This window comes from Scyliorhinus torazame, chromosome 14 (genome assembly GCF_047496885.1).
Source record: "Scyliorhinus torazame isolate Kashiwa2021f chromosome 14, sScyTor2.1, whole genome shotgun sequence".
Lineage (NCBI taxonomy): Eukaryota > Metazoa > Chordata > Chondrichthyes > Carcharhiniformes > Scyliorhinidae > Scyliorhinus > Scyliorhinus torazame.
In genome coordinates this window covers 65430098-65574276 of record NC_092720.1, presented here as the reverse complement: position 1 = coordinate 65574276, position 144179 = coordinate 65430098, and positions in this window count along the sequence as shown.

Here is a 144179-nt window from a genome sequence, read left to right as displayed (position 1 = left end):
ATAAGTTAACAACTTACTGTATTCTGTTGACCAATAATCTATGCAATACAAAGCCCTGCATCTGAGTCAACCAGGAGATTTATGGAAGGCTGATGTTGCCTGAATCAGCCATCTCTTCCCATATTTGGTCCACCAAGGACTTCTAGAAAGAGGCAGGTCAATTGGTTGTATAAATTCCACATTGTATAATTGTGAATCTCCCCTAATTCCCTGCAGTCTGCCTTGTAACTCACTTTCCTGACTCTTATGCCCAATTCTATAGCAATGTTGTCAAGTAAACAGCTGGATGCATCTTTCTAAAGCTCTTTTCAACTGCTTAATTGCCATTTCTAACAGGTTGCAAGTATTATTGTTTTTGTTGGCTGCCCGCGCAATGGAAGGTGTGATGCATAGTTTATTCCAGTAACAGAACAAAACAAAATTTGGGGGCAAACCAACAGCCTCTGTTACTCCCCAAAACATCTCGGGGCCACTGCAGGAATCGTCACGGGCGGGATGGAAGATTTGATGGACCATTGAAAAGCCCTTGACCTTGAATGAGAATTTCCAGTCTCAGGGTGGAATTGCATCCCTAGTAAACAACAATTCATCAGCAAGCTCTAGGCTTCACTCCTCCACGAGAGCAGTATCCCTCTCCATAAAGAAATGGGAAAGAGTATAAATTGTATCAGAAAACCAATTGCGCCTCTTTTAGTGTTTACATAAAAATAACCCAAATCAATTCCCAGTTTGTTGAATGGACTGTGGGGAAGAAAGAATCCTTTATATATTTTTTCTAGTTATGTGGCGAGTTATTGGAATATGGAGCACATGACCTCCTTAAACGTAACCTTATTACTGTTCCCCTTTCTATCCATCTTTGGAGGCTTGGCCTTAAATTATCTAAGCCCATAATGTGGGGTTCTACTCCTGGACTTCTTTGCCTTGCCGCCTCTCTTTCTCCCTCTTTGTCCAAACTTTTACACCCCTCCCAATACGGCTTCTCCAGGTCATGTCGACTTTTGTTAGATTTATGTCACATGAAGTGCCTTACGATGCTTCTTCTCTATTTTAAAGGTGCAAGTTCTGTCACTGTAGATATAATTTGCTTTGGTTTAAATTGGTCACATGAAAATGTGCCAAGAGGATTGAAGAAAGGGTTAAACAACATTGTATTAATTCTTAACTGGAAGCATAGCCTTTAACTGCATGGAGAAAGAGCAGCATCAATTTCTTTACAGTTGAAGCCCCTGTGGGAGATTCCAGCCATGGCATGCATAACACATATAGGCAGACTACCCTTGATTTATAAGACAGAAAACGAGACCCTCTGGTGTCATTTTTCAATAGCTTGGCTCTGGTGCCGTCCATCTAGAATATCAAACCCATCCCTGAAGGGTAATACTGACAGCCCTGAAAATTGACAGTAATCCAGCTGGTAACCTCATTTGCCCTCAGAACAGCTACTTGCCAGGGAACCAGAAGTGACCATTTGATTCTTCCGAGTAATGGCATCATTTCCAAGTAGGGAATAAAAAACTGAAAGAAACATCAAATATGTGAACCTCATATAATCTCAAAATAGCTGAATAAATCTAATGTTGGAAAATACTAATTAATATGCTAAGAACCAAATCTTCCCATGGGCAGTGCATAGTTAAAGCCAATGATATAGCAAATGATGGCATGGTGCCATCAACAGTTATATATGTATTCAATTATTTTTATTGTTGATTATTATATCATTAAATATTCACCATTTACTAGAAGGATCCATCTGTAGGTTTAGGTAAAGATATATAGGATATAATTTGTCTGACTGTTTTTTATCAGGTGTTTATAGAGATATTTTAAATGAGAAGACAAAATAATCTTTCAGGACTCAATTGCCATTGTCATAAATCACATATATTGGAGCAGGTATAGTACCTTACAAACAAATGAAAGCCAGCATTCATCGCTAGAATGGAAGCACTATCGTACCTGTGACCTCCTATTTAATTTTTCATAAACTCATAGCAATCAGTTAGAGACACTGGGTTAAGGGTCGTGATGACCTCACTAACCTTTACTTAACTAAATGGAATGTAAATAATGTTCTGTCTAATACAGCACATGACTTGCATACTTCCTAGAAATTTCCGCTCATTGCTGAGAAATGGATGGCACGGAAACTGCAATCTCGTCTCTTACTTTTCAATGCACCCTGTTCAAAGTAAAACGGCAATTGGATTAAAACGGCACTTTAGAAAATTGAATGCACCTGCTAACTTCTGTGAAAATATGAAGTGGCACTGATTTAAATTTCAGTTTATAAAACCAAGTAAGTTACTGTTGCTTATGTTTACTTTAACAACCCACAGATTAAAATATGAACTCTACACCAGAGTCAACTTTCAGAATTTGAAAGCCACTGACATTGGTTTATTTAAGAAAATGGCACATTGTTAATGGTGTACTTTTACACCTCATTAGCTACAAATAATATTCCAATTCTATTTTAAAACATTTTTAAATGTCGCCTTGGATGTCAGTGCTCTGTGATTTGAAACATTATTTTAGTTATTGTATTCAACATTACCGAGCAGCAGTTGGTGTTGTTAAATAGATATTGCACACATAACTTAAACAGATAACCATTTTATTCCTTCCCTTGATGGGTCTGGGAAAAACACACTTTCAGTAGATTTGATGCCACTTGATTCTTAAGGGCATGAATAAAAGTGAGTGATGTAATTTTTAAATGCTCTATTTGAAAAGAAAATGGGATTGGCATGTAATGGATAATTAAATAAGAAATTGTTCTCTTTCAATACAAGAGCAGAAGAGATACAATACAGTAAAAGAAGGGTGGAACTAAAATAAATTACATTCTGGCAAAATACAATTTTCTTCCAGTTCAAATGTAATAAAATTGACTTCATTAATTTTTGTTGAAAGATGTTCAATACTCCTTAATCCCCAAATCTAGTGTAGAATGTGGTTTGCTATGATGTACATCTCTCAGGAATTCCACCCCTCACAGTACAGCCTCATTTCCCCAAACAATGGAAGATTTACTATGACAGGCTGGCTACCAAAAAAGACACCAAAACTGGTCCTGTGTGACCTTCCATCATGGCCGACAGGCTGATTTTCACAAAGCAGGAGAGCAAATATATTTTCAAACATAAACAATTTAAAAATATAACGAGGACCAAATTGACTGGAACAAATTGACAGTAGATCAACTTTGCCCTCAATTATTATCTATGAAGTGGCTAACAAATGTGAATGCCTATAAACTGGGCTGAGACAAGTCCAAACCCATTACGCAGAAACCTAAAGCTCAATGCAGTGGAGGCAAGTATGTTTCTTTAGCCTGATTTTTCGAGCAAAATCTTCAACTCTCTACCTGCTGATAGAGGAATGAATGGAAGTGGGAAATACGATCGGGGTTTGCTTTGTGTGGTGAACCACTGTAATAGGAGATGTAAGGTAGGACCTGCACTATAGGTTCGCCGGTAGCTCCTGCCGGCTGGCTCCGCCCACGGAGAACTGTATAAATATGCATGACCTCCAGTGCCCTGCCATTTCGCCAGCTGCTGCAGGAGGCCACGCATCTGACTGTAATAAAGCCACAGTTGTACCCAACTTTAGTCTTTGTGCAATTGATCGTGCATCAATTTATTACGGTCAGATTTTCCACAGAATGATATCAGAATTAAGCGCGATCGCCTACAGCTGGATCCGCACTCGCCCGATGATAGAAAAGACTTTACTCACTGGCTTACATGTTTTGAGGCTGCGGATCCCAAGCCAACGGAGGCTCAGAAGATAAACGTCCTGTACTCCAGACTGAGCTCCAGCGTGTTCCCGTTGATCCAAGACGCCACAAATTACACAAAATCAATGGAACTCCTTAAGGAACACTACGCGCAGGAGGCGAACACGCTCTTCGCCAGGCATGTACTCGCCACCCGCTCGCAACTACCTGGTAAGTCCATCGAAGACTTCTGACGGGCCCAAATTCCACTCGTCCGGGACTGTGACTGTCACGCCGTTACGGCCGCCGAACACGCGAATCTCCTCATGCGCGATGCCTTCGTGACGGGATTGCGTCGGACCGCATCCGAGAACGATTACTGGAAGGGGCCACGCTCAAACTGGCGGAGACGAAAACCTTGGCGCTCTCCATGACGGTTGCATCCGTAACGTACAATTGTACCCCTCCCGCCACGCTGCCCACCCGTCTACTCCTTCCTACTCCCCCCGGACCCCGCCGACAACCTCCTCAGCTGGGGCCCTGCCTTCCCAATACGCCTGCTCCGCACGCCGATCTGCGCACCCCAGGGGTCCCCGCTGCTACTTCTGTGGTCAGCAGAAGCCTCCCCGCCAACACTGCCCGGCCCGCACTGCTGTTTGTAAAGCCTGCAGTAAAAAGAGCCACTTTGCTGCGGTGTGCCAGGCCCGCGCAGTCGCTGCGATCGCGCCCGCTATCACCCCCTCCCCCACGCCAGACGCACAATGGGAGCTGCTATCTTCTCCTCCCGGGTCCATGTGCGACCAATGGGCGCCGCCATCTTGTCCCCCTACGGCTACGTGCACCCTATGGGCGCCGCCATCTTGTCCCGACTCTGCAATGTGCGCACCATGGGTGCCGCCATCTTGTCCCCCACAGGGTCTCCGGACATCCCGACATCGGAACCGCACACACTAGCCACCCGAAGCATCCGATGGCTACCCGCAGCTCGCTTCGATGATGCTGGACCAATCTCGCCCGCACAACCTGGTCACCGTGTCGACGACGGTTAAAGTCAACGGCCACGCGGCCTCGTGCCAGCTGGACTCCGGGAGCACCGAAAGCTTCGTTCACCCAGATAAGGTAAGGCGCTGCTCCCTCACGGTCCACCCTGCCAATCAAAGGATCTCCCTAGCCTCCGGATCCCACTCCGTCCCGATCCGAGGCTTTTGTTCAGTCACCCTCACGGTCCAGGGCGTGGAATTTAGTAACTTCCGCCTCTATGTCCTTCCTAATCTCTGCGCTGCACTCCTGTTGGGCCTGGACTTCCAGTGCAACCTCCAGAGCCTCAGCCTCAAATTCGGCGGGCCCTTACCCCCCTTTACCGTTTGCGGCCTCGCGACCCTCAAGGTCGATCCCCCCTCCCTTTTTGCCAACCTAACTGCGGATTGCAAGCCCATTGCCACTAGGAGCAGACGGTACAGCACCCAGGACAAGACCTTCATCAGGTCCAAAGTCCAGCGGCTGCTTAAGGAGGGTATTATCGAGGCCAGCAACAGCCCCTGGAGAGCCCAAGTGGTAGTAGTTAAAACTGGGGAAAAACACAGGATGGTTGTGGACTACAACCAGACCATCAATCGGTACACGCAGCTCGACGCGTACCCCCTCCCACGCATATCTGATATGGTCAATCAGATTGCACAGTACCGGGTCTTCTCAACAATTGACCTGAAATCCGCCTACCACCAGCTCCCCATCCGGAGGTCAGACCAGCCATACACTGCCTTCGACGTGGACGGTCGCCTCTACCACTTCCTTAGGGTCCCTTTCAGTGTCACAAATGGGGTCTCGGTCTTCCAAAGAGAGATGGACCGAATGGTCGACCAGTACGGTTTGCGGGCCACCTTTCCGTACTTAGATAATGTCACCATCTGCGGCCATGACCAGCAGGACCACGATGCCAACCTCGATAAATTCCTCCGCACTGCCACTCTTCTCAACCTGACCTACAACAAAGAGAAGTGTGTGTTCAGCACGACCCGGTTAGCCATTCTCGGCTATATCGTCCAAAACGGACTTCTCGGGCCCGACCCTGACCGCATGCGCCCCCTCATGGAACTTCCCCTCCCCCACTGCCCCAAGGCCCTCAAACGCTGCCAAGGGTTCTTTTCCTACTACGCTCAGTGGGTCCCAAACTATGTGGACAAGGCCTGCCCACTCATTCAGTCCACTCAATTCCCCCTTGTGGCCGAGGCACAACATGCTTTCGTCCGCATCAGAGGAGACATCGCCAAGGCCGGGATGCGCGCAGTCGACGAGTCACTGCCTTTCCAAGTAGAAAGCGACGCTTCAGACGTCGCCCTTGCCGCCACTCTAAACCAGGCAGGCAGACCCGTTGCATTCTTTTCCCACACCCTTCATGCCTCGGAAATTCGACACTCATCCGTCGAAAAGGAGGCCAAAGCTATCGTTGAAGCTGTGCGGCATTTGAGGCATTACCTGGCCGGTAAGAGATTCACTCTCCTTACGGACCAACGGTCGGTAGCCTTCATGTTCGATAACACACAGCGGGGCAAGATCAAAAATGATAAAATCTTGCAGTGGAGAATCAAGCTCTCCACCTATAATTATGAGACCTTGTATCGCCCCGGTAAACTCAACGAGCCCCCAGACGCCCTCTCCCGAGGTACATGTGCCAGCGCACAAGTGGACCTACTCCGGGCCCTACTCGACAGCAATGTCACCCTGGGGTCACTCGATTGTACCATCTGGTCAAAGCTCGCAATCTGCCCTACTCCGTCGAGGAAGTAAGGACAGTCACCAGGGACTGCCAGGTCTGTGCGGAGTGCAAGCCGCACTTCTACCGGCCAGACTGTGCGTGCCTGGTGAAGGCTTCCCACCCCTTTGAACACCTCAACGTGGATTTCAAAGGGACCCTCCCCTCCACCGACCATAACACGTACATTCTCAGTGTGGTCGATGAGTACTCCAGATTCCTCTTCGCCATTCCATGCCCCGATATGACGTCTGCCACCGTCATCAAGGCCCTCAGCACCATCTTCGCTCTGTTCAGTTTCCCCGCCTACATCCACAGTGACAGGGGATCCTCATTCATGAGCGATGAGCTGCGTCTGTTCCTGCTCAGCAGGGGTATAGCCTCCAACAGGGCGACCAGCTACAACCCCCAGGGAAACGGGCAAGTAGAACGGCAGAATGGGATGGTTTGGAGGGCCGTCCAGCTGGCCCTATGGTCCAGGAACCACCCAGCCTCTCGCTAGCAGGAGTTCCTCCCTGACGCTCTGCACTCCATCCGGTCACTATTGTGCACCGCCATTAATAACACACCCCATGAACGTGTTTATACCTTCCCCAGGAAGTCCATATCCGGGGTGTCGCTCCCAACTTGGCTCGCTGCTCCAAGACCGGTCCTTCTCTGTAGGCACATCCGACTCCACAAGACAGACCCCTTGGTGGACAGGGTTCACCTGCTCCACGCCAACCCTCGCATCTGACTGTAATAAAGCCACAGTTGTACCAACTTTCGTCTTTGTGCAATTGATCGTGCATCACTGTGTTACATCAATGCCTATTTCGGCATTCTGCTAACATGCCGTTGAAAGCAATGTGTGATGTATAATGCATCTGTCTGCATTGGAATCGTATGCAAATGTTGGAAATACAGCATCCTTTGCATGTGATACCAAAGAAATATAGGCCAGAATTCTCCGGTCATTGCGATTCAATTTTCCTGTCAGCAGTACACCCCCACCAGTGAGTTTCCTGATGGCATGGGGTAGTTACAATGGGAAATCCATTGACAATCAGCTGGAAGTTAAAATCCCACCACCAGCGAATGCATGCGGCTGAGAAAAACGCAGCTGGTGGACAAGAGAGTCCCGCCCATAGAATCTTATACCACAGAAAGGGGGTTTCTTCACGGTTTGCACAGACCAATATTTTGAAAGAGCTGTCCAATTTAGCCCCACACCCCAACATTTTCCTTGTAACTCTGGGAAATAAACCTCTTCTGAGGTGTTGGGTGCTCTGAGGTACAGACGAACCAACACGGTTGCGATTGGTACAACGCAGTTTTATTCCATCTAACTATTTATACATCAGACTTGGTACTCAGCACGTTGTGACTGTGTGAGTGTCTTGCTATGAGGTCCTGGCCCTGTGTTGTCTCCAGATGGACTGCCCAGGAAGTGTCGTGTTTCTTGTCTTATACTGTGTCTGCTCTTGTCTGTGATTGGCTGTCGTGTTATGTGTGCTAATTGGTCCGTTGGTCTGTCAATCATTATGTATGTGTTATGATGTATGTTTGAATATCATGACATCTTCAAGTGCATGTCCTTTTGAAAGTTACAATGGAATCTGATTCCACAATATTTTTAGGCAGTGTATTCCAGATCTTAGCAACCTTCTGTGCAAAAACATTTCTCAATATTACCCTACTAGTGCTTTTGGCAATGTTTTTACATTTATCAGCATTGGTTGCCAATCAACTTCCAGGTGAAATCATTTCTCAAAATTCCGTACAATATTACATGAGTCTCCCCTTAATCTTCTGCTCGATCAAGATTAATCAAAGCCTTTCCGACTTTATCCCCATACAACCTAACTCCCTTAACTCTGGTGTCATCCCATTAAGTGTCCTCTATACTCCCTCCAGGACCTTAACATCCTTCCTAAAGTGGTATTGGTCAGAATTGTGCACGATATTCCAGCTGAGACATAATCAATGATTTGCAATGCATGCCTTCCCAGCTTTTGTATTCAGTGCATAAAGGCACATATCCCTTAGGTTTTCTTAACTGCCTTATCAACTCTTCCTGCCACAGAGATTTGTGAAGGTGCATCCCATGCCTCTCTGCACACCCCTCCAAATATCACCATTGAGATTATACTGCCCAAAGGAATACGGAATGCCAGAGATATCCATTTGCCCTGGGTATCCAGCATTGCTATGATGGTAGTGGTGAGATTGGGGCAGCGTTGGGGGGGAATTTCATTATTAACATCCCAGAAGCCTGTACAGACCATGTCAGCAAATTCAAAAATACAAAAGTAAGATAATCTTTTGAAATATGCCTGCAAGGCCTGGGACAGCAACCAACTATGCCTAATCCTGGCAATCTCCCTGACACTGACTGGGCTATCGACCAAAACATTTAATTGGCAATGAGACCAGTTTGGCCAGGATCAGAAGTTTCTTTATGACAGTTGGAATTCTCAAAAAATTTGAGATGCTGTAAATATTGAATATTTAGGTCATGATGTTTTCTTTGCTGCCGATAAAAGTTCATTGAAAATCTTAATAACCTGGTGTTTGGCTCACTTTGAAGACTGAGCAGCTTTCTGCAGGGCAGTTCAAACTGTGCTGTTGAATGGTGGTCTGCTGGTACCATGCCAAGTACCAGCATTATTTATTTGTGTTATTGGCAAAGTAAGTGGAACAACAATGGTACAACTAACTGTATAATCTTTAAAGGGGTATTGTTGAATTTCTAAGTATTATACCAGCCTTTATACTGGGTATACCTGATTTCGTTGGCATTTTATGATTTTCAGGGTGAGACTTGTAAATTGACATTTGAATAGGATTATTTCATTGAATAATGCATATTGTAATTTATATTGTTTGAACAAAATATTTGTCAGTTTTGGGAGTTTAAAGGAAGAAGTAACCCCCAACATTTTATCATGTCAGGAACAAATACGGCAATATGAATGAAATTGTCATGGTTGATAAGGCAAAACACACAGGAGCAATTCAACAACTTGATTTACACCCGACTGAATTTTCATTGCTATTTTCTTTTTGATTGAGGAATTGTTGATTCACTATCACCTGATTCATCTTGCATCTTGCTGCCACTGACCAATTTCAGTCCCAATTTGTTTCAGTGTCATTCTTTATTGTTTACCTGTATAAAACTTAATATTCATTCTTGACAATAATTTCAGTGGTGAGCTACCTCCTTAAACCGTGGACGTCCATATGATGTAGGTAGACCCACAGCGCTGTAAAGAAGGGGAAAATTTAGAAAGTAAATCTAGTCATCTGATTTTTAACTGGATCCATGCCGGTTGATGAAGTTAAAACAAAGACACAGCAACTTCATTGATGGAGAGAGTTTATTTACTCAGTTCACAGTCAACACCACTTCACCCCACCAGTGTCCCAGCTATCCCTATTTATATACAAATACCCATCACCTGTTTAACAATGTAATTGCCATTAAACGTTAACAATCTAATTCATAAGACTACCATCATACCGCAAAGAAGAACCAGGCAACATGTCTCAATGACTATCGTCCGGTGGCCCAGACATCAATCATAATGAAGTGCTTCGAAAGGTTGGTCATGAAGCTCATCAACTCCGTACTCCCAGAATGCCTAGATCCACTGCAATTTGCATACCGCCGCAACTGGTCCACAGCAGACGCCATTCCCTGGCCCCACACTCATCCCTCGAGCATCTCGACAACAACGACTCCTGTATGAGACTCCTATTTATTGACTACAACTCCACCTTCAACACCATAATCCCAGCCAAGCTCATATCAAAGCTCAAAAACCTAGGACTTGGCTCCTCATTCTGCAACTGGATCCTAGACTTTCTGACCCGCAGACCACAATTGGTAAGAATAAACAAAGCATCTCCACAATAGTCCTCAATACCAGTGCCCTGCAAGGCTGCGTACTTAGCCCCCTACTATACTCCCTACACACACGACTGCGTGGCAAAATTTGGTCCCAACTCCATCTACAAGTTTGCTGACGACACGACCATAGTGGGTCGGATCTCGAACAATGACGAGTCAGAATACAGGAGGGTGATAGAGAACCTAGTGGAGTGGCGCAACAACAACAATCGCTCCCTCAATGCCAGCAAAACTAAAGAGCTGGCCATTGACTTCAGGAAGCAAAGTACTATACACACCCTGGTCTGCATCAACGGTGCCGAGGTGGAGATGGTTAGCAGCTTCAAATTCCTGGGGGTTCACATCATCAAAAATCTGTCCAGGTTCACCCACGTCGACCCTACCACCAAGAAAGCACATTAGCGCCTATACTTCCTCAGGAAACTTAGGAAATTCGGCATATCTACACTGACTCTTACCAACTTTTACAGATGCACCATAGAAAGCATCCTATCTGGCTGCAAGACATCCTGGTATGGCAACTGCTCGACCCAAGACCGCAAGAAACTTCAGAGAGTCGTGAACACAGCCCAGTCCATCACACGAACCTACCTCCCATCCATTGACTCTATCCATACCTCCAGCTGCCTGAGGAAATGAAATGAAAATGAAATGTCACAAGTGGGCTTCAAATGAAGTTACTGTGAAAAGCTCCTAGTCGCCACATTCCGGCGCTTGTTCGGGGAGGCTCGTAAGGGAATTGAACCGTGCTGCTGGCCTGCTTTGGTCTGCTTTCAAAGCCAGCGATTTAGCCCTGTGCTAAACAGCCCCTGTTGAAAGCGGGCAGCATAATCAAAGACCCCTCCCACCCGGGTAATTCATTCTTCCAACTTCTTCCATCAGGCAGGAGATACACGCACGAACAGATTCAAAAACAGCTTCTTCCCCTCTGTTATCAGACTCCTAAACGACCCTCTTATGGACTGACCTGATTAATACAACACTCCTGTATGCTTCACCTGATGTCAGTGTCTATGTATTTACATTGTGTACCTTGTGTTGCCCTATTATGCATTTTTCAATCTATTTATTTTCTTATCATGGACTAAATGATCTGTTTGAGTTGCCCGCAGAACAATACTTTTCACTGTACCTCGGTACACGTGACAGTAAACAAATCCAATATTGTCATTGGTTACATTGGCGTACATAATCAAGGTAAAGTGTGTTAGTACTAGGGAATGCAATATTTTGACTTTTGGCACCCATTGTCAACTTTAAGCCGCCAAGATGACTCTGTCCCACCTGAACTCCAATATCACAGGAGTTTTTGTATTATGCCCTCCTGTCCACTTTGAATGAGATAGGGGTTATATAAGTTCATTTCATTTTGGACCCAGAGATTAAAAGGAGACTTCCATTTCATCAATCTGAACAAGATTCAATTCCAGGCTGACAGGAGTGAAAAAACCATGTTCTAATCCATCCATGCTTCTCGTCTTTTCCATCTGATTGGATTTTCAAAATCCAAACAATGCAATCAAATCACCAGAACCAAAAATTCAGCTCTCAGATTCAATATTTCAAATACAAGTTGTACAATATCCACTCCCATGTTACCGGGTATAGAGCTGTGCTCTATCCCTTGTACAAAGTGTAATTCCTTATATCAAATGAAGACATCCACTTGATTTGATTTTCTTCTTCATATATATTAGTAAACAAAAATGTAAATCCTTAGCAAAACAAAAGACATATACTACAGAAGAAAGTATGATTATTGTCTAATTGAAACTAACATAATCCTTGTTGCAGGCCACAGAACAAAGAAATATAGAAAATTATTGAAATAGGCTTCACATAATCATAAGGTTGAAAACAAGGTAAGTTAACATTTAGCCTTTAATGAATGTCGTTTAAGCAAGGCTTTTGAGCAAAAAGAATTGAGGGGCAGATTCACACACATTCAACAAGCAGAACTATTTAAAGGGATCACTTCCTCCATTCATGTAAACCTCTGAATAGGCATTTTTGGCTACTGCTGAGATTTGGCAATTTTCGAAACAATTGAGCCCTTAGGGTAGCTTTGACGGCTGTATTCCCTTCCTGACCGCACTGTGGATGCACCAATGTTATCACTGCTTACAGGGGTATTGGAAAAGATGTCAATATTGCCATCACAACAGTAACCTGTGAGGGCTTAAAGGAAGCATGGGCACTGTGAACAGGGTGTATATCAGGAATATTCCTTCTTGGCAGACTGGAACCCTACACTAAAGGGGGTGATGTTTTCAATAAGTTCAGCAAGGGCCTATAGCAGCTATGAAAAACAGCATTCCCACCTTGTCATTCAGGGCATCGAGAAAAACAGCAAAGGATGGATCCCATGATGTTACGCCGGTGGCTGCCCCGGCAAGGAGTTCTGCTCCTGTTACCGAACCCACCCAAAGAGAATGGGAGCGGAAAATCCCGGCCACAGACGATTCCTGGCAAAATGTTTTCCTTGCCATTAACTGTGATCCTTTTCTTCCTTTTCATATCCTGAAACTCTACAGCTCAAAACTGTACCAGAACAAGAGCAGGTATACTTCCAGAAGATCAGGCAACCTGGCCTAAGCAACCATGAGCTCAGGGACTGCTACCCCATTTAATACAGAGATTAATGTAGAGAAGTCTGCAAGAGTACAGGATAAGTGGACAGGGTGACCTATGAAACTTGTAGCTTGTCTCAATAAGACAGAATGGCATTACAGTCTTGCTGCAGAATGTAGAGATGTAGATCTTGAGGATCCAGCTTATAAAAAGAAATTGTTAGTTACACAGCAGAAATTTCGAAGCATACGGGATGCCTACCAGTGAGCTTCTGGATAATCATGATGTGGAGATGCTGGTGTTGGACTGGGGTGAGCACAGTAAGAAGTCTTCCAACACCAGATTAAAGTCCAACAGGTTTGTTTGGATTCACCAGCTTTCGGAGCGTAGCTCCTTCATCAGGTGAGTCACTCGATTCTAAACAAACCTGTTGGACTTTAACCTGGTTTTGTAAGACTTCTAACTGCTGGATAATGGCAGAAGACATAAAGAAGTCCAACTTCAACCTCTATAGGGTCTTTGAACATGACATCCACACAATTCAGTCAACATAGCCCAAATGGTCAATGCTATGAACATTTAATTGGGACCCACGATGTTAGAGACTTGGGCAGCAGGTCTGACAGATTTGATGGAAGCTCAGATTGCTGCGGTCATGTTTCTGGGTTTCAGTAGGGCTTGCAACTCATGAATAGCATAGGAGTGTGGATAAGACTTGTTGAAGGAACCTCACCACTCCTACACTCTGTTTTCATGCAAACCAATGGGAATGTTCAGGTGCAACCCCAGAGAGATGGTGTTGACCCCATGGAAGAGGGATCCTGTCTTCAGGATGACAGTATGCCTGGGCCCCCATTACACTCCGAGCCAGTTCTCTTCTTGTTATCAGGCAGCCAGGTGGGCCTGACTGAAGCTGCTGACATATTTTGTACTTTAAATGCTGAATTCCCTTCCTGACCGCACTGTGGATGCACCAACACCACATGGACTGCAGCAAATCAGGAAGGCAGCTCACCGCCATGCTATCAAGGCCAATTAGGATGAGCAGTAAATGCTAGTTAAGCCAGCGATGCCCATGTCACATGAATGATTTTTTTTTAAAGTGAGTCTTCTACTTACAGGTACTTAAGGTCAGCCATCAGAACAATCTCAGTAGGCTTCAGTGGAAGCTTAGCAAACTTGCAATTCCCTTCCTATCAGTACTATGGATATACCTCATAACAGGAATGAAACAGGAGAGCATGCACACAAGGCAGACACTGTCGTGTTAATCACCCTGGAGTAACAACTGGATGCAGTTGTACTTGAAAGTAGACTCCAAACTTTGGTGTTGGTTCAATACGCTTTATTGAACTTGTTAAGCAGTGCACACAGTTCGCTGTGGGTTTGACACTCTACTAATCTAAGCGTGCTTACTATAACTAACTAGACCAGACTAGTTCTGAGCCACGTGTAGAAGGTGCTAACTGATATACACACCCTGACTGTCACTTCAGTTGTCACCAGTGGAAAGAGGCAGAGTGTTGATGCCTCGTGTGTTTTATAGTGGGAAACACCCCTCTAGTGTTCTGTCTGGTGATTGGTTGTGTTCTGTCCTGTGTGTTGATTGGCTGTACTGGGTGTCTGTCACTGCCTGTCTGTATCTCATTATGTGCATGAGTGCATATCATGACAGACACAAGGGCCGGGATTCTCCCCTACCCGGCGGGGCGGGTGTTCCCGGCAGGATGGAGTGGCGGGAACCACTCCAGCGTCGGGCCGCACCAACGGTGCAGATTTCTCTGCACCGTTAGGGGCCAATCCCTCACCCTCACCTTGAGGGGCTGGGCCCATGAGGAGTGGTTGGCTCACCGCCGGCCAGCAGGAAAGGCCTTTGGCGCCATGCCAGCCGGGGCCAAAAGGACTTCGCCGGCCGGCGGATGTCCGCGCATGCGCAGGAGCATCAGCGGCTGCTGACGTCATCCCCGCACATGCGCAGGCCGAGGGGGGGGGGATTTTACGCGTCGGCCATGGTGAAGGCTGTGGCCGAGGCGGAGGGAAAAGAGTGCCCACATGGCACAGGCCCACCTGCGGATCGGGTGGGCCCCGATCGCGGGCCAGGCCACTGTGGGGGCACCCCCAGGGCCAGATCGCCCCGTGCCTCCCCCCAGGACTCCAGAGCCCGCCTGCGCCACCTAGTCCACCCGGTAAGAGAGGTGGTTTGATTCTCGCCGGTGGGACAGGCATTCCAGCAGCGGGACTTCGGCCCATCGCGGGCCGGAGAATTGCCGGGGGGACCCGCCAACCGTCGCGGCGCAATTCCCGCCCCCGCTGAATATCCGGTGCCGGAAAATTCGGCAACCGGCAGGGGCGGGATTCACGCCAACCCCCGGCGATTCTCCGACCCGGCGGGGAGTCGGAGAATCCCGCCCAAGGGGCAGAATCTTCTGGATTTTCTCCTCTGCAGGATCAACAGGGCCATCTTTGGGGTGCGTCCATTCTGTTAAAGAAATGATCCTTAATTATAGGGACCTTGACACGGTTGGAGGCTGAGAGCACCTGATGTTTCAGACTGCAGCAACCCCAGAAATGGAGAATATACCTGGCATTGCAAGTCCCACGCCCCACTCACAGATACATAGATATATGGAAGATAGGAGCAGGAGGAGGCCTTTTGGCCCTTTGAGCCTTCTCTGCAATTCATCACGATCATGGCTGATCATCCAACTCAATGGCCTAATCCTGCTTTCTCCCCATAACCTTTGATCCCATTCGCCCCAAGTGCCATATCTAGCCACCTCTTGAATATATTCAATGTTTTAACATCAACTACTTCCTGTGGTAATGAATTCCATAGGCTCACGACTCTTTGGGTAAAGAAATGTCTCCTCATTTCTGTCCGAATCCTCAGACTGTGACCCCTGGTTCTGGACACACCCAACATCGGGAACATCTTCCCTGCACCTACCCTTTTTAGTCCTGTTATAAGTCTCTATGAGGTCCCCCCTCCCCCCCCCCCCCCTCTTTCCTTTAGCTCAGCAAAATGTTTTATCCAGTTTCCTTTGGAAAGCCACAAGTGGACTTCACCTTCACCGTGCTCTTAGGTGGCCCATTCCAGATCCAACCACTCACAGGGTGGAAAGGAGTTTTCTCATCTTTGGTTATTTTGCCATTCACCTTAAATTGGTGACCTCTGTCTGTCGACCTATCTATCTAATCTGTCCAGACTGCTCATGATATTGGATTGGATTTGTTTATTGTCACGTGTACCGAGGTACAGTGAAAAGTATTTTTCTGCGAGCAGCTCAACAGATCATTACGTACATGGGAAGAAAAGGGAATAAAAGAAAATACATAATAGGGCAACACAAGGTATACAATGTAACTACATAAGCACAGGCATTGGATGAAGCATACAGGGTGTAGTGTTAATGAAATCAGTCCATAAGAGGGTCATTTAGGAGTCTGGTGGCAGTGGGGAAGAAACTGTTTTTGAGTCTGTTCGTGCGTGTTCTCAGACTTCTGTATCTGATATTGAACAGCTGATATTGAACAGCTTTATCAAATGTCATCTCAACCTTCTCTAGGGAGAACAGCCCCAGCTTTTCCTATCTATCTACATAACTGAAGTCCCTCACCTCTGGAACCATTTTCATCATTTTCTCTCAGCCCTATCTAATGCCTTCACACCTTTCACAAGGTGCTCAGAGGTCGAGAGAGCTGAATTTCTGCCTGTGGGCCCTGTGTTGGGGGTCTCACCTCCTTCCAGCTGGATCTCAGTACCCTGTGGAGGGGCATGTGGCTGAGGAGAAGGCAGCTGGTGCTGCAGCTGCTGCTTGTCGGTGGTGGTGTTGCTTCTGCTCTTGTTTCTCATCAGAGGTGAAAGGTGGAGCTGCACAAGCTGCTCCCATACCGTGCTGAAGAATGGCAGCAGGGAAGTGCATTTGAAAGGGAGTGAAATGCTAGACAGGTGAAGTGCCTTCCAAGAAGTCGCCAATTACCTCTTAAGCAGTGATAGAAATCTGAGGGAAGAACTGTTTTCAACGGCAGTGTCTCACCTGGCAATGGCTGGAGCACTTTAGTTTCACTGATCAAAGTCAGCACAGCTTGTCAGTTTCACTGAAGGACCTTATCTGCCTGCACTTTCTGTCTCCAATCTGGCAGGATGCGCACACAGTGGAAACCATGAGCTGGGTGGGAAATAATTAATACAGGACTCTGAATTGCCTTTTTAATTGGCTCAATTGGTTTTCCGTTAGATTCATGGAGGGGTCCTTTCTGGCCTCAGGGCTCACTCAGGGGCTAGTTGGAAAAGATCAAGATGACATTCGGATCCTGATCCAACATCAATTTCAGAAGATTTAACTTCCACATGCATCAACCTCGCCTCCATTTTGCTGGGGAATCCCCCTCTAGATCTTTCCACACGGTTAATTTTTAGTTCTCTACGCTCAGTTCAAGCAATGGTCAAACAAGGAGCATTGTAAAGTAAACATTTTTGGCTGAGATTGCTTCGATCTTCATATTACAGCCATGTAAGGGTAAGACAAATTTGGAATGTCAGATGGTTATTATGAGGACATTTAAAGGATGGTGGGGGCGTGTGGGAATATTCATGGGAACCTCTGATCAGTGAATTGTTGCCTTTGAGCTGACAGTTGGGATCACTTCTTGGCCTTTCTCTTCCTTCGCAGTCTCACTTACCTGGTTCTCTTCTTCCCATTTCTCCTCACCCTCTTTCTTCAGTTGCAGATCTTTGCCCTGTTTTGAAGGCAGTATTGTGTTTTGTTACCTGTAAGGCAGGTAATCTGTGCTACTCAACTCAGTTACAGTAGAGGCTTTGGAAGAAGGCTCAAAGTCGTCCAGAAGTTTTACAGACGGTTCATTGAGCAACACAGTTTAAATAACTGCGTGAGTTCTTACTGATGTGTCATCTGAGTTGGTTTAACATTGACTGCAACTGGATGCAGTGAGACTAGAAACAGGCTTCCGACACAGGAGATGGTCTAACACTGTTTTATTGAACCTGCTGGTTGCTGTACATAATCTGCTGTGGGTTGACAGTCTATTAATCTAAACTGATAATCTCTGACTGGCTTGACCAGACTAGCTCTCTGTCACATGGAGACGGTGCTCACGGCCTTGTGCACTCTAACTATCTCTGTAGCTGTATCCTGTGAGAAGAGGGAGAGTCTTAATGCCTTGTGTGTTTTATAGTGGTAGTGTCCTGTCTGGTGATTGGTTGTTCTGTGCCGTGTGTGTTCATTGGTTATCCTGTGTGTCAATCACTGCCTGTCTGCATCTCATTATATACATGAGTGGATATTATGACATCTCTCCTTTTTGAAATAAATTTTGGAACATATGTACATATGATAGAAGGTGTCTATCGTGCAGATACAGGTCAAACTGAACAAAATTTACAGGATTCAAGTCTATAGATTCAGTCTTTGTGGTGGGCGACAAATTCTTGTTGATCGCCTCAGAGGTGGAGGGGGCGACGCTGGCACCTGGACAGACGGGATTGCTGCCAGATCGGTGGCCTCGTGGACAGGCGGGATTGCTGCCAGATCGGTGGCCACGTGGTGCGAGATGGCTTGAGGTGGCATGATGACATGCGGAGAGGCGCGGTCAGGTGGTGGGCAGGCAACTTTGCGCAGCGCCCTCCTGTTGCGCCGTGGAATGGAGCCATCATAGAACATAGAACATTACAGCGCAGTACAGGCCCTTCGGCCCTCGATGTTGCGCCGACCTGTGAAACCACTCTAAAGCCCATTTACACTATTCCCTTATCGTCCATATGTCTATATGAACAGCCATTTGAACAACGAAAGACCTGGGGGCAGCCTGTCTGACGACGGCAGCTGGGGTGGACCAGCCTCCCTCAGGCAACTGGACGCGAACAACATTTTCTGGAGTCAGCGCAGGCAGATCAGTTGCATGAGCATCATACGTGATCTTCTGCTGGTCCCTGGATCGCTGCACTTTCTGCAGCACCGTGAGGTGGTCAAGGTCTGTGATGCACGATCAATGACCACTAATGCGAGGTTGTAGTCCAACTGAAGGCTTTAATAAGCTAGATGTTTCCCCCAGCAGCTCAGGTACAGAATGAAGGCTGCTGGGGCGGCACAGGTTCTTATACCCCGCCTAACAGGGCGGAGCTATCATACATTCTAACCAATAGAAAGCATACAGTTTCCACCAATGGTGCTTTAGCCTATCAGGTACCTTAATACCTATAATACCACATTCACCCCCTGTTAAAAAAGAGTCCGGCAGAGGTGGTGGCCTGAAACTACAAAACATGGCAATGTGGTATAATTAATTATGGAGGTACCGTAATACCTCCGTACAGTGTTTAGTAACTATTTACAATTCTGATAGCTATGTACATTTGATGGTTTATATTTACAGTTTACAATTAAAATGGAGCAATTAGATTACAGTTTACAGTCTACCATTTAAAATGAAGCAATCAGTCGATCGGGGGCCCTGGTCATCCTCTGTGATCGTCGGAGCTTCGGTGGTGACTCCGGTGGAGGCTCGGGCATCTGTGACTCCGGGAGAGTGGCTTCGATCACCATGCAGCTTCGGCACCCCTAGACGGTGCTGGTGGGGAAAGCGGTTGACCTGGGAAGGGAGCGCCTGCGGGGCGCGTCGGTGGGTGGGGGGGCCTAGACGGGGCCGGCGGAAGGACCGATCCTCCTGTAGAGTGCTGCGGTGGAGGGGAGGGTGGGACGGGTGGCTGGGATGTGCGTGGGGTTCCGGTGGGTGCCAGGTCCCGTAGGAAGACCGTATCTTGTCGGCCGTCGGGGTGCGCCACATAGGCGTACTGGGAGTTAGCATGGAGCAGATGGACCCTCTCGACCAACGGGTCCGACTTGTGCGCCCGCACGTGTTTTCGCAGCAGGATGGGTCCGGGAGCTGCCAGCCAGGTCGGGAGCGAGGTCCCAGAGGAGGACTTCCTAGGGAAGACAAGGAGACGTTCATAAGGTGTCTAATTGATGGTCGTAAAAGCAGTGACCGGATGGAGTGGAGGGCATACGGGAGGACATCTTGCCAGCGGGAGACTGGGAGGTTCCTGGACCGTAGGGCCAGTAGGACGGTCTTCCAGACCGTTCCGTTCTCCCTCTCTACCTGTCCGTTACCCCGGGGGTTGTAACTGGTCGTCCTGCTCGAGGCGATGCCCTTGCTGAGCAGGAATTGACACAGTTCATCGCTCATAAAGGTGGTCCCCCTATCACTGTGTATGTAAGCGGGGAATCCGAACAGTGCAAAGATGCTATGGAGGGCCTTGATGACGGTGGTTGTGGTCATGTTGGGGCAGGGGATGGCGAATGGGAACCGGAGTACTCGTCAATCACATTCAGGAAGTACGTATTGAGGTCGGTGGAGGGGAGGGGGCCTTTGAAGTCCATGCTGAGGCGTTCAAATGACAGGAAGCCTTTATCAGGTGCGCTTTCTCTTGCCGGTTTGCACTCCACGCAGATTTGGCAGTCCCTGGTGGCTGTCCTGAACTCCTCGATGGAGTAGGGCAGGTTGCTGGTCTTGATAAAGTGGAAAAGCGAGTGACCCCCGGGTGGCAGATGTCCTCATGGAGGGCTCGGAGGCGGTCCACTTGTGCGGTGGCACATGTGCCATGGGACAGGGCGTCAGGAGGCTTGTTTAGCTTCCCGGGACGAGACAAGATCTCGTAGTTGTAGGTGGAGAGTTCGATCCTCCACCGCAAGATCTTATCGTTTATTATCTTGCCTAGCTGTGCATTATCAAACATGAAAGCAACCGACTGTTGGTCCGTGAGAAGAGTGAATCTCCTGCGGGCCAGGTAATGCCTCCAATGTCGCACAGCTTCTACTATGGCTTGGGCCTCCTTTTCGACTGAGGAGTGGCGGATTTCGGAAGCATGAAGGGTACAAGAGAAGAAGGCCACGGGTCTGCCCGCTCGGTTGAGGGTGGCCGCCAGAGCTACGTCGGACGCATCGCTCTCGACCTGGAAGGGGAGGGACTCGTCGATGGCGTGCATCGTGGCCTTTGCAATGTCTGCTTTGATGCGGCTGAAGGCCTGGCGGGCCTCTATCGACAGGGGAAAAACTGTGGATTGGATCAGGGGATGGGCCTTGTCCGCGTAGTTGGGGACCCACTGGGCATAGTAGCTAAAAAACCTTAGGCAACGTTCCAGGGCCTTGGAGCAGTGGGGGAGGGGGAACTCCATAAGGGGGGCGCATGTGTTCAGGGTCGGGGCCTATAACTCCATTTCGCACTACGTAGCCGAGGATGGCTCGGCGGTCGGTGCTAAACACGCATTTATCCTTGTTGTATGTAAGGTTAAGGATTTTAGCGGTCTGGAGAAATTTTCGGAGGTTGGTGTCGTGGTCCTGCTGGTCATGGCCGCAGATGGTGACATTATCGCGATACGGGAATGTTGCCCGTAATCCATACCGGTCAACTATTCGGTCCATCTCGCGCTGGAAGACCGAGACCCTGTTGGTGACACCAAAGGGAACCCTTAAGAAGTGATAGAGCCGCCCATCTGCCTCGAACGCAGTGTACTTGCGGTCACTAGTACGGATGGGGAGCTGGTGGGAGGCGGACTTGAGATCCACCGTGGAGAAGACCTTATAATGCGCAATCCTGTTTACCACGTCGGATATGCGGGGGAGAGGGTACGTGTCCAGCTGCGTAAACCTGTTGTGGGTCTGACTCTAGTCGATTGCCATCCTATGCTTCTTGCCGGTTTTTACCACCACTACTTGAGCTCTCCAGGGGCTGTTACTGGCTTCAATGACCCCTTCCCTCAGTGCCACCTGGGATGGAGTTCTGGGGGAGTTCCAGGGTACCACCCTGCCCTGTCCCCGACCACCCGGAGGTCTCTAATGGCCTGTGGGACCCCCGAGGTGCCATTACGAATGGCCCACGCTTGTGGAAACAAGGACTAAAAGACACCTTGGTGCGGTCTCCCAGGTGCGACCGGGCGCCGGGAGCATCCTGCAAACACATATTTAAATGAGCCTAATGGATCCAGATCACGCCCAGTGAGGGCGAGATCTAGATCGGGAGATCTTGACACATTTAATGAAATCTTGCGAGGTGTATCAAACATCGCAAACCTATCGAGAGGACTCTCACGGGATTCAATGGCGTCGCCAGCAAGTTGGGTGTGACGAGGCCGTAAAATCACACTCCATTTTTAGAAGAAATTTACAAACTCCTACCAGACTTGGCTCACAGAATTGTTCCCCAACTTCACTCCTGAAGACCTGACTCTAAATTTAGGTTATGTCCTCTAATCCTAGATCCCTCAACCAGCAGGAATAGTTTCTCTCTAACTACACTGTTGGTTTCCCCTTAATATCCTAAAACCTTTCATCCAATCACGCCTTAAATTCTTTTAAGTTCTAGAGAATACAACCCTAAGTATTGGCAAGTCAGATTAATTGATGAACGTGCAAGATATCTATTTCAGCAGTCATGTCATGGCACAGCATCAACAATGCTTCATTTTCCTGCCAGTCTAATGGCTAAATATATATGGCACCTTATTCCTCGAACTCTAAGCGGCAATCAGCCTGTGACATCTGATTTCTGTGCCTTCTTGCTCGTCCATTCATGTAATTTCCTGGCAGTCGAATGGGATTTTGAAACAAATTCCTCAGAGACTCTCCTTGCTTATGGACCAACATTTTAAAGTTGGACTTTGGAATGATAGAATCTGAATTTCATGTGAGCCTAATTAATCTGAATACTTATTCCTGGTGGGCAGCGAATACTCTTCAGAGTAAAGAATTATGATATACGGTGAAATATTTTAAATATCTGAATTAACTTTTAAAGCAGAATTTATCCAGAAACCAGTAGAGAGCAAAATCTTCGCCCAGGAAAATACTTAACACATATCTTAACAAAATAGGTTTCTCCAAAATATATTTCAGATTGGAAAGTAGATTTTCCTGAGTTAAATGAGGTTAGGTGGTTGCAGGGATAGGGTGGGGGAGTGGGCCTAGGTAGGGTGCTCTTCGGAGGATCGGCACAGACTCGATGGGCCGAATGGCTTCCTTCTGCGCTGTAGGGATTCTATGATTCTGTGGTAGGTGATGATCAGCAGGAGATTTCCTTGCCCATGTTTGACCTGACACCATGAGACTTCATAGGCTCCAAAGTTGATGTTGAGGTCTCCAAAGGCATCTCCCTGCCGTATACCATTGTGCCCCCACCTCTGCCGGGTCTGTCCTGCTGGTGAGACAAGACATACCCAGGGGGTGGTGATGCTGGTGTCTGGGACATTATCTGTAAGATATGATACATTGAGTATGATTATGTCAGGCTTGTCGTGTTGGGTGTTCTGATGCACAAATGATCCAACACGGCTGTAGATGGTACAACTCTGTTTTATTGTCTAATCAACGGTAACAACTAACTACTGACATGGGTGCGTGCTACACCAGCTCACCTGTGGACCCAGCCCTATCACTATCTTAGTGAGGCACTCAGCACATGGTCTATGTCTGAGTGGCGCGCTGTGAGCTCTGTGCTCTGAGCTATCTCCTGGTAGAATGAGCGGGAACTGTGGTGTTCCCTGTTTTACAGTGCGTGTGCTCTCACTGGTGATTGGCTGCGATGTTATGTGTGTGCTGGTTGGTCCAACTGCCTGTCCATCAGTGTGTGTGTGATTGCACCATGATATGCTAATCTGGATAGCATGACATCCCCCCTTTCACAAAGGATATGTGCCTACATGATAATAAATAGAAATGTTTACTGAGTGAATCTGAGTATGTGTGTGCAATATTTACAACATGTACATGAGGTTAAACTATATACAGAGGAAGGTGTCAGGTGCAACAGAACAACGGCGTTGTACCAATAACAGAACAAATACAATCAACAAACGACGAGAGAAAACTCTGGAACAATGAACGACAAGAAAAAAAACTTGTTAACAGTACTGTAAAACAATTCAGTGAGTCCAATGTGCTGACAGGCTCATAAGTCAAGTCTCTCAGGTGAGCGACGAATTTGGGTTGACTGCCTCAAGGGTGGGTCAAGATCCATCGGCTGAGGAATGGGCCTGGCCACGGGCAAGAGAGGAAGAGGCAGAGTGGCAGGAAGCTCAACAAAGTCGACATCAGGGACAACAGGAGGGCATGGCACCGGTGCATGATCTCGTAGCGAGCACGGAACCAAACGAAGGGCCTGCCGACTACGGCGGCAAATAGAGCCATCAGGCATACGAACCAGGAATGAGCGGGGAGCCACGTGGCGGAGAACCTCAGCGGTTGCTGACCAGCCACCCTCCGGTAGGTGTATGCGGACGTTGTCTCCAGGAACCAGGGCAGGAAGATCAGTCACCCGAGCGTCATGTGCCATCTTCTGCTAAGCACGCTGTTGTTGCATCCTTCGCAATACTGGAGCATGGTTGAGGTCAGGAACATGAATGGACGGCACAGTGGTCCTGAGGGTGCGACCCATCAACAGCTGGGCTGGCGAGAGGCCCGTGGACAGTGGGGCCGAGCGATAGGCCAGCAGGGCAAAACAGAAGTCAGATGTGGTATCAGCAGCCTTGCAGAGGAGCCGCTTCACAATGTGGACGCCCTTTTCCGCCTTGCAATTCGACTGAGGATGCAAGGGACTGGACGTCACGTGTGTGAAGTTGTATGAGGTGGCAAAGGAAGACTATTCTTGACTCGCAAAGCAAGGCCCGTTGTCAGACATGACGGTGAGCGGAATTCCATGGCGAGCAAAGGTTTCTTTGCATGCCCGGATGACAGCTGATGACGTCGTGTCGTGCAGGCGTATGACCCCCGGAGAGCTTGAGAAGTAGTCAATAAGAATAATGTAGTCCCTGCCGAGCGCATGAAAGAGGTCCACGCCCACCTTCGCCCAGGGGGACGTGACCAACTCATGGGGCTGAAGGTTCTCAGGGGGTTGCGCCGGCTGAAACCTCTGGCAGCTGGGGCAATTGAGCACCATGTTGGTGAGGTCCTCGCTGATGCCCGGCCAGTACACAGCCTCTCGGGCCCTCCACCTGCACTTTTCAACTCCGAGATGACCTTTGTGCAGTTGTATGAGGACAAGCTGGTGCATGCTGTGTGGGATCACGATCCGGTCCAACTTCAAGAGGACACCATCAATGACGGCCAAGTCGTCCCGGAAGTTGTAAAATTGTGGGCACTGCCCCTTGAGCCACCCTTCCGTCATGTGGTGCATCACACGTTGTAGAAGGGGGTCAGCCGCAGTCTCATGGCGAATGTGGGCCAGACGTGCATCAGTGGCCGGCAGATTGGCCGATGTGCGTCGACCTGGCAAACGAACCCCTCCGAGTCAGGCGGTGTGTTGACCGCCCTGGACAGAGCATCCGTGATGATGAGATCCTTCCCCGGGGTGTAGACAAGTTGGAAGTAGTACCTCCGGAGCTTGAGCAGAATGCGCTGGAGGCGAGGGGTCATGTCGTTGAGGTCCTTGTAAATGATGCCGACCAGGGGGTGATGATCGGTCTCCACAGTGAACTGCGGAAGACCATATACATAGTCGTGGAACTTGTTGATGCCAGTCAACAGGCCGAGGCACTCCTTCTCAATCTACGCTGTTCTGTGGGGGTCATGGCCCGCGACGCATAGGCGGCCGGAGCCGATGATGAGGTGTCATCCCGTTGCAGGAGTACCGCCCCAATGCCGGACTGGCTGGTGTCAGTTGAGATCTTTGTTTCCCGTGTGGTATCGAAAAACGCCAGTACCGGGGCGGTGGTGAGCTTGACCTTGAGCTCCTCCCATTCACTCTGGTGTGCGGGCAGCCACTGGAATTCGGTTGTCTTTTTGACCAGGTGGCGAAGAGCAGTCGTGTGCGAAGCAAGGTTAGGAATGAACTTCCCCAGGAAGTTGACCATCCCGAGAAAGCGCAGCAATGCCTTCTTGTCTGACGACTGCTGCATGGCTGGGATGGCTGATACTTTGTCGGTATCCGGCCGCACACCCGACCGGGAGATGTGGTCCCCCAAAAACTTTAGCTCAGTCTGGCCAAAAGAGCATTTGGCTCGGTTAAGGCGCAGGCCCTGATCCCGTATCCGTGCAAAGACACGCTTGAGATGACTGATGTGCTCCTGCGATGTGGTGGACCAGATGATAATGTCGTCTACGTAGATGCGTACCCCTTCGATGCCCTCCATCATCTGTTCCATGATGCGATGGAACACTTCGGAGGCCGAAATGATGCCGAAATGCATCCTATTGTAGCAGTATCTGCCAAATGGAGTGTTGAAAGTGCACAGCTTCCGATGGACTGATCCAATTGAATCTGCCAAAAGCCCTTTGAGGCATCAAGCTTGGTGAATATTTTTGCCCGAGCCATCTCGCTCGTGATTTCTTCTCGTTTGGGTATGGGGTAGTGTTCCCTCATAATGTTGTGATTTAAATCTTTTGGGTCGATACAGATCCGGAGCTCGCCAGAGGGCTTCTTGACGCACACCATGGAGCTGACCCATGGCGTTGGCTCCGTGATCCGGGAAAGCACTCCTTGGTCCTGCAGGTCCTGCAGTTACTGCTTGAGGCGGTCCTTGAGTGGTGCTGGGACCCTACGAGGTACATGAATGACCAGGGTGGCGTCCGGTTTGAGCCGTATTTTGTACGTGCAGGGCAGTGTGCCCATGCCCTCGAAGACCTCCTGGTTGTGCGCGAGGAGTGAGTGGAGCTGCGCCCTAAAGTCTGCATCTGGGAAATCGGTCGTGCCTTCTGGAGACAGAGTGTGTACCCGCCGAACGAGGTGGAGGATCTTGCACGCCTGTGCGCCTAACAGAGAGTCCTTCAAGGATCCTACGATTTCAAATGATAATGTGGCGTTGTGTGAGTTGTTTGTAACTTCGAGCTGGCAGGACCCCGTGGCCGGGATGACATTTCCATTGAAGTCAACCAGCTGACAGTGGGATGGCAGAATCGGTGGTTTAACCTTCAAGTTCTGGAAGGCTGACCATGCGAGGAGATTGGCGGAGGCACCAGTGTCCAGGCGAAATGTGATCTGGGATCGGTTAACCGTTAGGGTGGCACACCACTCGTCGCCCGGATCAATGCTGTGCACTGGCAGTGGCTGATGGTTCCGACTTGGGGACATCCGGTTCTTGTGGATTACTGCAACGCGGAAGGGCTCCCTGTCTTCGGTATCGCTGGTCTGCATACTATCTGGATATGACTCAGCGAAGGTGGGCTGAATCGCCCGCACGTCCCTGCGAGGCTGGCAGAATAGTCGGGAGTTGGCAGGTTGAGCTGCTCGAGAGCAGGCAGCATAGTGGCCCACCCTGCCACATCGTAGGCATTGTCGCGCTTTGGTCGGACATTACCGCTTTAAGTGAGCGGAGCCACAGTTGCCGCCCGTCGTGACATCATGGCGTTCGTTGCGCCACCGCGCATGCGCGGTCCGGTCCTGCGCAGAGCGCGCCTGCGCATCACGTTCCTCTGCGTCAACGTCCCCTCTTTTAGCGCGTAGAAGCGGGGTAGGCCTCGGAAAGCGCGTGAAATGGCCGCCCTCGGGCCGGGAGGTACCCGCTCAACTGGACCCACTCTGCCTCGTGGAGCCCGTGCCATGCTGTTTCGGCCACCTGGATTTGGGAGTACCGGCTGGTCGCGTTCTCATGGAGGACGCAGGTCTCGATGGCAGTCGCTAGGGTGAGTCACTTTATTTTAAGGAGCTGCTGGCGTAGGGTGTCCGAGATGACCCCAAAAACTATCTGATCCCGTATCATGGAGTCGGAGGTGGCCCCATAGCCGCAGGACTGCGCGAGGATTCGGAGGTGTGTTAAGTGAGATTGGGAAGGCTCATCTTACCCTGCAGGCACTGCTGGAATAGGAACCTCTCAAAGCTCTCAGTGACTTCCACGCTGAAGTGTTCATCAACCTTCAGAAGCACCGTCTTATATTTTGTTTTGTCCTCGCCTTCCGCGAATGCCAGGGAGTTATAGATGTGGATGGCCTGTTGCCCCGCCGTGCAGAGGAGGAGGGCAATCTTCCTGGTGTCCGATGCATGCTCCCTGTCTGTGGCTTCGAGGAAGAGCTGGAATCGCTGTTTAAACAGCTTCCAGTTTACGCCGAGATTGCCAGCGATTCGGAGCGGCTGTGGCGGGCTAATGTTTTCCGTGGAGCAGGATGGCGGATTTCTGAAAGTGTACAGGTAGGTCTCACAGTCGCTGGTTTGCGTCCACTACTGGTATCATGTCGTGTTGGGTGTTCTGATGCACAAATGATACAACACGGCTGTAGATGGTACAACTCAGTTTTATTGTCTAATCAACGGTTACAACTAACTGCTGGCTTGGGTACATGCTTCACTAGCTAACCTGTGGACCCAGCCCTATCACTATCTTAGTGAGGCACTCAGCACATGGTCTATGTCTGAGTGGCACGCTGTGAGCTCTGTGCTCTGAGCTATCTCCTGGTAGAATGAGTGGGAACTGTGGTGTTCCCTGTTTTATAGTGCATGTGCCCTCACTGGTGATTGGCTGCGATGTTATGTGTGTGCTGGTTGGTCCAACTGCCTGTCCATCAGTGTGTGTGTGATTGCACCATGATATGCTGATCTGGATATCATGACAAGACTCTTGCCTGACTAGTCTGTGAGATAGCTCTATGTCTCACTACAAGAATATATAGATCATACTTTCCTAGAAATTGCCAGCATAACAATGACATAAGAGCAGTTTTTTACTGTATCTTTGCAAGAAAATAGCTGCTTCATGCTGGGTTTATGCTGATACATCATTACATGCAAATTTCATCAATTGTTTATGCCTCTTCTAAAATATGTCTGCTGAAACCATGCTAATCATTCACATAATCCCCCTCTGTGCAAAAGACCACCTCATTTGAGGTTCCTGATACTACATGAGTAATGTGCTGGTATTTCATGTCAAGAAGTTTCTTTGCATTTCTATTTAAAATCTAGAATCTGTTTTCTCCTCCATTTCTCATCATTAAAAACTTAAAGGTCTAAAATTGCACTCCTGGCACAAAGAAAGTTTCTGTGCCACATTATTGGTCGAAACTTGCCTGGTGTAGATGTTCACTGACGACCCTGAAACTTGCTCTCCTGCTTACTACAATAGCTGCCTGTGTAGCTTTGTGTAAGAAGCTAGCCCAATGAAGCAAATGGAATTTCTGGCCTGATCAAGTTTAAATTAAAGATTACTTAAAGATATGTTCCTGTAAATGGGAGGAAATATTTATTTCAGCTTTATCAATCTTCAAAATCAATTTCACATATTCGTGGGTCTTTGCCCAGAAAAAGGAGGAGACATTCAGATATAAATAAACTGAAAGGAAACTCATGTGTCTGAACAAAACTAATCCTTTGACAAGCGATTGAGAAGAACAACAGCTGTTCCTATGTTTCAGAGATGGCTCAGGGCACATGCAGCTGGGTGCAAGGAGTGTTGTCTGATATTGGCATTTCAGAACTCTGCCCCACAGTGCATTAGAGTACCATTAATGGCAGCTGGTAGACTTAATGTTGCACACACCACCTGCATGACCTAAAAACAGAAGGAAAGAAGATAGCACAAAGGAATCTAACAATGAAGCTGTACTAACCAGACCATGTATTGCATGGTTGGTCCCAAGGATTATTTCTGCCAAGTGTAGCCTGTTCCATATGTTCTCCTCAGCTTACTTACATCTCGTTCTTTGTTTGTCTTGCATGCCAATGGCCCAGGATTTCCTATTCGATCTCTCCAATGAGGGTTTTCACCTCTTCCTCAGCACTGAAGCAATCACATCTTCTGTAACTGTGGCGCATCATCCCTCTACATTCTCTTCAACCTCTCTGGAGCCATTGACATGCTTACACACACCACCCTGCTCTCACTCCTCTCTTTAATTTTCCAGTTAAATTGCCTTCCCTCTACTAGTTCTACTCACACCTGCATAATTAGGGGGGCATGGTTGCACAGTTGTTTGCACTGCTGCCTCACGCCGCCGGGTTCTATTCTGACCTGGGGTGACTGTATGTTCTCTCTGTGCCTGCATGGGTTTCCTCCCGGTGCTCTCGTTTCCTCCCACAGTCCAAAACTGAACAGTTTAGGTGGATTTGCCATGCTAAATTGCTCCTTAATGTCCAAAGATGCACAGGTTAGGCTAGGTGGAGTTACAGGGACAGGGCGGTGGAGTGAGCTGAGGAAGCATGCTCTTTCGGAGGGTCGGAGAAGACTCGATGGGCCAAATGGCCTCTTTCTGCACTATAGAGATTCTATGGATTCTGTGGATAATCATAGTCACATCATCTGTACCAATGGCTTCTCTTTCCACAAGGATATCAATCTCAAATTTCTATTTCCTCCACACTAGGCTTTTATGTTATTGGGTGTCTCAACAAAAGTATTTCTGAAATATTATTAGGCATGCATTGGATGAAAACTTTAATTTATCAATTCCCAAGATCAGTGTACTGTATTTGAATACAAGTCAAAAAATGTTGATTCACACATGCAACATGTATCTTTGAGGGGAATTGTAACTTTTAGTAATAACATAAAATTGGCAATATTGGACTGGCAGCCCCTTAAGACAATGCTCCTGCTATTCGTTTCCATTGACTTCTTTGGAAATGAATCTCAGGAGAGAAGAATAACAAGTGGCCGATCAGACACCAAACATTTTACACTAATGTCAAAAGTTAAAACTCTCCCCATTGATTCTACAAGTGTACCTACTGATTGGCAATTTCTGAAGCTTTGAATGTATTTGGTTCCATGCCAAGTTCTGTTGCAGAAGAGAAAACTGTTCATAAGGTGCTCTCCAGCATTGTCAGGCGAGAAGAAAGTTCAAAAATAAAGCAGCTGCGACTCTATTAAAGTGCAATTCCATGTAAGACTAGGGGCACAGTAACACGTTATTATAGTTTTATTCACAACTCCATTACCACAGGTCAAGCTTCTGTACTCATGGGGCTTTTTCTCGGAACACAATCATTTGTCTTGTTCTGCTTATTTCTTGTTTAACCTCCACGCGCAGCCGACAGCACATTATGTGAAATAATGCCACTGATTTGTGAATTTGAAAAACATGTGAATAGTCAGATTTCGCTACTAGAGTAAAACCAGAAACAAATGAGTGAATTCTGGGGAAATTGCATCCTCATTTATTTTGGCAAGAAACAGGTACAGAGGAAGCTAAATCTAAACTACTCAAGAGAACTTCACAAACTTATTAGGGTGCTCACCTGACCAAGAGTAAATCTGGAGGCTTACCTCATCGAGTGTCAACGTGATCCATCACCTTGAAGTAGCAAGGGTCATGCATTCAAACTATTAGCAGACAGAAGTTATTCGGGTATGAAACGTGCATTGATTTTCATACACATAAATGGAGATGCTATGCATCGTAATTAAAAATAATACAGCAAACACAGCAGCCCGGTAGCACAGTAGTTAGCAGAGTTGCTTCACAGCTCCAGGGTCCCAGGTTTGATTCCCGGCATGAGTCACTGTCTGTGCGGAGTCTGCACGTTCTCCCCATGTCTGCGTGGGTTTCCTCCGGGTGCTCCGGTTTCCGCCCACAGTCCAAAGATGTGCAGGTTGGGTGGATTGGCCAAGATAAATTGCCCTTAGACTCCAAAAAGGTGGGGCGGGATTCTCCGACCCCGCGCTGGGTCGGAGAATCGCCAGGGGGCCGGTGTGAATCCTGCCCCCGCCGGCTGCCGAATTCTCCGGTGCCAGAGATTTGACGGGGGCAGGAATCGCGCCGCGCCGGTCGAGGACCATTGGCAGCGGCATCCCCGGTGATTCTCCGGCCCGCAATGGGCCGAGTGGCCGCCCATTTTCAGCCAGTCCCGCCGGCGTAAATTACCACAGGCACTTACCGGCGGGACCTGGCTCCACGGGCGGCCTCCGGGGTCCTCGGTGGGGCGCGGGGGGGATCTGGCCCCGGGAGGTGCCCTCATGGTGGCCTGGCTTGCGATCGGGGCCCACCGATCCGCGGGTGGGCCTGTCCCGTGAGGGCACTCTATTCCTCCGCGCCCGCCGCTGTAACAGTCCACGATGGCTAGCGCAGAGATGAACCCCTCCTGCACATGCGCTGGGATGACGCCAGCACATTCTGGCGCTCCCGCGCATGCGCCAATTCACGCTGGCCGGCGGAGGCCCTTCGGCGCCGGTTGGAGTGGCACCAAGGACCTTCCACTTCGGCTGGCACAGTGCAAACCACTCCAGCGCCGGCTTAGCCCCTGGTGGTGCGGAGGAGGTGCGGAGGATTCCGCAACTTCGGGGCAGCCCGACGCCGGAGTGGTTCACGCCACTCCTTCGCGCCGGAGTTGCCCGCCCGCTGGTTCGCGGAGAATCCCGCCCGTTAGGTGGGATTACTAGGTTACGGGGATAGAGTGGAGGCATGGGCTTAAGTGGGGTGCACTTTCCAACGGCAGGTGCAGACTCGATGGGCCAAATGGCCTCCTTCTGCACTGTAAATTCTATGAATACGAACGGGGCTAAATTCAACACTGTTATTCACATTTTTCAAGTCGTCTCTTGGTGCAATTATGATGAATTTAGCAATGTGATAACCCATGCTCAATTTCAAATGCTCCTGCAGCTCTGCAACCTTTTAACAATTTTAGTATTACCATAAAGGCCCTGCACCTGAATAAGTATCTTTTCCTAAATTTTTGTATAGGGGAGGCAAACTCATGGGAACACTACAATCTGCATGTTTCCCTCCAAGCCACACAGCATCCTGACTTGGAACGATATTACTGTTGCTGAGTCAAACACCTGAAATTCCCATCCTAAAGACATTGTGGGTGCACCTACACCATATAGGCTATAGCATTTCAAGAAGATGGCTCACAACACACTTCTGAAGGGCAATTAGGAATTGGCGACTAATGCTGGCCTTGCCAGGATGCATACATCCCATGTGTGAAAAAAATCGCTGACGCCACATGGAAGGGAAAATGTTGAGGATCAAGAAGACGATCCAGGAGCTGGGACTGCAAGGGGAGAGCATAGACCAGCAGTGATGCGAACTGTCTGAGCACAAAAGCAGAAACTCTTTCGTGATAGCGGTTGGCTGCACCCCAGGAAACAAAATTGGTGTAGAGCCGACATGCACCATGCCAACCCACTCCATGGCGGTAAAGCTCTGTGGGGCACACTACTGAGGGCCAAGTAGGACTTCCGGGCCTCATTGGCATTGATTTCCTTCCCTCTGAAGCTGCCAGCCAATCTGATTGGCCAGCAGATCCATCAGTCCAAGCAGCATCAGGAAGGCAACAGTGGCAGCTGCCAGGATACAAAGGGAGAAAAGGTCAAGGGTCATAGAACCTTGGAGCAGGTCATTCTGGGATGTTGGAGGAGGGGGTTTGGGTAGGTTGGGGAGAAAGGCAGGGAGGGGATGCGATGAGTTTAAAGGAGAGAGTTGGTAGGATTGAAATGGGTGTTCCACCTAAGAGTGGAGTGGGGGTGGGACACCCTGAGATCGGCAAAGGGCAGCCTCCGAAGAGCCGCCACCCCTCCCTTCTCACTCTTTAAGCATCTGGGTTTTTTAAAAATCAGGTTCCCTGCTCCCACCTGGTTGCCCACAGCAAGCGTTTAATGGTCTGGGTTGTGTATTAGCCGGGTCAATTGGTTTGATAACAAGCCATTTAAATATGGTGGCTGCCCACCCACATATTATGGGGCAGAGATTTGGGATGGGCTGGAAAGTAGTGAGATAGGTGCCGGCCCTATTTTACATGCCTCCGCCCCCTTGGGACACACAGCCCTCCCAGGGACACATGAAATTGAGCCCAGTGTACCAGGTGGCTCCGGGTTTCCGGGAAAGCAATGACTGAACTCTGTCACCTGCTTAACCAAGTATTGCGACCCAGCTCAAGGGATCAATAGCACTGTCCATGCCTGCTGAGGTCACTGTGGCCCTGAATGTCTCTAAATCTCTAAATTGCACTCCTTCAAACATCCAGCAAGTGCCGCCGGTAATGCCTTGCAGATTCCAATGAATGAGATCAAAGCTGTGCTGTGGCCAGGGGGAGAGGGGGTGGGGGGGGGGGGGGGCACCACAGCAGCTGATGACATTTGAATTCAATAAAAAATGTGGAATTAAAAATCTATTGATGACCAAGAAACCATTGTTATAAAAACCCATCTGGTTCACTTAATTCTTACCTGATCTGCCCTGCATGTGATTCCAGATTCACAGCAATGTAGCTCCACTCTTAATTGCTCTCTTAAACGGTCTGTTCAAGGGTAATTAGGGATGGACCATAAATACTGTCCCGGCCAGCGACACCTACATCCCATGAATGAGCAAAAAAATAAATTCAATAAGTCCAACACCTTCCAGGACAAAGCAGCCTGCTTGTTTGGGACCCATCCATCACCTTAACCATACAGGCCCTTCATCTGGCAGTAGTTTGCATTTACAAGACACTGCAGCAACTCACCAAGGTTCCATCAAAAGCATCTGCCACATCCATGACCTCCACCATCTAATAGGACAAGTTCAGCACATGTATGAGAACATCACCACCTGGAAGACCCCCTCCAAGCTATCCACATCCAGACTTGGAATTATGCTGATGTTCCTGAGCTGTCGCTGGGTCAAAAACCTGGATCTCCGTTCCTAACAATTCCGTGTGTGTACTTATACCCCATGGTCTGCAGCAGTTCAAAAAGACGGTTCACCTTCTCAAGAGCAACTAGGGATGGGCAATAAATGCTGGCCTAACCAAAAATGCCCACATGCTGTGAACTTATAAAGAATGATAAGAATAAAGAAATAAAGAGTTGAAGCCACAGTAACAGGAAACTATTGAGGATCAGGAAGCTAAGCCAAGAGCTAAGACTGTGGAGGAAGAGCAAAGACCAGTAATCTTGGTCAGCAACTGTCAGAGCTCACAGGCGGCAACTCTTTAATGAGAGATTCTCATGAATGTTCATGAATTTCATGGCACCAAGGACCCGGCTTCGATCCTGGCCCCGGGTCACTGTCTGTGTGGAGTTGTCACATTCTGCCCATGTCTGCGTGGGTCTCACCCTCACAACCCAAAAAGATGTGCTGGCAGATGGATTGACCACGCTAATTTGCCCCTTAATTGGCAAAAATTTATTATTGGGTACTCTACATTTATTTAAAAAATTATGCTCATGAATTTTTGATCTGAAAAATATCTTTAAGTGCCATTAGTTAAGCTGAACATAAAACTTAGCTGTAGTCAGAGTAGCACCATTTCGAGAAGGGGCCCTGAAACAGGAGTTAGGCCCTCTTTTTGCATTCGCAAATTATTTACCAATACCTCTGGGATCGGGTGTGTGAGCAAGTGTCACCCATCATATTCAACAGTATATTCAAGTCAGAGATCAACACATTGTTGGATAATAAGGGAATCAAAGAATTTGGGAATACTGCAGGAAGGTGTAGCTGATATGAGGTCAGTCATTATCTTATGTAATAGTGGAACAGGCTACCCCTTTTCCTATATTTTATGTTCTCAATGCAAAGGCTTCAGCTTTACACTTATAAAATGGGCCTAAAGCAACAAAATTCTGGGCAAACACTCCATTAAGCAAGTTTTCTAACAGTATCAAGCTTACTTTTGTTCAATAGATTGAACTTATTGACATCTTAATCACATCTAAATTGCAGTGCGAGAAACATTTGACATCTGAGTTGGGATCCTCAGGAAATTCCAGCAGCCTTAATATTCTGCAATGCCATGTGGCCAATAACATATTGTTGTGGTCCTTTGTATCGTATTCCTCCAGGCCGAGATAATCTTCTCAGGATTGTGTTCTGAGAATTGTATTCTCCGAACACAATTAATCATCAGCTGCTGCACCAAAGCTGATAAAACAAGCAAGCTATGAGAATGCTCTGGATTGTTTTTTCGTGCTCCGATACAGATTTTTTACACGTATTGCTGTAGCAATTAAGACAAAGTTTGTGAAATACCAGTCCTTGCTATAGTGATTTGAAGCATCTTGTAGTCACACTTCAGTTAAAATGGTGACACTGGTGAATATACGTGTCAAATTATGTCTACAGCAAATAGTTTAACCCACCTGCTCTGTATTAGTGTTTATAACCTCCATGAGCTTTTCCCATCCTAATTATGTCTTCCCACTCTGTATGTATAAACCTTCCTGTAAATGCATCAATGACTCCTACTTAAACTACACCATGTGGCTGGGAGTTCCAAATACTGACCACACTCTTGTGTAAAGAAATTCATCCTAAATTCTTTATTTGATATTTTTGTAGTTACCAGTATATTTATGACTCCTTAGTCTTGGCTCACCCACAGTAACTTCTATGAAATAAGGTAAAGGTAAAGTCGCCATAGTCCCAGATGACCAGACGCTGCTTTCCCCTTTGAGGGGGAGAGCTGCCTGGTGTGATTTAACCTGAGGATCACCACATCTCAAGCGAGGGGCAAGGTTGAATAACCTCGATAAAATATATATTTTACCAATATGCATATGCTCAAATTTTTGAGTTGTGCAATCCATGATTGTTTAATGTTTGATGTGTCACTTGGCAGTCAGTCTTCAAAGTTGACCTTGCTTCATTCACATCAGTTTAAAAGGAGTGTAATTTTAGACCTACCGTTTATTAGTGTTATGTTACAGGAAGAGATTACTTACTGAAAAGTCATACTCAGTTTTTGTGCTTATTACATGATGTTTAATTATTGATGTATTATGTTGGACATGTTGTATTGTTGCAATAGTATAGTGGTTGGTCACTGGGTCATCTGTAATTATTGTAGATGTTTATGTTCTCCAAGATTTAAAAAATGCAAATCTTGTACAAAGAATGTCAATGTATAAAAGAGGATTATATGACTGTTTGTGTGAATACTTGCTTTACACTCTGCAATGATTAACACAAAAGCCAGAATATATTTTAAAAATCTTGCAGGAATCCAAATTCGTTGCAACCTTTTGATAAGAATCCAAGAGGAAAGCTAACATGTTTAAAATTGTCTCATACTGTTCCATTAATCATCCTATCAAAATCTCACAGGATCTCTTACCACAATCAGCACATCAGACGCTTTATGCAACTACAAATGGTAGTATGAGGTGTACATTGCAATTCAGAGATTACATCAACGACTTAAATCATACTTCCAAATAGCCTTCCAACAATATTTATTAACTGAAAGAGAGTGTCAAAAGTTGTTAGAAATAATGCACATTTAAATAAAGCAATTTTAACAGCTGAAGCTAAAATTGATGAAATGGTCAATCAATATTATGAACAATTGTGTGTTTTAGCACATATTTGCTACATGACAAATCACATGCTAATTTAGCTGTAATACCTTCTCGTTGGTTTATTTAATTTCCTCAGCTTATTGTTCAATGTCTCAGTCTGACCTTCATGGTGTGCACAGCACAATGAAAGGATTGTGCGCTATGTCAGAGACATGTGTTACCTTATTATTGTCTCGCAAGATGTAGACTTCAATGCCAGACACTAAGCAAATCTATTTCTAAATTTGTACATCACTATTTCCTTTCAACTGAACAGAAAAGCTGATGAGACTAATTTTACAAGAAACAGAAATTTATTTAAATACGAATTGCTTTGCAAACAATGGTGAGGCAGGTTACATTACTGCAATGTTCCAGCATTCATCTTTCCTCCACATTCTGTGAATTGAGTTGAAAATAATATTGCAGGGTAAATAATCCTGCTGCCTTCAAGGTATTGGTGGCCATGCTGAGGGCAGCAGGGGCTGGGGACAATCTAAGACCATGACATTAGGCTCCATAGGACCACAGGACAGCATTGTGGAAGTCTTGAAGACCTAAAAAGATGTCAGTCGCAGTGCCCGTGCATCGTCCCATGCTGTGCTGGTGAATGGGCGGGGTACACCGTCGGCCGATGCCAAAATCAGGAAACTCAATTGAATGCAGAATCGGCTCCGAAGCCGAAATCGCGGCGGGAGATCATTTGACATCAAATCACAATTCTCCGTTGCCTCGACAGTGCAGCCAATGCATTCCGGAACACACATACAGGAAACACTGTTTGCATATCATTAGCGGGGCTGACCACCGGCATTCTCCGGGTCACCCGCGATTCTCCGCCTCCAATGGTCCGAATTCCCATTGGCGCGGTTCACTTGTGCTTTTAAAAAATGTGAAACCGGCATTGTGGCTGATGAGGATGAAAGGGGTATGGAAAGTGTCCAACATCGGCACAGTTTGTTAACAGCTATGCTGTTGGCAGGGGCGCTTCTGTCAGGTCTAGGGGGAATAGCAGTGGGGGGGGAGGGGTTGGCCATGAGGTGGCCTCTGGGGTCGGGGTGGACGGGCATGGAACACCTTTGCCGCAGCCTGCAAGGCAGCCATGCATCTGTGCACACCGCTGACTGCCCACTGTGAACTTAGGGCCACAGGCTGCATGGGTGTACCACTAGGGGAACCCTCTAGGTGCCCTCTGGCCGCAGCTGTCCCATCAGCAGGATGGGTGCGCTCAGCACAACCAGTGCCATCTTTGTTGGCTGGGATGAGTGTGTGCGCGGAATTAATTTATAGATGTGGCTGCAGCTTTTCAGTTGCCTGAGTGTCAATCGTGAATCTGGCGTATCTGGCACCATTTCTCATTGGAATCGATTATGTTCCACGTGGCATCGGTGCTAGCCCCTTAACAGTTGCTGAATTGGACCAGGTGGGGTGCCAGTTTTGCTGTCATGGAACTTCATAAATCATGAGCTGGCATCAACAATTAGTCGCAGGACCAGAGTATCTCATTGCATGTGTGTAGATGCAGCAGAGAAGCTCCCATCAAACAGCCTTTCTCATTGATTTGACACTCAATTCACTGCCTCTGTAATCCCAACCAAATCATGCCCCTTTACATCTATCTGTGCAACTAATTCATCCATTTTGTTTAAGGCTAGTCCTTTTAATGTTCCTTGACCTGTCCCTACTATTATTTACAGTGTTGTTATCTGATACAGGCCCTTGGTTTCTCTTTTCTTATTCTCCTTGCTGTGTATTTCTCTTTTTCCTGATTCCCCCTGTTCTGAATCCTTGCATAGGTTCCCACTCCCCTGCCATATTAGCTCAAACCCTCCCCAACTGCTCTAGCAAGTACCCCCCAATGACATCAGCCCCTGTCCTGCCCAAGTGTAACCCACCTAGTTTGTACAGGTCCCACCTCCCAATGTCCTAAAGTCTAAAACCGTCCCCCTTGCACCATCTCCCCCGCTGGCCGATGAGTGATGAGATTACTGCCATTGAGGTTGGACTTCTCAACTTTCTTCTAACTCCCTATATTGTGCTTTTAGGACCTCATCCTTTGTTTTTAGCTATGCCATTTGTTTTTTTTGTTTTTTAAAAAATAAATTTAGAGTACCCAATTATTTTTTTTTCCCAATTAAGGGGCAATTTAGCGAGGCCAATCCACCTAACCTGCACATCTTTGGGTTGTGGGGGTGAAACCCATGCCGACACGGGGGAGAATGTGCAAACTCCACACGGACAGCGACCCAGGGCCAGGATACGAACCTGGGTCCTCAGTGCCATAGCCCCAGTGCTAACTACTGTGCCATGTGCCACCCTCACCTATGTCATTTATAGCACGTGACTCGGTTCTTATTGTAGCTGCACACAGCTACAATAAACCACTTATCTAACATTCCTCCCCATTTACTTCTGAGGTCCAACGAAAGTAATAACTAAGCTATTGACATTTTCATCCATAAACAAGTGCAGGCATCATATTATTGTCATAATACAGTCAATAAAATAGACCATCAGGTGGGTGTCTATTTCTTGCTGGTTGCCTGTACATTTCCTGGATTTTGTCATTCTCAACGTTAAATATATTTTCATGTTCTCTAGTGTCATGGGAATGTCACTTTAAGAAAGGGTTGTCTTCTCAAGTGGCTGCAGTGATGTCAGTGTGTGGGTGGAGCTGAGCTGTGTTGACAATAATTGACCTGCATGGCATCTCCACTCGGGTTTGTCTGTCATTTGGACCATGTAGGATCTTGGACCAGTCTGAGCCAATACCATCGGAGAGACACACTTCGCACTGCTCCCTAACACTGGTTCACCTTGTTGAAACAAGCGCTTCCTTGAGTTACATCCTCTTCTCATGATCTGTGACTGTTGGTTTCACTCTACTATGTCAGATGTCTCCTCTGGAAAGAGTCCTACCTCTCCCATCAGGCAGAAGGTACAGAAATATAAGAATACGTATCAGCAGATTGAAAACCAGCTTATTCCCCGCTGTTACCAGACTCCTGAATGGCTCTCTTATAGACTTAACTGATCTCTCTGTACATCTTCTCTACAGTTGCAGCTCTACACTCCGTATGCTCCACCCCATATCTATGTCTATGTATTTATATTGTGTATTTATCGTATGTCCCCTGTTTTTCATGTATGGAACGATCTGCCTGGACTGCATGCAGAACCATACTTTTCATTGTCCCTTGGTACACATGACAGTAAATCTAAATCTATATCTAAATCAAAGGTTTCTTCAACTTTCTTTTCATCAATAGCAAAGCTGGTGATCTTTGTGCCATTGTATGTGTTGTTTTTTGGTATGTTGCTCAAAACGTGTTCACTTGGCACTGATGTGAACCTTGGTACTTTGAGACCTTCAGTGCGTGTTTCAAGGACTGAACAAACCTTTCGGCTAAACTATTTGTGGATGGGTGGTAAGGTGCTGAAATAATGGGCGGGGTTCTCCCCTACCCGGCGGGGCGGGGGATCCCGGCGTGATGGAGTGGCGGGAACCACGCCGGCGTCGGGCCGTCCCAAAGGTGCGGAAGTCTCCACACCTTTAGGGGCCAAGCCCTCACTTTGAGGGGCTAGGCCCACGCCGGAGCAGTTTCCGCTGCACCGGCTGGCGGGAAAGGACAGTGGCGCCACACCAGCCGGGGCCGAAAGGACTTCGCCGGGCGACGCCGGGCGACGTCATCCCCGCGCATGCGCAGGGGAGGGGTCTCTTCCGCCTCCGCCATAGTGAAGACCACGGTGAAGGCGGAAGAAAAAGAGTGCCCCCACGGCACAGGCCCACCCGCGGATCGGTGGGACCCGGGAGCCCCGCGTCCCCCCCCCCAGGACCCCGGAGCCCGCCTGCGCCGCCTTGTCCTGCCGTTCAAAAGGTGGTTTAATCCATGCTGGCGGGACAGGCATTCCAGCAGTGGGACTTCAGCCCATCGCGGGCAAGAGAATCGGTGGGGGTGGGCCCGCCGAACGGCGCGGTGCGATTCCCGCCCCCGCCGAATCTCTGGTGGCGGAGATTTCGGGACACAGCGGAGGCGGGATTCACTCCAGCCCCTGGCGATTTTCCGACTCGGCGGAGGGTTGGAGAATCCCGCCCAATATCTTGAACTCCACACATCTTCAAGTAGTCTGTGAACTCTTGGGCTGCAAACTGCCCCATTGTCAGTCACAATTTATTCAGGTTTTCCGAATTTTGCAAAGATCTCATCGAGTTTCTCAGTGCTTTGTTCTGCAGTGGTCGACTTCAATACGACCACCTCAGGCCACTTTGAATGTGCATCTACAATGACCATGAACATGTGCCCTTCAACTGGACCAGCAAAGTCAACATGCAGATGTTGCCACAGAAATGGATGCGTTGGAACAACAGTGGTGTGTTCCTTACCCAAGCACATGACTGACACAGTCCTGCTTTTTCCTCGATTTGGGCATCAATTCCTGGCCAGCAAAAGTATCTTTGTGCTTGTTCCTCCATTCGCACTGTGTCTGCTTCGTTTAACAGCTCTAAAACTTTTTGTCATAAATTCAATGGAATAATTACACTCAATCCCCACAACAGACATCCGCCCTGTGCTATTAATTTGAGTCTCCTGGAAATGTAGTTTCAATTCAGGATGTTTTCCTGCTAACCTCCCCTTTTATACCATTTCCAGTACCTTCCTCATCACAGATCATTTCTGGTATGTCTTTGGAGTTACTAGAATATTCTCAATCTGGGAACAGTGAAAAGTATTCTCCTGACTAGGTGGGAAAGGTACGCGTGATAACACATCCATCCGCATTAGCATGATTTTCCGATTGACAGTATTTGATTTTGTACGAATGTGCCGATCGGATTAATAACCATTGTCGGAGCTTTCTTACAGTCAATGAAGGGATACCGTTGTATGGCCCAAAAATAGCTGTTAAGGGCCTGTGGTCCATCAGCAATATGAAGTGATGACGATACAGGTATTGATGAAATGTCCGTACACCGAATATGATACACAGTGCCTCCTTCTCCAATGGTGTGTAGTTAGATTCTGCACTTGTTAACATATGAGATGCAAAAACTGTTGGGGTGGGATTCCCCAGTGACCGGTGGGCAGGCCGTACCGGCGCCAAAGAGTGGCATGAACCACTCCGGCGCGGGCCACTCAGAAGGTGCGGAATCCTCCACACCTTTCGGGGCAAGGCCGGCGCTGGAGTGATTGGCACCAACCGGCGGCGAAGGGCCTCCGCCGGCCAGCGCGAGTTGGCGCATGCGCAGGAGCGCCAGCATGTTCCCAGAACAGGGGGTTTCTTCTCCGCCCTGGCCATGGCGGAGCTTTACACAGGCCGACTCGGAGGGAAAGAGTGCCCCCACGGCACAGGCCCGGCCGCAGATCGGTGGGCCTCAATCGCAGGCCAGGCCACCTTGGGGGCCACCCCCCAGGGCCGGATCCCTTCGCGTCACCCCCTGCTGACTCCACAGGCCGCCCGCAGAGCCAGGTCCCGCCGGTACAGACCTTGTGTAATTCACGCCGGCGGGACTGGCCCAAAAAAGGGTGGCCACTCGGCCCATCGGGGACCAGAGAATCGCCGGGGAGGACACTGCCAATGCCCCCCAACCGGCGCGGCGCTATCCCCGCCCCCACCAAAAAACCAGCGCCGGAGAATTCGTCAGCCGGCGCCGGAGCAGTGGGAGGGATTCACACGGCCCCACGGTGATTCTCCGACCCGGCGGGATGTCGGAGAATTCCACCCTTGGTCTTTCTTCCGCTGAAGGTAGTATGTGTGACACCACTGCTCCAACATCATATGGTGAAGCATTACAGGCACGTTGTAATGGTAACTTCAGGGTGAAATGTAGCAACACTTCCGACTTTTCCAGTGCTTTTTAAAAAATAAATTTTGAGTACCCAATTATTTTTATTCCAATTAAGGGGCAATTTAGTGTGGCGAATCCACTTAACCTGCACATCTTTGAGTTGTGGGGGTGAAACCCATGCAGACAATGGGAGAATGTGCAAACTCCACACAGACAGTGACTCAGGGCCAGGATTCAAACCTGGGCCCTCAGCGCTGTAGGCAGCAGTGCTGACCATTGTTCCAGTTCCGCCATTGACTTTTTCATTGCTCCTTTTGTGCATTAATATGCGTTATTCCATTCTGGGTGTCCATTGTCCTGCCTGTTTTGCGCACAACAACGTTTGTAAGGGTTTCAATTGGGGTGCCAGATTCTGGATGAATCTTCCATAGTAGCTGGTTAACCCTAGGAATGACCTAAGTTGAGTGACGTTCGTTGGTCTTGGTGGCTCCATAATGGCTTCCACTTTTTTTGGTACTTTATGCTGACCCTTACTGTCAATTATATGTCTGAGAATATTTTATAGATGTCTGGAAGAAATTGCATTTATCTTTCCTGACACGAAGCCATGCATTTGAAGTTATTTTAATGTAGCTTCTAAGTGTTACAAATGTTGTTGCTCATTGTGTTGGTGATCAAAAGGTCATCGAGGTAACACCGTACCCCTATAAGCCACTAAGAATCTTGACCATTGATTGTTGAAATAAAGCTGGTGCTGACGTTAATCCAAAAGGTAATTCTTTGTAGCAGAATAGGACTTTGTGAGTGATGATGGTGAGCAAATGTAGAGATTCAGCTGTGATATTCATTTACAGGTAGGTCTGCGATCGGTCAATTGTGCGGAACGTTTGTCCTTCTGTTAGGTCTATGAACAAACCTTCAATCAATGGTAAAGGGTATTGATCTGTCTGTAGTACCAAATTGATTGTTGTCTTAAAATCTCTGCAAAAAAAGTTGTACCATCCTGTTTTAGAACAGGTACAATAGGGGTTGCCTAGTAACTCAGCAGTGACGGGTTCTATGACTCCTGTTTCCACAAGTCTCAATAGTTCCGTTTCAACCCTCAAACATATTGCATAGGATTTAGTTTGAGCCGTCAAACAACTCGGCTGGCTATTTTCCTTATTCTTCTAAGACACTTTTACACCTTCATTGTCCCCAATGTGTCTTCAAAAACACTGCTGTGTTTTTCCATTATGGTCAGTAAGTCTGACTTTGAATTCACTGAACTGTTGACAGCACTCCAATTCAGCGGCCAAAAAGAGCTGCAAAAATTCCTCGCACTACTTGAAGTGGTAGCTCTGCGGTTTGTCCGCGTTGCTCAACCTTGACTGTGATGTAACCTCTCAGTGGTACTATATCTTCAGTATCGGTCCTCAAGATCACATCTGCTGGCTTTAAGGGCAGGTGGTTAGGTTTCCATTCATAGATCGTCTCAGGAATTAGGGAGTCGCCAGCCCCCACATTGACCTCCATTTTAATAGGTCGCCTATTCAACTTTGGCAGTACTCAAAAATGGTGTGACTCACCCTGGATGATGGCACGTTCAACTTCAATTCTTCACCTGAATAAATTGTTTTCATTTCATTGAGGTTGTTATTCTTTTCTTCCATAAAATGACTTTCCTTAGTTGAATTCAGTTTGTTTCTTCCTTTTGTTATGGGCGAGGCTTTTTCAGAACCCCAAAATGTATCATGGAGTTCAACCAACCTCTCCCTTTAATGTATTTGTTGCTTTTCCTAGCACATGGCCTGCTCCCGAGGTGTGGGATTACAATTATGGATACATGGGTTTTTAAACACAAAACACTGTTTATTCCATGAACTCAACTTAACATCTTAAATAAACATTGGATCCCTTACTTCAAAGATAACTCAGAAAATATTGCAACAGTAAATAATTCCTCAAAATGTTCCTTCAAACTTCCAAGAGACTTAACACCTTTAAACAGAATCACATCAGGTTATAGGCTTTACTATTATGAGTTTAAATCACCCAAATAATCCAGAGATAGTCTTTCATGGCAGATATCCAGCTCACTGCAAAACACAGACACTCCCCAAGCTCTTTTTCTTCAAACTGCAGCTCTCTGGAAACTCACAAACACACACAAGCTGCTTTTTAACACTGCAGCTCTCTGGAAACACACAGACACACACAAGCTAGCTGCTTTTTCAAACTGCAGTTCTCTGGAAACACCCAGACACACACAAGCTCTTTTTCAAACTGCAAAACTAAACTGCAAAATGGCTGACCTGACCTCAGCTCCACCCACTCTCTGACATCACTGTTTTCTTAAGGTACATTGCTTAAACAACCATGTCTTAAAGGTACTCTCACATGACATTTTGAAAGAATTATGTGTCTTCCTTTGAGTGTTCTTCGCTGGAGAAGATATTTTACTCCAGCAAGCTCTTGATATGTGGCCAGTTCTGCCACAATTTTTATATTGGCTGTCCTTGCTCCAGTGATCAGCCTGTGAATGGCCTGTTTTTGCACAGCAATGACATGCCTATTGCTGGGTATACGTCTTCTGACCAGCAGCCAGTTTATGGATCTTCGTGCTCACTCTGAGCAGAGACGCCCCCATTGAAACAGCAATATCAAATGCAGTCTTCACACTTAGATTATGTTCCTTTAATAACCTTCTTTAAATGGTCTAATTTTTCAAACCACACACTAAACGATCAGTAATTGTGTCATCTAACGAATTTCCAAATTCACAAAGTTCTGCAAGTCACTTGAGGATTCCAACGGACTGCACAATATTTTTGCCTTCTAACTGATTCCTTTGATGAAAACGAAACCTCGCCAAAATAATCTAAGACTTTGGTGGATAATGATGTTCTAGTATTTTCACCAGTTCTTGATATGTCTTATCTTAGGGGATCTCTGCCTGAACTAAGTTTCTTAGCAAATTTAAAATTTTGCTTCCAATTTTACATAAGAGTACAGGAACATCAATCTCTTCTGAAATTTTATTGGCTTGAATATAATAGTGTAATCTCTCTGAAAATTACTTCCAGTTCTCTGAGTCCTCATTATCGTGCCAAAATTTCCCACCATTTTACATCGGAATATCGGAATGCTCTGCCCCTTCACTTAATTTAGTAGTCAAGATGTGTTACTAATTTTTGCACCTTTAACTTTCAACAGCTTTTACTTCCAACAGTTTAAACTTGTATAAAACTTATGATAATCTTTTGTTCTCTGCTCAGCTCTACCTCGGTGTCTTATTAAAGTGCACGTGGCGAGCCCCCCAACCTGACTCCTCGGATTTCCAGTTTTAAATTGGTATGGGCCATTCCTTTGAATCTTTGCCCCAAATCCTTACCATTTCCGATACCAGCAATTTCTGACATTCTGTTGATCAGTTGAAGCTGCTCTACTCCAACGATTTTTTTTTTAAATAACATTTTTTCTCCTGTTCTTCTGCTCCAGTCCTCGTCGGCACTTTAATTTTGTAAACTGTTGTATCTTTGGACAAGCAGTAAAAAATGAATAGGATTTGCAGAAGCACTTGTGTTTGATGCAAGATTACCAGACGTTTATTGAATAGGTGTTATAACCCCCCGCGAGACCCATGGAGATGACCCAATCATTCTCCCCGTGGGGATCATGGAATACGAGTGTCCCCGCTGAGGGATGGAAGCCCAAAACGGTGCTTGTTAATTCCCCAAGATAAAAGCCAACCCAAGAGGGAGCCAGTATCTCAGGATGGTCCCAACTGGGACTTGGAGCTTTGCTTAGTTGCTGTATTTCCTAACTGTAAGTAGGAAATAAACTACTTGTGAATTATCTTTTCAGGGTTCCTCATTGAATACAATAATAAGTCTTCCCAGTACAAGGTTCGGCACTAGACCCTCCTGAAAGCCTGTCAAGTAGCCAAATGATGTCACATATGCCAAATTACTCGTTTCTTAAAGAAACGTTGCACACAGCAACAATAGCCCACATATATAAAAGGTCCCAGAGGGCTTTCTGATTGTGACTGGAAACAAGATGTCTCTCCTACCCCGCTCCATGACCTTGGCCTCCAGCACAGCATCTATGAACCGTGGACCTTCTCCCCCCCTTGTTGCTCCATTTTCATTCTCTAGATTTGCCGCAGTGAGAATCTCTAGATTTACCGCAGTGAGAATCAGCAAACATCAACATTTCATTCAGTGCATTTTCCTTTAAGGGGGTGAGACTGCCTTTAAGGGTTGGAGATGAGGTGACATAGTCTCACAAACTATTATGCATGCAAACAGCCAGCAGCACATGGCATGCTGTGCTGCATATAGAAATGAGGAGACAGCATGGAGTTTGTGTGCTGCCTGCTTCAATGACAACAGGCGGACAAAGATCATGGCTGCATTCTTCACTGGCGGGATTCTCTGCCTGGGGATTTCCTGACGCCGTGGGGCTGCCACAATGGGAAACCCCATTGGCAGGCTGGCGGGCCGGAGAATCCCGCTGCCTGCGGGGGTTCGCAGCACCATAAAAGTAGTGCCGCGGGACAGAGAATCCCAGTCCATGTATCTCGACTCTGTTCCAGATATAGGCCTTAGTAAATTTTGAGTATTGTGTATTTGTATAAAATCCGCACAAATCCAACACCAATAGGTTAATTTAAATTTAAATTTTCAAGTCATAAGGGCAGCACGGTAGTATTGTGGATAGCACAATTGCTTCACAGCTCCAGGGTCCCAGATTTGATTCTGGCTTGGGTCACTGTCTGTGCTGAGTCTGCACATCCTCCCCGTGTGTGTGTGGGTTTCCTCCGGGTGCTCCGGTTTCCTCCCACCATCCAAAAGATGTGCAGGTTAGGTGGATTGGCGATGATAAATTGCCCTTCGTGTCCAAAAATTGCCCTTAGTGTTGGGAGGGGTTACTGGGTTATGGGGTTGGTTATGGGGTTATGGGGATAGGGTGGATGTGTTGACCTTGGGTAGGGTGCTCTTTCCAAGAGCCGGTGCAGACTCGATGGGCCGAATGGCCTCCTTCTGCACTGTAAATTCTATGATAATCTATGATATATATCTGATGGATACAGCTCAGTCTGTCAAGAAACAATTGCAACACACCAACAATTAAGATGGTTCAAAAATGTATTTCTTTTTAAGGCAATATGTATGGTTAAATGTCTCAAACTCCTATGTTCTTAGGTATTGCAATAAACGTATTTCTGTGAGAAAGTTTCACATTACAAATTTGTCATTCCATTCACATGAATGTCAGTAACATTATCACGGCTTATTCAGTCGTGCTCGCTTTCAGAAGATAGACAAAACAAAAGCAACATAAATTACCATGTTCCAAAGGGAAACACAAATCTTTATTGGAAAGTATGTAAGGTGCACACTCTGCGGTATATTAAAAGATTGGATTGTCACTGAGTGGTACTAGTGATTCATAAACGGGGCTAACCAGCACATTCAGAAGGTCAATTAGGGAAGGACAATGCATTGCTGGCCTTGGCTGTGACACTCGCACCACAGGAACAAAACAAAATCAGGGTAGCTATCTGATTTAGGGAAGCAATCCATCATAATGACCTAATAGGGAGACAGCGAGGTATTTACATAATCAGCTGGATTCTCTGTTCCTGAGACTAAGTGTTGGCGCCAGAGCAGGATTTGTGGACTTCTATCACGGCAAAACTGGTGCCGCAACTGGACCAATTCAACGACTGTTAAAGGGCTAGCTCGTGGAACACGGTCGATTCCAATGAGAAACGGTCCCAGATTTCCGGGTTCAGGATTGACACTCAGGAGGCTGAAAAGCTGAAACCACATATACACTCTTCACTCCCCACACACACTCATCCTAGCCAACAAGATGGCAGCAAGACAAGTTACACCAAGATTTACTAAGGAGGAACTGGAGATGTCGCTTGACGCCGTGCCGGAGAGACAGGCGATCCTGTACCTCGGCCCGGGAAGGAGGCTGCCAGCCACCGCTATTTGCTGGGCCTGGGTGAAGGTGGCAGAGATCATCAGTGCTGTGGGCAACACCGGCTGGACCAGCCAGCAGTGCAGGAAAAAACTGCACAACCTCTGCGGCGGACCTTGTGGGTGGGATTGGCCAGGGCATCTCGGAGATGGCGGCGTACCTCGCACCCTGGTGGGCTCGGTACACATTGAAACGGAAGCATTGTGCGGACCGGGCCTATCGCGCCTCCGTGACAATGTGGATGCACCTGTGCACCGAGCTCTGTGAGATCCTGGACAGGTTCCCACTTGTGCCTGGAAGGACCCATTGGCATAGAGGTTCAGGGCGACCATCACCTTAATGGCCACCGGGAGCGGGTGTCCTCCCCCATTCACCTGCGGTGTCATGCTCTGGCAGATATGTCACACTGTCCTCCTGCTCAGCCAGAGCCTTCGACAGCATGCCCGGTCCGGCATGTCCTCGAATAACAGGCGCTGCCGGTACACACAAGGCCTCATGCAGCACCTCCTTTGCACCACCTCCTCCTCCTCGGCCGATTGGGCGGCTGGCTCTCCATCCTCAGTGGCTGCCTCCTGTTTCTCTGCTACTGCAGCTTCCTCCTGCTCAAGCAGTGCCAGCTCGTACTGCCGCAGTGCATCCCCCAGGGCTGCGGCAACTAGGAGGAAGGCCACCATTGCTGATTAATATCCAATGTCCATTGTATGCAGGGGGTGAAAGGCTTACATGTTAGCATGGTGTGTACCCCCGTGCCCAACAAGGTCCAACGGGCTACATGGTGGCCCCGGTTGGCACTGCGGACTCTGTCCCCGCATTTCACTGCTGCCCCCCCCATCTCCGCACCCGGGCCCCGTCGGTGCCTGGCACAGTGGGGGCCTCTGGTCCTGGTTCCAGTCTCTGCCACCAGGGCTACCGTCGGCTGTCGCTGCCCTTGCGAGTGGTACACTTCACGGCCCCCATCCGGTGCCACCCTTTAGAGGCTACTGTGGCCGTTGACCTTGCTTGGGCCGCGTGATGCCCCGCTGGCGGGTGGAGGCCAGTTGGGGCAGGGTGATATAGCGGATGGGGCGGTGCAATGGTGGTGGGGTGGAGGGTGGATGCAATAGCGGTCCGTACCTGGACACCACCCCAGTCCTGTGGGGTGTCACCTTGGCCCCACGGCCCGTCCCCTGCCCCTTCCCCGCACCCCCCCCCCCCCTCCCCCACACCCCATGCACACTTGTCCTGGCAGGGCTCACCCTCCCAGCCCAGCCAGTGTCAGGACCGGAAGCCTACAATCGCGCCTCTGCATGACCTACTTCCTCCCTCTCTCATCAACCACAGCACCTGTTCCCAATTTTTAAAGGTACAAGCGAACTTCGCCGGTGGGAATTCTCCCCAGTAGAGCCGGATGATCGCGGAGGCCCTGGAGAATACTGGGTCTGGCCTGCTAATGATATACAAATGGCATTTACTGTATGTGCGGAGTGGAACTCATTGATGACGCTATCGAGACACCAGAGAATTGCATTGGATGAAACCGCCACCCACTACGATTTTGGCTACAAGACCGATTCTCTGCGGCGGCCGATGGAGAATCCCGCCCAATATGTTTATTGCCTAAGGGCGGCACGGTGGCTCAGTGGCTAGCACTGCTGCCTCACAGTGCCAGGGACACGGGTTCAATTCCAGCCTCTGTCTGTGTAGAGTTTGCACTTTCTCCCCGTGTGTGCATGGGTTTCCTCCGGGTGCTCCGGTTTCCTCCCACAGTCCAAAGATGTGCAGGTTAGGTGGATCGGACAGGCTGAATTGTCCCATCATGTCCAGGGATGTGCGGGTTAGGTTCTGGGTTATGGGAATAGTGTAGGGTGGGTGGGGGTGCGTAAATGGGTAGAGTGCTCATTCGAAGGGTCAGTGCAGACTCGATGGGCCAAATGGCCTCCTTCTGCACTGTAGGGATGCTATGATAAGTCCATCTCAAGAATTAACATAGACCTAACAAGAATTATTTTCCTTACATGGATTTTATTTTCTCAACTTTTATTTATTACATGTATATCTTCAGGTGTTGCATCATTCCCCTGACAATAAACATCCCACCAAATATCCCAAGGAGAGAAGTTGTTTATATCTTTATGAGATGTCAACACAACACTGAGACTGCAATGCATGTTCAAACCTGGGCGCCTGAGGCTGGTCTGAAACAGGGGCTCATCTAAATAATCTGAGAGCTGACCTCGGTCTCCTGCACAAACAAATTTCAGGCTAGCTGCCTCACCAGCAGCAGAGCGCCAGGGAGGCTGGCACAACACAGGTGGCAGCAATGGCGCTGCAGAACTGGGATAAGCACTGCTGCCCCTCTGGAACCATGTATATCGTTTTAAAAACAAGTGCCTGATTGTATCATTCAGCCAAGTACGACCTGGGCTGCTAGCTGGCTGGGAGTTAAACTGCTTCTGTGGGTAGCACATGTTCCAGCTAGCCTCTGCTTCTTAAAGGGGGAACTGGAGGCAGTAGAAGAAAGATCCTGAAATGTGTCAATACTGCAATTAACGTCAAGGAAAAGCTAAATAAATGGAAAACCAGGGAAGAAAGAGAGGGAGGGTTCCCATGTTCAAGGATGAAAAAGGCCCAAGTAATCAAGGCATACAGGAGGAAAGACCACCTTTCCTGAGGGTAGGGGAGAAGGATTTCAAAGCACATCCTAAGAAGAATGGGAGCAATGAGATCAACTCCCAGAGCCTTGCCCAGAGGACATAAGGGGCTAGATTCTCCGCAGCCCTGCGCCAAAATCGCATTTGGCGCGGGGGCGGAGAATCGAAGTTCACGACGGAATCGGGGCCGCGCCGCTCCAGCGATTTTCCGGGCCCCAAATATCCACGCATCCGCGCATTATGGCGCGCGGCTGGGCCAACGATACTCCGCTCCCGACCGGCCGAGTTCCCGACGGCGTGGAACTAATATGGTATGGCCGGTCGTGATGCTCGCGTGATGGCCGTGGCTGCCCTGGTGGGGGCGGGGGGATCGAGCACCGGGGGGAGCCTTATGGCCGGCCAGGGCAGCGATCGGGCTGGTCCGATGCAGGAGCGCGCAGCCGATCGGGGGCTCTAGTTTGTTTGTGTTGGTCCGCGATCCGAGTCCTCCATGGCGCCCGGCGCAGCCGCTGGAGGGCACCGCCGTGTGCTTGCGCGGGCTCGGAACCGGAAATGCAAGGGCCGTATCCGCAGCCAGAGCTGCGTGAAGCTCCCCGGGTCCCTGTTCGCCCCCTGAAGGTAAGTGAATTGGGTTGGTTTTTTTCCAGGAAACCCGGGAGTGCAACGCCAGCGTTTTTACGCCAGCGTGGGGACATAGCCCCGTTTTTGGAGAATGCAGCCCAAGAGCTGTGTTACAAAATGTTCAATGGCTTCACATGTGTGGTCAAGTAAATTCACGCCACACAAGTGTCAGGCAATTGCCACCACTAACAAGAAAGAATCTAACCATCGCCCCTTGATGTTCAATGGTATCGCCATCACTGAATCCCCAACTATCAACACCCTGGAGGTTACCATTGACCAGAAACTGAACTGGACCAGCCATACTAATGCTGCAGTAACAAAAGCTAGGAATGCTGCGGCAAGTAACTCACCTCCTGACTCCACTGAAGCCCCCTCCCCCACCCTCCACCCCCATCCACCATCTGCAGGACACAAGTCAGGAGTGTGATAGAATACTCTCCACTTGCTTGGATAAGTGCATCTCCAACAACACTCAATAAATTCGACATCATCCAGTGCAAAGCCGCCTGCTCGATTGGCACTCCATCCAGAACCATCCACTCTCTCCACAACTGATGTACAATGGCAACAGTGTGTACCATCTACAAAATGAACAGCAGGAAATCACCAAGTCTCCTTAGACAACAGGCTAGATTCTCCATCGGCGTGATCCTCCACTTCACCGGCAACGCACTCATGCCCGCGGATTTCCTGATGTTGTGGGGGTGCCCACAATGGAAAACCCCATTGGCCGGCTGGTGGTACAGTGAATCCTGCTGTTGATGGGGGCGCGTCGCACCAGAAAACGGATGCAGCGGGATGGAGAATCCCGCCCACCATCTTTCAGACCTGCAACTACAAGAACAAGACACATACGGGCACCACCACCTGGAAGTTGCCCTTTCCCCTGGAGGGCTTTTCCCTTTCTCTCTCTCCATTTCTGTATGCTAGTGTGAGCTTCCTGATCACCTCAGTCTCTCTAAGATTAGGGTCTTGGGATTCAAACCAATTTTCAGCCTTTGTTCTAATCCTGGGGAAACAGTTAGCCACTAGTGTTTTCAGTCAATGGGCTGTTCTCCCATCGTCTAAATTGTTCCTGTCAAGGGCAATACCACAGGCTCCCTCATACACAGTCAGTCTGCAAACAATCTGGGGACTCTCCTACCTGCTGCTTTGTTTCCCCTACTCTCAGGAATGGACTACCTTGGTTGAGCCCCATGGCTTCTAAAACAGTAACCTGTGCTGCAGCCACTGTCGTAGGTCTTCCCCTTCCCGTGAGATCACTGTTTTACGGAGATGGGGATCTGAGCTAATTAGAAGCAGTTTTACCCTTTCTATTTCATCACAGTCATTTATGTTGGCTGCCTGTTGAACCTCCATAAAATGCAAGGATGGGTCCCCTGCTCTGGTTAATTTTGGTATGTGGGCCACCATTCCCCGTAGGGTATGTGTCCCATGGGGAATTATAATGTCATTCTCCAGTGGTCCCCTTTCTGTCTGTCCCACGGGGGCACAAAACTTGTGCTGCCTTACCAGGCACATACGTCCCACTTGAGGCTGCTGCCCCTCTAACTCTTCTGGCTCCGGATCCCTTACCATGATCGGCAACTCCATCTCCAGTTGTGCTACACATGGCGGAGACGTCAACAACTGAGGGTGCCCTCCTAACCCTCCCTGAACTTGTCCTTCACTGGACTCTCCGTACCCCAGCTGCTGACACGGACACATTAACGGCGTCTCAGGTGGTGGTCGGACCCCCCTTGCCCCCGGATCATCATCTGCACTCTGAAGCCCATTCTATCCTGCAGACGCTCCCGGCCTGACCAGGCAAATCCGTCCCTTCGCCTGGGACACAGCTTCCTCTAGTGCCTTGATTTTCAGCTGGCAAGTTCCATGGTTACTACCACCCTGCTCACTACAGGCCACCCTGTATGCTGCTTGTATATCTTTGAACTATCCTTCCAGTTCCCTATACATCTGTGTACCTCGGGAGTGAAGTTCCCGAAAGTTCCTCTCCCTCCCCTTTGCCTCTGTTACCTGGCATTGGAGGTATTCTTGTGTATTCCTGTTGGATTCATTCACCTGCTGTATAAACCTCCTGGCTTCAGATAACTCTTCATACAGTCTCTCCCCATTCCTCGCCCTAGCTTCAGAATCATCCTCTTTCCCTGAGCTTGCTCTCTAGATTATTAATATTCTTTTCCATTTTTGCCACCTGCTGGGATAGGCACACTAACCAGACTGCCTTCTCTTGTTATTTATGCTTTCTGTCCACTCAGCTGCTCGGCTCCCATAAGCGCGAGTACCCATGGTCTGCTGGGATAGGCAGACTAACCAGACTGCCTTCTCTTGTTATTTATGCTTTCTGTCCACTCAGCTGCTCGGCTCCCATAAGCGCGAGTACCCATGGTCTGGTTAGATTGATTTCCTTGAATAAGTAAGAGGAAATCCTCTCTTCCATTTTGGATCTTTCTCTCACTCCCTCTGGTAAGTCGCAGATGCCAGCCCACTGGGGTCCTGCCGCGGTCACCATTTTGTCCAAGGTTTCCTTTATTCCACAACAGACTGGTGTTGGGTGTTACTGATAACCGTGGGTGTCTCTCTCCTGCTGGCGTTGAAAACCACAACCCGGAAGTGTCGAACTGGGACAGCTTTGCAAGAGAGAGAGAACAAGGCTCCCTGTTTATACCTGACCAGTGAACTTGTCCTTATGCCACACCAGTTATCCTGACTGCCCTGGACGACTGTGCGAGTCTCTCTCTTGTAGATGGTGAAATGTCACCCGGAAATGCCTCACCAGGGCAGCTTCACAAGAGAGTAAAAGAGAGACCACTGTTTATTCCTAACCAGTAGACTCACTTGAGTGAGCGTTTTCAAGGCACCCAGATTCCTTGTTGGTCCTGTACCCCGGAGTTATGTTCTGGCAATGATTGTGACTCACCAGAGCGGACAATGAGAGAAAGAAAGACAAAACAAGGGTAATCTTAAAAGTAAATAGTTTATTCAAGAAAATCCAGATCGCAAAGGAAAACCAAACTCAGATCACCGCACTCAATACCCCACTACTATGGGAAACTAAAGACGGCACAATGTAAATCCTTATTTTGACACAATTTTACACCCACCCCATCCCACCTCAACAACCTGGCCTAATTGGGGGTTTCAAAAGACTGAGAGAGTGTAAGCACTGCTCCTGGATGATGCACCATCAATTACACAAAGAGGAGAGTAGGATGTAATCGAGGCTTTATTACACTGAGATGTGTGGCCTCCTACAGCAGCTGACGAAATGGCTGCTGTACTGGGAGCACAGATATTTATACCCCACCTACTGGGCGGAACCAACAGGCAGGGATCTACCCCCGTACCTGTAGTACAGGGGCCTTACCGTAAAGCACCTATATCAACATCCTATATATACAATATATACATCAGTGGCGACTACCACACTGGAGTTGAATTAAAAGGCACAAAACGTTTTCTCTGCTCCTCCTTTAACATGGCTAGACTTTAATAACAGTATCTTCCTGTAGTTTTCTGCTTGTCTCAATTCTTCTTCGAGTTTATTACAGTCTTTCCTCCCTTGAAGTCTGTTCTGGTAGTCTCGGAATCTCTCTCAATGAAATCTCTGTGAATGAATCTCCTGAACGAATCTCTCCTCAATCTCCTGAGTTCAATATTTTAAAAGTAAAAACCTGAATCAAGTTGGCTGGCCCCTCCCACTGGTAAGTTTCAGGACAAAGGCGTGCTAATTGTATATAGGATGAAACTAATATGATCAGTTCCATCACAAAGGTCCCAAAACGTTTTCGGAGACATCTGTGATTGTTTAAAGGCAGTTGCTGGAAACTGTTCAGCGTTTTCCCATTAGTGGGGACAACAGTTGATCAGGGCTATCGATACCCTTCTGCATATTTTCAGCTGAGGGAGGAGTATATTCTGATGTCTGCCCTCTGGCAGCCATCTTGCTGGATTGTCTTAAGAAAGTTTCTGCCCCTTTTTCTTTCCTTTAAAAAAAAGTCAGTGTGCCTTGTACAATTTTGTCAAGATGATGGGTTGCTGTAACTTACAATTCTCAAGGGCAAATAGGGATGCACAATAAATGCTGGCCTAGCCGGCGATGCCTACGACCCATGAATGAATACAAAAAAAACATTGAATTCACCTTCAAATGGTATCTCAAGCAAACTAGGCCGCTAATCTCTCAACACTGCTCAATTTACCAAATTATATTGATATTGATATTTATTTATTGTCACATGTACCGAAGTACAGTAAAAAGTATTTTTCTGCGGCCAAGGGAACGTACACAGTCCTTACATAGTAGACAAAAGAATAATCGACAGAGTACATTGACAGTGGTGCATCAACAAATAGTGATTGGTTACAGTGAGGAACAAGGCCAAACAAGAGCAGCATAGGGTGTTGTGAATAGTGTTCTTACAGGGAACAGATCAGTCCAAGGGAGAGTCGTTGAGGCGTCTGGTAGCTGTGGGGAAGAAGCTGTTCCTATGTCTGGATGTACGGGTCTTCAGACTTCTGTATCTTCTGTCTGATGGAAAGATCTGGAAGAGGGCAAAGCCTGGATGTGAGGGGCCTCTGCCAATGCTGTCTGCCTCCCTGAGGCGGCGGGAGGTGTATACAGAATCAATGGGAGGATGGCAAGCTTGTGTGATGCATTGGGCTGAGTTCACCACACTCTGCAGTTTCTTGTGACCTTGGGCCGAGCTGTTGCCATACAAAGCTGGAATGCAGCCGGATAGGATGCTCTCTATGGCACATCTGTAGAGGTTTGTGAGAGTCAATGCAGACATGCTGAATTTCTTTAGCTTCCATAGGAAGTAGAGACGTTGTTGGGCTTTCTTGACTGTTGCATCAACATGAGTGGACCAGAACAGACTGTTGGTGATGGTGACCCCCAGGAACTTAAAGCTATCAATCATCCCTACATCGGAGCCATTGATGTAGACGGGGGTGGGGGGCTCGTTCTGAAGTCGATGATCAGTTCCTTGGTCTTTCCAGCATTTAGAGAGAGGTTGTTTTCGGTACACCATGCAACCAAATGGTCTATCTCCCTTCTGTAGTCTGATTCGTCGTTGTTTGAGATATGACCCACCACATTCGTATCATCTGCAAATTTATAGATTGAATTGGAGTTGAATCTCACCACACAGTCGTGTGTGTACAGGGAGTACAGTAGAGGACTGAGCACACATCCTTGCAGGGCCCCAGTGGTGTGGACTATTGTGGAGGAGGTGTTGTTGCCGATCCTGACAGATTGCGGTCTGTTGGTGAGGAAGTCAAGGATCCAGCTGCACAGGGAAGGGTCATGTTCAAGGTTGCAGAGTTTGGTTATTAGTCTTGTTGGGATAATGGTGTTGAAGGCAGAGCTGCAGTCTATGAACTTAGGTGTCTTTGTTGTCGAGATGTTCAAGAGTTGATTGTACGACCAGAGAGATAGCATTTGCTGTAGAGCGGTTGCCGCAGTCGGCGAACTGCAATGGATCAAGGCCGTCTGAGAGGCTGGCATTGATCAGCCTCATGACTAGCCACTTGGAGCATTTTATGGTAACAGATGTCAGAGCCACCGGTCAGTAGTCGTTGAGGCACGTTACCTTGTCTTCTTTGGTATTGGTATTATGGTGGTCTTCTTGAAGCAGGTAGGGACCTCTGTAGCCACCTGAGTTGGCCACTTCCCGACTTAAAATGGAGAACCGCAAAGGCTGAAGGGAAATTCAGCCAACACAGGCAAAGACTAGCAAATATAGAAATCATGTATATTGGAACCTGCAAAACAACCAGACAGCACTGAAACCAGCAGCCATCTGCATAGTAATGTAGCAGCCATCCACATAGTAATGTGCAATTCCCAGGCACAATGGCAACAGTTAAGGTAAACAAAGCCAAGCCAGAGTCCTCAGCGCCAGCAGGAGCCAAGACAAAGGAAGGCTAACAGACACTTAGGACCGCCTAGCGATCAGGGAAACGCTCCAGCATTGGAGAAATCGATCCAAGTGATTAGAAAGTAGTCCAATCACTTGGAACCAGGTACAGGGTCCGCCCCAAGGGCGGGAAGCCCCTGGGGACTATAAAGTAAAGCCCCCAAGTTCAAATCGTCCTTCTTTGGCAGGGTCACTCAGCAACTTGAACCAGCCTGTCTTGTTGCCGCCAAGCAAGTAAGTCTCAAGTCAACACTCGCTATGAGATAGGTGCTCCTAGCTACCAGTCCATACCAGCTTTTGAATCCTGCAGACTCAGGACCTGAACAAAAGGCCATTTGTTCCCCTGACCTGGTGGGCCAGTCCGAAGCTAAGTATAGGACTTTTAGTGATAGGAATAGCCTAGAATGTAGAGCTTATGCATGAGTAGTGATTTACTGTGTATAATAAATGTGCTTTGATTTGAATCTTATTAATTGGTGTGTTGAGTTATTGATTATTACCTGAACTTGAACCTCATGGCGGTATCATAAAGATACCTGGCTACTCTAGAGCAAAGGTTAAACAAACAGAGCAAATTACGATTTAAGAGCCAATCAAAAGTTCGCAACATATTACTGGCAACATCCTGACGGGACCCGATCTGGAAGTGGCTTAACCACTCCGGGAGAACCCAAAATTTGAATTAGATATCCAATTGGGAACAGGAAAAACCACAAGTGTTCAAGCAGTTCTGATCAATCCTCATAATTCGGAAGTGTGTTAATGCATGCGTAACTAACAGGGCGATAAGGTAATACTGATAGATTTTGTTGCGAAAAACTGTCGGGAGTTTGTATTCCGGAAAATAGCGAAAGCCGTACCCATAATTACAGCACCGCCTTAATACCCCTCGTTCCAAATTTCAAGAGAAGTATTCAGAGAGAAAAGATGGCAATGCAGGCAATGCAACACCTCATGAACCCCGAAGAATTCGTGGTCGCAGCGACCAGCAGTAGAGTAGGACAGTGTCCCGTTTGGGAAGAGGAAATCAGAAAGTACCTCAAAGGGAAAGGATAGCCCCTTTGGAGCGAATTCTGTGAAAATGAGGAATCAGGTCCCGGGAGTATAGGACATACTTGGTGGGAGAACCAGAGCGAAATCCATAAGAAAAGCTTGGGAAAAGCTCGCAAGCCGATGGCAATCGTGTCCCGTTTGGCACAATTGCGAGGCACAGCGGAGGTCGTTCGGACGCTCCGCAGAGAGATAGAGGAGGCACATCGAATGAGTAAGGTCGATGTGGGTGAGATAGAGAAAGAGAACCTAGAATTAAGAAGGAAGTTAGCAGCAAAGGTCGGAGAGGTGGATGATGTCAAGAGGGCACACCAGTCTCGTCTGGCGCACCTAAGCAGCTTCCAGACACAGTACGAAAAGGCCTATCAGGACACGCAACGTGCAGTCCTGGTAAGAGAGGAAGCAGAGAAACAGGTAGAGGCATTGCAAAGGCAGTGTAGCGACCTGAAAGCATCATTACGAGCACTCCATACTACCACCACGGAGCACAGACAAAGCTCACTAGATCACGCAAAGTGCCGGAAGCAGATTGCAGAACTGCAGTCTTTGCTTTCCGTTCAGAAAGGATTCCAGAGCACCTTTGGATCCCAGTTAGATGAGGAAGATGGCCCGGATTGGGAAGAATGAAATGAGACCGCGCTTAGGTATGTTCAGGGAACATGTGCGCAAGGAAAGCCCCAAAAGAGAAAAGCGCCCCAACCCCCCACAGAGCAGATAGTTCAGGCACCAATGAGCCCAGTCACCACCCACCGCACAGCCACATCGGACGACACGGAATTTCTGTACACCACCCCCTTAACAGTGACCCAATTACGGGACGCGTGCGAGAAAATCACACCGTTCCTCCCCATCTCAGACCCCCACCACTTCTTTGTCAGAGTAAAACAGCAGGCGACCATGTACGGCCTGGATGAGCGAGAGCAAGTAAAGCTCACAGTTTTGAGTTTAGACCCTTCGGTCGTAGCAGCCCTTCCCGACCCACAGAATGTAGGAGGAGGCACCCTTGAGGAAACGCATGCAACGATCCGAGATGCGATCGGCTACAACAGAGGTGACCCCGTAGAAGGCCTGAATAAGTGCAGGCAGAAAAAGGCAGAACACCCCATAGCGTTTGCTGGACGCCTGTGGATCCATTTCATAGCAGTTTTCGGCAATTTAGAAACCGTCCATTTGTCCCAAGACGGTATGGCCAAATGGACCCGCACCCTTATCTCCCATGCCACAGAGGCAGAACAAAAAGCCTGTCCGACTTGTGACCCCTCAGAGAAAGCCCACAATGAGAAATGGGTTTTAAAAAGATTGTCCCGCGCCTGGGAGCAGTCTGTACAAAACAAACCCGCAGTTAGGAAACCCGGGGAACAGCAGGAAGAGCAGGCAGACATGCATCCAGTTAGGACGCACCAGAACCCCGCATGGGTAAATGAGGGAAATAGCCCACAGCAGCCTAAATCCCAGGAATGCTACAATTGTGGACAGTTAGGACATCACGCACGTGAATGTCAAGCCCCCCTGAAACAGCCACGGAGTCAGCCCACCAATGCCCCCCGAACCAGCAAAGACACCAACAGCCCCGACCCCCCACTCAGGGAACCATACCCAAGGGAACAATGCACCAGAGAGCCTGCTCCACCTCATGTGCCCCAGGGGTCATGTTACAACTGTGGGCAGTCAGGACACTTCGCCCGAGATTGCAGGAGACCCCCACCAGCTAGACTAGCCCCCAGATATGAAAGAGAACACCACCCACAGCAGCTACAAGGTCCCAGCTGCCCCATGCAAACTGTGAGCGCTTACACACCACTTCTCATGGCAGCGTTTCCTCAGCAAGGCCACTTCATTTTTGTTTCACTCCTCCTTCCTCTCTTCTTCGGTCACGCTGCACTCCCTCCATATGCTAGTTACACCCCAGTCCAAATGTGATTTACGATGTCCTGTATTCTGATGGAACCTGCAGCATGTTGTTTAATGTTGCTTGTTACTGTTAATGTTAAATGTTGTTCGTAAGATCGGAATGTTTTTTCTTCCACGGCCCCACGCCGTATTTTTCAGCCGAAACCTCTGAAAACTTGCCCGCACACTCATCGGCAGAAACCGCTGAAAGCTTGCCAAACCCCCTGTTCATAACTGCCCTTCTGGTTCAAAGGTAGAACCTTTACGGCAACCCCCCACGATGACTACATTTTTTGCCCGTTCTTGTCGGTGGCTCAGGCAGTGGAGAAACAGCATTGGTCTCTGCCCTGCCTGAGGACACCCCCTCTGGTCAGCTACACTCGGGTAGAGCACACACGGCATTGGTCGCCGTCCTACCCGGGGAGTCCATCCAAATTTTACCCGTTGCGGCCCATACACACCTCATTTCGGCACTTTGGTTCAAAAAGTTTTGTTTTGTTTTCAGGCGACCCTTAGGTTGCCAACCCTGTGCTATTTACACCCTCAAACATTTGGATGGTAAATCACACAGCCTGCAAGATGGCTCGCACTGTTTCAGTATTTTTAAGTGTGTCTTGTCCTGAATATTCGGGGTTTTTTTTTAAATGAGGGAGTCACCCATGGTGACAAATTGTAAAGGGAGAATTGGCACTGAAGGACAGACATACTAACAGACGAGATATTAAACCAAGATAATAACAGACACTATGCTTGATCCCACAGAACTCCAGAAGCTCCAGCGAAGAGAAGACAAGAGAAAGAAAAAGAACCATGAGGACATCCTCCGTGTTGCTCATCACCCTACTGAACATTTGGTTGCGCGCAAACGCAAACCCCCTGACCCCAACCCCCCCAGCCGTTAATGATTCACTTCCCCATAGCACCCAGAGCCCAGTCACAAGCGACACCACACCATCTTTGTGTGACAGGTTTATAACCTGGTACTCCCTGTCCTACTTAATAGAATCCTTATTAGTGTTGGCGATACTCTGCAGCATCGTGCAGACTATCCGCATGAGGAAATGGCGAAGGAGAGCCTACCGCGCTCGCACCCCGGTATGTAGGATAAGATCCCCTATTTTCGGTTATGACCAGACCCCCGACCCCCGCGATCTATAATAAAGGACATTCGTTTGCGTTCCTTTTGTGAATAAAGAAATGTGTTTCATGAGCGATTGTCCAATCCTGAGCTTGACTGCCAAGCCAGGAAAAATGTGAATAATGCTGCCATGATTTTGTGTGTATTGTTTAAGAAGTTAATATGATTGAATGTTTAGTGAGTGTAGTTTATTGAGGACAGTTAGCAGTACCGTTTTTTAAATTTTGTAATGTTTTAGAACCTTAGTTAGGCCACACTTGGAGTATAGTGTTCAATTCTGGTCGCCACACTATCAGAAGGATGTGGAGGCTTTAGAGAGGGTGCAGAAGAGATTTACCAGAATGTTGCCTGGTATGGAGGGCATAAGCTATGAGGAGCGATTGAATAAACTCGGTTTGTTCTCACTGGAACGAAGGAGGTTGAGGGGCGACCTGATAGAGGTATACAAAATTATGAGGGGCATAGACAGAGTGGATAGTCAGAGGCTTTTCCCCAGGGTAGAGGGGTCAATTACTAGGGGGCATAGGTTTAAGGTGAGAGGGGCAAAGTTTAGAGTAGATGTACGAGGCAAGTTTTTTACGCAGAGGGTCGTGGGTGCCTGGAACTCACTACCGGAGGAGGTAGTGGAGGCAGGGACGATAGGGACATTTAAGGGGCATCTTGACAAATATATGAATAGGATGGGAATAGAAGGATACGGACCCAGGAAGTGTAGAAGATTGTAGTTTAGTCGGGCAGTATGGTCGGCACGGGCTTGGAGGGCCGAAGGGCCTGTTCCTGTGCTGTACATTTCTTTGTTCTTTGTTCTTTGTTTTGCATGTCCCTGTTTTGACATAGCGCCACTTAGAATGTTAGTTCAAATTTTTCTTGCATAGTTATGGTCAGTGTAGAGGCCATAGAAGAGTGCTCGCCGGATCAGGGAATGAAGACAACGCAGTTATGTGATCCTTCACGCTTCGCTTTAGGATCACAAGGAGGGAGTGTAGCCACCTGAGTTGGCCACTTCCCGACTTAAAATGGAGAACCGCAAAGGCTGAAGGGAAATTCAGCCAACACAAGCAAAGACTAGCAAATACAGAAATCATGTATATTGGAACCTGCAAAACAACCAGACAGCACTGAAACCAGCAGCCATCTGCATAGTAATGTAGCAGCCATCTACATAATAATGTGCGATTCCCAGGCACAATGGCAACAGTTAAGGTAAACAAAGCCAAGCCAGACTCCTCGGCGCCAGCAGGAGCCAAGACAAAGGAAGGCCAACGGACACTTAGGACCGCCTAGCGATCAGGGAACCGCTCCAGCATTGGAGAAATCGATCCAAGTGATCAGAAAGTAGACCAATCACTTGGAACCAGGTACAGGGTATGCCCCGAAGGGCGGGAAGCCCCTGGGGACTATAAAGTAAAGCCCCCAAGTTCAAATCGTCCTTCTTTGGCAGGGTCAACTTGAACCAACCCTTGACAATGACCTGTCTTGTTGCCGCCAAGCAAGTAAGTCTCAAGTCAACACTCGCTACGAGATAGGCGCTCCTAGCTACCAGTCCATACCAGCTTTTGAATCCTGCAGAATCAGGACCTGAACAAAAGGCCATTTGTTCCCCTGACCTGGTGGGCCAGTCCGAAGCTAAGTATAGGCCCGTTAGTGATAGAAATAGCCTAGAAAGTAGAGTTTATGCATGAGTAGTGATTTACTGTCTATAATAAATGTGCTTTGATTTGAATCTTACTAATTGGTGTGTTGAGTTATTGATCATTACTTGAACTTGATCCTCGTGGCGGTATCATAAAGATACCTGGCGACTCTAGAGCAAAGGTTAAACAAGCAGAGCAAATTACGATTTAAGAGCCAACCAAAAGTTAGCAACAACTCGGAGTGGAGAAGTGAGGTGTTGAAGATATCTGCGAATACACTCGTCAGCTGGTCAGCGCAGGCTCTGAGTGCTCGCCCAGGGACTCCATTAGGGCCCGTCACTTTCCGTGGGTTTACTTTCAAGAAGGTAGCTCTTACCTCTGAGGCTGTAATAGTGGTTATGGCCACTGCTGTTGTGGCGGGTAGCACTGATGTATTGGCTGACTGTTCAAAGTGGGCATAGAATTATTCAGTTCATCGGGGAGGGATGCTCCAGCCCCAGAGATTCCGCCTGGCCTTGCTTTGTAGCCTGTGATTTCATGTAAGTCCTGCCACAGACGTCTTGGGTTTGTGACGTTGGCCTGGGACTCTAGTTTGACCCGGTATTGTCTTTTGCCATCCCTGGTGGCTTTCCGTATGTCGTACCTGGATTTCTTATGTAGGTCAGGGTCGTCAGACTTGATCACTTTCCCATCAACGGGCTCTAGAAAGATTCAAGACTAAATTGCAGATTTTCTGCCTAACTTTCATGCACCCATCAATGCTGCCATCCACAGATCATCATTCACAGCCTTCACATTCCTCCAGCTATTCAGTTATGGCAGACACATAACCCAAGCACGGCACAAACAACCAGTGACATTCTTCCCTCTCTCAGAGGACAAGACTAAACCCAATTGCAGGTAGCATGAGCTGAGCTGTCCAGGGACAGGCATGTCTGCACCTCCCACAGAGCAGATACTGATCCACATCATGGAGCTTGCTGTGATAGAACCCATTGCATCTGGCTGGCTTTGCCGAGAATATTGAGGATGACATTATGCCCCTGCCTTATGCCCCGTTTCAACTCCCACCTCAGCCCTCCAACATGTTTGAAGATGAGTAACAAAATGTTCATAAAGAGAATGCATTGTACAGTTTGAACAGTTAAATTAGTTATTTTGACAGCAGGCATCCTTTAAGTACACTTTCAAGTGATTATGGAATTATGAATATAATTTCATGGTGTTCTATAGCAACAAGAGTCTCACTCAAAATGCTTTGAGACTGCACCATGCTAACTTTCTTAGTGATCTTTCAGACATTACACAGACAATGAACTCAATGACCATATGCAATGTTAAAGCTAATATTCCCTACTGACATTTCTGTAGTTCACAGGAAAGAATTGTATCCAATTTCAATTGACGTCTTGCTTATGCTTTAATTTTAGTTCCAACATTAGAAAATATGTTTTTACTGAAGCTGGTGCCTGGCATTAAATAAATACACTAAATCCAAACATATGATGCCTGTTTGCCAGATTCCACCTGTGTAAGCTATCTGGAGGATATCTTAACTTCATGGCCTTCAGGGGAATATTTTTGTATCTTGGACAACAGCTTTGAAGCCAAATCGCCATGAAAGTGCTCTATTGTCAGAGTAAAATGTGGCTACGAAACAGTTTCTAACATTTGATTTGATGTGGTGTCCCTCCTGTGATTCCAAAGATGTTGCTTATGTTTTCTCGTGCATCACAAATGGATCAAACTAAATAAGCAGTCATCCACACTTCTGGATATGTCTAACCCTGTCGATGATCGAAACTCTGGCGTTTTCTGAATAATATTATTCCTGGCAACAATGATGTTGGAGGACTACAATGGTTACCAAGTATGCATGAGGGAATTATAAAGATATTTTTCTGCCTGTGTCTGACAGCTATGTACAAAGTGACTGAGTGAACTATTGTAATCCTACCAGTTATTAATCCATTTAGTGAACTCACAGGCAACAGATACACCTGTTACTTTGCTGTAATTGATACAACTGCATTCTAATGTGCCAATTTTCTAACTGAAATTGTGACCAGAGGGTTTAAAACTTGTGGAACGGGTAATGATTTCCATTTTGCTTTACAATGAATTTAGTTACAGAAATGGTAAGTGAGCAATTACAAAATCATTGTGGATGAAGAAAGCCAATCAGATATGAGATATGGGTCATTCAGTAATGCTTTAATCAGCATTGGTGCCAAAGCTTGCAGCAATGATGATAATAAATTCCACGATGTTGTATATCTGCAAAGTTAATGTTAAAAGGCCATGAGATGCAGATAACATTTAGACTAATATCTCTGATAACCAACTGGGTGGATTTCTGCTTGAGGGGAGGGATTTTCCACGCCTCCTGTTGCATGTTTCATGGCAGCAGAGGTGGCCTGTCCGAGGCCAGCAGTAGGATCTTCTTGTCCCGCTGCTCTCTACGGAGTTCCCTGTGCTCTGCACGCCACTTCCCGCCACCAGGAAACACTCAGTGGGTGTTCGCCGTCAGCAGCACTGGAAGATTCCAGAAGCAGGAACGGCCGGAAAATTCCGGCCACGATTTTGGTTCCCTGTGACAGAACTGTACTTTCATGTTCAGCAATTTGTTGCTATTAAGCAGATAAACCAATAGGAGTCGGAAGAAAACATGGGCGGGATTCTCTTAGTCCAGAGAGAATCCCTGGGACCGGCGCGGATCGCGCCACACTGCCCTGATGTCGGGACGCAATTCTCCGCAGAGCAGAAAATTGGCGCCATTGGCGCCGGCATGGTCGGCGCGGCCCGGTTGGGAGCTGTTCTACACGCCCCCCGCCCCCCCCCCCCCCCCCCGATTCTCAACCCAGGATGGGCCGAGCGGCCGTAGCAAAAAACCTGAGTTCCACCGGCGCCGTTCTAATCTGCTCTCAGCTGGCGGGACCTCGGCGTGGAAGGGTGCGGGGGATGCTTGTGTGGGGGGGGGGGGAGAGGGGGATCAACCCCGGGGGGGGGGGGTGGAGTCTCTGTTGTGGCCTGGCCCGCGATCATGGCCCACCGATCGGCAGGCCGGCCTTTCAGGCTGGTGGCCTCTTTTCTTCCACGCCGGCCCCTTTAGCCCTACACCATGTTGCGTCGGGGCCGGCATGGAGAAGGAAGCCACTGCGCATGCACGCGTTAGCGCCGGTGCCACTGCACATGTGCAGACCCCACGGCGCCCAGTTGACGCTGGGATCAGCAGCTGGAGCGGCGTGAATTGCTAATTCTGCGGCCATGTTGACGCTGTCAAGAAACACTTAGCCACAGGCTCAGAGAATCCAGCCCCATAGTTAGGTTAAAGTGAACCACACATTATTTGAAAGACTGTGCAGCAGTCCCTCAGTACTGCAACGGAGAGTCAGCCTCGTTTTTTGTGCTCAAACCTAAAAGTGGGACAAGAACTAAACTTCTGACGCAGAGGCGAAATGGAGAAGATCAGCAACATTGTTTGAAGCATGTTTTGAAGTCCGTTTAGGAGAGATCCAATAAAGGAAGTGTTGTGGTCAAAGATTGAAACACCTCGGTCGGGATTCTCCCCTACCCGGCGGGGCGGGGGGTCCCAGCGGGATGGAGTGGCGGGAACCACTCTGGCGTCGGGCCACCCCAAAGGTGCGGAATCCGCACCTTTAGGGGCCAAGCCCTCACCGTGAGGGGCTAGACCCGCGCTGGAGTGGTTTGCGCTCCACCAGCTGGCGTGGAAGGCCTTTGGCGCCATGCCAGCCGGGGCCGAAAGGGCTTTCCGCGCATGCGCGGGAGCGTCAGCGGCTGCTGACATCATCCCCGCACATACGCGGGGTGGGAGTCTCTTCCGCGTCCGCCATGGTGAAGGCTATGGCCGAGGCGGAGGGATAAGAATGCCCCCACGGCACAGGCCCGCCCGCGGATCAGTGGGCCCCGATCGCAGGCCAGGCCACCGTGGGGGCATCCCCCGGGGCCAGATTGCCCCGCGATCATAACCCTTAGGACCCCAGAGCCCCGCCTGCGCCACCAGTCCCGCCGGTAAAGTAGGTGGTTTGATTCATGCCAGCGGGATTGGAATGGCAGCAGCAGAACTTTGGCCCATTGCGGGCCGGAGAATCACTGGGGGGGGGGGGGGGGCCCGCCGACCGGTGGGGGTGGGATTCACACCAGCCCCCGGCGATTCTCCGACCCTGCGGGGGTTCGGAGAATCTCTGTAAGTGGCAGTAACCAAGGCTTTATTCAGGACATTTTTGAAAGCCTTGGCCCTGCACTTTCCAAAGTGTCTGAGTGGTACCAAGGCTGTGCAGCACATTTATATCTTTTGGTTATCACCCTTCCACCATAAATCTCGTAGGCAGCGTTATCCTGGCCGCAGCTGTAATTTAACTAACTGAAGGCTGTGTTTCTTATCACACTTTTGCTTACCCAAACTGTGAACGTCATTAAGTTTGAGATTGTTATTTCCCACAACAGCATGCTGGGAAAGGGCTATAATAATTTATTTTACAGCTGTTAATGCTCATAACTATATGTGCCTACTTTAAAGCTATCAACGGTGCATTATTTCAATTATCCCACTTCAGGAAGGTTGTCCTCTTCATCATGACATGGTACCTACCCCTCACCAGAAGTATACATGCTGCCAGGTGGACTGCTCAGATAAAGCAGTCTGCAACTCCAAGGCAAGATGGAATCTGAAGAGGAAACAAATTAAAATCTCCAAGAAGTCTGACAAGATTTTGAATAGCCAGTTATCTAATATGCCAAATGGGTGCACAAGGTGTACATGCGTCCAATAGTTTCCCCTTCACTGTTTCACACTAGATACATGATGAACCTTTATAACCACTTTTCTCAAACTCTGCAAGCATGCCTATGCAGCAACACAGCATCATTTATCACTGTTGCAAAACGTTACAGCAGTTAAATGCCATTTGGAACAAAATACTACTTCAAAGTCAAGTTACCATATAGCTAACCTGCATATTGATTTGCTCACGTTCAAATTGTGTGACATAGTGGATAAAAACATATTAATTATTTTTTGTATTTATACAGAGCCCTTAAACATAGTGAAAACATAGAGGTCCTTCACAAAGAGTTTATCAGAAGGGAAAAATATGGAAGCTGAGCCACGGCAGGATATATTGAGAGGAAAGACAGAAAACCTGCCCAAAGGACATGAGTTGAGGAGAGAGAGGTATTGGAGGTTAGAAAGGTAATTACAGAAGGTGAGAGCTGCAGCTTAAAGCATGATGGTAAATATTAGGCAAAGCGAGAGGGGGTACACAAAGTACCAGAGCTTGAGAGGACTGGTGGGGTAGGTGGATTGTAGAGTTGGAAGTGGTTACAGAGATGTAGAAGAGCAAGTAAAAGGAGTTAAGTACAAGAAAGAAAAAGTTAAATTTGGAGGAATGCATGTGGGCCAAAGAGGGCAACATGGACGGGTCAGTGAGCATTCGTAAGGGCTAGCCATGTTTTACACAGTTGGAGATAAAAGTTTAACCACTGAGAGAATTGGAATAATTGGACTGGATGAAACGCTGGGGCAGGTCCCTGCACTCCAGCATAAAAATCATTGGCAGCCCTGATTTGTTATGTTTTAGGTGTAACATAAGCGGCTTCCTTGTGGTGCACTTGACAAAGGAAGGTTCAGACGTAGAGATAACGTCAACACATTTATTAAACTATTTACACTTCTATTACTTGGCTTCGACACTACTGCTAATCCTACTATAGCTACCCAGATTGACTAACCAGTTGCTGCAATCAACGTGGTGGATGTAATATTGAATCAGGGACTGTGGACTGTCTCCACTGATTGTCTCCACTGGAAAGAGGCAGATCATGTGTGTGGTGTCCTTTATATATGTGTTGGTGTAATGCCCCCCTATGGTCGTGTCACCTCTGTGTGTATCGTGAATGTCTATTGGTCGTGTCCTATCTACTTGATCTATTGGTTGAGTGTGTGTGTGTGATGTTTCTGGTGCTCCACCTAGTGTCTAGCTAGCCTACATGCATTTACATTGATGCACATCACCACATCCCCTTTTTTTATATGTTACATATTTTCTGCACACTTTGAGAAAATTGAACAAAGACCAGGTAGATAAGGTAAGGTATATACAAGTCATGGGAACAGTGATTAAACAATAAGTCCAAATCATTCGTGTGAGTCCAAAAACCATCAATCATCATGGTCAAATGTCTCTCTTGGTTATGAACGCCATCAACGTCCCTGTGCCACAGGAACCAAGAAGTGGTCAAATCACTTCACTGTCTGATTTGGAGTCCCTTTCTTTTTCGATGTTTGTGATGATGCTGTTGGATGGCACCTTGTGGCTGATAAGGTGTTGATGTTGAAGAGGTACCATCAACAGTATCATCACAGGTTTGCACTGAGTGCTGAATTTGGTGCATTTGAGTGCTACAGTGAGAGTTTGGTGACTGAGGGCGTTAGGTGAGGAGGGAGTAAGGTGCTCCTTTCATTTTGTTTCCTACATTTCCGCAAAGAGTGAGAAGAGAGCCAGGAGTTTACAGAGAGTGCAGCTGACTGGGAGCAGAGTCGGAGGGCGGAGACCCAGTTGGTCCACAGGGCAGCTATATTCTGTAAGGTAAGAGGGGATGGAGGCTAGGACAGTTGCATGCTCCTCCTGTAGGATGTGGGTGGTGAGGGATACCACTGGTGTCCCCGCTGACTATACCTGCGGGAAGTGCACCCAACTCCAGCTCCTCCAAGACCGTGTTAGGGAACTGGAGCTGAAGCTGGATGAACTTCGGATCATCCGGGAGGCAGAGGGGGTGATAGAGAAGAGTTACAGGGAGGTAACCACACCCAAGGTACAGGACAAGAATAGCTGGGTTACAGTCAGGGGAAAAAAAACAAACAGGCAGCAGTGCAGGGAACCTTCGTGGCCATTCCCCTTCAAAACAAGTATACCGTTTTGGATGCTGTTGGGGGGGATGACCTAGCGGCCAGGTCTCTGGCACTGAGTCTGGCTCTGGGGCTCAGAAGGGAAGGGGGGAGAATAGAAAAGCAATAGTTGTAGGAGATTCAATGGTTCGGGGAATAGATAGGAGATTCTGTGGTCGCGAGCGAGACTCCCGGAAGGTATGTTGCCTCCCGGGTGCCAGGGCCAGGGATGTCTCGGACCGTGTCTTCAGGATCCTTAAGGGGGAGGGGGAGCAGCCAGAAGTCGTGGTGCACATTGGTACCAACGACGTAGGTAGGAAAAGGGGTGTGGAGGTAATAAACGAGTTTAGGGAGTTAGGCTGGAAGTTAAAAGCCAGGACAGACAGAGTTGTCATCTCTGGTTTGTTGCCGGTGCCACGTGATAGCGACGCTAGGAACAGTGAGAGAGTGCAGCTGAACACGTGGCTGCAGGAATGGTGTAGGAGGGAGGGCTTCAGGTATTTGGATAATTGGAGCCATTCTGGAGAAGGTGGGACCTGTACAAGCAGGACGGGTTGCATCTGAACCAGAGGGGCACCAATATCTTGGGAGGGAGGTTTTCTAGTACTCTTCGGGGGGGTTTAAACTAATTTGGCAGGGGAATGGGAACTGGAATTGTAGTCCAGCAACAAAGGTAGCCGATATACAGGACGCCAAAGAGTGTAATGAGGAAGTGGGGAAGGGAACACTGACAAAGGAGAGTACTTGCAGGCACGGAGATGGGTTGAAGTGTGTATACTTCAACGCAAGAAGCATCAGGAATAAGGTGGGTGAACTTAAGGCATGGATCGGTACTTGGGACTACGATGTGGTGGCCATCACGGAAACCTGGATAGAAGAGGGGCAGAAATGGTTGTTGGAGATCCCTGGTTATAGAGGTTTCAATAAGATTAGGGAGGGTGGAAAAAGAGGTGGGGGGGGGGGGGGGTGGCATTGTTAATTAGAGATAGTATAACAGCTGCAGAAAGGCAGTTCGAGGAGTATCAGCCTACTGAGGCAGTATGGGTTGAAGTCAGAAATAGGAAAGGAGCAGTCACCTTGTTAGGAGTTTTCTATAGGCCCCCAATAGTAGCAGAGATGTGGAGGAACAGATTGGGAAACAGAATTTGGAAAGGTGCAGAAGTCACAGGGTAGTAGTCATGGGTGACTTTAACTTCCCAAACATTAAGTGGAAACTCTTTCGATCAAATAGTTTGGATGGGGTGGTGTTTGTGCAGTGTGTCCAGGAAGCTTTTCTAACACAGTATGTAGATTGTCCGACCAGAGGAGGGGCAATATTGGATTTAGTACTTGGTAATGAACCAGGGCAAGTGATAGATTTGTTAGTGGGGGAGCATTTTGGAGATAGTGACCACAATTCTGTGACTTTCACTTTAGTAATGGAGAGGGATAGGTGCGTGCAATAGGGCAAGGTTTACAATTGGGGGAAGGGTAAATACGATGTTGTCAGACAAGAATTGAAGTGCATAAGTTGGGAACATAGGCTGTCAGTGAAGGACACAAGTGAAATGTGGAACTTGTTCAAGGAACAGGCACTACGTGTCCTTGATATGTATGTCCCTGTCAGGCAGGGAAGAGATGGTCGAGTGAGGGAACCATGGTTGACAAGAGAGGTTGAATGTCTTGTTAAGAGGAAAAAGGAGACTTATGTAAGGCTGAGGAAACAAGGTTCAGACAGGGCGTTGGAGGGATACAAGATAGCCAGGAGGGAACTGAAGAAAGGGATTAGGAGAGCTAAGAGAGGGCATGAACAATCTTTGGCGGGTAGGATCAAGGAAAACCCAAGGCCTTTTACACATATGTGAGAAATATGAGAATGACTAGAGTGAGGGTAGGTCCGATCAAGGACAGTAGCGGGAGATTGTGTATGGAGTCTGAAGAGATAGGAGAGGTCTTGAACGAGTACTTTTCTTCTGTATTTACAAATGAGAGGGGCCATATTGTTGGAGAGGACAGTGTGAAACAGACTGGTAAGCTCGAGGAAATACTTGTTAGGAAGGAAGATGTGTTGGGTATTTTGAAAAACTTGAGGATAGACAAGTCCCCCGGGCCTGACGGGATATATCCAAGGATTCTATGGGAAGCAAGAGATGAAATTGCAGAGCCGTTGGCAATGATCTTTTCGTCCTCACTGTCAACAGCGGTGGTACCAGGGGATTGGAGAGTGGCGAATGTCGTGCCCCTGTTCAAAAAAGGGAATAGGGATAACCCTGGGAATTACAGGCCAGTTCGTCTTACTTCGGTGGTAGGCAAAGTCATGGAAAGGTACTGAAGGATAGGATTTCTGAGCATCTGGAAAGACACTGCTTGATTACGGATAGTCAGCACGGATTTGTGAGGGGTAGGTCTTGCCTTACAAGTCTTATTGAATTCTTTGAGGAGGTGACCAAGCATGTGGATGAAGGTAAAGCAGTGGATGTAGTATACATGGATTTTAGTAAGGCATTTGATAAGGATTCCCATGGTAGACTTCTGCAGAAAGTAAGGAGGCATGGGATAATGGGAAATTTAGCCAGTTGGATAACGAACTGGCTAAGCGATAGAAGTCAGAGAGTGGTGGTAGATGGCGAATATTCAGCCTGGATCCCAGTTACCAGTGCAGTACCGCAGGGATCAGTTCTGGGTCCTCTGCTGTTTGTGATTTTCATTAATGACTTGGATGAGGGAGTTGAAGGGTGGGTCAGTAAATTTGCAGATGATACGAAGATTGGTGGAGTTGTGGATAGTGAGGAGGGCTGTTGTCGGCTGCAAAGAGACATAGATAGGATGCAGAGCTGGGCTGAGAAATGGCAGATGGAGTTTAACCCTGAAAAGTGTGAGGTTGTCCATTTTGGAAGGACAAATATGAATGCGGAATACAGGTTAACGGTAGAGTTCTTGGCAATGTGGAGGAGCAGAGAGATCTTGGGGTCTATGTTCGTACATCTTTGAAAGTTGCCACTCAAGTGGATAGAGCTGTAAAGAAGGCCTATGGTGTGCTAGCGTTCATTAACAGAGGGATTGAATTTAAGAGCCGAGACGTGATGATGCAGCTGTACAAAACTTTGGTAAGGCCACATTTGGAGTACTGTGTACAGTTCTGGTCGCCTCATTTTAGGAAGGACGTGGAAGCTTTGGAAAAGGTGCAAAGGAGATTTACCAGGATGTTGCCTGGAATGGAGAGTAGGTCTTACGAGGAAAGGTTGAGGGTGCTAGGCCTTTTCTCATTAGAACGGAGAAGGATGAGGGGCGACTTGATAGAGGTTTATAAGATGATCAGGGGAATAGATAGAGTAGACAGTCAGAGACTTTTTACCCGGGTGGAACAAACCATTAGATAGGGTGGATGGAGGGAAGTTGTTTCCATTAGCAGGGGAGACTAGGACCCGGGGGCACAGCCTTAGAATAAAAGGGAGTCACTTTAGAACAGAGATGAGGAGAAATTTCTTCAGCCAGAGAGTGGTGGGTCTGTGGAATTCATTGCCACAGAGGGCGGTGGAGGCCGGGACATTGAGTGTCTTTAAGACAGAAGTTGATAAATTCTTGATTTCTCGAGGAATTAAGGGCTATGGAGAGAGAGCGGGTAAATGGAGTTGAAATCAGCCATGATTGAATGGTGGAGTGGACTCGATGGGCCAAATGGCCTTACTTCCGCTCCTATGTCATATGGTCTTATGGTCTTATTACAAGGGGACATAATTTTAAGGTGAATGGTGGAAGATATAGGGGGGGATGTCAGAGGTAGGTTCTTTACCCAGAGAGTAGTGGGGGTGTGGAATGCACTGCCTGTGGAAGTAGTTAAGTCGGAAACATTAGGGACCTTCAAGCAGCTATTGGATAGGTACATGGATTACGGTAAAATGATATAGTGTAGATGTATTTGTTCTTAAGGGCAGCACGATAGCATTGTGGATAGCACAATTCCTTCACAGCTCCAGGGTCCCAGGTTCGATTCCGGCTTGGGTCACTGTCTGTGTGGAGTCTGCACATCCTCCCCGTGTCTGCGTGGGTTTCCTCCGGGTGCTCCGGTTTCCTCCCACAGTCCAAAGATGTGCAGGTTAGGTGGATTGGCCATGATAAATTGCCCTTAGTGTCCAAAATTGCCCTTAGTGTTGGGTGGAGGTGTTGACTATGGGTAGGGTGCTCTTTCCAAGAGCTGGTGCAGACTCAATGGGCCGAATGGCCTCCTTCTGCACTGTAAATTCAATGATAATCTATTATTAATCTAGGACAAAGGTTCGGCACAACATCGTGGGCCGAAGGGCCTGTTCTGTGCTGTATTTTTCTATGTTCTATGTTCTATTCGAGGTCATGGACGTGCCATATGTTGAAGTTAGATAAGACTGTACATACTGGTTCTGGCCACATGCTGTGCTGGAAGGGTGATCCTGCTGAGAACCGTTGAAGCTTGTCGAATTGGAAACAGAATTAACTCTTGCATAAATACCTGGTGATGGTGTGAAACTAGAACCTTGCATCTGATAGGAATATACCGCCTGGCCAGGCTGGGGTGCAGCAAATCCTGGGCTGTAACAAAGGCATCCAGTCTGTAATGTAGATTGCGCTTGCGGTAGTCCTCCTTCAGTCTTGATTCCATTAGTGGGCAATCCGTAGTGCTGGCCTGTTTGAGAATATGCTGCATCGACTGCTGGCTACTGCACGCCTGAATACTGGGTTTGTCCAGCATGAGCTGTCATTGGCTGCACTGCTGATGTGAAAAAATGTGTGGATATAGCTGTGGTGAATATTGGTGTATTCCTCTTGGACTGTAGCCGCTGCTTGTTATTACTGACCCAGTGTAATTGTTAAGTGATCCATCTCCTGTCGTTGAGGCATCTGCTGTCACCCTGAGCGTGCCATCACTGAGGTTGTGGCACTCCCTGTCTGGAGTAAAGTCTGGCTTACGTGAATCAGAGTCGGTGCTTGGTTGCCCCCCATCTGGAGTCTGGTCTGTTTTACCTGAGTCAGTGTTGGTTTGTTGATGCTCCCCGTCCAGAATCCTAGCAAGTTCACTGGAGTCAGCTGAGATTTCTTGAAGCTGCACGTCTGGAGTCGGAACATGGAGGAATGCATTGACTTGTGGAGAGGTTCGAGCGAATGAGGGTGGAAGTATTGTGGTGTCACCGGAGTCACCAGTGGTCTCACAGTGATCGTCGAGTGCCTCTGTACACACTAGCTGAGGTCTGTCACTTTGCACATCTTGCATGGGAAGTGGGATGCTGTCGTCACTCGTCTCACATACCATGGGTAGAGCCTCAGTAGCTGCTTGTTGTTCACTTGGGTTGGGTCAATTGTCAGAGTCTTCATCTGGTGGTGCAAACAATGTGGGTGGACTGTCGTTGTCTTGCTGTTGTCCTTCATTTGGGCTTGGACTGTCATCATCGCTTTGTTCTTCACTGTAACATGATAGACCGTCATGGTCGTCCTGCTGTGCACTGGAGCGTGGTAGACTGTGATAGTCTTCTTGCTGTTTACTTGAGCATGGCAGACTTGCATCGTCTGCTGCTAGTTGGTCAGAGGAGGTTGCTAGACCCTCATGGTCTTGTTCCTGCAAGGACTGCGCGTCAGAGTCTTGCGTTGCTTCTATCGTGGAGGCTGTCCATGAGCTCGCTGCGGAGGCTTGTGACACTGGAGTCATATCTTGTGTGTGAAAGGACTGCGCTCTGGAGTCTTGCATTTCTTCTATCGTTGAGTCTGTCCACGAGCTCGCTGTGGAGGCTTGTGATACTGGAGTCACTTCTTGTTCATGCAAGGACTGCGGTGTGGAGTCTTGCATGTCTTCTTTCGTAGAGTCGGGAACCCTGAGCGATGCGTGGACCACGTTCTGTCTGGCAGCAGGCCGCTCTCTGTGGGCTTGTACCACTCTCTGTCTCTTGGTTTCAGGCTGCAGCATCATCCTGCACTCCCGAGTTGGGATGTCATATCTGCTGGACTGAAGATCCTCAAATCCGAAGAACGAATCCGCGTCTACGTCTGATTCAATACGGGGGTCGCCAATGTGCAACACGTCTAGTTGCGGTTCGGATTTGGTACTGGGGTAGCCTCCCAAGGTGAAAGGTTCGTCTGAGTCGTAGTCTTCTAGGACCATATCATTACTGTTTGCGTCGGAGCTGGCATTGGGCTCGCAAGGTCCAGAGAAAATGTAAAGGTCGGTATCGAAGTATTCAAGGTCAGAATCATCAGTTTGGGTGTAGGTAACTGCTTGTTGCAGGGTTCTTCGGAGGTTCATTTCATTTCCTGGTTCAATTTGAGGCATTGTGCGGTCATTCCAGGTGAAGGAAGGTTGTTTTACGACGTTAAAAGATTTTTTCTTTAAATGGGCATGGTCCGGGGCCTCTGACGTCATGATGCATGTGACATAGCGCATAGGAAGCGATTGCGCATGCGCAGGCGGACCTTCCCGTTCTGTGCGCTTCTCGCGCAACTGCGCAAGTGCAGACCCTTTAGAAAGATGGCCACCAATCAAAACTGCTCTCTGCTCCGGGATCTCGGCATCGTGGTGAGTACTGGCGCTTCTCTTCTATTTTCTTACTGGTTGGAGTGTGTTTTCCTCACAGTATTTGTCGAATTTGTCCAGGACTGCCTGGAAGTCGCTCCTGTTTTGCCCTTTAGAGAACTTGAATTTTTGAAAGATTTCTTCTGCTCTGGCACCAGCTATGGTGAGGAGAAGCTCTGTCCTTTCAACATCGGCCAGGTCTTCTAGTTCAGCTGCCACCAGGCAGATTTCAAACTTTTGCCGGAATGCCTGCCAGTTTTCGCGGAGATCGCCGTGGCACTGGAGCCGCTGCGGAACCCGGATCCTGAACATCTTGCCTGGGTATCGTTGCTGGTTGTCACTGTACGCTGAGGTATGGCTATATGGATTCAAACAGTTCAGTCCTGGTACCATGATTTGTTATGTTGTAGGTGTAACGTAAGCGGCTTCCTTGTGGCGCACTTGACAAAGGAAGGTTGAGACGTGGAGATAACTTCAACACGTTTATTAAACTATTTACACTCCTATTACTCGGGTTCGACACTACTGCTAATCCTACTATAGCTACCCAGATTGACTAACCAGTTGCTGCAATCCACGTGGTGGGTGTGATATTGAATCAACCCTGTGTCTGTACTCACTGACTCTCTCCACTGGAAAGAGGCAGATCATGTGTGTGGTGTCCTTTATATATGGGTTGGTGTAATGCCCCCCTGTGGTCGTGTCACGTCCTTGTGTATCGTGACTGTCTATTGGTCGTGTCCTATCTACTTGATCTATTGGTTGAGTGTGTGTGTGTGTGATGTTTCTGGTGCTCCATCTAGTGTCTAGCTAGCCTACATGCATTTACATTGATGCACATCACCACAAGGCCCACTTCTACTTAGCCAGCTCTCCCCGCTTTGATTTTTGGTCAATAGCCCTTTAATTAGTATGAGATGGGACTTGCATCCATCTCCAGTAAGAAGCTCCGCCTCATAGAGCTGCCAGCCAATTGAAGGTAAGCAGCTCTACACCAGTAGTGCCAGGCAAGAGCAGTGTCAGTAGTGCTACAAGTAGGCCAAAGAGGGGCATTCAATGATGAACCTTGATATTCAGGTATGTCTGGGAACTTCCTTGGGCCAGGCAAGTGGGGTTGGGAGGGTGGACATGGGAAGCTGTGGGGACTGTCCTCTGATTGGCACCGGGCATCCAACAAGAGGCCAGCAACTGCAGTGTTAAACCTGTCAGCCTGCATGTTCAGCACTAGCCTCGCCCACCACCTGTTAAATCAAAGCAGCAGTGGGATGAGGCCCTTAAGTGGACATTAATTGTCCAAAATCGGGCCATGGAAGTTCAATCCAATCAATGCCTCTCCTGCTGCTCATAAAGTTACGGTGGAGCCAGCAGCGGCAGACCAGAAGTAGGTACATCACCAATAACATGGCACCCTAATTTACAAGTCCACCTTCCTGCTTTCCTGTCACAGGTGAACCATAAAATTACATCTATTGAGTTTGGAGCTGAAAGAATTGAGGCTGGGAGACTGAGCTTGACCAGAGTCCACTTGCCAACCAATCTGCATCCTTTTCTCGTGCAGTATAAATTGTTGTTGCCTTTGAAATTTGATATTCTTGCATCTGTCCTGATGAGTGCAAGGTACAAAGCATTGACACCATGTCTCTTTCTGCAGCAATAATTAGTCAATTCACTTAGCATGTGCTATGTTCCCTGAGAATCATTATATGTTAAAAGTTTTGTGTATAAGCTTTGCAGATTGCAAGTGTTAAAATAACTTTTAGCAACGTTTTCCTTTTTAGATTCTGTTGATAATACCCTAATGCCATAACTTCAACTCACTATGCATTGACAATGGAGGTCTGCTTGTTTGATAGAAGAATCCACACTTAACAGCACAGACCCCATACCTTTGGCCACCTCCTCCTTGTGGTGTTGGGTGCTCTGGTGCACAGATGAGCCAACACAGTTGTATGTGGTACAACTCTATTTTATTATAACTCTTATAATACAGTTCGTTCTGGATACTCTGCACGTGCTGTCTCCCTGAGTGTGTTTGGCAATAGATGTGTCCTGGTTCTCCTCTGCAGCTAATACTGACCACCGGGGGTCGTGTCTGTGCTTTTATATCTTTCTGTCATTGGTTGTGGTGTTGTGTGTTCTGATTTGTCTGTTGGTGTGTCTATCATGATGTGTGTGTTTGAATATCATGACATCCCCCCTTTTTACAAAGATAAGTGCCTACGTGGTTATAAATATAATTGTGTCGTGAGTGCATCTAAGAGTGTGTGTGTGTGTTGTGTACAGCGTGTGTTTATGACGTAACTATTTACATGGGGCGATGTCGGGTGCGTCACACTAACAAGGTTGTACCATAACAAAACTTGGATGCGAGAGAAAAAAAAAAAACTTGAACATTGGTCCGGTCAGACGATATCTGGAACAATAAACAACAACAGGTTATAATACAGAAGTGTTTGACTTTTTGAACGTATGAACAGCGTTATAAGTCCAGTCTAATGGGTGACCGCCTCAAGAATGGGCTGGTCCTCAAGCCGGTTCAGCTGTGGAGATTTGGGGTCACACTGGTTCACCTTGGACTGTTGGAGGTGATGCTGTTGCCGAAGTCTCTACTTTACCATTTGTTGTACTTCGTGCAGTGCTTGGTTTTTTCATTCGTGCAAATATAACATTCAACATCTTTGTTAGTGGTGCCCTGGCTGTGGTTTGGTTCTGGTGGCGATGGAAGGGGCATGATCCGTGGCATCTCCACGAAGTCATCCTTGGGAACCAGTGGAGGATCCGGCGTGTGCGTACGGTGCAGTTGCGAGCGTGGAAGGCGGCACAAAGCCCGCTGATTGCGCCTACGCACCAATCCATCCGCCCTGCATGCCAGGAACAAGGTGGAGTCTGTTTTCTTTTTATGTTTGTGGTGGACGGCATCTTGTAGCCGATGGGTCGTTGCCATCGAAGTAGCACCATCACTAATATCATGCAAGGCGATGACTGTGCCAGATGTGGAAGTTGGCCGAGACCGTGTACGCTGGTTCCGGCCACCTGCTGTGCCGGAAGGGCGACTCCGCAGAGAAACGTCGAAGCATGTCGCCTTGGAGAGAGAATTGTTGCTCGCATCAATGTCTGGCGATGGCGCGAATTGGTGTGGCCATCTTGGACCGCCGGTGCTGGTTGCCACTGCCGACCCAGTGGGACTGCCACGCGATCCATTCCCTGTCGCCGTGGCATCTGCCGTCACCCTGAGCGTGCCATCACCGAGGCCGCGACACCGCCCGTCCGGAGCAAGGTCTGGCGTGCGCAAATCAGAGTCGGCGCTTGGCTGCTCCCCATCTGGAGTCCGGTCTGCCTTCCGTCGATGCCCCCCTTCCGGAGTCCCAACAGGTTCACTGGAGGCAGCCGAGATTCCCTGAAGCTGCACTTCTGGAGTCGGAACATGCAGGAATGCACCAACCAGTGGAGAGGCTCGAGCCATCGAGGGTGGAAGCGGTGCGCCGCCACCGCAGTCGTCAGTGGTCCCACCGTGATCGTCAAGTGCCTCGGTACGCACTAGGCGAGGTCTGTCACCTTGCACCTTTTGCATGGGAAGTGGGATGCTGTCGTCACTTGTCTCACATCCCGTGGATAGATCGTCATTAGCAGCTTGCTGTTCACTAGGGTTGGGTAAATTGTCAGAGTTTTCATCTGGTGGTGCACACCATGTCGGTGGACTGTCATTGTCTTGCCATTGTCCTTCATTTGGGCTTTTCTTCTTTGGAACTTTAAATCTTCCCCCAGACATTGCAGAACCTTGTTTATTACCCCCAAATTCTCCCATATGTATGGTCTCGAATATAGGATCCACTGTTTCTATCGACATTGTACCATTTTCCAAAGAACATTCCGTTTCACTTTTCTTCTCAGGTACCTCATATGTAACTTTGTTTAATGTACATGCCTTCATGGTCTCTGGGTCTGATTTTGCTGGGACTGGCATGGTCACAGTCTCTCTTTTACTGTTCTCAATTGCCCACATTATACTCCCCATACATAACTGCTTAATCACTGGGGTTAGTGTGGTACAATGGATAATTGGGTCGACCTTATCTGCATCTTCACCATTAGTGGAAAGCACACTTGGTTCACTTGAAACTGCTGTGGGTTTTAAATTCGTTATCTGGCTACTCGATGTCGGTGTCCTCAGGATTCTTGCTCCAATGTTCTGCTCAATAATCAGTGGAGTGTGTATAGGTTCAATGCAATTAATGTTCCCCTCAAGGTTTGAAGAGTCATTACTGACTAACTGCTGGTCTCCGAAGTTGGGATTTTGCGGCATTGTGTTGAAGGGAGACATTTGTCCCTGCTGTAGATATGATTCAGGTTGTGTTATTTCCATTACCTGAGGATCAATGTCTTGTCCATTTTTTCGATCCGTACTAAAACACTGGCAATTCTCAGTCTGCTCCTTGCAAGTTAAACATTCAATTAATTTCGTTAGCAAATCCTCAGCATCCTTCTGTGGCCGTGCAGCATTATTAATCTCTGTTCGGCTACAATGATCCTGAAGGTCAGCGCATAAACCTTTTTTCTTCGGGCTTGGACGAGGCGATTCCTTTGGCTTGTCTTCAGTTGGGCTTGAACAGTCTTCAGCGCTGTGCCCTTCATTGTAGCATGAGAGACCGTCATGGTCATGCTGCTGTGTAGTGGAGCATGGTAGGCTGTTATAGCCTTCTTGCTGTTCACGTGAGCATGGCAGACTTGCATCGTCTGCCGCTGGTTGGTCAGGAGAGGTTGCTAGACCCTCATGGTCTTGTTCCTGCAAGGACTGCGCTCTGGAGTCTTGCGTTCCTTCCATCATGGAGTCCGTCCACGAGCTCTCTGTGGAGGCTTGTGACACTGGAGTCACTTCTTGTTCGTGCAAGGACTGCGCTCTGGAGTCTTGCGTTGCTTCTATCGTGGAGGCTGTCCACGAGCTCTCTGTGGAGGCTTGTGACACTGGAGTCACTTCTTGTCCGTGCAAGGACTGCGCTCTGGAGTCTTGCATTTCTGCAATTGTGGAGTCTGTCCACGAGGTTGCTGTGGAAGCTTGTGACACTGGAGTCACTTCTGGTTCATGCGAGGACTGCACTCTGGAGTCTTGCATGTCTTCTTTCATAGAGTCGGGAACGTTGAGCGGGACGTGGACCACGCTCTGTGTGGCAGCAGGGCACTCTCCGTGTGCTTGCACCGCTCCCTGTCTGTTAATGTCAGGCTGCAGCATCATCCGGTACTGATAAGTTGGAACGTCATATCTGCTGGATTGAAGATCCTCAAATCCGAAAAATGAATCCGCATCTGCGTCGGATTCAATGTGGGGGCCGCCAATGTGCAACACGAAAGGTTCGTCCGAGTCATAGTCATATAGGACCACGGAGCTATCATTGGGCTCGCGAGGTCCGGAAACACTGTAAAAATCGTCATCGAAGTATTCAAGGTCGGAATCATCGGCTTGTGCGTAGGTAACTGCTTGTCGGAGGGTTCTTCGGAGGTCAAATTCATCTCCTGGGTCAATTTGCGGCACTGTGCTGTCATTCCAGGTGAGGGAAGGTTGTTTTACAGCTTTAACAGATTTTTGTTTTTTTTGATTTGGGACGTTTCCCTTTTAAATTGGATTTGGGACATTTCCCTTTTAAATTGGTGCAGTCTGGGGCCTCTGACATCCTGACGCTCGGTATGTAGCACGTAGGAAGCGACTGCGCATGCTCAGATCGCTGTTCCTTTACCGATGGCCGTTTTCTTGACTGCGCATGCGCAGCATCTCGCGCATGCGCAAACGAAACTTCCGGTTCTGCGCACTTCTCGCGCAACTGTGCTAGCGTTATACCTTTAGCAAGATGGCCGCCGACCTCGACCCAGCCTTCTCTCAGGCCCGGGATTTCGGGCTCCGGGATCCCAGCCACGAGGTGAGTACTGCAGCTTTTCTTACCTTTAAGTGCCCATTGGATTGCGTATTCTTCACAGTACTTGGAGAATTTGCCCAGGACTGCCTGGTAATCGTACCTTTGCTGCCTCCTGAAGAACCTGAACCTTCTGAATATTTCTCTTGCCCTTGCACCGGCGACGGTGAGGAGAAATTCAATTTTTTCCTTATCATCCAGGTCTTTGAGTTCAGCTGCCACCAGGAACAATTCGAAATTTTGACGGAATCGCCGCCAGTTTTCGTGGAGGTCGCCGTGGCACTGGAGCGCCTGCGGAACCGGGAGCTCGTACATCATGCCTGGGCACTGCTGGTTGTCTGTGTACACTGAGGTATGCCGGCAGGTATCGATCCACTCCTGTACCATGTGGTGTTGGGTGCTCTGGTGCACAGATGAGCCAACACAGTTGTATGTGGTACAACTCTATTTTATTATAACTCTTATAATACAGTTCGTTCTGGATACTCTGCACGTGCTGTCTCCCTGAGTGTGTTTGGCAATAGATGTGTCCTGGTTCTCCTCTGCAGCTAATACTGACCACCGGGGGTCGTGTCTGTGCTTTTATATCTTTCTGTCATTGGTTGTGGTGTTGTGTGTTCTGATTTGTCTGTTGGTGTGTCTATCATGATGTGTGTGTTTGAATATCATGACACTCCTTAGGCAGTGGTTATATTTATCAAATATCCACTCTTCTTGGAGCTGTCAAAACAAAGCAGACACTAGGTTCATTATTCTGTAATTGTCATTATGGAGTATGGCGATGGAGTATCACATAACAATGATGTATTTTGTTTCTGAATATGTAACAAAGTCAGAATAAATCTTCCTTTTTTCCTTCACTTGAACAATCTCATTTTGATGCGCTCTTTACCGACAGGCAAGGATTTCAACAGAGTCAAATTTGAAACATTTTAGCAGGCCAGGCACTCAGATAGACGCCTCAAGAATGCAGGGGCTGCTGAATGATCAGGTAAGAGGATTGACAGAGTTGAACATGGCGAGTAAAATATTGTGTCATTTAAGATTTCTGAATATTACTTGGTACTTGACATATATTTATAGCCTGAAATAAGTTAAATTAGAGGGAAACTTCTTCACAAATTGAATCAATAACCAATAGTTTAGGTCTGCAGTTGCTTAGGTTTCCATCTACATCCTTGGAGAAAACCTCAGTGAGTGTAAAATAATGATATTCCCATCAACAATGAAAATATTACATTTCAACTGCACATTGTGGAATATAGTGGTGACTCTTCCTAAATCAAAAATCTTTTCCATCGTGAGTCCTATTCATGATGCATCTATCAGCTAGGAGAAAAGGATTGCCTCTTTTGTCTACCATGAATGCTGCTCTAAGTTTGGTAAGCAGTATTCATTTTATTTCTATTTCTATCTTCATTAGTGTTGACATTACATTAGAGCCCATGTATACTGAAAATGACCAATCTTTATTGGTTAAAGGGGATTGACCTTCAGGTAAAAACATATGTAGCCATCTCCATTCTGGGTAATTAGTTAGCATAACCGCTGCAATGTTGACATTATTCTTGTGGGGCCATTTTCTAACTCAGCACTCCGGCTAATGCCCTGAACATGCATTTTATTCGACAGCAGGCAGGCATGACCCTCCACCAGTGCTATTTCAAGGGATTATCAGCCACTTTCAGGTTCATTATTAATTGATTTCTATTGGCTGTTGTTGAGTTGGAAAGGAACTCAGAGTTTTGTACTGCTGTTAAAAGTTGATGAAGTTCACAGGGGGTGGCGTGGCATGTATTGAAGGCCTTGGTTCTCACTTCAAGGGTTTAGCTGAGGCCACTTGCTCCCAGTTAGAGTGCTGTAGTTTCCAGGCCGCTGGTCTGTAGCTTGACAGAAAAAGTAATACGATATAACAGCGAAGGAGGGGAGGAGGAGAAGAAGGGCTTTCAAAAGGTGGCCATATGCATCCTCAGTGGAAATGAGGAACACATCACCATTTCCCCATTAACCTATAAAGAGCTCTTCACTGAAATCTGCATCTCTTGCAGGCATCTGTGCAACCTCAGAGCAGGGTGAGGATGACATTGCCAGTAAAGATAAAGGTAACTATCGTCATGAAATAATTTGTGGGGGACTCTTTTCGGCTGGAGCAGGCAACATCCCCAACATTTTGCAGCTTGCTGACCACTGTTGGACAAGGAAAGTGGCTGACACTCTGTATGCAAATAAATGGTGGGAGTGGGGTTGTAATCCACTCAATATTTTGGGTGCTACAACCCTATTTCTATTTGACTGGAGGCCTTAAGATCTCCTTTAGTGAGTCCTTTTCAGCGAAAGAACATTCATTTTATTTGATCGTTTATCATTCACCAAGCTGTTTCTACAATGAGATGAATAAGCTTTCCTATTGATCGTAAATTATTGCTCTTGGGAGACTCTTTGCCATATGGACTAAATGATAAAATACAATTGAAAGTAAATTTGTATGCGTACTGTCAACATTCATTCTTCAAGCTGTCTTTTGCGAAAAGCCAGAAATTCTAATTGACAACCTTTAAATCATCCTTGTTACATAGTTTCTGAGGGATTCCTTTCAAAAACAAATTATTATTTGGAAGCACAAATGTCTTGATGAATATGGTTTGCATCAAGCATGGCTAATGTATAATGATTAGAAATATCCTGTAAACCCCAGTTTTGCGAATGTAGCAAAATCAAGGTTTCAGTTATCTGTGTCAGAAGTGCATTGGTACCAGTGGTAGTGAATCCCAAATTCAACATATTTTGCTACGCTTGTTCCTCTCCCAAAAAGTCTAGATGCTCCCTGCACTTGGGAACTCTAGAATTTTGGGGAGAGGGAGTAGTGTATCAAAATTTGTTGGAGTATTAAAAATTATTCTCTGTAGCCTCACACCACCAAGGTCCCGGTTTAATTCCGGCCTTGGGTCATTATCTGTGTGGAGTTTGCATTTTCTCCCCGTATCTGCGTGGGTTTCCTCCGGGTGTTCCGGTTTCCTCCCACAATCCAAAGATGTGCAGGTTAGGTGGAAAGGCCATGTTAAATTGCCCCTTAGTGTCCAAAAGGTTAGGTGGGGTTACTGGGTTACAGGGATAAGGTGGAGGTGTGGGCTTAAGTCGGGTGCTCTTTCCAAGAGCCAATGCAGACGCGATGGACTGAATGGCCTACTTCTGCACTGCAAAAAAAAAATTTGATGAATTCTAATAGCTTATAAAGGATTGTTGTTCACTGGCAAAGAGAGAGGTTGGGTAGAACATAGAACATTACAGCGCAGTACAGGCCCTTCGGCCCTCGATGTTGCGCCGACCTGTGAAACCACTCTAAAGCCCATCAACACTATTCCCTTATCGTCCATATGTCTATCCAATGACCATTTGAATACCCTTAGTGTTGGCGAGTCCACTACTGTTGCAGGCAGGGCATTCCACGCCCTTACTACTCTCTGAGTAAAGAACCTACCTCTGACATCTGTCTTATATCTATCACCCCTCAATTTAAAGCTATGTCCCCTCATGCTAGACATCACCATCCGAGGAAAAAGGCTCTCACTATCCACCCTATCCAATCCTCTGATCATCTTGTATGCCTCAATCAAGTCACCTCTTAACCTTCTTCTCTCTAATGAAAACAGCCTCAAGTCCCTCAGCCTTTCCTCATAAGATCTTCCCTCCATACCAGCAACATTCTGGTAAATCTCCTCTGCACCCTTTCCAATGCTTCCACATCCTTCCTATAATGCAGCTACCAGAATTGCACGCAATACTCCAAATGCGGCCACACCAGAGTTTTGTACAGCTGCAACATGACCTCATGGCTCCGAAACTCAATCCCTCTACCAATAAAAGCTAACACACCGTACGCCTTCTCAACAACCCCCTCAACCTGAGTGGCAACTTTCAGGGATCTATGTACATGGACACCGAGATCTCTCTACTCATCCACACTGCCAAGAATCTTACCATTAGCCCAGTACTCCTGTTATTCCTTCCAAAATGAATCACCTCGCACTTTTCTGCATTAAACTCCATTTGCCACCTCGCAGCCCTACGCTGCAGCTTATCTATGTCCCTCTGTAACTTGTAACATCCTTCCGCACTGTCCACAACTCCACCGACTTTAGTGTCATCTGCAAATTTACTCACCCATCCTTCTACGCCCTCCTCCAGGTCATTTATAAAAATGACAAACAGCAGTGGCCCCAAAACAGATCCTTGTGGTACACCACTAGTAACTGGACTCTAGTCTGAACACTTCCCATCAACCACCACCCTTTTGTCTTCTTCCAGCTAGCCAATTTCTGATCCAAACTGCTAAATCTCCCTGAATCCCATGCTTCTGTATTTTCTGCAGTAGCCTGCCATGGGGAACCTTATCAAACGCTTTACTGAAATCCATATACACCACATCAACTGCTTTACCCTCATCCACCTGTTTGGTCACCTTCTCAAAGAACTCAATAAGGTTTGTGAGGCACGACCTACCCTTCACGAAACCGTGTTGACTATGTCTAATCAAATTATTCCTTTCCAGATGATTATACACCCTATCTCTTATAAACCTTTCCAAGATTTTGCCCACAACAGAAGTAAGGCTCACTGGTCTATAGTTACCGGGGTTGTCTCTACTCCCCTTCTTGAACAAGGGGACAACATTTGCTATCCTCCAGTCTTCTGGCACTATTCCTGTTGACAAAGATGACTTAAAGATCAAAGCCAAAGGCTCAGCAATCTACTCCCTAGCTTCCCAGAGAATCCTAGGATAAATCCCATCCAGTCCAGGGGACTTATCTATTTTCACCCTTTCCAGAATTGTTAACACCTCCTCCTTATGAACCTCAAGCCCTTCTAGTCGAGTAGCCTGAATCTCAGTATTCTCCTCAACAACATTGTCTTTTTCCTGTGTGAATACTGATGAAAAATATTCATTTAGCACCTCTCCTATCTCCTCGGACTCCAAGCACAACTTCCCACTACTGTCCTTGACTGGCCCTACTCTTACCCTAGTCATTCTTTTATTCCTGACATATCTACAGATATGGGTAGGTTGGTAGCTCAGTGGTTAGCACTGTTGCTTCACAGCGCCAGGGTCTGAGGATCGATTCCTGGCTTGGGTCACTGTCTGTGCGGAGTGTGCACGTTCTCCCCATGTCTGCGTGGGTTTCCTCTGGGTGCTTCAGTTTCCTCCCACAAGTCCCGAAAGACATGCTGTTAGGTAATTTGGACATGCTGAATTCTCCCTCTGTGTAGCCAAACAGGCGCCGGAGTATGGCGACTAGGGGATTTTCACAGTGACTTCATTGCAGTGTTAATATAAGCTTCCATGTGACACTAATAAAGATTATTATTCGTAGTAGTAGTAGGATTACACTTAGTTATTATTACGTTGAAGAAAATTCATTGTTGGGATCTTTTCTTAAAAATCATACGAGAACAGTAAACAAAAGTATCATTTCAGGGAAAACATTGGAGGGACTGCTGAAAGGAGGTAACAATTGAAAATGTTCCACACTTTACTGTTAAAGAGTAGGGGCACAGTACAATGGCCACTTTGCACCCAGCGCGGATCCGGGTGTACCGATTAAATAGCGGGAGAGGCCAAAATTGGGGTCCGCACCGGTGCGAATCGGGTAGCGATCTAGCCGGCCCGCTCCCACCCAGACGTGGCAAGACACCAATTGACACCAATTAGGACCAAACTCCAACTCATTAGCGAGAGATGTAAGTCCAAGCTAATGGCCTCCCGGGAAATAACCAGCTCCCCAGTGAGTGATCACACAGGCGCCATTCAGTACTCCTTTTTAAAACGGGTGCAGGCACAATGGTTGCTGAGGGGAGCTGAGAAGGTGAGTAGCCATTTCCACTCCCCAGCATGCCCCAGTGCTTAGGGAGAGAGGTTAGGAGACCCTGAGGGAGGTTAAGGGACTTGGTTAGGGAGCTGGGAATCATAGGTTAAGGGTCAGCCCTGGGCTGGGGTGGGGGGGGGGGGGGGGGGGGCAGCATAGTATCTGCAGGGCCTTCAAGTCATTCTCCAACATTATGCATACTCATAACAGGGGCAACGGCAGCTGCTGCCTGTTATATTACCCTTGGTGGTAATATGTCATGTTCTTTGTCTTGTGTTCCAGAATGGTTAGTTGTGTTAATGACAAAGAAGCCACCAATCATTAGGTTGAAATAAAACTAATTTATTGTATAATGGTTAATTAAATGAAGTTCGCACACGCTACTGAGCTATAGTTAATAATAAAGTAATATTGAATCTTTCTAGCAGTAATCAATAATCTAATAATCACTAATAATATCCTTGTGTTAACTCTCTCTAATCTAACACTCTCCTCGTGCTGTTCTCAGGTTTTCTCCTTCACTAACAATGTGCAGCATTCCCTGAGGCATGGTATATATACAGAGAAATGGTGATGCGCTCTAGTGTTTGAATTACACAGAGATGTAATAATTAACCCTTCACTAGCTTGCCTACATACATATCATTACACTGCCTGTTTGTGCTAACAAACACTTCGAAGACAGAGCCCTGTTCTTGGTTATATGCTGAAGGCAGCTTTAACTCACTTTGACTGTGAGCAGCCCCTAGCTGCACAGCTGAAGTCTATTGCTCATAAGAAATTGGCATTGCTAGTTATTTGAGCACTTCACAGCTCCCAAGTGTATTCTCTTGGGTACACGTGCCATGTTTCAGGCACGTGTTATTGCCGAGCATTCCAATCAAACTGTGAGTACCAGACACTTTGCCGGAACCCTGGGGGTATAAGCACCACAGAGACAGCAGCTGGGCCTTGGCACGGGATACCCCGGCACCAACTACGGTGAGTGTGTGGATCAGGGGAGGGCACTGGAGCATGGTCTCCCTAATGATCCTAGGTAGGGGTCTGGGGTCTAGGAGCTCCTGCAGTGACTGGGGGTGAGTGTGCAGAGAGGGGTTCTCCAGCCCAACTAGCTCAGTGATTGGCACGCTGACGGAAGGCGGAACACGTAAGGATGGGGGAGGCTTGTGGCAATTGAGGATCCCGGGTGGAAGCCCTAACTGATTGTCAGTCTCTTTTCTTCTCCAATTCCTTCCTGATACTGAAATGGATGGTGTTGTTGACCTCACAGCAGCAGGCCTTGCAGTGCTGGTGGCAGCCCAGGCAGCCAGACGGCAGAGGCAGCATCAACACAGGCTGGAGGTGGCACCCCATGTACAGGGGGGCCACCCCCTGCACAGCTGACAGATCCAGCCACTCATCAGGCCGAGGAGGGACCCAGAGGGGGACACCGGCGATGGCCCAAGGTGTACAGATTGCCAACTTTGAAACATGGAGCAGGCCTGCGTTGTGCCATTCCTGTGTCCTGACTGGGAGTTGTGTTGTTCCCTGTTTTGCTTTACCAGGATGGCTTTAATGTGTAGTGTTGAACAAAGAACAACAAGCTTTGTTAACAAACAAAACCATAAATTTATTTACACTACTGTGGTAGTCACCACTGTTTGTATAATACGTGTATTAGAGGTAATACGGTAAGGCTCCTGTACTACAGGCACAGGGGTAGATCCCTGCCTGCTGGCTCCGCCCAGTAGGCGGAGTATAAATGTGTGTGCTCACCGAGCTGCTGCCATTTCGGTAGCAGCTGCAGGAGGCAACACATCTCTGCTTAATAAAGCCTCGATTTCCCTCTACTCTCGTCTCGTCGTAATTGATAGTGCATCAATTTATTAAGCAGAGATTTTACAGCGATGGAACTACGCATCAAGCCAGATCGCCTACAGCTGCACTCTCAAGCAGACAACGCCACGTCAGCCTTCGACCATTGGCTTGTTTGCTTTGAAGCCTACATCGGATCAGCGACAGAACAACCCTCAGAAGCACAGAAACTCCAGATCCTGTACTCAAGGGTGAGCTCCGATATTTTTCTCCTTATCCGGGATGTGCCACTTACACTGAGGCCATGGCGCTTCTGAAAGGGAACTACATCCGGCCGATCGACAAACAGGCACCTCCTGTCCACGTGGCAACTCCCCGGTGAGTCATTGGACGATTTCTGGCGTGCCCTGCACATCCTGGCCAGGAACTGCGATTGCCAGGCAGTTTCGGCCGTTGAACATACTGAACTCTTAATCAGGGATGCTTTCGTTACAGGCATGGGGTCGGTGTACATCCGCCAGCGCCTCTTAGAAGGGGGTATGCTTGACCTCGCGGTGACCAAGCAACTCGAGACCTCACTAACGGTAGCCTCCCGTAATGTACAAGTGTACGCCCCAGACCGCACGGCGTCGCCCTCATAGACATCATGGGCCCCACCAGCGGTCGCCCCCAGCAAACCCCAAGCCTGCGCCGCGCAGCAGCCAGCCAACCCCAGGGGGGGCCCAAGTGCTATTTCTGCGGGCAGACAAAGCACCCCGGCAGCGCTGCCCGGCGCGGACTGCAATCTGCAAGACCTGCGGGAAGAAGGGGCATTTCGCTGCGGTGTGCCATGCCCGGTCGATCGCTGCTGTATCCAGGCCCACTGTTCCTGCATCCCCCACGTGCGACCCATGGGCGCCGCCATCTTCCCCCCATCAGACCTCGTGCGGCCCATGGGCGCCGTCATCTTAAACGCCGCCCGCCATGTGCGCCCCGTGGGCGCCGCCATCTTTGGCACCATTTTGGACGGTGCCTCAGGACCCCTGCTCGTCGGGCACCTCACCTGGCCGCTCATCGCCCGCCACCGCCGCCGACCAGCCCGGGGGCCCATCAACACCAGCCTCAGCTCGCCTCCATCACACTCGACCAGTCCCGCGACGACGACAGTGAAAGTCGAAGGCCACAAGACACCTTGCCTTCTCAACTCCGGGAGCACAGAGAGCTTTATCCACCCCTCTAAATGAAGGCGCTGCTCCCTCGCGGTACACCCGGTTACCCAGAGAATCTCCCTGGCTTCCGGATCCCACTCCGTGGAAATCCGGGGGTACTACAATGCCACCCTCACCGTCCAGGGCATAGAGTTCAGCAACCTCCGGCTCTACGTCCTCCCCAAACTCTGCGCTGTCTTGCTACTTGGCCTGGACTTCCAGTGCAACCTCCAAAGTCTAACTCTAAAATTCGGCGGACCCCTATCACCCCTCACCGTATGCGGCCTCACGACCCTTAAGGTCGACCCACCTTCCCTGTTTGCGAACCTCATCCCGGATTGCAAACCCGTCGCCACCAGGAGCAGACGGTACAGTGCCCAGGACAGGACCTTCATCAGTTCGGAGGTCCAGCGGCTGCTGCGGGAAGGCATCATTGATTCCAGCAACAGCCCCTGGAGAGCCCAAGTGGTAGTTGCAAAGACTGGAGAGAAACACAGGATGGTTTTTGACTACAGTCAGACCATCAATCGGTACACGCAACTCGACGCGTACCTCCTCCCATGCATATCTGATATGGTCAATCAGATTGCACAGTATCGGGTCTTCTCTACAACGGACCTGAAACCTGCCTACCACCAGCTCCCCATCCGCAAGGCGGACCGCCAACACACTGCGTTCAAAGCAGACGGCCGCCTTTACCACTTTCAGCGTCACTAATGGGGTCTCGGTCTTCCAACGGGAGATGGACCGAATGGTTGACCGGCACGGACTGCGGGCCACCTTCCCGTACCTAGATAATGTCACCATCTGTGGCCACGACCAGCAGGACCACGACGCTGACCTTTTCAAATTTCTCCACACCGCCAAACTCCTGAACCTCACGTATAACAAGGAGAAGTGAGTGTTCAGCACCAACCGCTTAGCCATCCTTGGCTATGTTGTGCAAAATGGAGTTCTAGGGCCCGACCCCGACCGCATGTGCCCCCTCATGGAACTCCCCCTCCCCCACTGCCCCAAGACCCTCAAACGATGCCTGGGGTTCTTCTCCTATTATGCCCAGTGAGTCCATAACTATGCGGACAAGTCCCGCCCACTCATCCAGTCCACAGTTTTCCTCCTGACGGCTGAGGCCTACCAGGCCTTCAACCGCATCAAGGCAGACATCGGCAAGGCCGCGATGCACGCGGTCGACGAGACCCTCCCCTTTCAGGTCGAGAGCGATGCATCGGACGTTGCTCTGGTCGTCACCCTCAACCAGGCAGGCAGACCCGTGGCATTCTTTTCCCGCACCCTCCATGCCTCCGAAATTTGGCACTCCTCTGTCGAAAAGGAGACCCAAGCCATCGTAGAAGCTGTGCGGCATTGGAGACATTACCTGGCCGGCAGGAGATTCACTCTCCTCACTGACCAACGGTCGGTTGCCTTCATGTTTAACAACACACAGCGGGGCAAGATCAAAAATGATAAAACCTTAAGGTGGAGGATCGAGCTCTCCACCTACAATTACGAGATTTTGTATCGCCCCGGTAAGCTCAACGAGCCCCCCGATGCCCTATCCCGAGGTACATGTGCCAGTGCACAAGTGGACCGACTCCGGGCCCTACACGATGGTCTCTGTCACTCAGGGGTCATCCGGTTCTTTCACTTCATAAAGGCCCGCAACCTACCCTACTCCATTGCGGAAGTCAGGGCGGTCACCAAAGACTGCCAGGTCTGCACGGAGTGCGAACCGCACTTCTACCGGCCAGACCGAGCACACATGGTGAAGGCCTCCCGCCCCTTTGAATGCCTCAGCATGGACTTCAAAGGGCCCCTCTCCTCCTTCGACCGAAACACGTATTTCCTGAACATGGTCGATGATTACTCCAGATTCCCCTTCGCCATCCCATGCCTCGATATGACATCTGCCACAGTCATCAAAGCCCTCAATAGCATGTTTCACCCTGTTCGGTTTCCCCGCTTACGTCCACAGTGACTGGGCATCCTCCTTTATGAGTGATGAGCTGTGTCAATTCCTGCTCAGCAAGGGCTTTGCCTCGAGCAGGATGACCAGATACAACCCCCAGGGAAACGGGCAGGTGGAGAGGAAGAACGGGATGGTCTGGAAGGCCGGCCTGCTGGCCCTGCGGTCTAAAAATCTCCCGGTCTCCTGCTGGCAGGAGGTCCTCCCGGACGCCTCCCACTCCATTCGATCGCCACTTTGCACTGCGACTAATGAAACCCCCCATGAATGTCTCCTTGCCTTCCCTAGGAAGTCCACCTCCGGGATTTTGCTCCCAACATGGCTGGCAGCTCCAGGATCCGTCCTCCTCCGCAAGCACGTGCGGCTTCACAAGGCGGACACGTTACTCGAAAGGGTACAGCTGCTGCATGCAAACCCACAGTACGCCTACGTGGCGTACTCCGACGACCGCCAAGACACAGTCTCCCTCAGGGACCTGGCACCAGCTGGTTCCGCGCTCCCCCTCCGATTGCCCCGGCGCCACCCATCCTCCCCCCAGCGCATCTCACTACAGCCCCCGTCCCAGGACGATCCATCCTCCCATTGGTTCCACCCGGGGATGAGGATGAGGACTACATGCTCCCAGAGTCACAGGCGACCAAGCCGGCGCCTGCATCACCACCGGGACTGCGGCGCTCACAGCGGAGGATCAAGGCACCCGACCGGCTAAATTTGTAAACTTCCACCAAACTGTACTCTTTAAAAATTCTCACATACTTGTAAATAGTTCCCCCCCGCCCCCGCTGGACTCCTTTTTTTAACAGGGGGTGAATGTGGTAGTCACCACTGTCTGTATAATATGTGTATTAGAGATAATACGGTAAGGCTCCTGTACTACAGGTACGGGGGTAGATCCCTGCCTGCTGGCTCTGCCCAGTAGGCGGAGTATAAATGTGTGTGCTCACCGAGCTGCTGCCATTTCGGTAGCAGCTGCAGGAGGCAACACATCTCTGCTTAATAAAGCCTCGATTACTCTCTACTCTCGTCTCATTGTAATTGATAGTGCATCAACTACTTACTCTGATTCATTCACATTTCTAAAGTAGAAGGTTTACTATATTAAACTATGCTATCTCTAACTGCAAAACTCTCAAGTACACAACTGCTCTCTATCTCATGCCTCATCTGTCCTTCTCTATCTTCTCTTCTTCTGTCTGACTGACCCACATGGTTTAGCTCCATCCCTTATAAACTTATGGGTCTAGCACCCTCTAGTGGCTCTATGTATAGATTTCATTAACTCTTACATTGCCTTCATTTATGATTATACCACAGGAGTGAGTTCGGAGGGAAGGTTTAAAAGCAGCTCCTCCTTGTTAGCATGGGTGCAAGTCTGGTGCATCAGCTGGCGGGACAGACAATTCCAGCATGAAACTCATGGGGGATCATTTTCGGGAATAAGTGCCATTGAATACGGGTCGCGGCCTTGGCGGGTCGGCTATCGGGAAACAAACAGGAAGTCACGCCCAATATAGCACTTCAAACCTTTTCCATTCAACCGCCCCCCAGGTCTAAGTTGCATAGAAGCAAATGCAGACAAAGTTCACAGTTTGGATATAAATAATACCCGAGGGCAGCACGGTGGTGCAGTGCTCAGCATTGCTGCCTCACTGCGCCGAGGTCCCAGGTTCGATCCTGGCTCTGGGTCACTGTCCTTGTGGAATTTGCACATTCTCCCCGTGTTTGCGTGGGTTTCGACCCCACAACCCAAAGATGGGCAGTGTAGGTGGATTGGCCATGTTAAATTGCCCCTTAATTGGAAAAAATGAATTGGGTACTCTAAATTTATTTTTAAAAAAGAAGAATAAATAAATAATACCCTAACCCCAAAGAATCAAATACAATGAGATACCCAGAGCAGCCCAGCTCTGGGAAGGCAGGAATAGTCAAGTACCCACCCAACTCCAGGAGGTAAAGAGCAGTAAAGTCCTCAAAGAGGAACAGAAATGGAAGACAGGACCAATGATAGTCCACATCACCTTGTTTGCATGACACCTCGACACTCTCAAGGAGGATCAGGAAGATTTTCTCAGTGCATCAGCTTTTTAATAGTGGCTGGAAGTCTCCGGCTGTTGAGATTCACTTTTCCCTCCTGCAGCACACCCCCGCCCGTGGGTTTCCCGGAACGCATGGAGATTTAAATGGGAACATCCATTGACAAGCAGTGCGAGTATAGAATCCCGTAGCCAGCGAATGGCACACTGCTGAGAAACACTGGGGCTGGGAGAACAGAGAATCTAGCCCAGTATCAGTATGCAGGAACATACCATTAACACACACACCTGGACTGGTCAATGATCCAATTCTAATGGGTCTAAAGATTGCCTCCATTGTTATCATGTGTAATGGTGAAGCCTACTCCACCAAGTGTTTCAACTTGGGAGTTTGCCAAGTTTAAAGCTGATATGTTGGTTCGGCAGGATTGCAGAATACCTCTCCTCACCCCCTGCTGGCAATGCTGCTTCCATCGATCATTGATCTGTTCACGGGTAAATAATTCCTGTTCCTCTGCCCTGGATATGTTGCTACAGAAAGACAACTTCATCACCTCTGAACTTAAGGAGGTAGTGGACAGTCATCTCCTCATAGCAGACCTAATGTACGAGAACATCGATGTGTTTGTTTTAAACAGTGAGTAGCTGACTATCCTCCAGCAGCTTCCATTACTGCTGGCGACATCCTGTCATTCTAGGTGTTGACTTACACCTCAGGGAGACATGGAAGCTGAAACTGTCGATCAAGGTAAACATTGGGGAACTCATAAGGTATTCCAAAGATAGGATGAAAAGTCCCCTTGAATCCCCAAAGCACTTGTGGGAAGTAATCAAGGCAAATGTCAAAAGGTTCTCAAAGGCGAAAAATGTGACAGAGAGGGAAATGTCCCTTCTCCAGAAGAGCATGCAGAGTTTACTCCTGCTGCAGTCAATGGGAATCGATGTTAAAGAGGATCTCCAAAAGGAGTCATTCAAGCTAGCTACAGTCCCTGGAGAGCTCAAGTAGTGGTGGTAAAGACCAGGGAGAAGCATAGGATGGTCATCGACTACAGTCAGACCATCAACAGGTTTCCGCAGCTGGACGCGTACCCTCTTCCCCGAATATCCGACCTGGTAAACAGGATCGCGCATTACAAGGTCTTCTCCACAGTGGATCTTAAGTCTGCCTACCACCAGCTCCCCATCGACACTAGTGACCGCATATACACTGCCTTTGAGGCAGATGGGCGGCTCTATCACTTCTTAAGGGTGTCACCAACGGGGTCTCGGTCTTCCAGCGCGAGATGGACCGAATGGTTGACCGGTACGGTTTACGGGCAATATTCCCGTATCTCGATAATGTCACCATCTGCAGCCACAGGACCACGACACCAACCTCCGAAAATTTCTCCAGACCCCAAAGATCCTTAACCTTACATATAACAAGGATAAATGCGTGTTTAGCACCGATCGCCTAGCCATCCTCGGCTACGTAGTGCGTAATGGAGTTAAGGCCCCGACCCTGAACGCATGCGCCCCCTTATGGAGTTCCCCTTCCCTCACTGCTCCAAGGCCCTGAAGTGCTGCCTAGGGTTTTTCTCTTACTATGTCCAGTGGGTCCCCAACTATGCGGACAAGGCCCGACCCCTGATCCAATCCACAGCTTTTCCTCTGTCGATAGAGGCCCGCCAAGCCTCCAGCCGTATCAAAGCAGACATTGCAAAGGCCACTTTGCACGCCATCGACAAGTCCCAGGTCGAGAGCGACGCGTCTGACGTAGCTCTGGCGGCCACCTCAACCAAGTGGGCAGACCCGTGGCCTTCTTCTCACCTACCCTCCATGCTTCCGAAATCCGCCACTCCTCAGTCGAAAAGGAGGCCCAGGCCATAGTAGAAGCTGTGCGACATTGGAGGCATTACCTGGCCAGCAGGAGATTCACTCTCCTCACTGACCATGTTTGATAATGCACAGCGGGCAAGATAAAAAACGATAAGATCGTGCGGTGGAGGATCGAACTCTCCACCTACAACTACGAGATCTTGTACCGTCCCGGGAAGCTAAACGAGCCTCCTGATGCCCTGGCCCGCGGCACATGTGCCAACGCACAAGTGGACCGCCTCCGAGCCTTCCACGAGGACCTATGCCACCCGGGGGTCACTCGCTTTTTCCACTTTATCAAGACCCGCAACCTGCCCTACTCCATCGAGGAGGTCAGGACAGTTACCAGGGACTGCCAAATCTGCACGGAGTGCAAACCGCACTTCTACCGGCCAGAGAAAGCACACCCGATAAAGGCTTCCTGTCCCTTTGAACGCCCCAGCATGGACTTCAAAGATCCCCTCCCCTCCACCGACCGCAACACGTACTTCCTGAACGTGATTGACGAGTACTCCCGGTTCCCATTCGCCATCCCCTGCCCGACATGACCGCAACTAACGTCATCAAGGCCCTCCATAGCATTTTTGCACTGTTCGGGTTCCCCGCTTACATACATAGTGATAGGGGGTCCTCCTTTGACGAACTGCGTCAATTCCTACTCAGCAAGGGCATCGCCTCGAGCAGAACGACCAGTTACAACCCCCAGGGTAACGGACAGGTAGCGAGAGAGAACGGAATGTTCTGGAAGACCGTCCTATTGGCCCTACGGTCCAGGAATCTCCCAGTCTCCCGCTGGCAGGAAGTCCTCCCGGATGCCCTCCACTCCATCCGGTCACTGCTTTGTACCACAACCAACCAAACACCTCACGAACGTCTCCTTGTCTTCCCCAGGAAGTCCTCCTCTGGGACCTCGCTCCTGACCTGGCTGGCAGCTCCCAGACCCATCCTGCTCTGAAAACACGTGCGGGTGCACAAGTCGGACCCGTTAGTCAAGAGGGTCCATCTTCTCCATGCTAACCCCCAGTACGCCTACGTGGTGTACCCCGACGGCCGACAAGATACGGTCTCCCTACGAGACCTGCCACCCGCCGGACCCCCACGCACACCCCAGCCACCAGTCCCACCCTCCCTCCCACCAGTGCACCTTACAGGAGGATCGGTCCTTCCGCCGGCCCCGTCTAGGCCCCCCCACCCACCGACGCACCCCGCAGACGCTCCCTTCCCAGGTCAACCGTTTTCCCCACCAGCGCCGTCTAGGGGTGTCGAAACTGCCACAGAGATCGAGGCCACGCTCCCGGAGTCACAGACGCCCGAGCCTCCACCGGCGTCACCAGCGAAGCTTTGACGATCACAGAGGACGGCCAGGGCCCCCGATCGACTGATTGCTTCATTTTAATAGTTAATTATGAATCATAAATAGTAAATAGTAAATAGGATTGTAAATAGTTGCAAAACGCTGTACGGAGGTATTACGGTACCTCCATAACTATAATTTCTACCACGTTACCATGTTGTAATATCAAGCCACCACCCCCGCCGGACTCTTTTTTAACAGGGGATGAATGTGGCAGTCTGCGTAAAGGTATTACTGTACCTGGTAATGCTGGAACACCACTGGTAGATATTGTATGTTTCCTATTGGTCAAGCTGTATGGTAGCTCCGCCCTGCAAGGCGGGGTATAAGAGCCGGTGCCGCCCCAGCAGCCTTCATTCTGTACCTGAGCTGCTGGGGGAAACATCTTTTAAAGCCTTCAGTTGGACTACAACCTCGCTTTAGTGGTCATTGATTATGCATCAATAGCCTCATCACTTTCAGACCTTTCAGACAAGCACCACGATGTAACTTCGCTGGTGTTGAGAAGTGTGCTCCTATCAGCACGGTAGCACAGTGGTTAGCACTGTTGCTTCACAGCTCCAGGGTCCCAGGTTCGATTCCTGGCTTGGGCCACTGTCTGTGCGGCGTCTACACGCTCTCCCCGTGTTTGTGTGGGCATCCTCCGGGTTCTCCGGTTTCTTCCCACAGTCCAAAGATGTGCAGGTTAGGTGGATTGACCAAGCTAAATTGCCCTTAGTGTCCAAAAAGGTTAGGGGGGGTTACTGGATTACGGGGATAGGATGCTCTTTCCAAGGGCCGGCGCAGACTCGATGGCCCAAATGGCCTCCTTCTGCATTGTCAATTCTATGAAATTCTAATATTATTGGATCCTTCCTGCACATTGAGAATCTCAGTCCATCCTCATGCTGCCCTCAAGATGGCTGCCATGGAAAAGAGACTGTTGCCCACCTCCTTCTGGAACGTGCCTTTGCAAAGAGATGCAGTTGTCTTTTGTGAAAGTTCATTCCAACAGCTCCTATTACCTGTGTTTTTCAGGCTACTCCAAGGGGCACACACTGAAAGAAACATCAACTACTACGGGTGAACCATCAACTCTCAAGACGCTCTTTGGCTTGCCTGAAGCTTGCTGCTCTTCGACTGCAAAGAGTTGACCACAAATGAGTATTGCAGACAAGGTCCAGGACTACATACTGAGGGATACACAAAAGCTGGAGCAGACATCTCAGTGGCTCAATTTGGAAAGGTCACTGTCTGAGGCCCACCTGCCATAGTATACTAGAGGGCTGGAAACCATATAAAACCCCTCAGGCTGTAAGCACCAGAGAATGTTTTACATTACATTTAAATGTACACTGCAAATATAAACTGTAATAGCAAGTGTAATGAGGCACATCGTGTGCAACCATGTCCCATTTTAAGCAGTCCTGAGTTGCACTGTTTCATTGTTAAGTAGTTAACAAATTCCAACTGATTTATTTGTTATGCTTATCGCTCATCTCATTACAAAGTAATGATTGCTACACATCCATATTATGGATGTGGTTAAAAAAAGTCCGAGACTTAACATAGAGTTCTTGAGTATGCCTTTGATCCACGTTCTGTGAGTGTCCATGGAAAATTCGTGAAGACTTTTGATATAATATTCGATGTATGCAATATTCTGTACATGTTCACGAGTGTTTGAGAAGGTGTGCAACTAATAGGGGGCGGGATTATCTCAGCTCAGGCCAGGCCAGAGAATAGCCGGGACAGGCGCAAATCGCGCGACGCCACCCCGACGCCAGTCCGCCGATTCTCCGGTTTCCGGAGAATCGGCGCCATTGGCGCCAGCGCAGCGCAGTAGGGGGCCGTTCTCCAGGGTCCCCCGGCGATTCTCAGCCCGGAATAGGCCGAGCGGCTGTACAAAAAAACTTGAGTCCCGTCGGCGCCATTCACACCTGGTTTTACATTGCGGGACCTCGGCGTTAATGGATTCGGGGGCGGCCTGGTGGGGGAGAGGGAGGGAGGGGTCCGACCCCGGGGTGGCCTCCGCTGTGGTCTGGCCCGCGATCGGGGCCTACCGATCAGCGGGCCGGTCTCTCGGGCTAGGGGCCTCTTTCATTCCACGCTAGCCCCTATAGCCCTAGCCACGTCGGGGCCGTCGCGGAGAAGGGAGCCACCGCGCATGCGCGGCAATCACGTCGGTCCCACTACGCATGCGCGTGTTGGCGCCAGCCCCACTGCACATGCGCAGGCCCGCGGCGCCCATCTGACGCCGGGATCGGCAGCTGGTGCGACATGGGTCGCTCCAGTGCCGTGCTGGCCCCCTGTAGGGGTCAGAATCGATACTCCTGAGGCCATGTTGTCGCCGTCGAGAAACGCGACGGCGTTTACGACGGCGCCAACACTTAGCCTCAGGATCAGAGACTCCCGCCCAGGATTCTGCATATGTGTAAATTGTCCAAGATATGTATGGGCTGCATTCTCCAGTCTCTCAACTGCACGTTTCTCGGTGGTGCGCTATTCGCTGGCGGTAGGATTCTCTCCTCCCATCGATTGTCAATGGGATTTCCCATTGAAGCCACCCCACACTGCCGGGAAACCTGCAGACATGGGTGCACTGCCGGTGGGAACAGATCACCCCAACAGCTAAATAATTCCAGCCTTGTTATCTGGAGCATTAGTTAGTGTTGCTTTATTTTGCTTCATTATTATGCATGAGTAAAGTCTGCTTGATAATTGGCAAATGTGCATCAAGTGACAAGAAATGAAAGAGGAAATCAATTACTTGTTCTTGGGGCTGGTTTAGCACACTGGGTTAAATCGCTGGCTTTTAAAGCAGACCAAGGCAGGCCAGCAGCATGGTTCAATCCCCATACCAGCCTCCCCGAACAGGCGCTGGAATGTGGTGACTAGGGGCTTTTCACAGTAACTTCATTTGAAGCCTACTTGTGACAATAAGCAATTTCCATTTCCATTGTTGCTATGTTCAGTAACAGGACATATAATTCAAAAAGGATGTTTGCATGATTTTACTAAAAGTCCAATGATGCCCATGAAATGATTGCGGTAAATCTGGTTAATGAAATGAAATGAAAATCGCTTCAGAAAGTTAAAAGACAGGACCTCGAGGGTTGTAATCTCGGGATTACTCCCTGTGCCACGTGCCAGTGAGGCTAGAAATAGGAAGATAGAGCAGACAAACACGTGGCTAAACAGCTGGTGTAGGAGGGAGGGTTTCTGTTATCTGGACCACTGGGAGCTCTTCCGGGGCAGGTGTGACCTGTATAAGATGGACGGGTTGCATCTAAACCGGAGAGGCATAAATATCCTGGCCGCGAGATTTGCTAGTGTCACACGGGAGGGTTTAAACTAGTATGGCAGGGGGGTGGGCACGGGAGCAATAGGTCAGAAGGTGAGAGCGTTGAGGGAGAACTAGGGAATAGGGACAGTGTGGCTCTGAGGCAGAGCAGACGGGGAGAAGTTGCTGAACACAGCGGGGCTGGTGGCCTGAAGTGCATATGTTTTAATGCAAGGAGCATTACGGGTAAGGCAGATGAACTTAGAGCTTGGATTACTACTTGGAACTATGATGTTGTTGCCATTACAGAGACCTGGTTGAGGGAAGGGCAGGATTGGCAGCTAAACGTTCCAGGATTTAGATGTTTCAGGCGGGATAGAGGGGGATGTAAAAGGGGAGGCGGAGTTGCGTTACTTGTTCAGGAGAGTATCACAGCTATACAGCGAGAGGACACCTCAGAGGGCAGTGAGGCTATATGGGTAGAGATCAGGAACAAGAAGGGTGCAGTCACAATGTTGGGGGTATACTACAGGCCTCCCAACAGCCAGCGGGAGATAGAGAAGCAGATAGGTAGACAGATTTTGGAAAAGAGTAAAAACAACAGGGTTGTGGTGATGGGAGACTTCAACTTCCCCAATATTGACTGGGACTCACTTAGTGCCAGGGGCTTAGACGGGGCAGAGTTTGTAAGGAGCATCCAGGAGGGCTTCTTAAAACAATATGTAAACAGTCCAACTAGGGAAGGGGCGGTACTGGACCTGGTATTGGGGAATGAGCCCGGCCAGGTGGTAGATGTTTCAGTAGGGGAGCATTTCGGTAACAGTGACCACAATTCAGTAAGTTTTAAAGTACTGGTGGACAAGGATAAGAGTGGTCCGAGGATGAATGTGCTAAATTGGGGGAAGGCTAATTATAACAATATTAGGCGGGACCTGAAGAACATAGATTGGGGGCGGATGTTTGAGGGCAAATCAACATCTGACATGTGGGAGGCTTTCAAGTGTCAGTTGAAAGGAATACAGGACAGGCATGTTCCTGTGAGGAAGAAAGATAAATACGGCAATTTTCGGGAACCTTGGATGACGAATGATATTGTAGGCCTCGTCAAAAAGAAAAAGGAGGCATTTGTCAGGGCTAAAAGGCTGGGAACAGACGAAGCCTGTGTGGCATATAAGGAAAGTAGGAAGGAACTTAAGCAAGGAGTCAGGAGGGCTAGAAGGGGTCATGAAAAGTCATTGGCAAATAGGGTTAAGGAAAATCCCAAGGCTTTTTACACTTACATAAAAAGCAAGAGGGTAGCCAGGGAAAGGGTTGGCCCACTGAAGGATAGGCAAGGGAATCTATGTGTGGAGCCAGAGGAAATGGGCGAGGTACTAAATGAATACTTTGCATCAGTATTCACCAAAGAGAAGGAATTGGTAGATGTTGAGTCTGGAGAAGGGGGTGTAGATAGCCTGGGTCACATTGTGATCCAAAAAGACGAGGTGTTGGGTGTCTTAAAAAATATTAAGGTAGATAAGTCCCCAGGGCCGGATGGGATCTACCCCAGAATACTGAAGGAGGCTGGAGAGGAAATTGCTGACGCCTTGACAGAAATCTTTGGATCCTCGCTGTCTTCAGGGGATGTCCCGGAGGACTGGAGAATAGCCAATGTTGTTCCTCTGTTTAAGAAGGGTGGCAGGGATAATCCCGGGAACTACAGGCCGGTGAGCCTTACTTCAGTGGTAGGGAAATTACTGGAGAGAATTCTTCGAGACAGGATCTACTCCCATTTGGAAGCAAATGGACGTATTAGTGAGAGGCAGCACGGTTTTGTGAAGGGGAGGTCGTGTCTCACTAACTTGATAGAGTTTTTCGAGGAGGTCACTAAGATGATTGATGCAGGTAGGGCAGTAGATGTTGTCTATATGGACTTCAGTAAGGCCTTTGACAAGGTCCCTCATGGTAGACTAGTACAAAAGGTGAAGTCACACGGGATCAGGGGTGAACTGGCAAGGTGGATACAGAACTGGCTAGGCCATAGAAGGCAGAGGGTAGCAATGGAGGGATGCTTTTCTAATTGGAGGGCTGTGACCAGTGGTGTTCCACAGGGATCAGTGCTGGGACCTTTGCTCTTTGTAGTATATATAAATGATTTGGAGGAAAATGTAACTGGTCTGATTAGTAAGTTTGCAGACGACACAAAGGTTGGTGGAATTGCGGATAGCGATGAGGACTGTCTGAGGATACAGCAGGATTTAGATTGTCTGGAGACTTGGGCGGAGAGATGGCAGATGGAGTTTAACCTGGACAAATGTGAGGTAATGCATTTTGGAAGGGCTAATGCAGGTAGGGAATATACGGTGAATGGTAGAACCCTCAAGAGTATTGAAAGTCAAAGAGATCTAGGAGTACAGGTCCACAGATCACTGAAAGGGGCTACACAGGCGGAGAAGGTAGTCAAGAAGGCATACGGCATGCTTGCCTTCATTGGCCGGGGCATTGAGTATAAGAATTGGCAAGTCATGTTGCAGCTGTATAGAACCTTAGTTAGGCCACACTTGGAGTATAGTGTTCAATTCTGGTCGCCACACTACCAGAAGGATGTGGAGGCTTTAGAGAGGGTGCAGAAGAGATTTACCAGAATGTTGCCTGGTATGGAGGGCATAAGCTATGAGGAGCGATTGAATAAACTCGGTTTGTTCTCACTGGAACGAAGGAGGTTGAGGGGCGACCTGATAGAGGTATACAAAATTATGAGGGGCATAGACAGAGTGGATAGTCAGAGGCTTTTCCCCAGGGTAGAGGGGTCAATTACTAGGGGGCATAGGTTTAAGGTGAGAGGGGCAAAGTTTAGAGTAGATGTACGAGGCAAGTTTTTTACGCAGAGGGTAGTGGGTGCCTGGAACTCACTACCGGAGGAGGTAGTGGAGGCAGGGACGATAGGGACATTTAAGGGGCATCTTGACAAATATATGAATAGGATGGGAATAGAAGGATACGGACCCAGGAAGTGTAGAAGATTGTAGTTTAGTCGGGCAGTATGGTCGGCACGGGCTTGGAGGGCCGAAGGGCCTGTTCCTGTGCTGTACATTTCTTTGTTCTTTTGTTCTTTGTACTTTGGAACAGAAATTAGAAGTGCTGTGACACAATGAAGTTGGCGAGAAGGCAGCAGCCATAATGAGTTCACTTGGGTTTCCACTAATGACTGTGTGAGCCATCAAGAAGAACAAAAGATAAAGGCTAATGACCAAAGTGCTATCCCTCTGAATGCTATGAAGATCCCCCGTACAAAGTGCAGTGTGTTAGATTATATGGAGTGATTTTGAATGTGTGGGTCAAGAACCAGAACCAAAGGAACATTCCTGTTAACTTGTTGACTATACCAAAAAAGGCTTTGGGCGGGATTTACCAGCCATGCCGCCACGTGTTTTTTGGTGGGGGAGGCGGCCCGCCAACGGGATTTCCAGTTGACAGCACCCTTTGCCGCTGGGAAGCCCATGCGCCTGTGTGGGACCGGAATTTCCCACCGGCGTGAACAGCCACTAAATCCCACCCGAAGAGTTTGTGTTTAATTCTTTTTTACGGGATGTGGGCTTCACTTAGGGGACTACATTTAGGGCAGCACAGTAGCATAGTGGTTAGCACTATGGCTTCACAGCGCCAAGGTCCCAGGTTCGATTCCTGCTTGGGTCACTGTCTGTGCGGAGTCTGCATGTTCTCCCCGTGTCTGCGTGGGTTTCCTCCGGGTGCTCCGGTTTCCTCCCACAGTCCAAAGATGTGCAGGTTAGGTGGATTGGCCATGATAAATTGCCCTTAGGTTAGATGGGGTTGCTGGGCTACAGAGATAGGGTGGAGGTGTGGGCTTAAGTGGAGTGCTCTTTCCAAGAGCCGGTGCAGACTCGATGAGCTGAATGGCCTCCTTCTGCACTGTAAATTCTATGGCTTGAGAGACCAGCATTTGTTGTCCATCCCTAATTACCCTTGAGAAGGTGGTGGTGAGCTGACTTCTTGAACTGCTGTAGTCCATGTGATGCAGGTACATCCACTGTGCTATTAGGGAGGGATTTCCAGCTTTTTGACCCCATGACAGTGATATATTTCCAAGACAGGATGGTGAGTGACTTGGAGGGGAACTTCCAAGTGGTGATGTTCCCAGGTATCTGCTGTCCCTCTCGATGGTAGTGGGCGTGGGTTTGGAAGTTGCTGCCTAAGGAACCTTGGTGAATTCCTGCAGTGCATCTTGTGGATGGTACAAACTTCTGCTACTGTGCGTCGGTGGTGGAGGGAGTGAATGTTTGTGGAAGGGGTGCCAATCAAACGGGCTGCTTTGTCCTGGATGGTGTCGAGATTTTTGACTGTTATTGGAGCTGCACTTATCCGGGCAAGTTTGATTAGCAATGACCTGATTCAGCTGGAGCAGGAGCGAGCTCTATCCAGGGAAGATGAAGAAGAGCTGCCCCACTGGGCTGCATGGCAGCATTGTGGTTAGCACAGCTGCTTCACAGCTCCAGGGCCCCAGGTTTGATTCCCGGCTGGGTCACTGTCTGTGCGGAGTCTGCACATCCTCCCCGTGTGTGCGTGGGTTTCCTCCAGGTGCTCTGGTTTCCTCCCACAGTCCAAAGATGTGCAGGTTAGGTGGATTGGTCATTCTAAATTGCCCTTAGTGTCCAACAAATGTTAAGTGGGGGTTACTGGGTTACGGGGATGGGTTAGGCACGTGGGCTTCAGTAGGGTGCTCTTTGTAAGGACCGGTGCAGACTTGAAGGGCCGAATGGCCTTCTTCTGCACTGTAAATTCTATGAAGAGGAGGAATTATCACAGGGCAAGCAACATATATCAGAAGCTTTCAAACTCATTGAGGAAGCACTGAAAATTTTTGAAGATAATGATCCTTCTTTGGAAAGAAGTATAAAGGTCAGCAAAGAGATTAAAAGCTGCTCCCAGAAATTGTACCAAGAAAAGCAAAAGCACAGCTTGCAAAAAATCCGTTTGAGTATTCTTCAACCCTGCAATTCACCAAGCTGTTCAAGATTACAGGTACTAGAAAGTGAGACGGGAACCCTCCATGTCCTGTCTCCCAATAACCTTTTCCCATCTCTACGAGTGAGTTTTGTGCATTGTGTTTTGTTTATTATGCATTATATTTTTCTGGCTGAAGTTGTTTTTTCATGTTTATGTTACATATTGGGGCTGTAAATCTTGGGTTGGGAATGTGTGCTCTGATATTGCATACATCTAAATGAGAAAGCTTTGTTGTAAGTAGTTTGGATTTAAGTACCGGTTTCCCGGAAAGCTTCTACTACTTAAAACAGGTTAATCCTATTTTGAAAGAAATTTGAACTGTTATGTAATGTACTTTTATAAATCGTACGAATTATGTATAATTTGGGGAAAAAGAAACATGTGCAATATGTCAGTTGCTGGAAATTTATGGATGAGGAAGAGGAATTGATTCTCTGACACAGACGGTCAAGAGCATATGCAGTTGCTTGAGAACACCTTAAAGTTTCCCAACAGGTAATGAAAAACCAAGCAGGTAAGACAGCTATAGAATCCACTTTAAAACCGAGGATAAGGTACATGTTCTGGCACCTGTGCTGGTTGAACCACTGAAAGTTAGATTTAACGGCTCTCATTCGGTTGAAAACAAACTTAATGAGGAAAACTATGTTTTTAGTACGTTAGATAGAAGGAGAAGTCAATGATTATGTACATAATTGTGCTGAAATCTTAATACGGCAAGGAGGATAACCAACCAATGAGTGTACTTCAGGTAGTAAAGGGGGAAGAGAGTAATAAGACTCTACCTGATGGTCCAGACGATGAGCGAGAGTCAAGGGCCAGAATTCTCTGGCCAATGGGATTCTCTTTTCCCGCTGCCAGCGCAACCCCGCCTTTGGGTTTCCCGGCAGTGTGGTGGTGTGGCATCAGTGGGAAATCCCATTGACAAGCAGCAGGAAGAGAGAATCCTGCTGCCATCAAACGGCGCGTCTCCGGGAAACACATGGCTGGGGGAACAGGAAATCCCGCCCCAGAAGTTTTAAAATTGAATCCCCCAGTGGTAAGATCAGTCAATAAAGAGATGTTAAAAATACTGGATAACATATTACACTATTTTCCAGCAGAGTCTTGGGGTGGCATAGTTACATTGTCTAAAGAATACAAGTCACTGTGCAGAGGGAGACTGAGATAACCTTCTTCAGCAATGCCTGAATTTGATGTGCGAAGTACTCCGCGGAGTAAATAAAACCCGTACAGCCGAAACTCTGAGAGATTGCCTTAAGTTAGAGAAGAACTCAATTTTATGTTGGATAATGATATAATAGAGCTCAGTCATAGCAGCTGGAGCTCACCCATCATATTGGTGCCAAAGCCTGACGGAACTCAAAGATTTTGTATTGATTATTGTCAAGTAAACACCATAACAAAAATGGATTTTTTACGCTATACCACAAATTGAACATTGCATCGATCGAGTTGAAAACAGAGCCTTTATCAGCCAGATTGACTTATTTAAAAAATATTAGCGGGTGCCATTAACAGATAAAGCTAAGGCAATCTCTGCTTTTGTAACATCAGATGACTTATATCAATGTAAAATTATGCCATTCAGACTAAATAATGTATCAGCTACGTTCCAAATGCTAGAAAAACAAGGTACTAATGACATATCAAATTGTGTTTTCGATATTGATGTTTATTGGTCTACAACAACACTTGGGAAGACCATGTGATACACCTCATTGCACTATTTGAGAGACAAAAAGCTTACTTAGCGATAAATTTGGCAAAAAGTTAATTTGTTTAGGCCAAGGACACCTATTTGGGATATAAGTTCATAAGATATAGGAGCTGAATTAGGCCATTCGGCCATTCTAGTCAGCTCCCCCATTCTTTCATAGAATTTACAGTACAGAAGGAGGCCATTCGGCCCATCGAGTCTTCACCCGCTCTTGGAAAGAGCACCCTACCCAGGCCCACATCTCCAGCCTAGCCCCAAAACCCAGTAACCCCACCCAACACTAAGGGCAATTTTGGACACTAAGGGCAATTTAGCATGGCCAATCCACCTAACCTGCACATCTTTTGACTCCGGAGGAAACCGGAGCACCCGGAGGAAACCCACGCACACAAGGTGAGAACGTGCAGACTCCGCACAGTCAGTGACCCAAGCTGGGAATCGAACCTGGGACCCTGGAGCTGTGAAGCAATTGTGTTAACCACTATGCTACCATGCTGCTTTCATAGCTGATATGTGTCTTATCTGTTACCGACAATGCTGCAGACAAAAAGCTGGATTGCAAAATCAGTCACAGCATCTCCTCGCTAGAACACATGATCCAGGAGCAGGAGTAGGCAATTTAGCCTCCCGAGTCTAAACGTCTTCAATGTGATCATAGCTGATCCCATCATGGCCTCAACTCCATTGTCCTGGCCGTTCTCCATAACCCTTCAACCCATTACCAATTAAAAATCTGTCTAACTCCTCCTTAAACTTGCTCACTATCCCAGCATCCTCTACACACTGGGCTGGCGAATTCCACAAATTCAAAACCCTTTGGGAAAAGTAGTTTTTCCTCAAATTTGTTTTAAATTTGCTGCCTCTTATTCTAAGATTATGACCTCGCATTTTAGATGCCCCACATGAGGAAGCATCTGCTCCATGTCTAATTTATCCATACCATTTAGCATCTTGTATACCTCAATTAGATCTCCCCTCATTCTTTTAAACTCTAGAGAGTATAATCTTAAACTGTTCAACCTCTCCTCATACGACAAACCCCTCATCTCTGGAATCAATCTAGTGAACCTCCTCTGAACTGCCTCCATTGCCACTACAACTTTTCTCAAATAAGGGGACCAAAACTGTGCACAATATTCCAAATGCAGTCTTATCAATGCCTTGAATAGTTGCAACAATACTTCCTTACCTTTATACTCAATTCCTTTTGCTATAAATGCCAACATTCCATTTGCTTTCCTTATTATCTGCTGCAACTGCAAGCTAGTTTTCTGTGATTCATGCATGAGGACACCCAGATCTCTCTGCATCGGAGCACCACAAAGGCTCTCCCCATTTAGATAGTTGCCTTTCCAATTTTTCGACCAAAATGCATGACCTCCCACTTATCTACGTTAAACTCCATCTGCCACATTTTGGCCCACTGTCCTAACCTATCTATATCCATTGTAAGGTTCTTATTTCCTCATTGCAACTTTCTGTCCCACCTATTTTTGTGTCACTAGAATTTGACTAGAGAACTTTATATTCCTGTATCCAAGTCATTAATATAGATTGTAAATAGCTGGGGCACCCCATTAGTTACATCCTACCATCCAGAAAAAGACCGATTTATTCTGACTCTCTGTCTCCTGACCGTCAGTCAGTCCAAGCTAATAAATTACTCCTAATCCCATGTGATCTCACCTTGGGAATTAAACTTATGTGCAGCACCTTATCAAATGTCTTCTGGAAGTCCAGATATACTACATCGACAGGATCCCCATTATCCACTTTGCTTGTTACATCTTCGAAGAACTCAAGCAAATTATCAAACACTGGGGGATTTGCCCTTCATATAACCATGCTGACTCTGATGGCTTTCCAAATGTCCTAACATTACGTCCTTGATAATTGAATCGAGCAATTTTCCAACAACAGATGTCTGTAATTTCCCACATTCTGCCTCCCGCCTTTTTTGAATAAGGGCGTTACATTAGCATTTTTCCAATCCACTGGAACCTTTCCCGTGTCCAGGGAATATTGGAATATTATAACCAATAGATCCATTATCTTTGCTGCCACTTCCTTTAACAACCTAGGATATAGGCCATAAGGCCCTGGGGACTTGTCTGCCCTCAATCCCAACAGTTTGTTGAATACCGTTTCCCTATTGATGCTGACTGTTCCAAGTTCCACCCTTTCTATTACCTCTAAATATTCCGTTCCTATAGGAATGGTACTGGTGTCCTCCATCGTGAAAGTGAGGCAAAGTATTGATTTAGCACTTTTGTCATTTCTGTGTTCCCCACTATTAACTCACCAGTTTCAGCTTCAAAGGGACCAACATTCGCCCTTGCTACTCTCTTACCTTTTATGTACCTACATATAGAAGCTTTTGCTATCTTATTTGATATTCTGCGCTAGTTTTTCTTTGTAATTTACCTTAGCTCTTTTTATTACTTTTTTAGCATCCCTTTGTTTATGTTTGAAAGTTTCCCAATCTTCCAGCCTGCCACTGGACTTTGCAATATGATAAACCTTAGTTTTTGTCTTTATAATGTCCTTGACGCCCTTGTTAAGCCATGGATGTTTTTTACCCCTCTTACTATCTTTCATCCTCACTGGGATATATTGTAGTTGTGAGGAATTGAATATCTCCTTAAACAACTGCCACTGCTCATCAGCTGATCTACCTTTTAGCCTTCCTGCACAGTCTGTATGGGTCAAATCTGTCCTCAAGCCAATGTAATTTCCTTTGTTCAATTCCAGAACACTGTAATGATATGTAGAATATCATTTGTGTATAATTTAATAACTGAACTGTAAGTAAAGATAGGTGACGTATGCATAGACTGAGAGTCTAGCATCCAACCACAGGTGGCATGGTGACAGGAGTAGGTCACTGGAAAACAGGCCGCATGGAGATAGGAGGTAATCTCTTGGAGAGCACATGGAGACAGAATCTGGACAACAAGCACAGAGCACAGTCACATCTAGAGCAGCTGCTGAGTCAATAGTGATTCATAAGAGTTAACCATAGTTGTTTGCATTAGCCGTAATATCCAACTGTTATCTTACATCATAGAAACTCTTCAGTGTTTTAGTTAATTAATAAATGGTTTTGTTCATTTACAAAGCTGTATGTTCTCTGATCACTTCAACAAAGACTCGCCATCCGTGCATACATAGAACAATACAAACACGAGTGTCGGGCTCCACTTCCTCGCCCCCAAACTGAATCTTGAATTCTACCATACTGTGGTCACTACACCCTAGTGGATCCTTAACTATGAGGTCATTAATTAATCCCTCCTCATGACAGAACACCAAATCTAGAGTAGCCTCCTCCCTGGTTGGTTCCCCAGCATACTGTTCTGGGAAACAATCTTTAATGCATTCAATGAGCTCTGCCTCCAGGCGAACCTTGCCAATTTGATCCCTCCAGACTATGTGCATATTATTGCCCTACCATTTTTGCAAGCCACCACTATTTCCTGGTTTAAACTGCCTCACTGTAGAACTACTGTTTGGGGACCTACAGATTAATCCTACCAAGGACTTCGTCCCTTTGTTATTTCTTATTTCTACACAGACTGATTCCACATCTTGATCTCCAGTGCTTATGTTATTTATCATCACAGCACTGATCCCGTTCTCACCAGCAGATTTACGCCACCTCCTTTTTCTTTCAGCCTATCTTTCCAAAATACTGTGTGCCCTTGGATATTCAATTCCCAGACCTGGGGCGGGATTCCCCCCTACCCGGCGGGGCAGGGGATCCCGGCGGGATAGAGTGCATGAACCACTCCGCCGTCAGGCCGCCCCAAAGGTGCGGATTTCTCCGCAGCTTTAGGGGCCAAGCCCTCACCTTTAGGGGCTAGTCCCGCGCCTGAGTGGTTGCCGTCCCGCCGGCTGGCGTGGAAGGCCTTTGGCGTCACGCCAGCCGGGGACGAAGGGACTCCGCCAGCCGGCGGAAGTCCGCGCATGCGCAGGAGCGTCAGTGGCTGCTGACGTCATCTCTACGCATGTGCGGGGGGGGGTCACCTCCACGTCGGCCATCGCGGAGGCTGATGGCCGAGGCGAAGGGGAAATAGTGCCCCCACGGCACTGGCCCCGATCGCGGGCCAGGCCACTGTGGGGGCACCCCCCCAGGGTCAGATTGCCCCGCGCCCCCCCAGGACCCTGGAGCCCGCACACGCCGCCTTGTCCCGCTGTTCAAAAGGTGGTTTCATCCACGCCGGCGGGACAGGCAATTTATCAGCCGGACTTCGGCCCATCCGGGCCGGAGAATCGAGCGGGGGGGCCCTCCAACCGGCGCGGCCCGATTCCCGCCCCCACCGAATATCCGGTACCGGAGACTTCAGCAACCGGCGGGGGCGGGATTCACGGCAGCCCCCGGCGATTCTCCAACCCGGCGGGGGATCGGAGAATGACGCCCCATGTTTCAGTAATCCCCACTAACCCATCACCTTTTGTTTCTATTTGCACCGTTAGCTCATTAAGTTTGTTAGGAATGCTTCTTGCATTTCGATACAAAGCTTTTAAATTTGTTTTAATGTGAAGTTTCCCTACTCATCTGTAATTCCTTAGTGCATAAAGACATTCACCTGTTCTGTTGCTCACTTTTATTTTCTGGTAACCATCCGCCACATTGCTGCACTCTTACCTCCTTCTTTAAATTGGGTTTTCTAGTTTCCACTACAACAGAACCCTCCCTGCCAGCTACCACCAACACCCCCACCCCCCCCCCCCCACCCCCATCCACCCTCCATTTATTTTGAAGCCCTATGTCGTGAAAATCGACTGTAGCACCAAGCTAATTTTCAAGCGCTTATGGACTTTTCTCTTCCTAAAACCAAATGAAAGATACTGCAGTTCCTCAGAATGTGTGGATTTTACAGGAGATTTGTTGCAAGTTTCAGTACAGTAGCCATTCCATTAACAAACTAACTGAAGAAGAAAGTCAAATATGACTGGACCAGAGTCTAGTCAGCTGGCCTTCGAGAGGTTAAAGGCTGTCTTAATAAATGAGCCTGTGTTGGTTGCTCCAAATTTCAACAAACGTTTCAGGAAAGCAAATGATGTGAGTGATGTGGGAGATTTGTTACAAGCTGGTGACGATGCTCCCATGGAGCATCTAGCCAATTACATCTCAAGAAAACTAATCCTTGTCAAAGAAAATTCTCCAGAGTGGAAAAGTACGTTTTAAGCCTTGTTTTGACTCTCCAACAGTTTGAAATACATGTTAATAGAAATTCCAGAGAGTCATCTGGTCTCGAGCAGGATTTTAGTTTCAGTTTTTGGACAAGCTTACTGCAGGACACATCTCTTTCAAGCAGAGTTTATTTGAAATTCTGTGTGTGGGCTAAAAGAGATTAAGGGCACGATTCTCCAGAAAAATGTCCAAGTGCTGTAGCGAGCTGGAATTGCCACGGATTTCCTGGTGCAGCGAGGTTGGCAACGTTATTCAACATTAATTGGTCCACTTAATGAGGCCACATGGGCTTCCTGCCCTGAATGCTGGCTCACCAGCTGATTTGCCGGGACTGCGCTCGCCTGCCCCCCCCCCGCTAACAACGTCCAGCAGCACTTAAGCTGCACTTGCTCAGCGAACCTCAGCCAGCTCGCAACAATGGCGTAGAGGAAACATGCCCCACCTGGGGAGGCTCCTGGACACGCTGGAGGACAGGAGGGATGTCTTGTTCCCCCGAGGGCCCCAGAGGTTGAGCCACAAGACAGCCAGTGCTGCCTGGGACGAGGTGTCGGCAGCTGTCAGCTCGGGCAGTGTGACCAGGAGGACTGGCCTCCAGTATAGGAAGAAGGTCAACGACCTACACTGGGCAACACGAGTGAATAGACCCCAATCCCCCAAGAGAGCATCCCTCCAAGCGACCCCCAACCCTCCCTCCATCTCCCTCCCCCTTCAGTACTCCCTCCACCCACCCCTTCAACCCTCCCTCCACCCCAACCCTCCCTTCATACCCGCCCCACAACTGTGAACCACGCGTGTGGCTAACGATGCCCTCTCTGTGTCCCCTCAGGAAAAGCTCTCCTATAATCGGTGGGAGAGGGTTCAGACTGGCGGTGGGGTGCTGGCTGGACTTGAGAATCCTCACCTCCTTCAAGGAGCATGCCCTGGAGGTGACTGGTGTGGCCGAGGACAGGACAATCACCAACGTGGAAGCTGGCAGAGGTGAGGGACCACCAGGCTCCACCCGGAGGATCTGTCAAACGTGAGTTGTTATTGCCTTACTGACTGACCCATCCCTCCCGTTGACCACACATCCTTTCTCCCACAGGTAAAGCAGCCGATGGCACCAGTCCATCCCAGGCGGTCCCCTCTCCTGACTCCGAGGAGAACATCTCAGAGAAGAGCTCCGAGGATGCAACTGTTATAGACGCGGCACAGCTGCCATCCCCACTCTCCACCAGCGCAGATACATGCACCTCGGTGGGAAATGTTAGTGGTCAGGCTTCTGGGGCACAATCTGGTGAGCACCACACTGCTGCTGCTGATGTACATCTGGTGGAGGCAGGAACCGCCAGGCAAGGCAGTAGTTGGAGGTGTGCAGGATCCCTGGACCCAGCTGTGTCCCAGCCTGATGCTGAGCATCTGGCACAGTTACCCGGAGCTGATGGGGATGGTAGGGACCAACCTGGATGTGCAGAGGGCGATGTCAGCATCAGACCAGCTGATTGGAGGAGTCCCAGAGTCTACGGGCGCAGGAAATGGCGCCACGAATGAGTGGCACTGAGGCCAACACTGCACGGGTGGCGACCGTAATGGAGAGCCTGGTGCACAACGTCGGCACCATGAGAGAAGGTGTCCAAGGCGTTGCGCAGTCGGTGACGGCTATGGCTGAGGGTCTCGGCAGTATGTCTGCCTCATTGGGGGGTGTCACCCAGTACCAGGCCAACATTAATGGGGTTCTGCAGGATATGACCCGCTCTCAGATGGGAATGGCCGAAGCGCTGCGGAGCTTGTCCCAGTCACAGGTGGGCATGGCTGAGGCGCTGCAGAGCATGTCCCAGTCACTGTGGGATGTGTCCCAGCCACTGAGGGGCGTCTCCGAAGACGTTGGCACGATGGTGCGGACTATGGCGAACCACCAGGGCCCGCAGAGTCAGATGATGCAGGGGCAGCCGTGGCCCGAACCAGCTGCCCCTCCATCCCATGGTGAACCTCTGGGCCTTATGGGCACCGGCCGGGAGGAAGAGGCGCTGAGTGACAACCCGGGCCCGTCCCATCGGGCAGCGACGGTGGCCACCAGCACTCCTGAGTTCCATCCCCCTGATGAAGCCTCGTCTTGGGATCAGCACAAGTGAGCCGGGGCCCTCCGGCCCCAAAGCCTAGAGGACACCCGCCAGGGGCATCGAAGGCCATGGGACGAGGTAAGCGGCTGGCTGCCTCCGCCTCAGATGTACATCCTGGGGATACACCAAGATGTAGTGGTAGAGCTAGGAGGGCCAAGCACATTGAGGAGCACTGAGGGCATCGGGATAGGAGGCAGGGGGATTTGGGGGTGGGGGGATGGCACAATCGGAAATGGGGTATTGTACAGCACATTAAGCAACTCTTTGCACAAACATTATGATGCCTCTGTCATTTCCTTCCGCAATGCAGGCTGACCCCGGACCCTTTGCCTGAGTCTCCAGGCAACCCCACCCTCTCCATGGCACCGACCCACCCTCCGGCTGTGGTCATGTCCCTGAGCTGTGTCCCATCTCCTGGGTGTTCGGGTGTTGACTCCCACACAGTGTCCAGGCATCAAGGTACGACCGGAATGCGAGGCAATGACTCCCAAATGTTACATGGCCCGCCGACCCACGGGAACTCATTTGGCATGTGTCAAGTGCTCACTTAACCACGATTGCCAATTCCCTATTAGCGATTGCCTTCAGCCACATAGCCAGAGGCCACAGCAATCGGTGGGGGTTATTGGTGATCGGTGGGGCAGATGGGCAGGGACAGGGGTTGCCCCCGGAACAGGGTTGGGATCCAAGGTTTGGCATGGTGTTGCCGTGAGAGATTGACCCCCCCATTTTCTCCCCCCGGAGCCACCCATTGCGGCCCACCCTTGCGGAGGGTCCTCCACCACCTGCCGAGCACTGGGGTGGCAAGCTCAGCGCCCCCCCCGGTCTCTTTGCCTGTGAGCAAAGATGGATACTCACCTCCTCGGCTCCCCCCAGAAACACTTCCGTCAGGTTCACGTTTTTAAAAAGGAGTACTAATCGGCGCCAGCGTGACCACTTGCTGGGGAGGCCAGTGAATGACAGGAGGCCTTTGGATATGGGTTGGTTCTCATTAACTGTATGGAAATGGGGCTTGTGGTGATAAATAGTTTCTCGCCACACTACAGCGAGATTTTGAACTCGCCTACTCGGGAGCAGGCCGGTTGCATTGCAAACTGTTTAGCGCCTGGCGTAGGCCCCGCTTTTGGCCTCTCCTGCTATTCACTGGCCTCGTTACACTTGACCCCGAGTGTAACAAGATCGGAAGATCGCGCCCTCAACCTCTTGTAGGCATCCAAGCAGTATGCTGGATTTCTCAGATAGCCAAACTGGTTTTAGGTATAATGCATCAGAGTTAAAGAATATTAGAACCAAGAGAGTTCTGATCTGTTGGACTGTGCCTCTTTGATTTAGATTTCCCAAACAGCGGAAACAACCTGTCTGCATCCACTCTGTCAAGCCCCTTCGAAATCGTGTGTGTTTCAAGGCGATGACCTTTCACCCTTCTGAACTCCAAGGAACATAGACCCAATTTACTCAGCCTCACATTACAGGACAACCCTCTCAACCCAACCTAGAGAACATTTGCTGAACTGTCTCCAATGCAGATATGTCAGTGTCCTGAAGTTGCCAGGACACGCTGCTATTTTCAAGATAAGGGCAGGCAGGAAGGATCCACGATCCACTTTTCTCCAATGGTCTGTACGTTAAGGTCCTTGATGAGTTTGTTAATAGGCTGGGGAGAGCCAAACGTAAATGTTCCAATTTCAGATTGACAAAACTGAAAAGGCTGGTGCACATTATTGGACAGCAGTCGAATGCAAGTCATGTTTTTGCTGAGCAAACATTTTTGGAAAAAATGGGTTAATTTCTATGGGCAGGTTTACTGCAGTGAAATTGCGTTGTGTCAAACTCTGATGATGTGAAATTCCAGTCAAGTTGAAGACGTAAACCATTCCTGCTGGCAAAATAGCAACTCCCATAGAACAACACCTGCGCTAAATTGAAATTCCGCACTGGTAACTCTGGATAAGTCTTACATGGTCTTACAAGTCTTACAAGATTACATGGCCGTGCTGACCAATCAGATCAGAGTTGGTACTCACAAGAGTGCAAATTCCGGGATCTCTGGACAAGTTAGCATTATTGGATTGGATTTGTTTATTGTCACGTGTACTGAGGTACAGTGAAAAGTATTTTTCTGCGAGCAGCCCATTAAGTACATGGGAAGCAAAGGAAAGAAAAGAAAATACATAATAGGGCAACACAAGGTATACAATGTAACTACATAAGCACCGACATCGGATGAAGCATACAGAGGTGTAGTGTTAATGATGCCAGTCCATAAGACGGTGATTTAGGAGTCTGGTAACAGCGGGGAAGAAGCTTTTTGGGGGTCTGTTCGTGCGTGTTCTCAGACTTCTGTATCTCCTGCCCGATGGAAGAAGTTGGAAGAGTGAGTAAGCCGGGTGGGAGGGGTCTTTGATTATGCTTCCCGCTTTCCCCAGGCAGGGGAGGTGTAGATGGAGTCAATGGATGGGAGGCAGGTTCGTGTGATGGACTGGGCGGTGTTCACAACTCTCTGAAGTTTCTTGCGGTCTTGGACTGAGCAGTTGCCATACCAGGCTGTGATGCAGCCAGATTGGTTGCTTTCTATGGTTGCTTTCTATGGTGCATCTGTAAAAGTTGGGAAGAGTTAATGTGGACTCTTATGGCTCATGTGGACTCTGATGCCTCATTAGGCATCAAGATTTCTCTGCGAAAGGAATTGCAAAACTTGGAGTGTGGCTCTATTTGTGTGAAGGTTAAAAATGTTGTCAATTGGCAACAGGCATTCTCTCCAGCGAGGAGGAGAATGAGAATGGCTGCCTATCCCGACATTAAAGAAGGTCTGCTATTGTGAATCAGGCACACAATATTCCCATCTCTGGTCAAATCCTTTCACAAGTTCAGGTTATTTTAAGGTGTGAACAAATTGAAAGACTTTTACCACATTTACTGTTTTACTGTGTTGTCATGTGGTATTTGAAACTGTTGTTTTTGACATAGACTGCAATTTTAGGCGTATCAGGTTGCATAGAGAGGCATTCATTTCAGAAAGGGCCATCGGCTATTACAAAGCTTCACTGGGATTTGTGGTATGATCCCCTGGGATTCAACTCATTGGAATTTTACTGCACCTTTCATTGACCGTTTGACCGTTAGGGCAGCACGGTAGCATGGTGGTTAGCACAATTGCTTCACAGCTCCAGGGTCCCAGGTTCAATTCCCGGCTTGGGTCACTGCCTGTGCGGAGTCTGCATGTTCTCCCCATGTGTGTGTGCGTTTCCTCCGGATGCTCCGGTTTCCTCCCACAGTCCAAAGATGTGCAGGTTAGGTGGATTGGCCATGCGAAATTGCCCTTAGAGTCCAAAATTACCCTTAGTGTTGGGTGGGGTTACTGGGTTATGGATATAGGGTGGAGGTGTGGGCTTGGGTAGGGTGCTCTTTCAAAAAAAAAAAGAGCCGGTGCAGACTCGATGGGCCGAATGGCCTCCTTCTGCACTGCAAATTCTATGATAACTATGATTGACCACTGGTCGGGGCCATCCAGCTTTTGGCCCCTGATCGCCTGCATTCTCTATAAGCCCAATCATGGCCATCATTTCCTTGAGAGCGTTGCACTCTTAAATCGGTTTCCACCTCCCAGCAGCACTTGGCACCACTAATTGGGTGCCAAGCTTACACAGGCTCAATGAGGAGGTCTGTCTTTAAGGACAGCATCATATCACGTCTAGAACATAGCATAAGCTGGGGACCGAGTAATGATCCGGGCATTTTCCAACCTGGATTAAAAATAAGGCCTCAGATTCCTGGATTTCTTAATGCAAAAATGGAAGCAGCTTTTCACCAATTCTCAATGACACCAACCTTGCTCCAAGGATAAAGCAAACTTGGCCATGCAGGGAAAATGTCATGTACTCATCTGACATGGGAAAGATGTGAGTAGAGCAGTTAGCCTATTTTAAATAATTATCTGATTTAAATGGGTCTTGTGCTTGTTGAAATAAAGCTTCACCTTGCCTATCAAATTCCCCTCTTGCAAAATTCAGTGTGGTGTAAATTTGTTGAATGAAGTGATACTCAATTTCATCTCTTTCACCTGCTCACAATAGCATAATGGGCAGAAAAATGTGGGAACCCAAGTTTCTTATATGAGCTCCCAGGGAGCAAAGCTCTGTGTGTGGAACACCAACTGTGAATGTTTACCTTTGAGGGATCAGATGCAAATAAAACAACTCATGGAAAGGAACTCTTTCAATACCAGCCATGGGCATTGTCAATGCCTATTCTGTTTGTTGGCTACAAGAGTCCATACCACAGATGGTTAAGCTCCCGGCTGACCCTATCGAGCCAGTTGGCCCTTGTGCATTCACCACCCGATGTGCCAACCTTTGCACATATGAATTCACAGCGGTTCAAGGAGCTACAAGACATCTGGCAACAAGATAGAGTCGCTTGGCAGACGATAAGTGAAGGTAAAGTTAAGGGAAAACACATTGCTTATTTATAGCAGTTCAGCTCTTAGTATTAACTTGTTTATTCATTGTGCAGCTGTCAAATTGACAATGGCAGTCAATTTTGCGTGAAATGCGTATCAGGCAGTGGTGGGCGGTCTGCTCTTGATGATGTTGATGCGAGGCCCAATCAATTTCGGTAGTCAGGTCTCTTAAGTAGAACAGGCAAGGTGCCATCTATAATCTGTGCTGCTTTTCGGCAGCTCGCTGTTTGGGAGAGCAGAAAATCTGGCATGTCAGGGTTGCATTGCAGCACCTTAAAGGTGAGAGCTGAAAAGATCGAGAGTTAAATGGAATTGCAGCTTTCTGGGCCAGGGAAATGTTATGAGCGCAAAATATGCAAAGACAGGCTGTACTGCTTAAACAAAGTGAGAGACCCATTGGGGTCTTAAACTTTTACTGCCTTGGCAATTCACGAGACCCTTTTCAATTTTCCCCAGCTGACATATTCCATGCAGTTGTCACCTGCTACGCTCTGTATAATTTCAACTGTTAACATTCCTGACCAGTGCCCTAATATCTTTGGAGACAGTAATATATGGAGAAGAGCATTGTGATCAGAGTCAATGAGTGGACATCTCACAACCTGCAAAGGGTATCAAAGGACAACTGACCACCAAGGCTTTTTCTTTACTTTCACACAGTCTACCCTTTATCATTACTGCCATAGCTCCTTACCTTCCCTCATTTTTAACAATCCTTTAATCAGTAGCAACCCTAGAACTTTGCAATACATTAGACCTCTTTATCCGACTTAATCATGCCAATAATAATCACCTGATTAAAGAGACCAGCTAAAACCAACAGTATAAATGCCCATTGTATTTTAATATAAGGTCCAAAGAAACTATATTGTTTCCTAATACTAAGTTGCTACAGATGCTTGTCATGTACCTCTTATTATATTGCTTATTCTAGCAGCAATCTGAGGGCTAATATTGCAAAGGTTGGCTGGCTATTCATATTCTACAAAAAGCTTATAGGCCTGATAGGCCCTGGTTTCATGGCAGCTTCCTCTTGGGAAGGAGGTACTGCTGTCTCAATCTCTGTAGCTTGGTGCTTCTTCTGTGTCATTGATGCTGTTGTTTGAGAGAGAAAACCTGAGGCTTAGCAGATGCTATTGACCTTAGAGGTTCTACCACATGGACAATAATATATTGAGACAAAATCCACCGCCACCTTTTATGGCCAACTAGGGATCTAAATAGATACCAGTCTTGCCTATAATACTCCTTCCCATCCTACACTCCTTTCCCAGAAGTATCTTGCCACACCATCCAAATACAATGTTTGAAAAGCTCACTCCAGCAATTTCAGATTTGCTGAAGTATTTTTGAACTAGTTTACATCTAATAGATCTCAAAATATGACCTGAAATTAAAAATAAAAATGAAAATGAAATGAAATGAAAATCCATTACACAGAATTTACTCATCTGTAAAACGTCAATCCTTGATGGTATTCTCCTGAAAATCCCAACAGGGTGAAAGGTGAAAAGGTTGAATGTTGATCATCCAGATTTAGGTTACATCCCACAAAGTATTTTCTTCTGATTTCTATCAAGAACAAGCAAACCAATTAAAACTGACATTCCAACTGATTGCTATTCATTATCTTCAGATCACTAATTTGCGCTGGAAGCTAAAACTTTCTGCTTATTAAATGTAATATTTGCAACAATAATTTCTTAAAAGAATGGAAGTTTGGCCAAGATGACGTAATGAGGAAACAATATACAAATTTTGCAACTGAAACCATCAGGGCATGTTTTGGGACTGTGTGAAATATAAAACTTGGCTGGAAAATTATCCAAGTTTGTTCATCCTCACAATGCCAATGTGACAAATGTGTGATGCTCCTGGTTGGGTTTCATGATGCATTAGTTCATCTTTTTTGAGTTGAAGTGAAATATAAGACATAGTTGTAATATGAACCCCACTGTCAAGTTGTGCTATAAGCTGTCAATGTACTTCTAAGGTGAAAGTGAGTTTTGGCCGAGGATAGTTAATTAGTATTTCTAGGGTCATAATGACGGGAAAGTGTGACTGAATGACATCTTCCTTTAACTTCACCGGCTAACCAAAAACATATTGAACTGTTTAGAGAGGACTTTATTTTAAAAAAAGATAGACACTGACCAAAGTTGGCTACCAACAGTCACCTTCTGATATTAAAAGTTAACCATTTTCCTAGAAAGTTCCTATTTCAATTGCACTGCAGACCTGCCCTGACATACTGCATAGAATTTCACAGCTGGGAGATGTCAAGGTCTACTTCAAACAGGGACTCTTGAAATAGGAAAGCATTCAAAATGCAAAGTAGTGGACATTAATGAACTGGAATTCTGTCAAGACATCGGGAACTGCTCACCAGCCTGATACACCGAATAGACATTCAAAACCCCCTGTGGTGGATGAAACAACCCCATCCCTTGTTGGTTTAGACTATCCTGAAATATTTCAATGGCAACTGAGGTGAAAGTTCAAAAATGTGATGAATTGTTCGACAACAATGAATGCAAGAGATGCTAATCAAATTCCGTTCTTGAAATATAAAGACGGGGCGGGAAATCGCATTCACCGATCGGCCGGAGAATCGCCGTTTGCGTCGATATTGGGAGCGGCGCCATTTGTGTGACGTTCTGCCCCCTCAATAAAGACATACTGGGGGAATACGGCGCATGCCGTATGGACAGCCTCAGGGCATCACCTGAGGCCCTCCCCCGATGTTCTGTCCCCGATGGGCCGAATCTCCAACGGCGTGGTGGGACACATGTGCTCACACCATTCGGGGACCTCATGTGGCGACTGCGGACTGAGTCCAACGCCGCCACAGTCGGGGTGGAGCCGTTCTGCTGACAGGGGGATCTTTGTCAGGGGGACTAGTGGGGGTGGTACGTGGGTGGTGAGGCTGGTCACAGCAGGGCAGTTTTTGGCAGGCCAGTCCGCGCACAGCCAGCGCTATGTTGCACGACGCGGCCGCTGCAGGCCCCCGCCGTGCGCATGCACGGCCACGGACCCGGCCATTCTCCGCCCGTATCCGCAGGTAGTGCCGGGGGCTCAATGCTGCGCAGCTGCTAACCCCCCACCGGATGGAGGAGCTGTGCGGGGGCGGCGCCAACTCTATGGTCGTAAGACCAAACGGATCCAGCGGCGCGGTAGCACAGTGGTTAGCACTGTTGCTTCACAGCTCCAGGGTCCCAGGTTCGATTCACGGCTTGGGTCACTGTCTGTGCGGAGTCTGCACGTTCTCACCATATCTGCGTGCGTTTCCTCCGGATGCTGTGGTTTCCTCCCACCAGTCCCGAACGCCGTGCTCTAAGGTAATTTGGACATTCTGAATTCTCCCTCTGTGAACTTGAACATGCGCCGGAATATGGCGATTAGGGGATTTTCACAGTAACTTCATTGCAGTGTTAATGTAAGCCTACGTGTGACAATAAAGGTTATTATTATTATTAATATTAGCCGCAGGATCGGAGAATCCAGCCCAGGAGAGTTAACAAACAGCTTTTCTAAGCTATAAATAGAATAAGAAGTCCTCAAAGTCATCTGGAAAAAAACTGCTGAATAAAGCAATAAGGAATCGCTCCCTCTCCCTCTGAAGTTAAGATTTTCTCCATTAAAGTGCAGTTTCCTGAACTTCAATTCAACTCCAGGATTTTAAAGGAAACCAGCTAACTTCAAACAGCAGTAACATTCAACAATCTATGCCCCATGGACAACCAAAGGACTTAATCATATAGTCCTTTAACTTCTATTGTGCTCAAGTATTTCTTACTTCTGGTATTTTTGTGGATGTGTTGTCATGCCTTTCATTATTTTCCTTGCGGTAACTAATAAACGTACTCTTTCTTTGACTCAAGAAAACATGGTTTGATTGACTCCTTATTAAAAAGTAAATACATTTGGATTGGGAAAGGCATTTATGAAAGAAATACATTTTCCAAAAAAAACCTTTGCTGCAAGCATCGAGCGGTTTGAGTAAAGGGGAGCCTGTCCACTCCTGCTCATCTGGTTGTAACTCCACCTGATTGCTAGGTTAATGTGTTTCGCGTTGCCAAAGGGAGCCATTTTTCAGATTAGGTTCCAGGCTTCCCGACAAATTCGTGAATAGAGACAGCAATGTGTGGTCAGCAGAGAGAAGAGGTTGCTTGGCTTTCTATGCTGAAGTTGAGAGGGAGATGGTCTATAGTTGAAGAGATGCATCCTGCAATGATCTATGGATTCTGGGAGATTCATTCTGACATGGCCAGGAGAAGAATGCTCATTGGGTATGCTTTACTGCTGGCAGTGGATTTAAGGAACACTCTGAAAATTGATGAACGTACCAGGACATGGTAACTCAAAATTACTAATTGGCGAAATGGAGATCTGGGAACCGATTGGAAGCTGCAAACAATTGTGAACTGCTTGCTCAAGAAGACTGTAATTCTGTAAAAAAAAACAGTGTGTGATAAATATCAAAGGGGAGCTTTCCTCTGTGCAGTTTAAAGTATCAATTGCTTACAGAAAGAAAATAATGTTTATTCGTTAGTACTTTTGGTCATTTGTTACAGCAAAAGTTTTAAATTGTGAAATCTTCTCATCCATAGCTCCCAGTCCCTCACACTTTTCCACATTGACCTCTATGTGCCATAGTTTTTCTCAGTCTCTTAGAATATAAGAACTAGGATCAGGACTAAGCAATGTAGCCCACTGAGCCAGTTCCATCATTCAGTCAAATCATGGTTGAACTTCAACATCAACTCCACTTTCCTGCGCTATTTCCATGTCCTTGACTCCTTTCAAAGCCAAATATTTATCCATTTCAGTCTTGAAAATATTCATTAATTGAGCATCTACGGAAATCTGTAAAATGTGGCCTTGTATTCATTGCCTGCTACAGCTGGGTCGCCCCTCCTCCACCATTGGCCCCAGTGGTGGGGCCATTGCTGCCTCTGGAAAATAGTATTTTGTTGAAATAGAAGTGTAAAAGCTTAATATATATCTAGGAAATGTTTGTTCATTCATTCATAATCCAACCTGCTTTCAGAACACTGTAAACTGAGAATTACACTCTCAAAAATTGAGGATGATGAGTTAAATCATTGAACTTACCATAAGTGAAATGAAAATGAAATGAAATGAAAATCGCTTATTGTCACAAATAGGCTTCAAATGAAGTTACTGTGAAAAGCCCCTAGTCGCCACATTACGGCACCTGTTTGGGGAGGCTGGTACGGGAAGGTACGGTATGAGAGGTCACTTATTATATCTATCATACAGGTTCCTTAATATTTTGTAAAAGCTCTACCAAATAATCTTGATTTAAAAATAAGTACTCAAAACTGACATAGAAGTTCAGTGCAACAGATATGTGTGAAGATGGATTTTAAAATGTATTTCATATAAATTTTCAAGAATACAAATTTTAACGCCAGACTTTTATTTCAATTTTGTTTTAGAAATTAGACACTTTTGGAAAATATTGTTTGTAGAGATATATTTGACTGATATATTCCTTCATTTTTTAAACAAAATTGAAGGAGAGCATAGGCTTTTGACTCTAGGTGGAGGTTATTTGTTTAAAATCCTTGAAATATGAAAACACAGTCAAGCATGGGCATTCTCTTCTTAACAAATCACCATCAATTTAAGCACCTTGGTCTCAAATATCACCAAATAAGCGATGATGTACATCATATTCCTACTATATTCATACTACAATATTGAGAGTGACAACCCCTGACAATCAGTCAGATAAGAGGTTTGCAAGTTTGACCTTTACATCAATAGAGAGCATCAGAGGTGTTCCTGTTCTTGAAGTAGATAGTACAATATACCTGTAACTATTACCGACAATATGGATGAAGTGTATTGATTTTGATGGCTTTGTTCAATCTTATTGTAGACTGGTAGTCTGAATTGGGAAACCAAGGGAACAAACAACCATGAATCCAGGAGTGCATTCCACCTCCTAGAGTTACCAAGGCATTTGTCTAAAAGATCCAACGACACTGTGCCTTTACAGCCAAACAGTAACAGCAAAATTATAAAAATATATCTTAAATATAACATCTTGTTGAAACACGCCTCTTCCAGAAACCTGTAACTACAGAATCTAAGATGAATGTTTTACCACAGTTTCAAGCAACAATGTTGCACAGACTGTACAGCCTCAGGCCAAAATACAAAGATCACAAGCTAAACATTAATTTTCAAGATTTTAACATCAAGCTGAACAAAGACAGGAATACATATCACAGTAAGGTGGCCCCTGTTCATACTTGTGGCTTACTCTCGCTTCTAATAGTTTTTTAAAATATCTGTTTCTAGCAAAGTTTTTCATTTTAATCAAATGATGTTTGAGGGCAGCACGGTAGCACAAGTGGATAGCACTGTGGCTTCACATCGCCAGGGTCCCAGGTTTGATTCTCCGCTGGGTCACTGTCTGTGCGGAGTCTGCACGTTCTCCCCGTGTCTGTGTGGGTTTCCTCCAGGTGCTCCGGTTTCCTCCCACAGTCCAAAGACATGCAGGTTAGGTGGATTGGCCATGATAAATTGGCCTTAGTGAACAAAAGTGTTAGGAGGGGTTATCGGGTTAGGGAGATAGGATGGTAGTGAGGGCTTGGGTGGGTCGGTGCAGACTCGATGGGCTGAATGGCCTCCTTCAGCACTGTATGTTCTATGTTCTATGATTCTTTATTCTATCACAGGTTGCTCTGTAGAATGTATTCCTTGGACCATTCCTGTGCTATTGCACTGTGTTAAAAAATTCAGTCTGGAGAAAAAAAAAACACCTCTTTGCACAAACAGGTATTAGAACACTTGGGTGTACCCACGCTCAAAAGTGCGTGTGACTTTTTATATTGCTGAGACAACATTGCCATCTACTGATGAATGCTGTAAATATAACCGTAGGACTTTTCCCCAACATTCCTGTGGTTATTTCTTCTGCTTGCTTTTCATCAGCATGTCGTTCAAAATTATTTTATTTTCCATTCTCTGTTTAATAATGTGGAACTTCAGGAACAAAGAGACTAATCCAAATTCAAAATCATGGTAACTACCAAGGCTACATTTTTGTTGTCACAGTCGAGGGACATGTACATATTCAGACATGCAAAATTTAGAGAAATGTCTCAACTTACATCCATGCATAGAACTGAAATGGAGCACAAATGTGATGCATGGGCACATCCTTTATCAATGTGCAAAGGCAATTTGAGAGATCAAGATTCTGTTTATTTTGCCCATTCTGAGCTCGCAGTCCAGTGCTTTGTTTGAGACCACAATTACAGCGCATCTGTACACATTTCAAATGTATGCAGTCACTCAGGTAAAAACATTGTCCCAAAAGTATTGTAACAAGACCTGTCACAAAAATACCCTTTGGATTTCTTTTGGGTTTTACGGCCATGGGACAGTAAGCATATTCCAGATACCGCAGCCATCAGGAGCACTTAGAATCACTGCAGACAATGTCAGTGAGTCATTTGTCTGACTTTAATAATTCATTTTCCTTCCATAAAACTGTCAGCTCCAGTGTCTAGAGGATTGTCAGTTTTGGGCACATGCACATTTGCATTGGAAAGGTGATCCTCTTAAGGGTGTTTACAATCAAGTGTTGAATTCCTAATTGTAACATGTCAGACTTGGGTCAGGCACTTCAATCTATTTCCAGGGCTGTCTAGTTTTTACATTGTTCAGAATGATGGACTGCTCGTCTTTTCCACCATATTGTTTTACACTGCTGTTTGTAAGTTTCGCATTTCAGTTTCCACATGAACTAACAAATTTGGTTACACGATTGAACATGTTCTACACATTTTATGACTTTGCAGATTACATTGTGATGGTTACATTATTTTGTACACAAAACAACTTGAATATGTGGTATGGAATATTTACTCACTTATTAATTTCTGCCTGACATTATGGCTTTGAAATTGGAGCATGGATATAATCCTTGTACAGTGCACATACAACTAATGACGTCAATAACTGGACCGAGGCAAACCATTGGAATCACTAGGATAATACCATTGAGCTGCAGGTTGTGATCATGACCCCGGAGGTAGCTTACAGTTCGCAAAAGAGCATGAATGCACCTAGTTAGAATGCCGAACAAGATCCTCACATGAGTTTTAAGGCAGGGAGGAATCTTGGAGGAGAGTGACTAGTGCTTGGAAGGAACCCTGAGTTTTATCATGGAGAAAGGAGGAACATTCTTGTTCCTTCTGGTTCCACATTCACATTCATAACTTAACTGTTTGCTGGCAACTTCCAGTGTATCCGTTTAAGGATAAATAGTTTGGCTGCTGTGCATTTGAGAAAACCGACCATAGCATGCACACTGCATATTGTTCAGTTTCAGGTAGGTGCCCTGGAAAGCAAGAGGGCAGGCTAACCAAAATCCTGTGTGCTGCACTTTCAGTGATGACTTTGTGCATGCACACTGCACAGCACTTTGGATCGTGCAACTCCCATATGTCACAAAAGCCAATATTTCTGTCAGACATACATTTATCCCAGTCACACTTTATTTTTTTTCAATTTTATGCTTTGTCCCAACATGGATTGATTATTATTTAATTGACAGGAAAAAATCGTGCTCTAAAAGTTGACAACCATTCTGCCACACGAGTAATAAATCAGCATTGCAGAAAAGTTATACACATAACAGTTTTATCATAATGTAAATACTCTGTCAGAGTCTAATAAATTTAACCTGATACATTTCCAATGCTGTCAACCACTGCTCTAGCTATACTTGATTCTTCCATCTAGTTGTGGTCTCCTTCTGTTATCCAAGAGAATTATTTTCATAACTATATCTGAAGCAAGAAGGAAATGTGTGTTATTTACATATTGCATCTGATTATTTTGGAGGTAACAAAGGAGATGGTAGAGGGATCCACTAAGTATTTTTGGAAGGCGATTATCTCTCCTTTCTACAAATTATCACTCAATACAATTCATGTTCTACTATTCTTTATCAAAGCATGTTAGAGCTCATATGGAATATGATCCAGTTGTGCTACACAGTACCTAATGTTCAATATTCCAAACAAAGGTCAAAAGTGTGGTGTTGGGTGCTCTGGTGCACAGATGAGCCAACACAGTTGTATGTGGTACAACTCTATTTTATTTTAACTCTTATATACAGTTCATTCTGGATACTCTGCACGTGCTGTCTCCCTGAGTGTGTCGTGTAGCAGGTCTGTCCTTGTCCTCGTCTCCAGCTAATACTGTCCACCAGGTGTCGTGTTTGTGCTTTTATATGTTTCCTGTCTTTGTCTGTGATTGGTTGTGGTGTTGTGTGTTCTGATTTGTCTGTTGGTGTGTCTATCATGATGTGTGTGTTTGAATATCATGACAAAAAGGAGGAAAGCGGCTTTGGCCCAACATATGCAAATTCAATCAGTTCAGTCTACTGCAGACATTGAATAAGCTCACTTTGGTTTGCATTTGTACTTTTCTAAAGTGGATCAATGTGCACCTTTCTACTTCCCCCCCCCCTCCATTCCCAGATAGTAATTGATTAGGATAAAATAACCCCAAATTTACCCTTCTAGGGAATCACAAATAAGGTGAATGTAACAGTTAGTTTGTTTGGTTTTGATATTGTTGAAGAAATGTTTGCAGAGCTGTGAAAAAAGTTCAGGAACTACATAGAGCAAAAGATTACAACAGGCTCCAACGAATTAAAAAAAACATTTGTTTCATCGAGCTCCTGAAATATTTGTGCGAGTAATTTAGCGAGGATGATTTTTTTTTAACTTTGTTAAGCCGATCAGGCTAGTTGGCGACATGCCATGGGCGAGATTCTCCGGCCCCACGCCGAGTCGGAGAATCGCCGGGGTTTGGCGTGAATCCCGCTCCCGCCGGTTGCCGAATTCTCCGGCACCGGAGATTCGGCGGGGGCGGGAATCGTGCCGCGCCGGTTGGCGGGCCCCCCCCCGCGCAATTATCCGGCCCGGATGGGCCGAAGACCCGCTGCTAAAATGCCGGTCCCGCCAGCGAAAAATTAACCACCTACATTACCGGCGGGTCAAGGCGGCGCGGGCAGGCTCCACGGTGGCCTGGCACGCAATCGGGGCCCACCGATCTGCGGGCGGGCCTGTGCCGTGGGGGCACTCTTTTCCTTCCGCCTTCGCCACGGTCTCCACCATGGCGGAGGCGGAAGAGACTCCCTCCACTGCGCATGCGCGGGAATGCCGTCAGCGGCCGCTAACGCTCCCGCGCATGCGCCGCCCGGAGATGTCATTTCCGCACCAGCTGGCGGGGCACCAAGGGCCTTTTCCGCCAGCTGGCGGGGTGGAAATTGGTCCGGCGCAGGCCTAGCCCCTTAAGGTTGGGGCTCGGCCCCCCAAGATGCGGAGCATTCCGCACCTTTGGGGCAGCGCGTTGCCCGACTGATTTGCGCCGTTTTGGGCGGCGGACAACGCGCCGATACCGGAGAATTTCACCCCATATGCTTGTTTCAAGAGAATCTTCATCATTTATTACACCCCTTTTCGCAGGTTCTGTGAAAGTTAAACAGATAGAGACAGGAGAAATGCACTTTCAATTTGTACTTAACATGGAGAGGTCTAAGCAGATTTGTGGCCCAGCTGTCTGTCAGTGAAGTGCAATTTATTTTGCTTCCTCGCCTTTTGTTTTAGTAGTTCAGTGCAATCATTTATTTTTCTTATAAAACACATATGGTAGCTTAGGGCAATCTGCACACAGAATTTATTGGAAGACTGTAAGTGGTGCAAACACTGCTTATAAAATTCAATTAAATGTACTTTATTCAGCACTAAAGTCAACAATCGTTTGAACTTCTGTTATTGTGCCTGAACTCTACCTGTCTGTTAAAAGGAAAACAGACATTTAAGAAAATGCTTTAATCTTTACAAACTTTCTCATAGCTGAAGATGTGGTTTGTGGATAATTATAACTCTCTGATGCTATTGTGTGGTGTGCTTCTGAAATTTCATTTCCATACTCAAGGAAAGGATAGCGAGCCAAAAACTAGGGTTAATATGTTTCATTCAGAAAGGAAAAATGTAAAAATAAAAAAATCCATATCATTACACAAAAGAACTCAAAATTATTTTTCAAATTATTTCAAAATTGATTGGTTAAAGTCCAGAAATAAGATGGATGTTGTTTCCAAGAAATCAACATAAACCTTTAATAAAAGTATCCATGGCTGATATCAGCGGTGCCCCTGTCGAGTCTAAAATGTATGTTCTCTTGATGGTGTGGTAATGTACCAGTAAGTAAGCTTTGTAACATTTAGATTTTTACAATGGATTATAAATGGATTATAATGATTCTTGCATTATAAATACATTCCAAGAAATTGCCCTCCCCTTTAAGTATTTTTTTTTGTGTAAGCTTCTTCTTCACAGTCAAAAAAAAAAACCTACACCAAAACTAATGTATGTTATGTGGGAGAGAGTGTTAGCTGAAGTGTGGCAGCAATGATGAAATATTTCATCTGTGTTCTTGGACGGGTTCAAGATTTTCAGGCTTTTCTCTAGGTCTCAGAACTATAAACGGTGACCATCCGGGTTCAGTGTGTCAGTACTGGCTTATTGCTAGAGCTATCCCCAACAAACCTCTCTCTTTTTCTCTCCCACCAGTTCTGTACCTTTGTTTCAAGTGTTCGTCTAATTTGTTGCTTGAGAAAGAAAGTTCTTGCGATAAAGTATTCCATGCTCCAATGATTCTCTTCGCAAGAACATTTTCCCTGACCTCTTTCATTCTGTTTGTGGCAATGTTAAATTGAAAGCCCCTCTTCACTGATTCCTCAACCAGAGGACATTTTCCTTCCCTCTTAAATCTATCTAAACTCGTCACAAGTTTAATCACTTCTATAAAATTTGTTTTTGGCCTCCCTGCACCAACAAAAATTATTCCAGTATTTCAAGACCCGCCTTGTCTTTTTTTTGATTGATTGATTGATTTATTGTAACATGTACCGAAGTACAGTGAAAAGTATTTTTCTGCAGCCAAGGGAACATACACAGTACGTACATAGTAGACAAAAAGAATAACCGACAGAGTACAGTGACAAATAGTACATCGACAAATAGTGATTGGTTACAGTGAGGAACAAGGGCAAAAAAAGCAAAAGCAGCAGAGGGTGTCGTGAATAGTTTTCTTACAGGGAACAGACCAGTCCAAGGGAGAGTCGTTGAGGAATCTAGTACCTGGGGGGAAGGAACTGTTCCTATGTCTGGACAGTATCCTGGAATTCCCTCCCTAAGTGGGTCTTCAGACTTCTGTACCTTCTGCCTGATGGAAGGGTCTGGAAAAGCATGGGTGGGAGGGGTCTCTGACAATGTTGTTTGCCTTCCTGAGGCAGCGAGAGGTGTAGATAGATTCAAGGGATGTGGGCATTTATTGCCCATCCCTAATTACCCTTGAGAAGTTAGTGATGAGCTGCCTTCTTGAACTTCTGTAGTCCATGTGGCATATTGGCACACACACGGTGCTGTTAGGGAGGGAATTCCAGGATGCCGTCCAGATTTTGTTGCATTTGGACATTAACTGCTTTGGTACTTGAGGAGCTGTGATTGGTGCTGATTATTATGCAATCATCAGCAAACATTTCCATTTCTGACCTTGTCATGGAAGGAAGGTCATTAATGAAGCAGCTGAAGATGGTTGGGCTGAGGTCACTATCCTAAGGAAACACTGCAGTAATATCCTGGACACAGATGTTTGACCTCCAACAACCACAACCATCTTTCTTTGGGCTAGACTCCAACCAATAGAGACTTTTCCCCCTCCGATCCTCATTGACCCCAGTTTTGCTAGCACCCTAGTTCCCACACTCAGTCAAATGCCGCCTTGATGTCAAGGGCAGTTACTCTAACCAACCTTAGGAAATCTAAACTGTATGTTTGATGCACTTTCTAAAACGGGGCATCGAAACTGGATATAGCACTCTTTCAGCCTGACTAGTGACTTGAACAGATTTATTATAAATTCTTTCCTCTCGTATTCTATACCCGTAGTTATAGAAAACAGAAATCTTATCAACTTTTTTGTGACTTTACTTTTCGGAAACATGTTTGCCCCCAAGGAAGTCACTTGGCAGTAGGAAATCCCATGCTCAATTTGCAATGGCTGGAGGAAATGGGGCTGCCTATGTTTCAAGGTTGAACTGAAGCTGTTTAAACTAGTCAAAGTTGGCACTGCATAAACTCCAGCTATTTCCTCAAGCTTTACAGCAGGTTAACCAATCATCTATAAAGGGTCTTTTGGAGGCCGCTGGAAGGTAGCAGCATACAATTTTTTAACATCTTGCATTAATGTGGAACCAAGTAGAGCAGGAACATTCCTCCTCCCTATGAGCTAAATCTGTGGCTGTTTCCAGCTGTCGTTTGTCCCCCTCCAGATTGTTTCCTTTCACTACTCCGGTTCACCTATGGACCATGTGTCTGAGCAGCCAACAGCAGTCAGGTTCCCAATCAGAAAGCTGCATCATCAACTCCCTGCCCATGACAATTATAATGAAGACCCCCAAGGAGCATTTTAAAATAGCTCTTGGACCTTTCTATTCTGAGATGCCTTGACCTGGTGTTGGGCGTTAATGGATCTAGATATCCCTAGATCTCTCTGTTTATCTACACGCATCAGTGTGATTCCATTGAGTTAAGCTTCTATTTCTTGTTTTCCTCCCCAAATCCACTCAATGATAATTATGAGTATGTCACCACAGAGATAAAGATGCACATATTGGGTAACGCATTAATGCAGAGATGGTTCCAATTTTGTTGGGTCTAGGAGGATCCTCAAGCCAACCTTTTGGATTTGTTTTTTTTCAGCTTTCTATTTGTGCATACTTTCATTCTATAGATTCAATTTGGAAATACCCTGTTGGTGATTCTAATATTTTTTCCTACTGTAGCAGTTTTGAAATTATGAACTAAGGTGTGTTGTTGACAATGGTTGTTGGCTCCTGAGGAGTCACTCCACACCTTTCAGAAGGTTAATTGCTCTACCTTTCTTTGGCAGGTCCTCACCTTTGTATTGGAAAACTGACTGTTCTTTACTTCCTCGTTTAAAAATTCTAAATCACCCCTTGTAGAGTGTGTAAGTGACAAATATAATTGGTTGCTATTGTCCACTCATAGCCCCATGTGCCCTTTATATTGCAATAAATATTGTATTTATTGAGTTAAGCTTGGAAAATATATTTTTCTCTGCCATGATATTCTATACACCAAGGTGAAAATATATATGATGATTTCAAGTGTGATGGGTATTAGAGTGATATTTAGCCCTCGATCAGACACCTTCTGCAAGGGTAAATCACAAAAAAACATACAGCTTCAGGATCATGGAGGACAATATCTATTTGGGGAATTACTGTGAAAAGGCGAAAAGTGAAAATGGTGCTTTAAAAGTCTGAACCGTACATAACTGTATTGAAGCATCTGGAGCAGAACTCATTGCAAGTAAATTGTCAGACCATATGCTCGTCAAGTGTAAATCATTTAACATTAAATGTGGAAAGCACAGTATTGTTTATATTGCTGAGAAAAATTATCAATGAAACCAAATTTAGTATGTGACTAATAACTGTCATTTCAAAAAGGTTACAACTGCAAATAATCCTCAGAGCCATCTGGAGGCTAACATTAGAGGACTCTTTATTGGATATTGTTAAAATGCAGTAAATGTATGTGCTGAGACTTGTTTTCTAGGTCAATAATATAAAGTTGGTTTTCTTTTTTTAAAAAAGAATATTTTATTGAAGGCATTTTAAATATATACATAATCACGAAAATCCAAAATCCAACCGCACAATAGGTAATAAACCCTGTCCTGCCTGCCCCTCTCCCAACCAACACCCCCCCCCCCCCCGCCGCCCCCCCCCTCAGCTCGCTGCCTCTCTGGTACCCACCTCCCCTTTCCAACTTTTTGCCACCTCCACCCAAACAAAAAAATAAAACAACAACAACCCCCTCCACCACCAATGACTCAATATCCCCAAAACAAGTCAATAAATAGCTTCCACCTCAAGGTGAACCCTTCTTCCGCGCCTTGAATGGCGAACTTGATCTTTTTCAAATGCAGGAACTCTGCTAATTCACTCATCCAAACCCCTGCCTTTGGCGGCTGAGTCCTGCCAACACAACAAAATCCATCTCCAGGTTTTCAGGGAAGCAAAGGCCAAGGCGGCAGCCTCTCACCCTACCTGTACTCCTGGATCCTCCGACACTCCAAATATCGCCCACCACCATCCGAAAATCCCTTCCAAGACCCCCTCAACTTTGGACACTCCCAAAACATATGTATATGGTTCACCGCAGCCCCCCCCCCCCCCCCTCCTCCCCAGCAAACACCTATCCTCTAACCCCCGAAAGAACCGACTGGACACCATCATGTGGGCTCTATGCACCACCTTAAATTAGATAAGACTTAGCCTAGCACACGATGAGGATGCATACACCCTCCGCAGAACTTCCCTCCACACTCCGGCCTCCAACATCCCTCCCAACTCCTTCTCCCACGTGAGCCTGACCCCTCCATGGGTGCACTCTCCCTCTTCATCAACTCCCCATACATGTCCGCAACTCTGCCCTCCCTAATTTCATCTTCGGACAAAAGCTTATCCTACAGCACTGGGAGTGGCAGCATCGGAAACGATGGCACCTCGTTCCTCATAAAGCCTCTGACTTGCAGATACCTGAACCCATTCCCCCTTGGTAAGGGGGCAGGGGGATGGGAACCGATGCAGGAAGTTGGAAGGTAGTGAAACAGGGACAGAAAAAAAAGGCAGTAAGGGGGAAAGAGTAAGGTAGAGAAGCCATAGTCAAAAATCAAAAAGGGCGACAGTACAAGGTACAGTGACTGAGGGGAGCTCAGTGAATAGGACCATGAATACTAAAAGAAATAAAACGGGAAGTGATGCGGCAGGTTGTTACATGAAGATATGGGTTCGACGACAAGGAAAATTAGGAGAAAGGTTAAGAGGAAATATAACTTAGGAGAGGTTACTAATCGAGGTGTTAAGATTCAGAACAGAGGTAAAAAAGCCAACATAAGGGTACTTTACCTGAATGCTCGTAGTATTCGGAATAAGGAGTTGATGGCGCAAATCATCGTGAATGACTATGATTTAGTGGCCATTACTGAAACATGGTTAAAGGATGGTCACGACTGGGAGTTAAATATCCGAGGGTATCAAACTTTTCGGAAGGACAGAGTGGATGGTAAGGGAGGTGGTGTAGCTCTGTTATTTAAGGATGACATCCGGGCAACAGTATGGGATGACATCGGTGCTATGGAGGATAAGGTTGAATCCATTTGGGTGGAAATCAGGAATAGTAAGGCGAAAAAGTCACTGATAGGAGTAACCTATAGGCCACCAAATAGTAACATTATGGTGGGGCAGGCAATAAACAAAGAAATAACAGATGCATGTAGAAATGGTACAGCAGATATCATGGGGGATTTTAATCTACATGTTGATTGGTTTAACCAGATCGGTCAAGGCAGCCTTGAGGAGGAGTTTATAGAATGTATCCGCGATAGTTTCCTAGAACAGTATGTAATGGAACCTACGAGGGAACAAGCGGTCCTAGATCTGGTCCTGTGTAATGAGACAGGATTGATTCAGGATCTCATAGTTAGGGATCCTCTCGGAAGGAGCGATCACAATATGGTGGAATTTAAAATACAGATGGAGGGTGAGAAGGTAAAATCAAGCACGAGTGTTTTGTGCTTAAACAAAGGAGATTACAATGGGATGAGAGAAGAACTAGCTAAGGTAGACTGGGAGCAAAGACTTTATAGTGAAACAGTTGAGGAACAATGGAGAACCTTCCAAGTGATTTTTCACAGTGCTCAGCAAAGGTTTATACCAACAAAAAGAAAGGACGGTAAAAAGAGGGAAAATCGACCGTGGATATCTAAGGAAATAAGGGAGAGTATCAAATTGAAGGAAAAAACATACAAAGTAGCAAAGATCAGTGGGAGACTAGAGGACTGGGAAATCTTTAGGGGGCAACAGAAAGCTACTAAAAAAGCTATAAAGAAGAGTAAGATAGATTATGAGAGTAAACTTGCTCAGAATATAAAAACAGATAGTAAAAGTTTCTACAAATACATAAAACAAAAAAGAGTGGCTAAGGTAAATATTGGTCCTTTAGAGGATGAGAAGGGAGATTTAATAATGGGAGATGAGGAAATGGCTGAGGAACTGAACAGGTTTTTTGGGTCGGTCTTCACAGTGGAAGACACAAATAACATGCCAGTGACTGATGGAAATGAGGCTATGACAGGTGAGGAACTTGAGAGGATTGTTATCACCAAGGAGGTAGTGATGGGCAAGCTAATGGGGCTAACGGTAGACATGTCTCCTGGACCTGATGGAATGCATCCCAGAGTGCTAAAAGAGATGGCTAGGGAAATTGCAAATGCACTAGTGATAATTTACCAAAATTCACTAGACTCTGGGGTGGTCCCGGCGGATTGGAAATTAGCAAACGTGACACCACTGTTTAAAAAAGGAGATAGGCAGAAAGCGGGTAATTATAGGCCAGTGAGCTTAACTTCGGTAGTAGGGAAGATGCTGGAATCTATCATCAAGGAAGAAATAGCGAGGCATCTGGATGGATATTGTCCCATTGGACAGACGCAGCATGGGTTCATAAAGGGCAGGTCGTGCCTAACTAATTTAGTGGAATTTTTTGAGGACATTAACAGTGCGGTAGATAACGGGGAGCCAATGGATGTGGTATATCTGGATTTCCAGAAAGCCTTTGACAACGTGCCACACAAAAGGTTGTTGCATAAGATAAAGATGCATGGCATTAAGGGGAAAGTAGTAGCATGGATAGAGGGTTGGTTAATTAATAGAAAGCAAAGAGTGGGGATTAATGGGTGTTTCTCTGGTTGGCAATCAGTAGTTAGTGGTGTCCCTCAGGGATCAGTGTTGGGCCCACAACTGTTCACAATTTACATAGATGATTTGGAGTTGGGGACCAAGGGCAATGTGTCCAAGTTTGCAGACGACACTAAGATATGTGGTAAAGCAAAAAGTGCAGAGGATACTGGAAGTCTGCAGAGGGATTTGGATAGGCTAAGTGAATGGGCTAGGGTCTGGCAGATGGAATACAATGTTGACAAATGTGAGGTTATCCATTTTGGTAGGAATAACAGCAAAAGGGATTATTATTTAAATGATAAAATATTAAAATATGCTGCTGTGCAGAGAGACCTGGGTGTGCTAGTGCATGAGTCGCAAAAAGTTGGTTTTCAGGTGCAACAGGTGATTAAGAAGGCAAATGGAATTTTGTCCTTCATTGCTAGAGGGATGGAGTTTAAGACTAGGGAGGTTCTGCAGCAATTGTATAAGGTGTTAGTGAGGCCACACCTGGAGTATTGTGTTTGGTTTTGGTCTCCTTACTTGAGAAAGGACGTACTGGCACTGGATGGTGTGCAGAGGAGATTCACTAAGTTAATCCCAGAGCTGAAGGGGTTGGATTACGAGGAGAGGTTGAGTAGACTGGGACTGTACTCGTTGGAATTTAGAAGGATGAGGGGGGATCTTATAGAAACATATAAGATTATGAAGGGAATAGATAGGATAGATGCGGGCAGGTTGTTTCCACTGACGGGTGAAAGCAGAACTAGGGGGCATAGCCTCAAAATAAGGGGAAGTAGATTTAGGACTGAGTTTAGGAGGAACTTCTTCACCCAAAGGGTTGTGAATCTATGGAATTCCTTGCCCAGTGAAGCAGTAGAGGCTCCTTCATTAAATGTTTTTAAGATAAAGATAGATAATTTTTTGAAGAATAAAGGGATTAAGGGTTATGGTGTTCGGGCCGGAAAGTGGAGCTGAGTCCACAAAAGATCAGCCATGATCTCATTGAATGGTGGAGCAGGCTCGAGGGGCCAGATGGCCTACTCCTGCTCCTAGTTCTTATGTTCTTATGTAACTGGTATGTCTCCTCAAGCTCATCCAGTCTGCAAACTTCCCTCCCATGAACAATCCGAAAACCATTCTATCCTCACCTGCCACCACACCCGGAACCTCGCATCCAATCCCGCCGGGGCAAACCTGTGATTGTCGCAAAACGGCTCCTACAGCGACATGCCTTCGAATCCAAAGTGCTGCCGACACTGGTTTCAAACCCTCTGTGCTGATACTACCACCAGATTCGTGTTGTATCTAACAGGCAAGAACAGAAGGGGCGCCAACAGCAGTGCCCTCAAGCTGGTCCCCTTACACGAGGCCGCCTCCATCCACCCCCAAACAGACTGCTCCTCCACCATCCATTTCCTAGCCATTGCAATATTTCCTGCCCAGTAGTACTTCAACAAGCTCGGCAAATCGGGTGGTTCTGGAATACAAAAACTTTGGCAGCACCGTCATCTTCACCATCTGTACCCGGCCCACCAAAGATAATTGGAGCACATCCCACCTCTTAAAGTCCTCCTTTATTCTATCAACCAGCCGTGCCAAATTCAGCTTCTGGAGCTGGGCCCAACTCTGTGCCACTAGTTTCCCAAGGTAGTGAAAACCCGCCCCACCAACCGAAGCAGCAATTTCCCCAGCCTCCTCTCCTGTCCTCATGTATTAATTGGGAACACCTCACTTTTCTCCATATTCAGTTTGTACCCCAAAAAGCGGCCAAACTCCACCAAAATCCCCATGACCCTATCGAAGCACCCAACCAGATCCAAAAGATACAACAGGAGGTCATCTGTGTACAAAGAAACTCAGTGCTCGACCGCCCCACCCCCTCGCTCAATCCCCCTCCACCACTTTGACCCCTCTAAAAACCATTGGATCAAATGCTAGGGCAAAGAGCAGTGGAGAGAGCAGACACCCTTGCCTCGTCCTCCGGTGTAACCCAAAATCTGAGCTGATCTTATTCGTCCAAACACTCGCCTACAGCAGCTGAACCCAATCCACAAACCCCGTCCAAATCCGAACCGACCCAACACCTCGAACAGATACGCCCATTCGACCCAATCGAACACCTTCTCCGCATCCATTGCCATCGCCATTTTCATTTCCTGGTCCTTTGAGAGCATCATAATAATATTAAGCAGTCTCTGTACATTTGGCAACAACTGCCGCCCCTTCACAAACCCCGTCTGTCCTCATAGATCATCGTCAGCACACAATCTTCTTTCCACTTCACCAGCATCTTCGCCAACAACTTCCCTTTTACATTCAACAGTGAGATCTGGCGGTACGATCCACACTGATCCTGGTCTTTGCCCTTCTGTAAATTGAGTGATATTGAGGCCTGAGACAACGAGGGGGGAGCGGGGGTGGGGGGAGCCTCACCATTGACGAATTGTACATCTCAACTAGCAGGAGCCCCAGCTCCAACCCAAACTTTCATAAAATATGGCTAGGAACCCATCTCACCCAGGGGTCTTCCCCACCTGCATTGACCCCATGCATGCCATCACCTCCCTCAGCCTAATCGGGGATCCCAGTCCCTGCACCTTCGCTTCCTCAACACTCGGGGAACTCCAACTCATCCAAAAACCACCTCATCCTTTCATGTCCCACCGGAGGCTCTGAGGTATACAGCCTCCGATAAAAGTTTTGTTCACCCCCTCCGGCTCCGATATCACCGAGCCCCTCTCGTCTCTCACCCTTTTAATCGCTCTCGGCGCCGCCTGCTTTCTCAGCTGGCGGACAAGCATCCTGCTCGCTTTCTCTCTGTACTCATAAACCATCCCTTGAGCTCGACACAATTGTCCCACCACGTTTTCAGTGGACACCAGCCCACACTCCATCTGAAGCCTTGGTCTCTCCTTTAGCAATGCCTCCTCAGGCACCACCGAATATCTCTGGTCCACCCTCAGGATGTCCTCCACCAATCGCAACCCCTCAGCCCGCTCCACGCTTTCCCTGTGCTCCAGAATCGATATAAATTCCTCCCTTACCATCCATTCATTCATAGAATTTACAGTGCAGAAGGAGGCCATTCGGCCCATCGAGTCTGTACCGGCTCTTGGAAAGAGCACCCTACTCAAGCCCACACCTCCACCCTATCCCCATAACCCAGTAACCCCACCCAACACTAAGGGCAATTTTGGACACGAAGGGCAATTTTATCATGGCCAATCCACCTAACCTGCATATCTTTGGACCCTCACTTCCAATGCTTTTCACAGCATAGAGGTAGAAACCTCTCCCGTATTGTCCAGCTCCACATCCTCGGCCTCTCACAAACCCCCTTGACTGCTAATAACCCCACATCCACCTCCACACCGGTGGCTGAGCCTGCCCCGCACCACTCGCAAATTCACCCAATGCGGCATGTGGTCTGAGACCACAATTGCCAAATACCCTGATCCTACCACCCCGTCAACAACGCGTTGTCCAAAGCAAAAAAAATCAATCTGGTAGTACACCCAGTGTACGTGTGAGAAATACGAAAGCTCCTTTGCCTTCGGCCTCTCAAACCGCCATGAGTCTGCAACCCCCACTCCCCCATATGCTCCATAACCCCAACAACTCCTTCGTCAGCAAAACATTCAGGGACCTAGGGCACGGCCAATCCAACCCAGAACCATAATCAGCTGATGCGTGTCCAGGTCTGGAATCTTTAAAATCTTTAAAGAATCTTTAGAATCTTTAAAAAGTGCCTCAAAAAATCCACATCATCCCAATTTGGGGCATATGCATTCACTACCATCACTAGCTTCCCACTAACCATCATAAAGCTACCCACTGGAGCGGTTACAATACTGCTGACCTCAAAGGCCACCCTCTTGTTAATCAGCACCGCTATCCCCTCGTCTGCCCCACCCAACACTTCCTCGGCCTCATCTGATCCCCCAGCTTCAGAAGAAACACAATATCCACCTTAAACTCCTTAAATGTGCAACCACACGTGACTTTCTAACCGGGCCATTTAAACCCCAAATGTTCCATGTAATCAACCGGGTCGGCAGCTCCCCACACCCCACCCTCGCCGATCAGCCATAACCTTTCTTTAGCCAGCTCCCCGAGGTCCATGCCTCTTTCTCCCTCCGGACATCCCCACGATGTCTGCTTCTTAACCAACTGTGCCACATCAGCATCTCTCCCTCCCTCCCCCCCATAAATAAAGACAAAATAAACCCAATCATCCCTCTGCCCCCCATTGCCACCACAGGTGGAGCCCCCCCACTTCACTCCCGTTAACTAGCCAATCAAGTAGCATTGTGGCTCCTACACGAGGCCTCCGCCTATTCCCCTTACCCCCAATAAAGTTGGGTTTCTATTCGGATCTTGTAATACTTTTTTATAAGTGTAGTATTTGAAGTCAGGGCAATATCTCCAAATAAAACCTGTGGTTTAAATATTGTACATGGGGCAGCATTTTCCTTTTACTTTCTATGGAAGTGAAAGGAAGAGAAGAACTTTGAACATTTGCAATCACTTGGGAAGGTTCAAAGAAAACTGAAAGGTGACAATTTCCCAGGACCTGATGGACTCCATTTTAGTGTCTTAAAAGAAGTGGCTGCGAAGATAGAACATAGAACATACAGTGCAGAAGGAGGCCATTCGGCCCATCGAGTCTGCACCAACCCACTTAAGCCCTCACTTCCACCCTATCCCCATAACCCAATAAACCCCTCCTAACCGTTTTGGTCACTATAGGCAATTTATCATGGCCGATCCCACCTAACCTGCACATCTTTGGACTGTGGGAGGAAACCAGAGCACCCGGAGGAAACCCACGCAGACACGGGGAGAACGTGCAGACTCCGCACAGACAGTGACCCAGTGGGGAATCGAACCTGGGATCCTAGTGCTGTGAAGCCACAGTGCTATCCACTTGTGCTACCGTGCTGCATAGTTGGATGCATTGGTTTTATTTTTCCAAAATTTCCGAGATCATAGAATTTACAGTGCAGAAGGAGGTCATTCGGCCCATCGACTCTGCACTGGCCCTTGGAAAGAGCATCCCACTTAATCCCACACCTCCACCCTATCCCCGTAACCCTGTTGAGTGGGGTTGCTGGGTTACAGGGATAGGGTGGTGACATGTGTTTGAGTAGGGTGCTCTTTCCAAGGGCCAGTGCAGACCCGTTGGGCCGAATAGCCTCCTTCTGCATGTAAATTCGATGATTCTATGATACTATGAACCCAGTAACCCCAAACAACCTTTTTGGACACTAAGGGCAATTTAGCATGGCCAACCCACTTAACCTGCACATCTTTGGACTGTGGGAGGAAACCAGAGCACCCGGAGGAAACCCACGCAGACAAGGTGGAGAACGTGCAGACTCCGCACAGACAGTGA